General features: G+C 38.4%; 1 protein-coding gene across 1 annotated transcript; it reads left to right on the forward strand.

Annotated features, from left to right (window-relative positions):
- The first annotated feature begins 24,140 nt into the window (after positions 1-24,140).
- LOC131028942 (chlorophyll synthase, chloroplastic) lies at positions 24,141-113,831 on the forward strand. Its single transcript, XM_057959320.2, has 15 exons — positions 24,141-24,338; positions 24,423-24,473; positions 25,517-25,611; positions 38,297-38,384; positions 38,929-39,014; positions 39,185-39,271; positions 40,482-40,547; positions 40,679-40,762; positions 40,901-40,962; positions 41,295-41,370; positions 41,478-41,540; positions 41,685-41,766; positions 95,425-95,501; positions 112,902-112,949; positions 113,063-113,831. Exons 1-15 carry the CDS (start codon positions 24,224-24,226, stop codon positions 113,123-113,125), a joined length of 1,143 nt encoding a protein of 380 aa, XP_057815303.1. The 5' UTR covers positions 24,141-24,223; the 3' UTR covers positions 113,126-113,831.
- The last annotated feature ends 30,348 nt before the right edge of the window (positions 113,832-144,179 follow it).

Genomic DNA, 144,179 nt, shown 5'->3' on the forward strand with positions numbered 1-144,179 from the left:
ATAAGGAAGATCACAACATGGAGCAAGATAGAAAAAATAATCAACATAAAAAGGACTACAAATTGGGCAAAAATTAGAAAAGAAGAGCTTTCTCAAACACAAGAAAATCCTCTATTCAAAAAAGGAGAGTAGTTCATCTGAAGAGAGTTTCTTTGCTAGCAATAGAGAAGATATTCTCTTCATGACAGTAAAAAGATAGTGTGGCTTCACTTTGGATGTATTCTTATCCTTATGCAATAGTATGATGGAGAATAAGAACATTCATGATTGAGATGATGGTAACCTTGATTCTTGTTACAAGTATTTTGATGGAGCACATGGAGAACTTTTGATTCCTTGATGGTAAATATGGTTATAAGGATTGTTCCCTTGTTACCCCTTATGCAATGTATACAACAAAGTGGGAGAATGTTAGGAATTAGGTGTTGTACACACTCCATAATGTTTAAATTTATTATATGTGTGTGGAGCACCTAGGGGGTCCTCAAAGTACATGCATTACTAGGAGTTAACAATCTTGGGGCCACTTTATGTATTGAATGTAACCTAGAAAATATTTATTTAATATTGTTTAGAAAGTTATTTAAATGGAGCGCCCTTGATATTAAATGGAGGGTCAATTATTTTGTTATCTCATGCTTTTTAAGTCACATGGTTTTATGTAATACTACTTGGTGGTTTAGTGTGAGCTTGTTTCTATAAAAGCAGACACAACGATAGTTGTCTAAAGTTGGCTAGTTGGGGCTTTGAGTCTTCTTCTGAAGAGTGCATATATGAAGCATGGCATTGGATGTGTGGTTACATGCTTGGACACATCCAGGGGATGCATTACAGACTTGATGTTTCAGAGGTGTTCATGAAGGCTCTTAAGATGTATTGTAATTCAAATTATTGTTGAATAATACATTGAGCATGGATGCTGGCATTTTCCCTCTTGAGGGTTTTCCCAAGGTATACCTTGTGTCATATTCTGATGGTATGTTGTATATTCTTTTGCACATGGATTCCAAGTACTTATTTGCATAGATTTCACTATTGGGCTATGTGGAAATTGTCATTATGTGGCTGCAAGTTTTCTTTCATAATTTAATTGATAAAATCAATAATGCTCTAGCAAATAGTCCCTTTGGGATCTTATAAATACATTAGAGCTAGATGGAAAAGGATCATTATACCATCTAATGTTGATCCTATAGAAATAGACAACTTGAGCCCCTTTATACAAATTATTCTAAGATTTAATTTCCCCATCATGTGTAAACTAGCACATATGTTATTCAACATAATCAATTGTTGGCAATATTACATTATAATAGACAATGAAAGATTGTTGACATTTCAATAAGGATATTGAGAAGGTTGTTGATGATTATGGACATAACTGATTAAAGATGTTTTACTATCTTGATATTATTATTTTGTCATTGATGTCAAGAAATTGATTTTCTAATTCAGTATGATGTTGCCATATCTTGAGAAGTATGATATAAAGATTATAAAGAAGTCTGTAAAGACATAGGAAAGAATATGATGAATAAGGGGATAAGTTATTCAATGGGCAACTCTACCGAGTCAGACAATGATGAGATCTTGATGTTTTAGATTGTTTTAACATCATACATATGTTGTAAAATGTAAAGGTTAATACTATACTATGTTATCAGGCAAAGAACCTAGTCGGTAAACCCTAAGGAACCTAGTCGATAAACCCTAAGGTTATCGCTATCGGTTAATGACCGAGTGAAGTTTAGTATTCACTGAGTTGCAACCGCGCTATAACAGAATGCATTAAATGTTTACATGTGATATTTAATGAAAGAAGCTGATGAGCTGGAGCGGATCAATGATTGGTAAGCTGTGGAAGAAGTTTGTTAACGAATCTAAGGCAATGGAAAGTCGACATGAAGATCTACAGCTCAGATTGAATCGCATTACCCTAACACAAGTTCCAAGGTGAATGTGCAAGTTCCAAGGCGAGGTAAAACATTTTCAGATCGAAAGATACATTGAACCTGGACAAGATTGAAGATCTGATGGCTATGATTGATCATGGAAAATGTGATCAAGGAGAATAAGTGGTTAGAAGATTGTTTATAAATAGGAAACTGTTGATAAACAATGTATGCGGGTAAGTGTATGCACAGGGATGCTACATAGTGATTACCGAGCACAGAAGCTTGAAGACCTGTTAGAATAACAGAGTATTGATGCCCAACAAATAAACAAGATTAGTTCTATGTCTAGATTGTATTGAACAAATAGGAATCTGCTTTAGCATTTTAGATTTGAAGTTGCAGATAGATTTTATTATTGTTATTTTGTGAAAGTGACAGGAAATCTCTTAACCGAGTGGACTTAACAGTCTTATATGTAAATCCTCTAGCAAGGTGACATTCTGATTGAGTGTTTCAAATCCTTTGACAAGGTCACTTCTAACAAAGTGAAGATCCTAACAGATCTGAGGGAAATCCCTTAACCGGGTCACATCTAGCAATGTGTTTGTAATCTTTAACAAGATTTGCTTTTAACCGAGCATACTCTAGAAGAGTATATTTCTTAGTGGGTCTGAAATCCCACAATGGTTTTTCCCTATTTGGGTTTCCACGTTAAATCTGGTGTTATGAAGTTTATATTGTTCATATGCTTTTGAGTTTGCATGTTTGACAGTTTTTGGTTATATGATTGATATATATGTTACCGAGGTTGAATCTGATGTTTATATGGATGATTAAGTTTGTATGATTCACCCCCCCCACTCTCATCTTGTTGGGTATTGGATCTGTACTTATATTAAGTATCAGAACTATCAATTGGTATCAGAGCTTTGGACTCCGAAAGGAAAGTTTAAAGGCACTTGAGTTAAAGATCCAAAGATGTATAAGAGGGATGCACCGAAGCTGAACAAGTCAAGTTTCTCTACATGGCAAAAAATGATGAAGCTACATCTATCAGGAGTTGGAGAATATGCTATATACTATCTGGAGAATGATTTTGTTGCACCGAGCACCTATCCATTGACTATGGAAGAGATAAAGGTGAAGCAAGAACATATTCAAGCAATGATTGAAATAACATCTGCATTGACCGATTCAGAGTTTAATGATCTAGAAGGCTGCAATGATGCAATGGCAATGTGGACTAAGCTCATATCTGTATATGGAGGAGATGAACATGTTCAAAGAGCAAAAGTAGATAGTCTAAGAGGACAACTTGAATCTATGAGGATGAATGAAGGTGAGAAAATAACCTAGTACAGTACAAGACTAATGGAGATTGTAAATCAAATCAAAGGAGCAGGAGGAACTATTGAAGAAAAGGATGTAACAAGTAAGTTGTTAAGAACCCTTCTACCTGCCTATGCAATCCGAGTCTCTGCAATCAATGAATTGAGGTTTGTACCTAATATGCCAGTTTCCTTGGATGCTACTATTGGTAAGCTACATGCATTTGAGTTAAGTAATTTTGATAACAGTGGGTCATCGGTAAATAAAGTTGAATCTCCATTTAATTCTTTTCATCTGAATGAATCTAATGATTACAATGAAAGAAAGTATAAGTACTCTGAAGGAGATCACAGTGGAGCAAGTGAAAGATTTCGGAAGAACATGGAGGAGGTACACAAACTGTATGAAGAAATCATAAAGCAAGAAGAGTTTGAAGCACTATTGGCCAAAAGGTTACCGAGAGGCAAAGGTAAGTATAAAGGAAAACTACCTTTGAAATGTTTCAATTGTGATAAGATTGGACATATGGCTTCTAACTATCCTGACAAAGATTTTACTGAAAAGAGAGATTACCGAGATGACAGACAGAAAGATAACCATTACAGAGGACATCGATAATTCAGAAGAAGAGATAGAAAGACATGCTTAATAGCTGATGAGGAATCTAACGATGACAAGTCAGATGAGACTGATACAGAGGAAGTTGTTTATGTGGCTATCAAGGATGGATTAGATGAAGAAAGGTATGAAGAAAAAGCCCTTATATCTCACATAAACCCTAATGATTCTTGGATTATAGATAGTGGATTCTCACATCATATGACAGGAGATAAACACAGGTTTGTTATGTTAGAAGATTATGATGGAGGCTATGTTAGATTTGGTAATGATGAACCATGTCCGGTAAGAGGTAAAGGATCCATAACACTTCTTGATAATGCAAGATGAAATGATGTTTGTTGGGTTGAAGGTTTGAAATACAATTTGTTGAGTGTAGCACAGGTAAACAACACAGGTTACCGAATAGAATTTCAGAAAGGAATTGTCAAAGTTCATGACAAGAATGGAAAGTTAGCTGCTACCGAGACACAAACAAAAGGTAATACATTTCACCTTGACTCAACTCACAATAAGTGTTTGCATGCAAAGATTGATGATACCTGGTTATGGCATAAAAGGTTTTGTCATGTTAATTTTGATAATCTGATCAAACTAAGTAAGAAGCACCGAGTAAGAGGTCTACCGAGTCTTGAAAAACCTGAGAATGCTATGTGTCGAGGATGCCAGATGGGTAAGATGACAAGATCAAGCTTTACAAGTAAGTCCTACACTTCTAAGGGAATTTTAGATCTTGTGCACACTGATCTTTGTGGTCCTATGAAAGTTCAAAGTTATTATGGTGATAAGTATTTCATATTATTTGTGGATGATTATTCAAGGATGATGTTAGTAATGTTTTTAAAAGAAAAATCAGAAGCTTTTCAAATGTTTAAATGGTACAAGGCTAGAGTTGAAAATGAAACAGGAAGACAACTGAAATGTCTTAGATCAGATAGAGGAGGAGAGTTCACATCTGATGAGTTCAACCTATTTTGCAATGATCATGGTATTAAAAGACAAGTCTCTGCACCAAGAACTCCACAACAGAATGGAATAGCTAAAAGAAGAAACAGATCTATTATGGATTGTGCTAGAACATTGATGATTGAGAAGAAGGTTCCACAAACATTTTGGAGAGAAGCAATAAGCACAGCTGTTTACACCTTGAACCGAGTTCAATTGAAGAAAGGTACTCTGAAGACACCTTATGAAATCTGGTATGGCAAGAAACCTAATGTAAGTTATTTTAAGATCTTTGGAAGTAAATGCTATGTTCATAAAGATGATAGAAATGGCAAGTTTGATCATAGAAAAGTGAAGAAGGAACATTTCTAGGATATTCTTCTAGAAGCAAAGCATTTAAATGTCTGATCAAATCATCTAACAAAATAGTAGAAAGTGCAAATGTGAAAATTGATTAATTTGCAGAAAGAACTGATGAAGGAAATTCCAAAGAACCAAAAGACTATGATGAATTTGTCTATGTGCAACCGAGAAGTCCTATCGAGATAATTGTTGAAGAAAATGAAGAAGATATCCAGTTACCAAGTGATGAAGAAGATCATACAAAGCCTACTGAGCCTGTATTAGCCACGTATGTCAAAAGACACTATGCACCAAGTCATATTATAGGATATAAGGATGATCTAGTGATGACAAGGAACAAACTGAGACAGAACACATGTTTGATATCTGAATTTGAACCGAGAATAGTGAAAGAGGCATTTAACAGTGAATATTGGATAAATGCTATGACATAAGAGATTGATCAAATCAAGAAGAATGACACATGGACACTGGTCCCAAGACCGAAGGACAAAAATGTAATTGGTACAAAGTGGATCTTCATAAACAAGCTAAATGAAAAAGGGGAGGTCATTCGGAACAAAGCAAGACTAGTTTGCAAAGGTTATGCCCAAGAAGAAGGAATTGATTATGGTGAGACTTTTGCACCTATTGCTAGACTTGAAGGAGTAAGAACATTGTTGGCATATGCTACTTTCAAGAACTTCAAGATATATCAAATGGATGTCAAATCTGCATTTCTGAATGGAATATTAGAAGAAAAAGTTTTCATTGAACAACCTGAAGAATTTGTTGAAGACAATGATAAAGATCAGGTATGTAAATTGAACAAAGCTTTATATGGTCTGAAACAAGCACCTAGAGCATGGTATGAGAGATTACACTCTTATTTGATTAAGATTGGTTTTATAAGGACGAGTGAGAACAACAACATGTACATGAAGAATGATGAAAATGGAATACTAATCTTAGCCATATTTGTTGATGATATTATATTTTGTGGAAATGCCTCTTTATGCAAGAACTTTGGAAATGAAATGAGCAAAGAATTTGAAATGTCATTAATCGGTGAGATAAAGTATTTTATAGGTTTATAGATACTGCAAATGAAAAATGAGATTTTCATTACTCAATCCAAATACATAAAGGAAATCTTGAAGAAATTTGGAATGGAGGATTTAAAACCAGTAAGTACACCTATGGCTACCAATTGTAAACTATCAAAGAATGATGAATCTGCATCTGTTGATGAGACACTCTACCGATCTATGATTGGAAAGTTGCAATATGTTGTTCACAGCAAGCCAGATATAACACATGCAATAGTATTGATGCAAGATTCTTTGCAAATCCTAAGGAAACACACATGACAGCAATCAAAAGAATTTTCAAATACTTAAAAGGCACTGAAGATTATGGCTTAGTATATCAGAAAAGAAATGATTTTGATTTAAAAGTTTATACTGATGCTGATTGGGTAGGCAACATTGATGACAAGAAAAGCACAATGGAAGAGCTTTCTTTTTAGGAGAAAGACTAGTGAGTTGGCTTAGCAAGAAACAAGGATGTGTTTCTCAGTCAACAGCTGAAGCTAAATATGTTGTTGCAGCACTAAATTGTACCAACGTTGCATGGATCAAACAACTGTTGGAAGGCATAAATGAGAAAGTTACTGAGCCAGTAACTATATTCTGTGACAATACTAGTGCCATTAATATTTCAAAGAATCTTGTTATGCACTCTAAGACAAAGCACATATCTATCAAATATCATTATCTTAGAGAAGAAGCTCAAGAGAAGAAAGTGGTCTTGGAATATGTTAACACAAAGGAGCAAATAGCATATATCTTCACCAAGCCACTACCAAAGGACACTTTTGAATATCTCAGAAGTAAGTTAGGGGTCCTACCCCTATCTTCTACTCACTGACCGAGTTCGGTGAAAGCATCAATTCGATGACTCTATTGAATATATTTTGGGGAGTTGATGCTGGAGTGATACACTTTAGAATGTTTTTTTGAAAGTGTACTGGAAGTAATACTAGAATAATATAGAGAATGTTACAGGGAACAGGAATTGAAGACAAATGCTCTGACCGAGACTCAGTTGATACACAACAGCAGGAAATAACTTCTTACAAAAACAAATTATGTTTTAGTTCTTTTCTTTTTGGCATTGTTGTCAAAGGGGGAGAAGACCTACCAAGAGGGAGAAGACCTACCAAGGGGGAGAAGACCTACACAGGGGGAGAAGACTGAGAGAATATATGGGAGAATTGAGAAAAGACTACAGTATTTCAGCATTTCATAATCACAACAATCTGAATCTTATAAAGGTCAAATCAATTGGTTTTGCCATCAATGCCAAAGGGGGAGATTATTGGCAATATTACATTATAACAGACAATGAAAGATTGTTGACATTTCAATAAGGATATTGAGAAGGTTGTTGATGATTATGGACATAACTGATTAAAGATGTTTTACTATCTTGATATTATTATTTTGTCATTGATGTCAAGAAATTGATTTTCTAATGCAGTATGATGTTGCCATATCTTGAGAAGTATGATATAAAGATTATAAAGAAGTCGGTAAAGACACAGGAAAGAATATGATGAATAAGGGGATAAGTTATTCAATGGGCAACTCTACCGAGTCAGACAATGATGAGATCTTGATGTTTTAGATTGTTTTAACATCATACATATGTTGTAAAATGTAAAGGTTAATACTATACTATGTTATCAGACAAATAACCTAGTCGGTAAACCCTAAGGAACCTAGTCGATAAACCCTAAGGTTATCGTTGTCGGTTAATGAAGGCAGAATGTTTATCGAGTGAAGTTTAGTATTCACCGAGTTGCAACCAAGCTATAATAGAATGCATTAAATGTTTACATGTGATATTTAATGAAAGAAGCTGATGAGCTGGAGCGGATCAATGATTGGTAAGTCGTGGAAGAAGTTTGTTAACGAATCTAAGGCAATGGAAAGTCGGCAGGAAGATCTACAGCTCAGATTGAACCGTATTACCCTAACACAATTTCCAAGGTGAATGTGCAAGTTCTAAGGTGGGGTAAAACATTTTTAGATCGAAAGATACATTGAACCTGGACAAGATTGAAGATCTGATGGCTATGATTGATCATGGAAAATGTGATCAAGGAGATTAAGCAGTTAGAAGATTGTTTATAAATAGGAAACTGTTGATAAACAATGCATGCGGGCAAGTGTATGCACAGGGATGCTACATAGTGATTACTGAGCACAGAAGCTTGAAGACCTATTAGAATAACAGAGTATTGATGCCCAGCAGATAGACAAGATTAGTTCTATGTCTAGATTGTATTGAACAAATAGGAATCTGCTTTAGCATTTTAGATGTGAAGTTGCAGATAGATTTTATTACTGTTATTTTGTGAAAGTGACAGGAAATCTCTTAATCGAGTCGACTTAACAGTCTTATATGTAAATCCTCTAGCAAGGTGACATTCTGATTGAGTGTTTGAAATCCTTTGACAAGGTCACTTCTAACAAAGTGAAGATCCTAACAGATTTGAGGGAAATCCCTTAACCGGGTCACATCTAGCAATGTGTTTGTAATCTTTAACAGGATTTGCTTTTAACCGAGCATACTCTAGAAGAGTATATTTCTTAGTGGGTTCGAAATCCCACAGTGGTTTTTCCCTATTTGGGTTTCCACGTTAAATCTGGTGTTATGAGGTTTATATTGTTCATATGCTTTTGAGTTTACATGTTTGACAGTTTTTGGTTATATGACTGATATATATGTTACCAAGGTTGAATCTAATGTTTATATGGATGATTAAGTTTGTATGATTCACCCCCACCCCACCCCCCCCCCCCCTCTCATCTTGTTGGGTATTGGATCTGTACTTATATTAAGTATTAGAACTATCATCAACTAGCATTCATAAGGGTGAAATGTGGGGGTATCCACATTAAATATTTTTATTAGATAATGAATTTGGTTTGAAAATTTGTAGCAAATAATCTTAAGAGCAAGTTAATATCAATTCAAAAAAATTGTAAAATCTAGAGGTTATAATTATAAAGTTTGATAATGCGGGGTGAGAAACACTTGATGTCATCATAGAGATGGAGCTTACTGTGAAGAGGATTGCTGAGCAAAACTTCCAGATCCTTAAGGCCATTGTTGACCATGTTAACATCCCGATTAACAAATTTGAACAGATTAAAGACAAGGAGGATGATAAGGATTAGATGGAGAAGAAGGGTCATGAAAAAAGAACAAGGGCCAATACTCGGAAACAGGTTGATATCAAGGAGAAAGAGCTGGAAGAAATGAAAAATTTTGCGATCAATATGAAGCAGATGGTGGTTCATGCTGAAGAACTTATGAGAAACATTTAGGTGTCCTTGTATTGTCTTTGTGCTTTCCTTTGGTTGTCTAGTGTTGCTTCCTTTGTCTTGTGTTCCCTTTTTGTTTTGACTGGGAACTGTTCTATGTGTGGGTGATCAGGCACTGTTGTTTTATGCATCTTTTATGCTTTATCTTTCTCCTGCTTTGTAACAAGGTTCCGGGTTCCTTTCAAAAACCTATTTTTAATTAATCAAAACACTTGATGTCATCATTTTTCTCCATACACTTTGATCTCTTATTATTGATATTTATCACATGTTATACATGGATATTTAAATTACATGATTATTTTTTATGTGGAAAGATGCAAGCTAACCAGCAGTCAGAGCTGAAATTTGCAGACAAAATACCAATAATGTCTACAAAACAAATTGACAATAATATCTGCAAAACAAATACTACAAAACTTGCATTCTCCAATGTCCCCTACATGAGGAGAAATAACAATTATATAGGCATATAATATTCCATGTTTGGGTGAGTTGGAATATCTTCCAAATCTCATGTGAATACAAAACAAAAACCAGTTAACAAATAAAATAACAAAATACTAACTTATGCTAACCTCCTAACCACTAGGAACTAACATATTACTTTTTACTCTTGACTTTTATTTTTGACATTTACATAGGATAAAACTAATAAAAATAATACTATGCTAATAACTTATATATATCATATGCATACCCTATGAATCCTCATCATTACTCCCAACAATATTAGCATTGGACTCCAATGCTCACAAAAGAGAAGGACACTCCTGAGATAGTTGATGATGAGAGATCCAACGAGCTTGATGCGGAAGATGACCTTGCTTGGCAACAAGGTAGGAAGTGGTGGTACCATGTCGTGTCTGACGAATATTTATATCAAAAACTCTATCAGAATCAAGCGGAAGCTGAAAATCAGGAATAACATTTGTAGGATGGTTGATAGGAGGCTCAGTTTCTAGTGTTGACTCATCATTTGAAGATCAACATTAACAACATCATGGATGCCCAATTGATCTGGAAGATCAAGTTGGAAAACATTCTTGGACACCTTCTGAAGAATAGTGTAAGGCCCATACGGAGTGGCTTGACCTTGCTACGTGCTTTCTCCTATAAATGACATCTATCCAAGTATAGCCAAACTTTATCCCCAACTTGAAAATTATGAGAGACACAATGACGATCCATAAGTTTTTTTGTTTTTCTTGAGTCTTTTGAAGAATTTGAACTACTTTGGACTGAAGATTCTACAAATGTTGAATGAAGGTTTGTGCCTTATCTTGCTCTTTCTGAATATGCATTGTGGCTGGAGATGGAAAGGATAAGGGCAACTCATATGGATCAAAAGGCTAAAAACCAAGACATACCTCAAAAGGTGAGTGACCTGTACATGAGTGAGCTTCTCGGTTGTATGCATTTTCTATGTGGGTTAGATTCAAATCCCACTTGGCATGAGAGCTATGGTGATAAATCCGCAAACTTTGTATATGAGTTTGATGCAAAACTTCAGTCTGACTGAGGATGAAAAGAAGTGGAGAAGTTAAGAGAAACTCCCAAAATCTTCCATAAAGATCTCCAGAAATGACCCACAAAACGTGAGTCACGATCAGAAACAATGCTAGTTGGTAAACCAAAAGATCGCCAAACAGAGTCAAATAAGAGTTGGGCTAAGTCATGTGCAGAACTTGTCATGCGACATGGAATGAACTTAGCCATCTTGCTAAATCGATCAACAACCACAAAAACACAATTATGATGACAAATAGTCAATGGAAAGCCACTAACCAAACCCATGGAAATGATCACCCAAGGACGAGAAGGAATAGGCAAAGGAATACTCAAGCCCATTTTTCTGTTGGTTGGTTTGGAGCAACAACAAACTGCACATCTCTTGAGGAAATGTAGAACATCTCGCTACATATGAGGCCAATAGAAGAATCGTTGCAAATGATGAAGTGTTTTTTGTTTACCAAAATTACCACCATAAAGACTAGAATGTGCCTCCTTGAGAAGTGAAGATCAATGATCTCGAGGAACACAAAGTTTATCCAACTTGTAGAGTAACCCTTCCTTGATATAAAAATATTGAAAAACAGTTAAATTGGAAGTTGAAGGATTCTGAAGACTTGTGTAGGTGACACCAAAATCAGGATCTTGAGCATATCGAGAAGACCATGTTTGAAATCTCAAATGAGAAGTGGTCACTATAGTTAAAGCATGTGTTGTAGGAGAGTGACTCAAACAATCTACAACATTGTTGGTGCTCACCTTCTTATACTTGATGACTAAGTGAAATTGTTGTAAATATGAAGCCCACTTCATATGCCATGCCTCTTCAATTTTATTCTGAGATTGAAGAAATTGTAGAGGCAAGTGATCAGTGTGAACAAGTGTATCTTTTCCCAAAAGATAATGCCTTCAATACTTGATGGCTTGGACTAGTGCATATAATTCCTTATCATATGTGGAGTAGTTTCATTTAACAGTATAAAAAAATTCTGAATGATAGGCCACAAAATGACCATTTTGCTTCAAAACAACTCCAAGTGCATACTGTGAAGCATCTGGTTCAATCTCAAAAGGATGTGAGAGATCTGGTAGAATAAGAACAAGTGCTGAACATAATTTCTCTTTCAATGTGTTGAAAGCTTGAGACTAAATTTTTGTCCACTTGAATGCAACACCGGTCTTTGTCGATTGGTGCAAATGTGTGACAATGTCTGAGTAATGTAGAATAAACTTGTTGTAGAAGTTGGCAAGACCAAGAAAAATCCTCAATTTAGTGATATTTGAAGCAGTAGGCTACTTGAGAAGAATTTCCACGAACACCATGTGCATCAATGATATACCCAAGATAGGAGATGGATGTCTGACCAAAAGAACACTTGGAAAAGTTGGCATACAAACTATTCTGCTGAGGAGTGCGAAGAAAATGTTCCAAATACTGAAGATGCACTTTCCACGTTTTCAAAAATATGAGAATACCATCTAAATAGATGATAACAAATTTGTCCAAACAATCATGAAACACCTCTTGTATCAATCACATGAAAGTGGCAAGAGCATTTGTGAGACTAAATGGCATCACAAGCCACTCAAAAAGTCCCATCTTGGTTTTGAAAGTTGTCTTCCATGTGTCCTCTGCCTGAAATCTAACTTGGTGATACCCACTTTTCAAATCAATCTTAGAGAAAAATTTTGCACCTTGAAGTTGACCTAATAGGTCTTCAATGTGTGGAAGTGGACATCAATTTTTGATGGTGATCTTATTTAATGCCCGAAATTGAATACAAAGACGCCAAGTTCTGTCTTTCTTGAGCACCAATAAAATTGGTGAAGCACAAGGGGATGCACTTGGTTTAATGAAGCCTTTAGACAATAAATCCCGAATCTATCTTTTTATCTCATCACTTTGAATAATTGACTGTCGATACATTGGGGCATTAGGAAGAGATGCAGCAGGGACAAGATCAATAGAGTGATTGATCTCTCGTTCAGGGGGAAGTATTTTAGGCTCTTGAAATACATGTGAATATTCTTGCAATAATTTTTCTAATGTAGCATGTGGATTAGACATAATAATTTTTGCTTCAGAATTTTCAGATTGTGACCTTATAAAAATTAATGCAAGCTCTTGTGCCTGATTTATAGCTTTTCTCGCCTATTTGCAACTAAGTAGTAGATTTTAAGTGCTCTTAGTGCATATTATTAGGTATGTTTGATTATCTTGTTGCAGTGTATAGGTTTTATTAAAGGCATCTTAGCGAGCTTTCCTATCATACTGATAGGGTTTACCAAGCAACAAACCACAACAATCCATGATGGTCACATCACAGGTGACCTTATCAATAAACTTGGGACCAAATGCAAAAGAGACAATGCAAGTGTGTGTGATTTGTGAGGATGAATTATTATCCTTCCATCCAAGTGAATATGGATGAGGATGTGGATCCATTGGCAAATGAAGTTAGTCAACAATGGACTTTGCAACCAAATTTTTTTTGCAAGCCATTGTCGATGATACAATCCACATAAAAATTATGTGTTAAATGTGCACGAGTGATAAACAAATTGTCATGTCCCCCTGAAGTAGAATGATGGTTCATTAAGGTGACCTTGTTGACTCTACCTTTCAACTCATCATAATTCCCATCATCACCAAAAGTCACAATGGGAATATTTTTCCTTTCTTCATCATGAGACTATACAATTAAATTCTTCTTCTTCAACTTAAAGTATTCAAACTTTTCATGTCCCTTCTTTTTACAATAAGTACAAAACTTAAATTTTTTAGTATCAAAAGGAGGAGACTGAAAAGAAGAAGAAGGAGAAGAACTTTTATCTTTGAAAAAAAATTGTTGTGACCGAGACCTTGAAGCATTTGGAGGACCTGCAGAAAATGAAGGTCGAGATGCACGAGACTAGGTAGCTTGCTTTTTCTCTGCCAATTGTGCTTGGTTGAATGTAGCATCCAAAGATTCTAGGGTAGTATATTTTAACTCCCTAAACAAATGTTCTTGTAAGCCACTCTTGAACTTTAAGATTAGAGCAACAACTGGATCTTGCACCCGAAGTAATATTCTTAGTCGATTGAACTAGTAGATATAATCTTGCACTGACATCTGTCGTCCTTGTCATAGGCGAAGCCATTTGATGTGCAATTCCTGCTCATAGTTTGAAGGATAAAATGTATCCTTTAAGGCCGTGACAAGTTGAATCCATGTGGTGATATGGTCCTGAGCATATTGCTGCCCCATGACCAAAACCTTAGCGACACCAGAGAGCTTCAATTTGGCAAAGTGAACCTTATCAACATTGATAGTCTCATTATAGGTGAACCATGTCTCCATGTCAAGGATCCAAGTTTGGAGCACATCAAGATCTCAGGATCCATCATAGATATTGACTTCACATTTGGCCGAAGGTTGGTGGCTTTTAGGACCAGGAAGCTACTGAATTGCAATACCATTGACTTTATTAGTCAATGTGGTTATCATATTAGCAAGTTCAACAACTCGCTCAGCCAAATTAGTGGCCATATTATTACGAGTTAAAGCCAGTGATATGTTTTACACCTCCCAACAAAAGAATGAACCAATAATGAGGTTCAACGCTCTATTAGACTTGGGTTTGACAAAAACAATTCAAGAAATCCTTTAGAGCTTTAAGTGGAACATCTTTAGAGAGATGCTTGGGACTCCTCCAAATATAATTTGACAAACTTTGAAATTAAAATTACAAGTAGATCACAATCTAGAAATTAATAATCTCCCAACAAACTTGACATAATTTTTTTTAATAACTTGGGAGCACAATGCACAACTTTAATTAAATAAAGAATATATTCTTTATTTTCCAAAGAAAAACCATGAAAAAAGAGAAAAACCACGTTTTAGCACTCAAAACCATGTTTTGATACTCAAAACCACCAACAAAACCACCCTGGCATGTGAATTTAGTAGCTACAATAAGAATCTTAAAACTGCGATAACTTTCTCGTTTCTTAACAAAATTCAGAACTGTAAAATATTCTGGAAATCTAAGAACAAGATCTTATCCACTTAAAAAATAATTGTTCAAAATATTTTTTGTGTAAAAAGATGTGAATGAAAGAACAACACGGTTTTCCAAGTAAAAAAACACAAAAAACTGAAAGTAAAGTGCTTACTTTTTCAAACAAACTCCTCCATTCGCTTTTGGATGGATAATTCTTCTCAAATGAGTGAAAAAGATTAAAAAATCTTCTCCTTTTGTTGAGAGATTCAAAACTGATTTTTTTTTTTGGTAAAATGGATTTGGAATGACCAATTAACAAATAAAATAACAAAATACTAACTTATGCTAACCTCCTAACCACTAGGAACTAACATATTACTTTTTACTCTTGACTTTTTTATTTTTGACATTTACATAGGATAAAACTAATAAAAATAATACTATGCTAATAACTTATATATATCCTATGCATACCATATTAATCCTCATCAATTTTGGAGTATACATGAATACATACTATAGGGAAGTGTCATTTTCACTTTGTTGAACTACAAAATTTATCTATAAGAATGAGAGATATGCAATATATCTAGATGATAATATTGCACAATCATCATCACTAAAAGAAAACCATCTCCATTTGTGCCTAACATTAATCTTGAATTTTTTTTTTTTTTTTGATAGGTAATCTTGAAGATTATTAAGATTCACTTTTTTTTCACTCTTTCATATGGTAGTGGTTTTTAAGTAAGTTAGAGATATCATAAAATTCCTCCTTTGAACACTTATCCCAATCTACACCATTGATCACCTTTCTTGTTATATATGATAATTATATGCTTTCTTTCTAATATTGGTGGGGCTTCTATTAATACATTTATTTAGTGATGATGACGATTCTTGTCTTTTTCATAGCATTGTAGTAAGTATGATAAAGAATTTACTATTTCACATAAGCTTTGCTATAAAGGAAAAGGTTTGTGGTTGAATGAATAAGGTATAATTTATATAACCTCTTACATGAAGCATTTTAGTTATATTGATCATATAGATAACAATGTAAAAGATAAAAATGAACCCATTGACTTGACTCAAGAGGCCATGTCGAAGGAGGTGGACAATCACCAAGGAGAGGGTGTGTGCAACAGTGCTAATTGCGGAAACCATGATAGAGGACTTGGAGGGCTTGAAGAAAAAGGCGATGGCGCTAGAACAAAAGATAATTAGCATCTCCAAATTCATCTTGAGGGTGATGCACAATTCGATCAATGCCCTGTGCCTGATGTAGAAATTAGTCTTGGGTAAAGATGTTGATAATGAAGGGAACTACAAGGAACTCTTCAAGTTCCTCATTAATGATTGGATCAATGTACTCAAATAGCCATTGGTTGGTTGGCTTTAAAGCTATTTAGACCTTTGGTTTAGTTTGTTAAGACTTTATATATCATTATTATTATCTTGTTAAGACTTTTATGTTGTTTTTTGATATGTTGTAAGTATGTTGCTTTTTAGTGTGTTGTAAGTTGTTAATGCTTCCCATGTGTTGTTAGTGCAAAGGTTCAACACCCTTGTTTAGCTACTTCTAATATAAAAAACATCGTGAAAGATAAACAAAATATTACACTCTAGTCAATATGTACACTTCTTTGTGGTGCTTTATTGTTAGGACATTTAGAGTAATTGGTTTATCTTCATGTCTTGTGAAATTCATTAATATTGTTCTTCAAATGACGAGTCTCTTTTTGAGTGCTTATAAGATTTTTCCTAATTTTCATCGTTCCTTGATGTTCATTCTTGTTTTTTTAAAACCTCTTCTCACATAGGTGATTTTCCTAAGTTACTTGATTGCTTGCCTTTTAAGTTAATTATTGAGGATTACAATACTCTTATCATTTGTGACACTTTTAAGGTGGCGATGTATAAAATAAAAACACATAAAGTGCTAAATTTGGTGAATTTCATCCAAGTCTAAGTGGGTTAACATTTCTATACCTATTTATGATTATTGTGATTTATTTTCATGAAAATTCAAGATATGAGGGGCATCTCTAATGATATATTATACATAATATTATGAACTTTGTTTGGATGCTAAGTCATTTAGGCACAAAATTTGAAAAATGCATCTCAAGTTGGCTTTGATGATTAAAGATGATTTTTTTGAATTATACCAATTTGTTATTGTGTATGGATTTCTAATATAGTACCAATTGCTATAATTGATAAGATTATGTAAAGTGTGGACTGATTGATAACCACTCTCATCATCTTAACCAAAATGTATCCTTTTTGCTTTGGCCTTTTTATTTATGCTATGTATGTTGTGTTCCTACTTCATCATGTCTTCTATGATACTTTGTTTCATTTTACCTTGACATTTTGCTTATGCCTTGTTTGTTGCAAGTTTTCTTTTCTTATTATCATTTTACCTTCTTTCTTATGTTCATAAATACACGTGTCTTCATTTTTGTGTTTTTAACACTCTGGGCATTCCCTTGTGTCATTTATCTTATTCTAAATCGGTGATCTTACATGCCTATCTTGTGCTTCATATACTTTTTCATGTTTACATCTTATGTTTATCATGCTTAACATGCTTATAATGATTATATATTACAATCTTATGGTTACACATGTTTATGTTTAGAATGTTAACATCTTATGAGCATATATTTATATTTATCATGTTTACATATTATAAACAAATGTTTATGATGATTATCCTTTGTCAATTCTTATCATGACAACATCTTACATTTTTATGCTTATATGTTTTCTATTAACACATTTGACATTATCATTTGATTATTTTCCCTAGCATTGGGGCAACATAGAGGACATTTATTGCCTCCTTATACATGATTTTTTGTATTATATATTACATTTACATATACTTAAATGATTATTTATCAACACTTTTTCCTTGCCCTAATTGGGGCAAATTTGGGAATCTTGCTTCCTCTTTCATACATGAGCTTTCATGGTCATATTTTAATATGTTGGTACATGTTTCTCACACAATATCTTTGTATTCTTACATGCTTAAGGGTTTTACAAGATCGTATCTTTTTCTCCTTTCCTCCAAATATTTGTGTCCCTTATATACAACCAATTGGAGGGGGCATACATTATTTTATTTCTAAACAAGGCCCTTATTTCCATAATAGGTGGATTCAATTTACCTTTTAATTTTTCTTCATTAGAAGTTTTACCAGTTGTGCTTATACATTTTTCAGATGGTTGACATGCGATACTCATTGAAATTTTGATGAGGAGCACTCCCCTCACACACCCAAACACATGCTTTGATACCACTGATGAAGGGATAAACCACCCAACAACCAAGAATAAAATGGAAATTGTAAGAAAAAAATATTTACTATCTACTACAATCAATGGAATACAGTGTTCATAAAGATTTACAAACCATAGCCACATGGGATATCTCATTACAAAAAATATCTACAAGCTAGAGCTACAAGCTATACTTCACAAACTTCGAAATGAAGGAAAATTGTTCTCAACTTCTAATGATCAACTCAATTTTGAACAATCATCTCAACTCTAAACGGTTCAACTTTGAATGATGAAACAACTAGCCCAAGCCCTCAATTTATAACATTTTTGTGCTTATTGGAAATACCACACCCCCTTTTGGTAGGCAACACATGGACACCAATAAAAACAACACAGAGCCAATGGAAGACCAAACATGGAAAATCTCTTCAACTTCCAAAGTTGGGTGCCTAATAGAGAGATCCTTTCATTTGCTTCACAACTCTTCAACTTCACCAAAGTGGATGCCTAAGAAAGAGACTCTTTACTCTTTGTAACCACCCCTATGGCATGTGTTAACAAGTATTTTTCACTTCCCAAAGTGGATGCTAAGGTGGGAAATTCCTCCTTTTTTCTTTTTAATCATCATTGACACGTGTCCACTATTGAAAAATACATTAACCATATGGCGTAGACCACAAATAATAAATTATTTTATCTCCCATGTTCTCTTGAACACTTTCCAAGGTATGTGGAGACACATAATAGCCTACATTTATCCCTAATAGAATTATTCACCAAACTTAACCAAATTAAATTAATATTTTTGGGTGATGCAAGCTTGCTCTTACACTCTTGGATGCTCCAACATCAAATTTTTTCTTCTATGCTTTTAGGTTTTGAGATGAAGCTCTCATTATGAGGAGAGTATATAAAATTGGCATCCATATACATATGTTATTTTTATGAGTGACTAAATATTTACTTTCATGTTGAGTGCATGCTTTATTTTGACACATATCTTCATATTAGTTCACACACAAGTCAAAGTGGAGGTAGAAAGTAATAGAAAATGACAATACCCTACACTTCTCCCATTTGCTTTTGGCCCATTTTGATTGTGTTGTTCCCAATGTAATGACTATTGTACAAGAAACATATTTTAATGCAAAAATAGGTAAATAACTTGATCCTTACTCGATTCCATCTACACATATCCCTAAGACATCCCTAAGGACTAGTCTTGATTCTAAGTTTGTCCATTCCTTTTCTTGGGTTAGATGTATAGTCATTTAGTTTTACTGGTGTAGAAATGACCCCCAAACTTTCCAAATTCAAATTTAACATTTGGGCTCTGTTCAATTACCTTTAATTAGTTGTTATGAGCCAACTTAAGTGTGAAACTTATTAAATTTTGTGCAAGGTTGTTGCATTTAAGGACAAAACCTAATTGACCTTTACACATTGAGTGATCTAGGACTTAAAAAAGAGAGCTCTATTATTCGTTGCATCACAAGGACATGATATAATTATTGTATCAACACTCTAGGAATGTTGTATGACTACTTGTTGTCTTTAACATTTGTTCTATATTGTTAACTTGGTAATAATGGTTTGACCACAAGAGAATTCTTTTGCATGGCAAGCTCATTACTAATGCCTATATGCACAATCCATTTTCAAGCATGTCATAGATATTGAGGTAAGTTGATTCTAGGTGATTGAAGAATGAAGTTTAGACTTGTGAATGATGTTCATATCCACTTGTAGGGTTCAATTTTGCATTTGTAAAGATCAATTTTCTAGTTGCAAAAGCATACCAAGCAAGACACAATACACTTCTCATTCCCAAAGTGTTTGTCTAACAAGTCTGAATTATCTATACGAAGACAAAAAATCATCTAATAACATCTAACACAACAAGACTAACCTAAAACCTTGAGCTAGTTACATTTATTTTATAAAATTAAATTTCGTGCATCTATTCACTATTGCTCTCAATTACAATTCTTAATCTTAAACTAATTTGTCATTCAATATGAATTAATTAATTTTTCTTAAAATATTTATGTGAAGTGTGTTATTTTTTCTTACTATTCTATTATTTCTTATGTATTAAATCATCAATCCCCAACTAACCCTGATTTAGCCAACCAAGTTGCGAGAGCTAGGGATGCTCTTAGGAAACATCAACAAGTTAAGATCAAGGGAGCCATGATTAGAGCTTGTAGCCATTGGCTTCAATTTGGGGATAAAGGCTCAAAGTTCTTCTTTAATCTGCTTAAAAAAAAAAACCGGGAAAAAATTGGCAGGCTTCTTGTTGATAACAAGGAGATTGTTGATATTGACAACATCAAAGATGCCTTTACCTTATTCTATAAAAACCTTTTCACTTCAAAAGAATATGAGGTTGTCAAGGCCATGAGACTTAAATGTAGATCCATTATTCCCTATAGAATCTCTGAGGAAGAGTCTTTCCTCCTAAAGCAGAAGATCACTGTCGAGGAAGTTCAAAGAGCCATCAACTCTCTTAATAATTATAAAACTCCTGGACCTGATGGTCTCCCTGTCGAGTTCTATAAAGCTAACCTGGATTGGATTAGCATGGATCTACATGATATCTACACAGAGGCTAATGAACATGGCACCCTTGGTGATTCCATCAACAAGGGCACCATCAAGCTTATGCCCAAGGATGGTGATAAAGCCCTTATTAAAAATTGGAGACTCGTTACCCTTCTTAATGTGTCCTATAAGATCTTGGCTAAAATTCTGGCCATTTGCCTTGAGAAAATTCTTCCCAAGTTCATCTGCCCCACCCAAACCAGTTTCATTAAAGGTAGATATATCCTTGAAAACCTCATCACTAGTTGGGAGGCTATGGAGTGGTCTAAGGTGTCTGGATAGGACACTACTATGTTTCTTCTTGACTTTGAGAAAACCTATGATAGGCTTGAATGGGACTTTATTATCATGATGCTTGAAGCTTTTGGCTTCCCTTGGGAGTTCTGTAATTATGTTAAGGTACTCCTCCAAGATGCCTCTGCCCATATTGAAGTTAATGGTACCCTCTCCTCCTCCATAATGTTGTCTTGTTCTATCAGACAGGGGTGCCCCCTGGCCCCTGCTCCTTTTGTCATTGCCTCTGATGCTCTCTTCTACCTCCTAAGGGATAATTCCCTCTCCCCTAATGTGAAAGGGGTTAGGCTTCCTGATGATAACGACCTGTTGAGTATTCAATTTGCCGATGATACGACTTTGTTCCTTGAGCTCACTAATAAGAACTTGGAGAATCTCAGTAAAAAAATCAAGATATTTGGTGAGATCTCTGGGGCCTGGATCTCCCAGTCCAAGTCAACTTTCCTAGGGTGGAAAGAACACCCTCCTGACTGGCTTAGATAGTATGGCTACCAATGGGGTGACCCTAACAAAATTGTCAGGTATCTTGGTATATCATTCTCCATTTCTCCCTCCCTTAAGGATATGTGGTTATGGGTTAGGGAGAAAATTGATAAGAAACTTATTAAGTGGAACAACAGGTTCCTTTCCTTGGCTGGTAGGGTCCAAGTTTGCCGGAAAATCCTTTCCTCCTACAATATCTACTATTCCTCTGCTTGGATGTTTAGTAACTATCCAATTCTTGAAATTCAGAAGGATGTTAGACAATTCCTGTGGTTTGATGGCAAAGGGAATAATAAAATGCATGATGTTAACTAGAAGTGGTGTCATATTGAGAAAAAACTTGGAGGCCTTGGGCTGAAAGATCTCAGGACCCAAGGTATTGCTCTCGCAGCCAAATTGATCTTCTATGCTTTTGAGGGCCAAGAACCTTGGAAGGTCTTGGTTAGAAACATTATTGAGAGGGCTATGCCGAAAGGTGCTAAGTCTTGGAAAGGATTACCCTGTCTCCGTCCAAGGCACTTGTGTGTTTAAATCTGTTTGGAAAGCTTGGGAGTATGTTAGGAAATATATGGTCAACACTAATGTCAACAATAATGGCCTTGTTCATGGCGAAAGATCTATTTGGTGGAATCTCTTCCACGCTGCCAAACCTTTGGCCCTTACTCAAGGTTGCTCGGCCAAAGCTTGGGCCAAAAAAGGAATAACCTATTTAATTGGCATTCTGGAACATGGCACTCTTATCAGTTGGGAAGAACTTAGTACCAAGTATAACCTCCCCCCTGCTGATCTAGGTCTTCCTAAGGACTGTGATGCTGACTCTCATAAATTTCTATCATTTAAATGGGCTGATGGTTCTCTTTTGTCTAAAATCAAGGCCCGCAATATCTACATTGTTTTGGCTTATGATGATTCCATTACCAATCATGTTAATCTGTTATGGTATACTGACTTATCTATCATGCATTGGCAGAAATTTTTTAACAGGCTCTAGAAAAGTCTGATTGCGCCCAAAATTAAATGCTTTAAATGGCTCATGATGCTTGACAGGCTTCCTCTCAGGAAGGATCTATATAATGCTGATTTGTGTTCTATATGTAATTTACCTGAAACTGGTAGGCATATTCTTTTTGACTGCTCTATTGCTAAGGAGATCAGGTTAATGTTTGGTTTCTCTATCTTTGGTCTTGTGAACATTATGGAAATCATTTCTGGTTATATTCAGGGGCTTAAGCAGGATGCTAATATCTTTTGGTTTATTCTTTCTGCTAACATTCTTTGGTATATATGGAAGATAAGGAATGAAGATAGGTTTGAAGGCCAAGCCAGGGCCCTTACTAAGTCTTTTCGACGACTCACCTTTTTTAACATTGTTGTGCAGGTTTCCATTAATACGAACTTGGAAAGGAATAAGCTCCTGAGGTTTCTCATAGATGTGCATGCTACTATGTTCATCTATGAGTTGAAAGATGGCTATGAGTGGAGACGGAACGCAGAGAACCTGTCTTCCTTCGAAGAGACCCCCAAGATACTGACCATTGAGATCAAGGATAACAGGGAGCCTTCTTTTGACCAGGTGGAGATGCTTGCTCAGTTTCAGAACCGTAAGAACATTGTGTGGATGGAAGGTCCGTGTGGGTGGACGACATGGGTTGGAGCCCATGATGATATCTTGCAATGATGTGTTCTCTTTTGGCTCCTTTTTGCTTTTACGATTATTGTCAGGCGTTGCTATGGACATACTGTATTGCGCAACTGTACATGATCAATTACACTTGCTTTTTTTTTGATGCTATCCTAAATTGGTGACAAATTTTTTGTTCTGAGGCCTGACCTCCTTGTACTCTCTGTTTACTCTCGATTTCTAATTATAAAAAAAGATATAAAAATGCTCAAAATACCACATACATACACTCTAACATTCTATATTTATAATTATTTTATATTTAAAAGTAAATTGTATACACTTCCTAAATATCTTTTAGCTAATTAAAAATAATCATACAATTAACTTCAAGAATAAAACACAAGTAATCTTTCTAATTAAATATACTTAAAAATAATGCTATTTAAAGTTAAAAAATGAGGAAATTATTTTTTAATCTTGTGTCTTATAAAATGAAGTTTAGCTAGAGATAATCTCTCTTTTAAATAAATAAAAAAGTTATTTAATTTTTATAATACATTTTATATAATATTTTTTTTTGACATTCAAAAACCATAGACTACCATTATAATTACAAAATAACACAATTTTTTTCCGTGTTAGGGATTTGATCAAAATGTATTTAGATATAATTTACTTCGAAAAGTCTGCGCAAATCGTGTTTAAATATTAATTATTAAACATTGCTTCCTAGTAACTAGCCGTGAGAATTTCTTTCACACCAAATATGACATTTCTTTTTTTAACCTTTTAAACTCCTTACAAGTATATCCGCGACTTAAAATAAATGGAAATCATAAAAAAATATATTATCTTCTGTTCAAACTGAGAGCAGAGTGTCTTCCTCAACTTGAACTGCCATGGCTGCCCTCATCCATGGCGGCATTTCTTCTATTGGTTTGAAGAATTTCAATTACAAGGGCAGGACATCCCCGCTTTTCAAAGATACCCACACATCTTTTTTGTCTGTTCAGAGTGAGTATATGCTCAAACTTTAATTTGTTGAGAGTTCTTAACCTTAATTTTATTCAATGCTCATGAATTGATTGATGGTAGCAGGGCGAAAATTTAATTTGAAAGTCAGAGCAGCAGAAACAGACACCAACGAAGGTTAGAGTTCGTATCAGAGATTAAGAGCATATATAATTGAGGGTCATAATTTTGTATCTCTAGGCTGTTTTTATGGCTTCCTTTCTGTTAAAACACATACGTGATAAAGGGCATATGAATTGTTGTGTCACAATTGGTTAGGGCTTGTAGATTAGTGGTTCCTAATGTGTATTTTATTTGCCACTCTACAGTTGAAGTTGTCTTGTCTGATATTTTTATTTATATTTTTTCATTTTGAGCTTCTGAGTATCAGGGCCAAAAATACCACGATTAAGCTATGGAGGCATATTTTTCATTTAAGCGTATAAAAATTGGTACATAGAAGCTATATTCCAGTTGTAGGTATGAAGAAATTTGTATTAGTCTCACTAGAAATTTTCAATTGACAACAAATGGAAGGAAAATGCCACAAAAAATGTGAAAATGTTTAAAATATAGGTATATTCCTTTATATTGCATAATCATCTCTTGGTTTACTTTTCCACTTTTAAAATTTCAGCTATTATCAATACGACCAAAACAATTTGTTCTTTAGCACTTGGAATAGATCTGGGGATGGGCTTGAGTTTTGACTGTGAGGTGTCTCTATATGGAAATCTTTTTGATAGCTCTAGCACAGAATTCTTTTGCCATTTGTCTTGAAATTAGGCAAATCCTTAACTTTTCAGCCACAGATCTCAACTTCCTAATCTGGTTACTTTAAAACTGACCGAGAACAGTAACATGTGCGCAACCTGTAATGTTAGCATAAAAAATTAACTTGAAGTATTTCATTGCAAGAAGAGAAACTTAATCAAATAGTCGTACACAACAAAACACTCTAGAAGACCACCTTGAAGCATCACCTTATTAATGGGTGCTGTTAATTTATAGGTAGAAATAATTTCTCCCTGTCAGTCTTTGACATTCAATTCAATATCTTCCCAGGCTACGTATGCTTTTTCCATTACGTGTTTCTTTATAAATGTTTTATTGGGTATTGTGGCCTACAATTTCTTAAATACTGTTCTAATAATCTAAGCTTTTCTTTACTGCTTTAACAGTCACATCTAGAAGCCCAGATAAGGCACCTGCCACAAATGCAGGATCATCTAACATCAATCAGCTTCTTGGAATGAAAGGAGCAGCACAAGAAGCGGTATGTGCATGCTATCTTCTGCAATTTCATTTGTTTTATTCAAATGAAAATACGTTCTTTTTTATATTCAATGTCATGTTTATTTCAATGTATTATATTTTCAATACTACTAGTACTGGCAAAACAATACTGCCAGTTTATCATTTAAATTTTCTAGTATTGACTTCAACAGAACTACAATATTGTATGGGGAATTTCAAGATTTGTGTAATTTACTAATTTCAATATTACCGAACTGGCACTTGTAGCATCATGAGCTTTCACTATGAAATTTATTATACTTGCAATACGTGCAGCACTGCAAATTGGCATGCAGATTTCAAAGCATTTATTTTTGCAAACATATGTTGAGTGAATCATAAGTTTTGGTTTGAGAAACAATTGATCCATGTTATAGTTTGGAAACTTGGAAGCCTGCCTCACACTTGGGACCTGTTGCATGTTTTTTACATTTTTGGCATCATCACTCTTCTGGTCACATTAGACTAGCTTACAGAGTTGAGTCTGTACCAGCTTGTATCCTTTGATAGATATCAGTGTTGACCAGCCATTTCCAACTTTTACACTAGGAGAACCTCATCCCAGCAGTTACTTTCAAGGCAGGTAGTACCTGTCATAAAATGAGCACTTTTTGTTGGCAACAGATATGCTATTTGAAGGACCAAGTAGCTGTCAGATAAGACACAACCATTGGTCTAATTATTTACAACAAACATGTTACTGACACTACCTCAGCTGACGATTACAATAATTGAAGTAAATTGATAAACAACATAACATAATGATTTATTGTTTTTGTTTAAGGGAAAAACAGGTTTTGAGGGGACCTGAAACCCCTTACAACAGGTTTTGAAGGGACCGATACAATGTGGTTGACGACATCATTTACTACAAGGACAAAATTTATCTGGTACTCGAGTCTAAGATGAAGGAAAAGATTCTGAAGGAAATGCACGACTCTCCCTTGGCCGGACACCTGGGATACTTGAAAACCTACAGACAGATCCGAGAAAGGTTTTCCTGGAAGGGACTTAAGAACGACGTCCTGCAGTATGTGCGGGAATGCGCCACCTGCCAGCAGAACAAATCTGAGCACACCTTACCGGCCGGACTGCTGCAACCACTGCCAATCCCGGACTAGAAATGGGATAGCATCTTGATGGATTTCATTACTGGGCTCCCCAAAGTGCAAGGAAAGGATTCCATTTTCGTCGTAGTTAACCGCTTGACCAAGTATGCCCATTTTTTTGCAATCCCCACAGGATACCAAGCAGTTCAAGTGGCTGAGTTGTTCTTCCGTGAGGTATTCCACTTACATGGTCTACCGCGAAACATAGTCAGTGACAGGGATAGCCATTTTTTGAGTACCTTCTGGATGGAGTTATTTCAGTTGGTAGGAACTGAGTTGTCGCCTAGCACGAGCTACCATCTGCAGACAGACGGACAGACCGAGATTGTGAACAAATGGCTGGAGGGTTATCTCAGGAACTACGTCTCAGCTCAATAGAAGGCTTGGGTTCGCTGGCTACATTTGGGTGAACATTGTTCAACACCACCTATCACATGTTGATAGGCATGCCACCCTTCAAAGCACTGTACAGTTATGAACCTTCTTCATTTGTTGATCTGGCATTGGGAGACAGTCATGCATCGAGGGCCAAAGATTGGCTTCAGGAGAGTTTAGACATCCTGACATCTCTCAAAGATAACCTGCAGAAGGCTCAAAACCAGCAAAAGATGTATGCTGACCGACACCGGGTTGAGCGAACTTTTGAGGTGGGCGATTTGGCATACCTCCGACTTCAACCGTACAGACAATCCTCCTTGAAGACAAGTGGTAAGGAGAAGTTGAAGCTGCATTTCTATGGACCCTACAGGGTGGTTCGGAGGGTGGGTGAAGTTGCCTACGAGTTGGAGCTTCTTGAGGGGAGTCGGATTCACAATGTTTTTCACGTATCATGTCTCAAGGAGGCCGTCGGGCAGCGCATCACAGTGTCCAAGGATTTGCTACCCATCGACGAGGAAGGAAAACTAATTCTTGAGCCGACAGGGATCATCGAGGTCAGAGAAAAGAGGCTGAGATCATGCACAATTAAGGAGTTCCTTGTGCACTGGAAGAATCTACCCATCGAGGATGCCACCTGGGAAGGTGAGCAAATTCTGGAGCATCCAAGCCTGCAATTGCTTGAGGGCAAGCAATTTTTGGCCCGGGAGTACTGTGATGTCCCTGGTATAATTAAATAATAAATTTAATTACTTTATTGTAAGGCCTCAAATTTAATAACAAATCTTTCGGGCCCTTTATTTAATTAGATTAGGCAAGTCTTAGTTTGGTCGTGTTAACCCTTCGGGAAGTTTTCTGGAGCCCATATATATGTCCGAGTTATTTTTTGTCATAGGTATGCGAATTTTGGTATTTTTTTCTATTGTGCGAATTCTTGTTGGAGTTCTGTTATCTGCCATTTCGGAGGTGAAAGACCCTCGCTATTTGGTATTTGCAGTTTCGGTTAGATTCACCCCTCACCCTATTCTGTTTTGTGTACTCGTTCTGGATCTGGCAAATCTTGAATCTCAACATTGTTTACTTTCTCCAGTTGCATATCTGTAAATCTGATATACATGCATAAGGGATTCCTAACATTCAAAATTCATTACTTATGGAAGATCAACCCCTTCACCGCACACTCGCTAAAGCCCACCGTACGGTTATACCACCGTACATCTCACCTTCACAGTACATTCCCACTGTACGTCACACCTCCATCGTATGTCCTCACCGTACCTTCCCACAATACATCTCATCCCACTGTACATCTCACCTCACCCTACATCTCACCACACCGAACATCATCACCATACATCTCACCCCACAGTACATCATCACAGTACATCCCCACCGTACACCCTCACCTACACCGTACGGTTCCACACCCTCATCGTACGCAGCACCCTTACCTCCATCGTACACCCTCACCCTCACCGTACGGTCACACCTCGTACATTCACAATCTTGCCGTACATAGACAAAGGACATTACTTTACAACAACTAATTCGCTCATGTACCTCTCAAAGGGTCCAGAGCAAATTTTCATTATAGGTCTGTTGACGTGGCTAAAATCGCATTGCTACGACTTCATCCGGCCAACGCAGAATAGAATACTAAGAATCCTATCCTCTCTTGAAATAAGGAAATCCCTAATGCTGTACTAATTTGATCAATGGGGATTACCTCAATGTTTCGGTTGTCGAGTCTTGACTGCAAGATAGCTTAGCGGTTTGATGTGTTTTGCTGGAAACACAAAGGGGACTTAAGGTTTAGACGGAATTGGTTTCAAAAGAGTTCTCTAAAGTTCAACAGTCCTATATCATCTGATCTTGCTTGGATTGATACTATCTCAACTTGACTGTATGGCTTCTTTTGATAAAAAAGGGGAAAAAGGAAGGGAAAAAAGAGATAGAGAATATCTAATTAATTTATCTAAGATAACATATTCAGGAAGATAGATAGAAACCTCAAAAAATCAGATTTAACATTATCAGCTAATAAAGCACAATGTTGTAAAATCTAGTGCAATCTTCAAAGGGAGCTGAATTTTCATGCTACTAAACATAAATGCAGAATTTGACATCCATTCATTTGATGTTTAACAACTGAACTAAGCACACAAATGGGTTCAGACTAACCATGCAGGGGGAATGACAATTAGCCAATCCTTAATGGTATGAACACCAAGGTTTCTATCAAATATTATCTTAAAAATACTATCTGAAAACGAAATGCGTAACAAGAATATTAAATGGTGGAGAAGGAGACCATGCACTCACAAAGAAATGAGACGGCTTTAATTTCCATTAATTTTGCATGAATTTCGCCAGAGTTTCAACAACAATCTTAGACTTCTTACAAAAATAATGGAAAACCAACCCCTTTAAATAGAGCTTCAAATTTAGATGAATGGCCAAGATCAAAACAAAACAAGCGGCCCAAATTCATCAATACAACATAGTACCCATGCCCATAAATAGGAGGCAAAATATCAACAACCACCAAAGGAGAAATAATAACTACCCAAAAAAGACAATTAATAACTACCAAAAAGCAGCTCAAAAAGTGCACATGCACGGAGCTCAAAATTTACAACCGACTTGGCAGTTAGAAATGAACTTTATGGCCAAAAAGTGCCTTTTAAGATTCTAAAAGAATTCTGCACTTTATGAAAGCACTTTTTCTTTTTCTATTGTAGACCCTTTCTCTAGAAATTCATCCTCGGCGTGCAAATATTCCTTCCAGAGGTCCCGACCTGCCGCACGTTTTGCCCGAACATAGTCTTGAAATTTGATGGATAGCTAGAACAACACCATGAACTGAGGCATAGGAGGATGGCGTATTTTATATTGCATGCCCTCCAAATGACGATCTACATGCTTTAACCCATCCTTCTAGTCGGACTGATGAGCTTCAAAACACAAAATGTCTGAATGCAATCCACTGGCAAAATCCAGGTCCTCCGTGGAGTATGCGACCTTATCTATTCTCAATCTATCCTCCCAGTCCAGCTGCACTAGGTTGTCGAACAAACTATTTTTCCAGCCCAGAACCATTGATCGGAGGATCCTCCCACCAAGGTCCCTCATGTCTTTCAAGATTTCCTCGCATTCCGCCTGCTCTTTATTAATGGTATCTTTTGTTTCACTCTTCATATTGGCGGTCTAGTACCATTCTTCAAAGATGCCGATGTCATAGGGATCCAGGATAGCGGACAATGTGGGAATCTGCGCGTGGGTCTAGAAAAGAGCCCTCATGAGGGGAAGAGTTGTAGCAACGACCTCATGAACCCCGAGACATTCCCTCTTCACCTCGAACAATTTGACCAAAATGGTCTCTCGGTGGTGGGCCATTTCCTTTACATCTTCAATGATCAGCTCTCCCTTTTCCTTAATGTCTCGAATCCATTCCTTGACAGCCTTGGCGGTATCCCGTACTCCCTCAAACTCTGTTGTAGTCCTTTTTGCCAATGCTGATGGGGGAACATGGGATTTGGGGGCATGATGCAATGGTTTCAGCAGGTGATCAATGTACCCCTCGGCCTGCTCAGCATGAACTCGGTACATGTTTCTCTCAGCAGATATCTCGTCGAGTTGCCTGAGCATATTTTGCACGGAGTCCTGGAACTCCTCCCTTTTTTGTTCTTTGGTGGCTCGCCCTATCGAGACGGTTGTAATGCTATAATCGACCAACGCAATTTGATCTGCTGGCTTATCGACAGGCAGGGTAGCGATATGGATGTTGCGGTTCCTCTGCTCATCCTTGGTGATCCGAGAGTAGGTCTTAGGCTTTTTCTTCCCTTTGGACTTTGTTTCCCCTATGCGAGAGAAAATATCTTCCAAGTCGATAGGTGGCTTGGTGGCTGCCTTCCGTTGTGCACGAGCAACTAAGCAGTCTTGAGGTATGATCTGCCCAGATGTTATGGCCAAATTTCCACTCTGCTCCTTAGAGGTTTCAGCTGGTTTACTGCATATCTGCAATTGATCTGTCATAAAAGGAGCAGATGCAGTATCCAGCCCTTTACTTATAGCTGAGTTCTCCCCTACCTCATTGAACAATTGTCGGGTATCCCCATGTGATGGTTGCTCCTCAGTTCTGTCGAGCTTGTGGGTCTCATCCCCCTTTCGTTCTCCTTCGACAGTGGTGTCATCTTTGCCGGTGCTATGCAGTTGTAATTCATGTCGACTCCCCTGGGTGAGTTCATGTATATCAGCCTCTCGATTGGACGGAATTCCTCCTTCCTCAACTTGATTTCCAGGTTCACTAGAATCAATGATCCTCACCTCTGCATTTAGTTCATTTTGTGTCGGAGGATTATTAGCCTCGAATGCATCAACATCGCTCTGGGAGGGCGGAGCAAGTATATAGTCAAGTTCAACTACATCATCCTCGGAACTGAGGTCCTTGGATGATGAAGTGACTTCTGGCCTTCTAATAGGGACCTTTTCCCTTCTAGTCCTTTTTGACGTCCGAGTCCCTCTATTAGCTCTGGCTTTCTTCCTCTTTCGGGTTTCTCAACCTCTTCCTTTGGTGCATTTGAGGTTCCCTCATCTTCCGAGGACTGAGAATCGAGACTACCCATCATATGGTATGTGAATTGAATTCCCTCATGGGTTAGTCTCTCAATCTGCTGGTGTAACCAATGATCGGTGTACCTTCCCGGAGCTGCCATAACTACCTCAAAATCAGTAATCGGATCCTGAGACCAATCAATGCCCGACAAGAGGTACTTTACTGCCTCAAACTCCTGAACCTGCAAGCAATTGCCAGAGTCTGTCACTTGATCCGGGACTCGACGGTATTCATAAAGTCGCATTTGCTACACACTTAACCTTGAATATTCACGCCGTCGGACCTCATAGTCATCAGAACAATTCTTTCAATAGTCCTCAATTGGTTCCTTTGCTCTATAGTGCCTGCCATAGGCTCTTTTTGCCAAATTGTCATGATCAAAACATTTCCTTGGGAAATGTTCCTGTAGGCTATAAGATGCTAACTCGACAAGTGACTCATCGGCTTCCACTGAATTTTTGAAATGTACATCGAGGTTACCCAAAATCATAGGGAAGGTGAATCCAGATTGTTTCTTATCTTTGAGTAGGCTATCCGCTGGATGTGCTTGCCTTGCAACTTCCATAAGAATTACTTTGTCTGTTGGATAGCATGGAAGTCGGAACGGAGCTCCCTCAAAGCCGACTATCCGGATATAGGAGAACATAGGGAATTGAATAAACCAGGCGCAGTACTTTTGTACCAAAATGGTAGCCTACTCTGAGAGCCTTATGTGCAATCCCCCCTGCATCAACCTGACTAGGCGCATTGTGAAGGCATCATTGACATGCTCATATTGACCAATTGCATAAGCCGGGTTGTTCTTTTCCCTCTGAGCTATGTCATAGTAATGTAGCTGAGGATAGCAGTCGTACACCTTTATCTGATTGGGCCCATTCGCGATTTCACCCTTCTTGATTAACCTTGTCAGTAGCTGGTGTCGGGCGAACATATAAACTAGGTAAGAGGTCATGGTGAAGTGCTTCTTCTCTTCAAGTTCGACCAACTGGGTATGAATATTATCACTGATGATCTGAGTCCAGTCGAACTTGGATTTCCCGGCAAAGAGCTGCTCTGTAAAGTAGAACATCCACTCTTCAAAAAAGTTAGATTGAGGGAGTCCCATAACCCGGTTGAGCAAGGTGACCATATCACCATGCTCATTGTGAAAGTCACTTCTGGGGGTCTTTTTCCCGATTCTAATACTCGGAGGCCTTCTCTCCTTATACCATTCTTCGTTTATCAATGCCTTGCATTTAGCAAGGTACATGTCATATGCAACTTGTGCTTCATCTATGGTTGTCGCAATGGGGTTATCCGGGAACGGGATGTCGAATGCTTCGCCAATGGCCTCAGGTGTGAAGTCAGCTAAGACCATATTTTCCAGAACCACTAATCTGGTCTCTGGCTGATAATGTCGGGCAGCCTCAACTACTAGCTCATAATTCTTCACTGATGGAGGAAATCCTGCTGCCTGGGCGATACCACTTTCCATCATCCGCCTAGGCCTGCCGTAGGCATTTGGAGAATATACTCGGTCTTTGAAGTCCTGAATGTCTATGTGGCCCAAGTCAGTATCGCCTATGTTTTCCCATATGCTCTGGACTTTTGACTCCCTCAGTCCTCCTCTCTGGTACTGGTATTTCATCTTCGTGCCTTTGCGGGGAATGTCTGATTTAGAAACCCGAGATGTTTCGGCTACACCAGGTGTCTTTGAGGATTCTACCGCAGATTTAGGCATTTATCCTGCACAACCGGACGTGAATTACGAGATGAGATGAAGGAAACAAACAGGTTAGTCAATAAAAAGAGGATGACGTTAGCACATAAGGATCAAAGGAAAATTGAATTTAGAAGAAAGTACGATGCTTCAGCAAAAGAGCCTGATTAATTTGGAAATGAAATGTTATTAAGCTCTTCGTTTAGAATTTGCTACTCGGCTGCGGTTCAGGGCTAGGGTGTTCAATGATTGCTAAATTTGCACTTAAAGTCTTTAAGTTCAGTTTTCAAAAATAAGGTTCAAAATTTCCTCTGTCTGAAATTTGCATTCTTGGGTTAATTTTCTTGACAGACTCTGCTTTAAATGCTTTGTTTGATGCCTTTCAAAAGGAAAAAATGCGGTCTAGAAAATTTCACCATTTGATTAATTTTATATTATCTGCTTAAACACATTTATTTTAAATGATTTCAAAGGAGACAAAGTGAGCTTACCTGGCAAACAAGGTGTCAATCCTGCGATCTTCCCAAACTTCGTGTTAGAAGGGCTTTGTGCAAACTCGGCCTGTAGGGTCGTTCTAAAAACTTTGAAAATGCCCTTTCCTTTAACTCACGTGATTTTCAAATTGCCCAATTTTTGGGCTGGAGGAAACATATGGAAACCCTAAGACACCGCCTAGGCTCTACTTCGCGACTTCGGTGCTTGGAGGGTTTTGCAAATTTCAAATCATGAAAACTCCTAAATTCTCCTCTCGCGATTTCTTGGTCACTGGCGATTTTTGGGGAAAGGAGGGGTTTTCTTGCAAACGCTAAAGCTTAATCGCTTCAATATTCTGGCGAAAACCGGTTTGGGGGTGATTTCAAAAGGTTTTAAATTTAAACGCTTCACTTGACCTTGCGAACTTCAGCCTTTAACCTTCTTTTGCAAACTTTCCTCCATCTTCGCGTTTTACCTTTGCGCGATTTCCTTTGAAACTTTGCTCTTCTGACATTTCGCCTTTAACCCCCGAAAATCGGCAAATATGGAGCTTTTGCGAACTTTTAGATTTTCGGACATTTTACCTGTTCGCCGAAATTCGGGCTATATGGACATTTAAAAAAATAAAAATAAATTTTGCTTTAAGTTTCGCGTTTTACCTGTGCGCCGAAATTCAGGCCAATTTGCTCTTTTGCGAACTCTTTCACTTTTAACGTTTTGCCTCTGTGTGGAATTTCGGCTCAAAACGAGCTTTTGCAAACCTTTTCACTTCCTAACGTTTTCCCTTTCTAATGTTTTCCCTTTATCGCCAAACTCCGGGCTATATGGGTATTTTGCAAACTTTTTCACTTTTAACGTTTTCCCTTTGGTGCGCCGAACTTTGGGCTAAAACGTTTTTTTGCGAACTCTTTCACTTTTAACGTTTTCCCTCTGCGCCGAATTTTGGCTCGAAACAAGCTTTTGCAAACCTTTTCACTTTATTGCCGAACTTCGGGCTATATGGGTATTTTGCAACCTTTTTCACTTTTAACATTTTCCCTTTGGTGCGTCGAACTTCGGGCTAAAATGCTTTTTTGCAAACATTTGACATTTGACACTTGATCTTTGTCTTCTGAAAATTGGCAAATATGGGGCTTTTGCAAACTTTTAAAGACAGTTGACATTTTATCCCTATTCGCCGAATTTTGACCCTCAAGGCGATTTTGCGAACTCTAATTTTCCCGTTTTACCTTTATCGCCAAACTTTGACCTTTATTGCTCTTTTTGCGAACCTTAACATTTTGACGTTGCCCTCAGATTTGGCGAAAATCGGGTCAAAAGGATATCTCGCAAGGTTTTGAAACTTAGGCGTTTACTTCATCTAGCAAATTCCCAGGCTTACGCTATGACCAGATCTCCTTTGGACTGATTTTGGGCTTTCAAAAATGATGCGAGACTCTCCGCGCAGAACTCCCAGGCGATGCGACTCAAAAATCCAAACACGCCCTTTCTTCAACGATTGCAAAGGTTACAACTTCACCACTTCTCGGATCCCAACAAGAGGGACGGCGGACAAAAATCAAAATTCGAAACTCAATAGGACGAAGGCTAAAAAACAAAAAGAGGGGGACCCTGTCGGCGACAGGGAGTGTGTGCAACGCACAACATACTTCTATTGGTGTTGGTTGGTTGGTGTAGAATTGTGAAATTCTATGTTTTTGGCAAATTTGATGGGAGAGACCCTCATCCTTTTATTAGACGAGTGTCCTGGGCATTAGTACTCATAGAAAAAATAGGAGAAAATGTTGACCCACCACTCAAATACCAGATCTATAGTTAACTCATCATTACCTTGTGTCCCATTATCATCTTTTCTTTCCTCACTTAATGAAAGGAGGGCCTTTATAGAGTTTATGCTCTCACTTGATGGTCATTTATGGATGGCTCAATTGTCTCTAGGGTTGTGTTGAGGGCCTTTTGGGCATTTATGCTCAATAGTGAATTACTTGTCTAACCCAATAATCTGGAGAGGACTCCTTGTCTCAAACAATCGTAAAGGAATCCTATAAATTGATGGTAGTCAACCCAGCCTAATTAGTTAATTGGGACATGTGAAACTTCAATTGATTTTCACAATCCATCATTGGGGACATTAATCTAAGTAAATCTTGGCATTGTTCACTAGAGACATGAGCAACCCATACAATCAATAAGTGGGACTTGAGAAATCCTAATTGAAGCCTGCCCTCAATTATTGTGGATAAAAACAACCTTAAGTGAACCCCAAACTTTGTCATTTAGGATGTGAGCAATCCCTTTCAAACCTATAGCTGGGAATAGAGGTATCAGTAAACCTCAACAGAACTTCTAGATTTCACACTTAAATGTACACTGCAATCTATGATCACATTTGTTTATTTATAACAGTAGTTATCATCAAATCATTCATATAAACTCATGTTTCATCATTAAAAAATCAAGTACAACAACCAAATTGCTAGACCAGCCAACATACCTTGAGTTCTCTTGGCCAAACAAGAAACATGATCGGTCAAACTCAAAGTAACCTCATCAAAGCGAAGTGCAGCAGTAAAAGGAGTTAAAAGAGAAAAGTACATTAGCCAAACTGGTCGATGATACAAATTGCCTTGGTCAACACAGTATATTTGAGTAAAAAAATAGTTCCTTAATTCACACAGCTGAAATTGACTTATTGGAGGGTCAGATAGGTTATAAATGTTCTATTTAGTGTTTTGGTCAGCATTGATGTCATACAATCTACCTCCCAAGTCTCCTTTTCTATTCTCCAAGTTACTTCAGATGAAAGAATGTTCACTCAATAGTGCATTTATGCATCATTTATTGATAGTTATGGCCATAGGTGCTGTGCTAATTTGGCAGCATGTGTCATATTTACAATTCACCACGATTATGTTACCACTAAATGCACAGTTGGCAATAATAGAGAAAATAACAAAGTTTATAGTCAGAATTTCAGGAATTTCACTTGAATTATGACAATGATATTAGAATGATATCATAAATGGCACATGATGATGTATTATGCTTTCTTATATCAACTTTGTGTCTTGTCACTTCATCTTTCTCAGGCTATCCTCTAACTGTTGAAAACTATGTACATTTCATTGCATCTCTCTGTAGTGAAGGCCTAAGGGGTATAATTGAAAAAAGTGGGCGAGGTGCAGAAGATTTAATAAATGGCACATGATGATGTATTATGCTTTCTTATATCAAATTTGTGTCTCGTCACTTCATCGTTCTCAGGCTATCCTCTAATTGTTGAAAACTATGTACATTTCATTACATCTCTCTGTAGTGAAGGCCTAAGGGCCATAATTGACACAAGTGGGTGAGGTGCAGAAGATTTAGATACTGCCAAGTGTTTAAGTGTGACTTGATAAAAATGTTGCCTTTGGAAATCTGTATTCTCATGAGTGAGGATGAAGGGTGAAGACTATAAAACAAACTTTCATCCAAGGTTTATTAGATTAGTGCAAACAAGTGGAAAAATAAAACAAGTTACAAACAAGAGATAGAAGTTTTCTTTAAACGAGAAATCATAAAAAAAGCTAATGAAAGGGAAAATCCTGTACTTGAATGGGAAGGTCTGGCCAGCAGTAAGTAGGTGTCCTTAGCATTCTTTTTCTTGATTGACAATTTGTACTTCTAGAATGAAATATGGGGAAATAGTATTGAATGATAGCCCATACAGTCCAAGTGAGGTCATTCAACTACCTTAAAAGATTAAAGGCTTGTTCAATTGAGGAAGCTCACCCTAAGTGACTTGACATTTCCCTGTGGGTGATGGGAGTTCTTTGAGATGTGGCCAACTAAACAATGCATTGGATGTGTTTCTTCAGCTTGGCATATCTTGATGAAGAAAGTTCATCCATGGACATCATTTATCTATTAAAGAATTTTTCTCATATAATTTGAGGAAATTAGATCCAAGGAGTTAACACAGAAGATCGGAAATGCTCTTCATACACTACACATGCAAAATATGGCAGTGCCAGCTAGTCTCTGAAAGTGAAGATGTGCATCTGGATTTTAACCTAGTCTCTGAAAGTGAAGATGTGCATCTGAATTTTAACACCAAGTATTACCTAGTAACACAAAAAACTATTTTGACTCGGCTTCAATCTTGATTCATTAGTTGCCTATGGAAGGTGTTTTCATTTGACAAGTATGGTGTTTATGTTATGTTCACCTGTATGAGAATATGCATATTGTTTTTTAGAAATTCGCAGAGAAGGGTATGGAGAAAATTATAGAACATGGTTGCAATGGTCTTTGGTTAGATGCTGTCGTTCAGGGATGCAAACATCAAATTGATGAATTGCTTTCTATCTTTGGTGTATTTAACTATTCAATTTTACATTTTGATTTGCAGGATAAATGGAAGATTCGCTTACAACTTACAAAGCCAGTTACTTGGGCACCACTGATCTGGGGAGTAGTCTGTGGTGCTGCTGCATCTGGTGCTTTTCTGATTTTTCCAATAAAACTTATAATCTTATGCCCGTCTTTACATTTTTTCTTTGCTACAACTCTATTTTATCTGTATTTGTTTGTGAATATCTGAAGAAGTATCTATCTATAAGATCTTTGCTGAGCTTCACTAGAAATGTAATGGGTTCCATTATATTTGATTAAATAAATTGTCTACTATTTAAAATTTTTAGGTGAGCTAATTATGCTTATTATATAAAACAATGTGCAACATAATAAATTTAAATGTATTTCTTTACCAATAGTACTTTAATATCATATTTGTGGTTTTGTGAAGAAGAATGTCTATTCACAGTAGTTAGAGAGCTCATTTATTTGTTATTTTTCCTGCTTGCACGGCCTGAATTTGGATCAATTTTATTTTCATGATTTACTTTATGTCACTGTGCATTCCTGTACCTAGTACTTGAAGAAATTATAATTTAATAAGTAGCACCTCATTCTGGTTAAGCAGGTGTTAAAACTTTAGAGTTGTATTTCACTTTTCAAATTTGCTAATACATTTCTTTACAGGTAACTTCCAGTGGAATGTTGAAGATGTAGCGAAATCATTATGTTGCATGATCCTTTCAGGGCCCTTCCTTACTGGTTATACACAGGTGCCTATTCTGTGGCAGGATCAAATGTATTTGTCTCTTCTGGCATTACTTTGCCAGTATACTGCTTGATGAATAATTCAGCTTTTAGTAGCAGAGATTTATGATATTTTCTGTGTTCTACATTTTACATCCCTGGAACTCTCATTTGTCATGCATGAATGTGATCACAGACATTAAATGATTGGTATGACAGAGAAATCGATGCAATCAATGAACCTTACCGGCCAATCCCATCAGGAGCAATTTCTGAGAATGAAGTGAGTAGACTGATTCTTGATTCTAATCTATCCATTTATTGAATATCAAAAAGTTTTTGTGATACATGCAGACTTGCTGTTCTCCATAAAGGTTTGCTTGTGTGTATTTATGACCCACTGTATAAGTTCCAAGCATTCCCTCTAATTCTTTGTTGGAATTACTGTTATCCAAGTGCTGAGGAGGGTAACTATGAAAGATACATATAGAGAAACATATAGTATCCTGAATTTAATCAAGAGGCTAACTTTGCAAGATACATAAATAGAAGAGATATTGACCTGTCAAGGTGGTTGAAAAACATAACAAGTTCACGACAACCAGATGGTGCTATGTCAGAGGACATAAAAATCAATCTTTTTATATCCTTTGGTGGAAGGCAAACCACAGAATCTCTACAGTGAGAATTAAAAAATTGTAGGGGAACAAATAAAGGGTGCTGATCATAAAATTCCTTTTATGCAAATTTTTGCACAAGAGATGTTCAAATTTGCCAGTTTGATGCAAAAAGATCAGCTGACATGGGCTCCAAAGTAGTTATGGATATTTGGTGATTTGTTTCAAAAAGATCAGCTCATAAGGGCTCCAAAGTTGTTGTGGTTATGGATCTGTCCAGTCACCCAATTTGTATGCCATCATATATGCATTAATTATGCTTCTATAGACTGCTTAATGGCATTTTGTCTCTTGAATTGTCACAATAAAATTCCTTTCCAACCGAACTAGACTGTCATGCAAAATTTTGCACTAAGCTAGCTATAGTATGAGTGACAGTTTTTTTACGTTATCATTCTTTTTATTCTGGACCAATCAATACTACAACTCCCTCTTTTTCACAAAGATTATTTTATTTATTGTAAATGGCGGCCAAAGAGTATTTAGGTAGCCATTTTTCTGATTAAGTTCAGGAACATTGAACTCTGCCACTTGTCGTTGATCAGGTTCATATTGTCTGAGGGACTTGACCTCACATATTATTTGGTCTAAGCATGTTATTTTCATATTCATCTTATGATTGCAATAGCAGATTTATATGTGTGATTGAATACTTTATATTTTTGTTCCTCCTTTAAAGTTTGAACTGTAGATCTAGATATTTCTAGTGGGACGAGTTTAGAGTTTTCATTTGTACACTTTCAACATAAATCTAAATTACTAATGAAAAGAAGAATTGTCTTTGTGAATTTACATCTGGTGTTATCTGCAATATAGGTTATAACCCAGATTTGGGTACTTCTTCTGGGAGGCCTGGGCTTGGCAGCTGTTCTAGATGTATGGGTAAGTACTTAGAATTTGTGCACATTTTGTGAAGTGGATTTTGTAAATATTGGAACTATATTTTTGGCATCCTTAATGCTCAGGATGGTTTCTTAACTCCTTTTATTGTCTGTTACTTGGTTTGTGTACAGGCAGGGCATGATGTTCCAACTGTTTTTTATATTGCAGTTGGTGGTTCTTTGCTCTCATATATATACTCTGCTCCACCTCTAAAGGTCAATCACTTTTTCTTTGGTATTTGGTATTCAAATAAGATCCTTCAAGGAATATAGAGCAGTTGCAATGACCTTGAGGGTCGTATGATGAAATTGAACCATATCTCTGAATAAGTTGAAAACTTTTCTTGTAAACAGCTCAAACAGAATGGTTGGATAGGAAATTTTGCCCTAGGTTCAAGCTACATATGTTTGCCTTGGTAAGTAGAATATGATGGTGAATGCTTTGGAATACTGTTTGGTTCTGTAGTTTCATGTTGATGTTTTGCAATATGTTTCCCTCGTCACCAGTTCAGAGAATTTGTTTTTGAGTAGTATTCTCTTAAAAAGTGAGGAGGAACTACTACATATGTGTAGACAATAGGGCTGACATGCTTATGTACATAGTCAATGTCAAGAATGACAAATATTTAGTATGTGAAATGCAATATGTTTTCTTCCTTTCTGTATCAGAGCTAGCAGCTTTTGCTTCATTGTTTGGAAATGGAAAGAAGCCACATTTCAAGAAAATTTCATTTGTTTCAATGGACAGGTGGGCTGGTCAAGCATTGTTTGGGACTCTTAAACCTGACATAATGGTTTTAACTGTCTTGTACAGTATAGCAGGGGTATGTCATGTTTTAGTCCATTCACCAGTGTTAGCTTTTATTAGTAGTAAGTTCATTGAAGATACAAACTGAATCATTATATCTTTCTTTCCTTTGATTCATTTCAGCTGGGTATAGCTGTTGTAAATGATTTCAAGAGTATTGAAGGAGATCGAACCATGGGATTGCAGGTCCTTCTCATGTTCAAAATGTTGAATTTTTGTTAATTATGATGGACTGAAAACTTTAGATTTATGTGCAGGTTTCCTCCTTCTTCCTTGTGGCAGTTACTTCATTTTAGATTTATGTGCGGTGTTATTTTTATCTTGTGGCAGTCACTTCCAGTTGCATTTGGAGTTGAAACTGCAAAGTGGATTTGTGTTGGGGCAATTGACATCACCCAATTGACAGTTGCAGGTATGTGAAGTATTCTTTCAAGATGGGAAAAATCATTGATATCTTTAAGAAGAATATATTTCTAGCACCTATTGTCATAGCGATCACATTTTTTATTGGTATGTATGCTTGTGTCCAATGCAATGTATTCATGTGAATTTTGTTCTCTGCTAAACTTTGCTCAAAACATGAATAGCTTTATCCTTTTTGAATTTCTGTGCTGTGATATAGATAAATTTTAAACACATGATATGCATGTCTCCATGTTTCTTTCTGTTTATGAGCTCTGCTGTCCCTTTGATCAACTCTACAAATTCATTCATTGTTTCCTCTTTTTCTTCTTGCTTCTTTAAGATGGAGTATTTCAATTCAGTGTTGCATATTTCATTCATCACTGTTACACAGTGCATTTAGGTGACAGGGTGCATGGTTACTACAATTGAACAAATATGTATTAACTGACACAGTAAGTTACTGAAGAGTTTTATTTGCATGATGTAATCTTTCAAGGGATGGCTTGTGACTGTCAAGCAAAAGGTAAACTTAGAGGTATCTCTTTATGAATAAATACTCATGGAATGAGGTTTAGAGGTATCTCTCTATGAATGAATACTCATGGGATGAGTTACATGTGTCAACTGTATAGTGTTGTTTTATTAGAATTAACAAATCAGAGTGATACTGCAGTATTACAATTGGACGAGTTACACATGCCTATCACAAGGTCACAGCTGCAAATGTCTAAGATGAGATCAATATTTAGCATCATCATGGGATGACCTATAGAGATTAATTACATGGTCAACTTAGACTTAGAGGGATCAATAATTCATATTTAAATGTAGAAATATCCAAAAGCATATTTAACAAAAGAAATATGAGATACATAATAATAAACTATCATTGGTTTCTGGTCAAGATGCAATATCCCTGTTGTAACATTTTCACACATCGCCCCATTGCTTGTTAGTTTAGGTGTTTTAATTTAGTCTTCTTAGCTTGTCAATAGTTTCTTAGTCTTTAGCCTTTTCTCGTGAGAAGGGGTATGTTTTGTCAATCCAGGATTCGAAATGGAGGTGTAGTTGCAAAATCTTGTCAAAATTGCTAAATTACTAAAAGTTGTCAATGTTGTCAAATGTTGCAAAATCTTGTCTAAGTTTTTAATGTTGTCAATTTGTTGATAAGAACAAGAAGTGGTAACGGAATTGCAAGTGTTGTCGGGTAATTAAGCATTAAGGTAAATTGTGTTAGTGTCAGTAGTTAACCCGTCGGTTGTCGACAGTTGGTACTGGGTAACTGACCAGACTCCTTTATATTGTATCTGTTTCCAGTCTTTGGACAGGCTATTGTAGTCGAACATATTGCTATCATTGTATGTACTGGCTTACCATGAATCAATAGAACACTTGTGAGTTCCATATATTCTGTGTACTTCTGTCATTTATGCAATGTCTTAACTTGACACCTTATGGGGAAAACATTTGGCGCTGTTGCCTAAGTAAAAACCTGGGAGCAACGGGAAAAGGACGTACTACATGGCACATGGATAATGGGACAACCATTACTAGAAGGAACGAGTGACCCTGACAGAGAACCCGACTAATTGTTCGAGGGGGAAAAGACACTCACGAAGGATTTCTCCTGCATCCTATAGGTGGCAATTGAAACACACGTACGGAGGGAAGCCACCACCGAAGATGTCCCAAAAGATGCTGTGTGGAGTTCACTCGGAGTAAGCCCCGCCGTGAATCGGTTGATGAGCCAACTGCCTAACCTTTTGGCACAAGGATTTTTGGCTCTCCAGAACCGAAGGGAAGACATCTACCGAGAGAACCGACGACAGCAAATTCTACAAGAATTTAGGGAGTGCCAAGAAGAGGAGCGCAATACATGAACTCTGACGGTCAGCGAGAATAAATAAGAACACCCCCATTGTAATGAGTATGTCAGTGTTGTGACCATTTCACACATCGCCCCATTAAAATGGGGACCCCCTCTTTTTCGTTTTTGCTTTGCCTGTTCTTCTCTCTGCTTTTAGGGTTTTGAGTGAGTGAGTGGTCTGTCTGGGCTAGGGCTAAACCTTGAGGGTTTCTTCCGAATGTTTTCAGGCTAAGTCCAGTCAAATTTTGAAAGTTATTAAGCATCCTCCCGAAGATTGAGATTTTTGAAATAAGGTGAGTCTGTCAGGGAGGTCTGATAAGTCCCAGGTTAGGTCTAGATTCGGGAATTTTTTGGGGTAAAATCCAAATTTTGTCTAAGTGTTAGCATTTTGAGGGTGAAATTGTGTATTCTTGCCTAGGTAAATTTTGATCAAATTTTGGAGGTAAGATGATGACTGAAACAGAGAAAGTGCTCCTGTCCTTCACTGGAGGCCCAGGGCAAATTTCATTCTAAGTGCAATTTCTTGTTTTTGACAGGCGTGCTAATTGGTTCCTGGCCTTGAGGATGACCTAACTCTGCATTGTGAAATGATTGGAGACTTGAATTTTGAATATTAAAGCCAGAAAGGACAAAAGCGCTCCTGTCCCTCACCAAGGGACCAAGGCGAAAATGTTATTTAATGCATATTTGTCATTGACTTTTCTATTTTGTTTTGTGCAGGGTCTCTCGGAATGATAATTGGACGTGACTTGCTATTTTTGAAGATTTTGAAGGCATGAAAATGGTGAATTTTGAAGGTTAAAGGGAAAAGTGCGCCTGTCCCTCACTCAGGGACCAGAGCAAAATTTTGAATTCCCTCATCTTGCAGTGAAAATAGGCCAAGTATTGGATATGAATGGAAAACAAGTGATTTTCTCCACCCGCCTGAAGAGGTTTTAGCTTGGAAAAGTGAAGGATTTTGTTTGAATCATCAAAAGTGCTCCTGTCCCTCTCCAAGGGACCAAGGCAAAGTGCTCCCGTCCTTCACTGAAGGACCAGGGCGAAAAGGACTTATTTGAGTCATTCCTGGCCATGTTTGGTCAAATTGAAACATCAAAGGCATGGTGGACGGCAAAATGAACATGATAAAGCATCCTGACTTGATTGAAAACAAAGAAATGATGAAGTTTTCGCCTAGAAGGTCAAAAGTGCTCCTGTCCCTCACTAAAGGACCAGAGCGATTATCTTTATATGCACAATTTTAGACCTTTCTTGGACATTAACTTTTATTCATAGCATGAAGTAAGATGAAATCTTCCCTAGCAAAGGAATTTCGAGATGAAAAGTGAGACAATTTGGCTTAGAAAGCAAAAAGTGCTCCTGTCCCTCACTGAAGGACCGGAGCTTGATTTTCAAATTTGCATTGTTCTTGTAGGATCAAGACAATTTTATGATTTGAAGAGGTTAAGGGAAGCATGTTTTGTCCATTGAATATAATTTAAGTGGTTCACAAAGGAGTAAATATAGAAGCAGTTAATAGAAGACAGAGAGTAGTTAGAAGGTATTAGCTAGTTGATAGAATAGCAATTAGAGTAGAATAGAGAGAGAAGGCAAAGATTGTTGCCAAGATGTTGTTTTAAAAGACTTGTAACTTCATTGAAGAAAGGGTGAAATTTATGGGTCGATTCGACAATTTGCATGGTCTTTATACTTCTCATATTTGACTTCTCATATTTGATTTCATGTTATTAGATGTGTGGAAGAAATGTGCTTGATTGATGGTGAAATTCGTATATCCATACTACTAGCAGTTTGTTGATTGCAGACTTGCCTTGTGTAGTCAACTGGAATCGTTCAGCTTAAGCTCAACTTCAATTGTCGCTTCTTCATTGATATGCATCAACCTGATGGTGTCTATGCCTGCAGTGATGATTTGAACATCATAAAGCTTTCCTTCGAAGATCGCACTAACCTTGTGGAGATGGTCCTGGGATGTCAAAACAAGACTTAGTTAGAATTTCATCAAAGATCATTCATTGCTCCTACATTCTTAGTATTTGGATTAGATCCTCTCCTCGCCCTCGTCTTTTTCCCTTTTTTTAAAGCTAGTAAAATTCTGTGTTCCAGCAATATTCAAGGCAAATCAGAAGTTCAGTCATCAAGCGTAAGTCCCCTTGTGATTCCAGCAAATCACATCATACCATAGAGAGCTTATCCACACGTAGAGATCCTACAACGAAGAACTTTGGAGTCATCCTGATTGATCCTTTTCCGCGATATCTTCAGCAATCAGAGGCTTTACTCAAGAGAGGATAAGGTACCCTTGGGTATTTTATTCTGTGTTTGATAGTGTACAAAATACACGTCAACAGTCAGTGACATACATTATGTACGAGGGATGAAGTAATAAAAGTTTTTTTGTTTGGTTGTGTACATGGTATGTGCTTGTTGTGTACGGAAGTGATTTATGCCCAATATACTAAATAAAGACAAAAATAAAAAGATACAAAGTGACAAATGGGAAGTGGCACAAAGAGCGTTGAATCTCAGACAACAGATAGAATGAAGGCGTAGGCTAAGGCAGCGTGCCGACAGACGACTGACCGAGGGGTTGCTCGAAGGGACCCTAGGAGGTGTCACAAAGGTTGCGGAGGCAGAGATAGACGGAGAGAATTACACTCTCTACACTATTGTAGGGTTGTCTGAAGGGAACCTAGAAGAAGTCACGGAGGGTGCCGAAGGAGAACTCTACAGTTCGCCAAAATACCACCATAGGATAAGAAATCGCGAAGAGTTGGTGGAACAAACAAGGCGAAATCTAAACCTGATCGACGCTACCAGAGACCTACTAAAGAACTTGTCCATTTGGAGGACAACCAGAGGGAGACGACCAACCGGAGGGAGACGACCGAAGGTGACGGTACGACCAAAGGTGCCGAGGGAACACAAGGGTATCGTACGGGAGGCAATTTGTTCGGTTTGGGGTCACCAACCTTCTCCGGAGGACCCACGAGTGGAGGGTTTGGTGCAAGAGGTGGAGGCGGAGGATCACCAAGTACAAGCACACAAGGCATCAGAGGAGCAAGACCAAGCGGTGGGATGGCAAGTAAACAGAAATTGCCAAAGTTCACAGGGGACTGCAAGGAAGACCCTGTACGGCACTGCCGTACATGTGAAACTATTTGGTCTGCCAACGGAGTGACGGACCAGGATGAGTGGGTACAGCAGTTCCTAGCCACATTACGTGGAGTTGCCATAGATTGGTACTCCGATGTTGACAAGCAAAAAGTGGCCACATGGGCCAATCTACAGAAGGAATTCAAGGAGGAGTTTCGGTTGCTCCGTGATGACAATGAAATCGTAGCCGAGATATACAGTACCAAACAAGGTTCCAAGGAGACAGTACGGGCATACAGCCAGAGGCTGAAAGAACTACTGGGTAAAATGGAAAGCCAACCCGCAGATGGGTTGAAGAAACGATGGTTTGTTGAAGGGTTGAAATCCTCCCTACGGAAGAAGATGAAAATTGTATCCCCAACGTCATATGACGACACCTATAATAGGGCGATGGACCTCGAGAGCGAACACAAAACGTCAAAGAAGAAGAAAAGTAATAAATACTCATCCGACGATGATGAAGACTTTGACGGGGAAAGCAGCAGCGGTGGCGAATCGAGCAAAAAGGTGCACGCGCTCCAAAAGGACATGGAACGAATGCTGAAAAAATTCAAAGCCATGAAGGGGAGTACAAGTAAGACTGAAGAAAACGACGTGTGGTGTATGGACTGTAGGAGTGACGGACACACCAAGGGGTCCTGCCCCAAGAAGGCTTTTTGCGACATTTGTCAGATTGCCGGACATTTGGCAAAGGAATGTCCCTACAATATGAAAACCAAGAGCCAACAAGTTCTCTTCACGCAAGAGCAACCGGCCACCGAAACTTCGCAAACCGCCAACAATAATGCACCATCTGGCGGATACCGGAACAACCGGCGAAGGGAGAAGACCAATAATAACAATAATAATAGGCCCGGATCCAATATAATGCGAAGGGACGACCAATGATCCAGTGTCGAGCCTGCAATCAATGGGGCCACTTTGCCAGAGAATGCACCTTAGAAGAAACTCCACAAAAACTATGCAAATGGTGTGGGCCTGGAGACTACGATGATGGAACTTGCCCAAAGTCGGGAGTGAACCTGCTCAACATTGACAGGACAGAGGAACGGGTATTGGCAATCACACGGTCACAAGCAAAAAAGGCCACATACCCGGACCCCCGCACAGAGAAGCAGCGGGCGCTGGAGGCGAAGGCTGAAGTGGCGAAGGAAATGTTGGCACAAGGGAACACTCAGGAAGCGGCAAGTACTTCCCGCTCTGAGGCTGAGGAAAATATCCTGAATCAAATGCTGCAGATTGAAGTACCTGTGAAGATGAAGGACCTCCTGGAAATGATACTGCAATTACGTACGACACTTCTACGTACGGTGCAAGTAACCCCACAAAGTCGGGTGACCCGGAATACGGATGTTCCTGGCGGAACACCAACAGACCCATTGGTGCTGACACTATACAGTGGTCGGCACCTGGTGGTGTGTTGATGTGTATTTTGTACACGACCAAACACAGAATAAAATACCCAGAGGTAACTTATCCTCTCTTGAGTAAAGTCTCCGAATGCTGAAGATATCGCAAAAAGGATCAATCGGGAGGACTTCAAGGTTTTGCTTTGTAGGATCTCTACTCGTGGATAAGCACCAGTGGTCGTTGTGTTTGCTGTTTCTTCAAGGGGCCTTACGTACTTTCAAAGAAAGCTTGTCCGTGTTACTATCTTTTCAATTGAGGAAATAGGATTTTCCTAATACTAACAGATTTTAAAAAAAGATCAAAAGATAAGGGTTTCAAGGAAGAGAATACTTAAACTAATCCTAAGAATGACTTAATGAAGACTGGTCTTGATAAGATTCTACCAATTTCAGTATTGCCAAAGGATTACAACTCCACTGGAATTGGTGCGATCTTCTAAGGGTATTCAACGATTTTCAAATCACCAAGGAGATAGATACTATCAGGGAGATACGTACCAATAGGAATTAAGTTGCCACATCATCCTATAACAACTTTTCATCTAGAACTTTGTTCCCTTTCCTATGCTCTTTTCTAGCATATTCAATGAATCTGGACACAATTCCCTCAATCTCAGCAATGGGAATCTCAGGAAGATTCTTCATTCATTCTTCCAAGTGAAGGACTTGATCAAAAGCAGTGAGAAGAGTCGTCTCCCACCCAGGCTCAAGTTCTTTGGTCTTCTCAATCAGGAACATAGTAGCATACATTTGATCTCGTTGCCTTTCTGTGACGATGTTCTCTTCCTTGCAAAAGATGACCTTGATTCTGTCCACCAACTCTTGGATGTCCACATCTGTCTCGATCTCAATCCGCCTGTCAAGGATGGTACACAACACCTCAAACACCTTGTGTTGAATTGGATGGATGATGCCTTCAACTCGGCTGCATCTGGTGTTGACGTCTTCAAAAAGGACTTCCTTCATCTAGAGCAGAGCTGACCATTGCAGGAGGCTATGGGTTCCTCCATCCATTATCTTTTCTTGCGTTAGAATCCGTCTTGGTGTTTCTCTTATCACTTGTAAGACTGGGATGATAATATTTCTAGTGTGAGTGAATGCAGCCACAGTTATCATTAGATTATGGATAATCTCAAGGACTTGGATAGCTCGATGAACTGTCTCTATCATTCTTGTTGCAAATTCAACGGCTACCTTGTGAGATTCATCAATCCAAGAACTCATGAGTTGAACTAGGCTCTTCACCCTTTCTGCCTCACTTATTGATTCAAGAGGAAGTGCATGTAAAGGAGATATTGCTGGATCCTATCGTCTCAAAGGCTGGTTAAGATGGCTAAAATAATTCCTCCAAGCACTGACCTCCTTTTCAAGCTTCTTATTCTTTTCCACTTCCTCTTTGAGTTTATCTTTGAGTGTTTTCAGTGAATCAGTTGCTTCTTCCATAGCCTGCTCGGTGGTAAGTGGACCAAGATCAAATGTTTCTAGATCATATTCTTCTGCTAGAATCTCATCCTCATATTTGTCCACCACTGGTGTAGCTATCTGCACTTTTCTAGATCCTGTCTCATCTCTAATTACCTTTGACATCTTTGTGGCCTTCTTCTTCTCTATTACTTCATGAGAATTTCCTATAAGGCTTTCCAAGTCAAATACATCTTCTTCCTCTTCAACCACAACTACCCTTGGCAGCCTCTCTTTCAGCCAATCCGGAATGGCAGATCTTGTTTCCCTCACTTGTATTTCTTTGGGTAGAGGTCTATCTTCCTGGAAAGGAGATGTTGCTTCATCATCATTCTTTTCTTCATGTTGCTCATTAGCACCAACTTGGGGAGATTGACTTGATGAATGCTGAGGTGTCTGTCCTTTTCCTTGTTTATCATTCTGTACCATGGATTCCATATACTTATCAATTTCATATACTATCTGCCTCTGATCTTCTCCTTGACTTGCTTCCTTTTCATGCCTAGAAGATGTGCTTGGTGGGCAATCAGGATTTATTTTCTACTTCTTCTTGGAAGGTTCTCTCTTCTCAGGTCCTTCTTTCCTCTTTGAGCCTTTGGAATGAGAAGTATTCTCACTCACACTTGCCTCTCCTTCTTCTGGTCTTGCTTCCAAGGTGAATGTCATAGATACATTCTGCTCCTTCAACTTTTGATGCTGTACATCCACCCATCTGCGAGTGCAAGATAAAACGGGAGCCATCAAAGCTCTCAGGTCTAAAACCTTGGGCTCATTCCAATCTATCTTCACTTCTTTATCTTCCTTCTCATAGGATGACTGGAGGTATCTACCATTATCCTGGGCTTGATCGGCTACTCTATAAATTTTGCATTTCCTGATGAGATCCAAGGGTAACCTGGAATGCATCTTTCTTTTGACCTCGACATCATCTTGGACATTCCCCCAAAAGTTCTCCACCTGAAACTCATGCTTGTACTTCTTCCCGACTATTTCTTCTATATGACCATGAGGATCAAAATTCTCTCTCGAGGCAAAGGATGTGAATGAGTATAGAGATAATTCCTTCTCTGCATCTTCTGTGGCTTGAGTATTAGGACACACTTCAACTGAGTTCCCTAGTATGATGGGCACGGGAATTCCATTTCCATGCTTGTGTCTGGATGCCTTCGCATAAGCTGCCAACTGTCTAGTCACCTCAAGTGATACTATCCTGTGTGTAGGATATCTTGACAACATGTAGGGAGATGAAGGACACCCATGAATTCTGATGTATGTGAATTTTGGAAACTGAATGAACCATGCACCATGCTTCTTCACGAGCTCTTGTGCCTCCAGAGACAGTCAATTGTGAATCCCACCTTGCAATATCCTGGTAATATTCATTGTGAAGGTGTCATTGACTAGCTTGTAGTCACTTTTGGGCGGATGATGTAGTTGAACATAAGAATCACAAACTCTTATTTCTCCGGGTCCTCTTCCAACAACTCCTCTGTGAGGTAGTCTTGCATACTCAAAACCTCTGATCAAGGCATATACAACATATGAACTCATGTGAAATGACTTGGTAGGCCTTAGTCTCTTCAACTGCACATCCAGGCTGTTGCTAATGATTCTAGCCCAATTGAGCATTCCCTTTCCTTGGACAATTAGTTGTATGAAGAAGAACATCCATTTGTCAAAGAAGAAAGCTTGAGAGGCACCCGTGACCCGATTGAGCAAGGTTATCAAATCCTTGAACTCTTCTTGGAAGTCGATTCTGTGTGGTGTATTGGGAATCTTGTTCAGGTGAGGTCTGCTCTTGAGTAGCCAATTCTTGTTGATGAAGTTCAAGCAGGAATCAAGATCATCCTCATAGATCGACCTAGCTCCTTCTAGACTTTTGTAGACCATGTCTCTATGTTCCGGGAGATGAAAAATTTCACTTATAGCTTCCTCCGAAAGATAGGCTAAGATAGTTCCATCCTCGGCCACGATTGTCCTTGAGTGTGAATCATAGTGCCGGGCACACTCAATCATCAACTCATGACACTTGACTGCAGGAGGGAAACCTGCAGCTTTGATGATGCCACTCTCAATTATCTTCTTTGCAATAGGTGACGGCTTGCCGATGTAGGGTGCTTCCTAAAACTTCTTCACATTGAAGTTTCCTAGGTTAGTGTCTCCGATATTGCTCCACTTGGACACGATCCTGGTCTCCAATTCGTCGTTTCTCTGATCTTCCTTGATGAGAGCCTGTCGAGTAGTGGATCCTCCGGCCTTGGGGGTCGTCATTTGACACCTACACAAAAGCTTAAAGTTAGGATTTGAGCATAATATCTTCATTATAGGAGATTTGAGACCTTTCAAGGAAATAACTAAATATTAATTTGAAAATAATGATAAATCTAAGAATTATGGTTTTTCAAATTAAATTAAGATCAGATTGTACAAGAGATTTTTCAAAAGATTACTATGGAAAATCAAACTAAATCTTGAATAAAAACTTCAAAAATCTGATTCTTCATACCTCTTTCTTGAATTTTAGCTATCAACCTTGAAAAATGAAAGTAGGAAGATGATGAATTTGCTGGGCAAGGATGTTTGATCTGAATTTCTGGTCTTCCTTTGGATGAATTATGCTCCAATCAGCCTTCAAAAGAATTTTGCCTTCTACTAGCCTTCAAATACTTGGCAAATTCTGGAAATTAACCTCCAACTAGCAAGAAATTCGCCTCCAACTTAGCTAGAATTCGCTCCTCTAGATCTGCTCTTCAAGTTCGCATGAGAACAACGAATGAATGATTTGAATTTATCAAAATACACCTCCCTTATATAGGGCGCTCAACTTGATTCTCCTTGAGGCCGACTTGACAAAAAGGAAATAAAATGAAATAAAACCCCCTTTTAAAGGATGGCCGACTTGGCAAATAAAGGGAAAATAATAAGTATTGAGTGCTCAATCATAATTTTTTATTTTTAAAATTAATTCCAAAGCTTCAAGGGTGGATTTTTCATTTATTTCAAGGCTTAGAAATTAATTAATTAAATTATGAATGCCTTAATTCATGCGAACTTGTTTCAGCCTCCCAAATGTCTTGTAATAGGCTAATTTTAGTGAAAAATTATGGGCTAGCTTAGGAATGTCAAAGCTTGATTAAGGCTTGATGAATTTTTTTATTCTCCTTAGGCATTAAAAATATCCAAAGTGATGTAGGTCTAAATCCTTTCAAGGCTTATTTGGACCCCTTTTCTAGGCTTGTTCACTTCATGAATCAAAATCTTTACAACCTAGATTTGCAATCTCCCATGTCCTTGTCTTCACAATTTTGCAACTTACCTTTGACTCAATCTAACAAAGATGAAAAATAGGTGTTTTTGAGGATTTCGCCTTGGACCCTTTGGAAGGGTCAGGAGCGATTTCCCTGACTAGGCCATGAATACCATATTTTCTTCACTTCTAAATCCTCCGGAAGGCGAGCTTACGCTTGTTTTGGCCTAACAAAGTCTTGGATTTCAATTTTTGTAGCTCCACATGAGTAAATTGGGTGAAAATAGGTATTTCGCTCTGGACCCTTTGGAAGGGTCAGGAGCGATTTTCTCTTTTTAGGTCAAAATTCACATTTTTTGAAGGTCTAAATCTCTCCAAGGCATTCTAAATAGCTTCTTTCATTGTAATCCAAGCCTAGTTTTACTCAAACCTTGAAGGAAAGGGTGACTTTAGTGTTTTTCGCTTTGGACCCTTCAGAAGGGTCAGGAGCGATTTTCTTTGCTTGTAGCTCATTTTTCATCATTTGAACTTCAATCCACCTCACAAGGCTAGGAAATAGTTTTCTTCTTTCACCCAATCCAAGTTTGATTTGGTTTTGCAAGGCAAAATAGGAGATTTTAGGATTTTCGCCTTGGACCCTTTGGAAGGGTCAGGAGCGAATTTCCTCCTTTGGCCTAAAATCATCACCCTTGGAAACAAACATCAACTCAAAGGTAGTCTCAAGGGCATTTCTTACCTTAATCTAGTCTTGTCTTGGCATAAATTTGAAAGGAATAAGTGGGTTTTAGGATTTTCGCTCTGGACCCTTTGGAAGGGTCAGGAGCGAAAATCTTGTTTTAGGGCTATTTTGCCATCTTTCCAACTTCAAATCTCCTCCAAGGCATAGAACATCTTGTCTCACTCCTCTCCAGGGTATAAAAACCAAAATCTTGTCTTGAATTGCAAGGAAAAAGGGTGAATTTTAGAAATTTCGCTCTGGACCCTTTGGAAGGGTTAGGAGCGAAATTTTCATTAGGCTTTCAAATTTGCATTCTTGGCAACCAAAATCTACTCTAAGGCAATCCAAATGCCTTCTCACACCCTTGTCCAAGCTTGGTTTTGCTCAAATTTTGGAAAAAAAGATGTTTTTAAGGATTTTCGCTCTAGACCCTTTGGAAGGGTCAGGAGCGAAAATCACCTATAGGCTCAATTCCTTCATCTTTCATGGTCTATAGCAACTTAAAGTCACTCTTAAGGGCAACTTCCTCTTGATTTTGCCTAATCCCACACTTGACCTAGCAAAAACTTGATAGCAAAAAGAAGTTTTGAGAAAATTCACTTTGGACCCTTTGGAAGGGTCAGGAGCGAAATTTTCAATTTTGACCCAAAATCATCATTTTCTAAACTTGAAACTTCTTTGCAAGGTAGGATTTCGTCCTTCATTACCCTAAGAATAAGGTTTCATGTCCAAGAAAGGTCAAAAGGTAGGTTTATAAGGAATTTCGCCCTGGACCCTTTGGAAGGGTCAGGAGCGAAATTTCCTTTCCTGGCTAGAATCCTTCATTTTCTCAACTTCTAAACATCCCCAAAGGCTAGATCATGTTCATACTTCATCTCATCATGCCTTGGACATCAAGTTTTGGCCAAATAAGGCAAGAAATGTCTCTTAGAGAGATTTTTGCTTTGGACCCTTTGGAAGGGTCAGGAGCGAAAATCCCTTCTTGGGCTAAATCCTTCATTTCTCCCTTTCAAAACGACCTCAAGAGGCAAAAGCAAGTTATTTTTCTTCCATCCATGCCATAACAAATCAAAAAATTGACTTCCTTTATTGCAAAAGTAAGAGCTTTTAGGAATTTCGCTCTGGACCCTTTGGAAGGGTCAGGAGCGAAATTTCCCTTTTTGGTCCAAAATCCTTCATTTTCAACACTTTCAAACCTTTCAAAGGCAATAAGAATGTCCAAGCTTCCTTCCAAGATACCCTGCAAATAAAAAATTAGCCAAACTTAAGATGAAATGAGCTTTAGGAAGATTTTCGCTCTGGACCCTTTGGAAGGGTTAGGAGTGAAAATCTCATTCCTGGTTAAATTGCTCATTTTTCAAGCTTCAAACCACTTCACAAGGCAAAATTAGATCATTCTGCACATTAGGAGCAAAGTTTCTAATCCATTCAAGTCAAGAAACAAGGTTTATGATGAATTTCGCTCTGGACCCTCCAAAGGGTCCAGAGCGAAATTCTCCTTTAGGTCAAAATCTTGTCCTTCAAAAATCCACCAACTCCATCTCAAGGCAAGATCAAATCAATTCACCCTCAAACATGCCCTAGAAGGCAACACTTAGCCAAAACTGAGAAGAAAAGGTGGTCTAGAAGGATTTTCGCTCTGGACCCTTTGGAAGGGTCAGGAGCGAAAATCAAGATTTTAGCTTGATTCTTGACCTTTTGAACTCTAATCCTCCTTGAGAGGTGAACACAAACCTTTTTTCACGCATCCCCATCAAGATCCTGCCTTTTGCCAAGTAAAGATGACAACTTTCAGGAATTTCGCTCTGGACCCTTTGGAAGGGTCAGGAGCGAAATTTATATTCCCGGCTAGTTCTTTACCTTGCTTCACTTCATTCTCCATCAAATTTGATCAAATCAACTCCCCTACTTCACAATCAAGACAAATCTCCATCCAATTTGGTCTAGGTAAGGTCGAACTAGGTTTTTAGGGCCAAGGAAGGCAGGAAAGGGAGATTTCGCTCTGGACCCTTTGGAAGGGTCAGGAGCGAATTTCTCCTCCTAGACTGGCTTTCATCATTTCAAAGCTTAAAAACTCTCCTTCAAGGCAAAAATGTACCAACTTTCTCAATTATGCCTCAGAAGTCAACAATCTCGGTCATATTCTTCCAAAACTCCTTCAATCATCATCAAGTGCATTTGCTCATCAATTTCTGAAATCACCTCTTCGATCTCCTTCTGATCACTGACTCTGCTCAATTGACTCATACATGGAAGAAAACATGACTCTAACAAGAAAACCATCAAATTAGACCTATCCTGACCTTAGACCTATTCACCCTACCCTTCAGTCTCACCATCCTGATTCTCCTGAAAGGAAATACTCCATTAAGGCAAACTTAAGGTCCCAGGCAGACAACTAACGACCTCCAAAAACTAGGCCAGACTCAACTTGGAAGAAACCCTAAAATGATCTTTCAGAGATTAGCCCTAATCTAGCCAGCCTAGACAACCACTCACTCACTCAAAACCCAACAAGAAGAGAGAAAAAACTAAGGGAAAGCAAAACCCTAAGAAAAAGAAGGGGGTCTCCAGCCTGATGGGGCGATGTGTGAAATGGTCACAACACGGTGGTAGAAATGGGAATACTTGGCACCATTTTGATTGACACCATTGTCGACGGCGGGTCGGGAGTGAATGTGCTTCCGAAAGAAACCTGGAAGAAGCTTGGCAAGCCAACACTATGGCCGTCAACCTTCAACTTACTGGGAGCGGATCAACATGGTATCAAACCTCTTGGAACGCTCATGGCGCAACAAGTGACCATCGGGGGACAACCATTTGTCCTCGACTTCGTGGTGATTCCGCTCGCCAAGAAAGGATACGACGCCATTCTTGGCAGAGGGTGGTTGGTAGCGGCCAGAGCAAATCACAACTGGAAGTGTAACACTCTGTCCATGGAGAAAGCCGGGCGAAAGTTTATTATCGACCTGAAAACACAACTCGTGAGTGAAGAACTTGCGTTAGAATCGGAATCGGACGGAAAGGGTGGAGTTGACGAAGGAAAGTACGGAAGGGAATTGGATGAGGAAGGCATCCTAGGAATCCAAGGATGTTCGGAAGATGAGACCAATTCCCTTAATGGGCTCTTCCACTGGCAAATGGAAGACTATGAGCTGCTGTATGGGTGCAACATGTTGGAGGTTGACAAGGAGCCGGACAAAAATGAATTTCCGCCAGTGTATGGGGAATACACGGAAGGGGATGCTCCTGTCAACGAGACACCAGCACATAGGTTTGACATGACGAAACCAATCCGGTACGAAGAGTCCGTAAAACCTACAAACCTTGGCACGGAAGCAGAGCCAAGGAACATCCTGGTTGGCGACAACTGGAATCCAGTCTTGAAAGCTGCCGTGTTTAAAATATTCATGGAATACAAGGATGTATTCGCCTAGACGTACAAGGACCTCAAAGGGGTGCCGCCAGAACTGTGCGTACACCAAATTTCACTCGTACCTGGGGCCATACCTGTACGGAAGAGGCCGTACAGAATGAATAAAAACTAAGCTGCGAGAGTGAATGATGAAATCGAGCGTATGCTCAAAGCCGTGATTATTTTCAAAGTACAAACTAGCGAGTGGGTATTGCCCATAGTGACATCCCTTAAAAAGGAGGCAAACCAGATCTGAATCTGCGTGGATTTCAGATGCCTTAACGCGGTCACCATTTACGGATAGCATCTTGGAGGAAGTGGCTGGTCATGAAATTTATTCATTTATGGATGGATTTTTTGGGTATAACCAGATATCCATTGCCGAAGAGGACAAATTAAAAACGACCTTCATAGGGGAAGATGGCGCGTACGCGTATAACCGAATGCCGTTCAGGTTATGCAACACGCCAACGACATTCCAACGGATAATCCTTCACATATTTGACAAGATGTCAGTAGGGAACTTCAGGGCGTTCCTTGACGACTGGTCCATCTACAGTAACCAGGATGCACATCTGGCCGCACTTGGCGAATGCATGGAGAGATGCAGGCGAGCCCGCCTAGCACTCAATCCCAAAAAATGCAGATTCATGGTGCCTCAAGGGAAGCTGTTAGGAACTTAGGACACATAGTGTGTAAGGCTGGACTCAAGACTGACCCAGACAAGATTCAGGTGATAGTGGAAATGGAGGCACCGATAGATGTCACGGGAGTCAAATCCTTCCTAGGACACATAGGGTATTACAGGCGGTTTATCAAAAATTTTGCTCAAGTATCCTACCCTCTGGACAAGCTGACGAGGAGAGGTGAACGATACGCATGGGGGACGGCTCAGGAAGAGGCCTTCCAAGAAATGAAGTCACGGTTGGTGGGTGCACCAATCCTGACATATCCCGACTGGGACAAAGAGTTGCACGTACACGTTGACGCATCCGATTTTGCCATAGGGGCCACACTGGCGTAGGTTGATGATCACAGGCTAGATCACCCGGTCTACTTTGCAAGCAGACTCCTGTCGAAGGTAGAGAAAAATTATAGCACCACAAAGAGGGAAGCCCTCGGGATGGTGTACTTCGTCCAGAAATTTCGACATTACTTACTGGCCACCCCGTTCACATTTTATGTGGACCACCAGGCGTTGATGTACCTGGTAAACAAGCCAATTATCCAAGGACGAATCAATCAATGGCTGCTATTACTTCAGGAGTTTACATTCAACATTATTGTAAGACCCGGGAAGAGCCCTGTGATAGCTGACTAGCTATCGAGAATCCAGTTAGGAGAACCGACCAAAGGAGTGAATGAAGATTTTCCAGACGCTCACTTATTTCGCATCGCCGTTCTCCCCGCCTGGTACACAAGCGTGGGGGAATACTTGTCGACATCACGGTTTCCAAGGGAGATGCCACCAGGAGAAAGAAGGAAACTGGTACTGAGGAGCAGAACATTCCAACTCATTAATGGCCTCTTGTACAAAATGGGACCCGACCAGGTCCTACGAGGATGCGTCCTGGAAGAGGAAATTCAGGGTGTCCTAAGGGAAGCACATGAAGGGTCCGCAGGTGGACACATGGGGCCCGACACCACGGCCAGGAAAGTTTTGTTGGTAGGACTGTGGTGGCCGACACTACATAATGACGCCAGAGAGTGGGTGACGAGTTGTGATACATGCCAACGGGTCAGATGGCCATTGAAGAGGGATTTTATGCCCCTCAACCCATCGAATGCCCAAGAACTGTTTGAGAGATGGGGATTGGATTTCATTGGACCATTAAAACCAAGTAGAGCCCGACGGTGCAGATACATTGTAGTGGCGACAAAATACTTGACCAAGTGGGTCGAGGCACGGGCTTTGCCGGACAGCTTGGCGATCAATACAACAAAATTTATCTATGAACAAATCATTACGTGGTATGGGATTCCAATCCAACTGACGAGTGACAGAGGAGGACATTTTGTAAATCATATAATCCGGTTGCTAGCAATGGAGTTCAAAATCTTCCACTCCTTATCAAGCCCCTACTATCCGCGGGCGAACGGGCAGGCCGAGGTGACCAATAAAATAATCGTGTCGGTGATTTATGAGTCTTGCGGAGTGGAGAAGGATGATTGGGAGGAGCACCTAGTGTCGGTACTTTGGGCATACCGAACGACTTATAAGGTAACTATAGGACAAACTCCCTTCCAGCTAATGTATGGACAAGAAGCCGTGGTGCCAGTTGAATTCATGGTGCCGAGTCTCCGAATCACCATCGATAATTGACTTGGCGACATGGAAAACCTGAGAGAGAGACTGTACGCTTTGAACAAATTGGACGAGCGACGGATGATGGCTCAGTGGGCGACAGAGACGGCACTACAAAGGCGGAAGAGTTGGCATGACAAGCATTTGCGAAGAATGCGATTTACCCCAAGGCAACTTGTATTAAAGTTTAATGGGCGCAACAAGATCAAGCCCGAAAAATTCAAGGTAAAGTGGCTGGGCCCTTTCAAAGTTCGCGAGGTCAGCGCAAACGGGGCGATCAAGCTGTGGACACTGGACGGGCAAGAGGTGCATGACACAGTGAATGGCTCTAAATTGAAGGTGTACCATGAGCGAGAAGGACCCAGCCAGCGGCACAAGTAAGAAACAATAAATTAAAAAAAACCAAAAAAAACCAAAAAAAACCGCCCAACTTGTAGTGTACCTACCAAATCAAACAGAGGTTTGATGTCAACACCTCAGCAGGGTCAAGGGGCAGCGCCCTTGCAGGGTCGAGGGGTAGCGCCCCTCGGAGGGTCCTGGGGCAGCGCCAATTTACAACCTTCAGAACCACACAAAACTTCATGGCGCACACCGTTTTCATTATTTTTTGCAGGAACTTGTCTTTATTATTTTTGTGAAAATGAAGGGAAATTTGTAAGTGGCGAGCAAGAAAAAATAAAATAAAAGGAAAGTTTATAAGTTGGAAAATTTTAAAAGAATGTTTTTTAAGTGCCGAAGAATTAAGGGGGACTCGTTCATAGTAAGTTCGTACGAAACTGAAAGACAGAGATCCGTACGGATTCCACAAGTAAAGGAAATACCGTACGGTCAATAAATAACACTCCACGGATCTCAGAAGAAAAATCCGTATGGAAATTAGAGTACGGGAAGGAGTGCCAACAAAGGAAAGAATCCGTACGTTTTATAGGCAGAGGCCCATACTATCAAGGAAAAGCGAATTCCGTACGGAATCTGGTACGACGGGGAGACAAGTCTTCCATACGGAAATCAAAAATAGTGAAGGGAAAAGTCCGCACGAAATTAAAGTGGCAAGGAGAGGAACAAAACCGTACGGAATTTTTTGGTGACAGTGCCAAAGATTTCTGTACGGAAAGTGGAGAACCGAAATTCTGTACGGAATTCAGATGCAAAGTCCGTACGACCTTTGCCAGTAACCGGATTTGGCGTGACAAATTTCGTACGAACCAAGGGGCTGCTAGAGTCGAGAAAAAGTCCGTACGGATTCAGGGGTGCCAGAGGAAAACAAATTTTCCGAGAAGTAAAATACTAGCCGTACGGACCACGGAAGTAGACTAAAAGTCGAAGCATACAAGGCACACACGGCCAAGTCGTACGAACACAAGGGGATTGCAGCAAGTACCATTGAGACAAGGGGAATAAGAGATCGCAATAAGAAGAAAGAACATGTGGAGAGGAAAGATATAAGTTTGGTAGAAAAAAATAAAAATAAAAAAATCATTTGATGGTGTCTAGCGCCAGGCAGTTGAAAAAACTGGATTGGAGGAGGAGACTACAGGATTTAAAGAAGACAACCAGGAAACCGTCTACAGACTGTCCTATGGATAAAGGGAAGGTTGTTGTACCGGATACAGGCAAGAAAGAAAGGCAGCCGAAAGTCATAGCGGACACAATCACTTTCGAGGGGTTGAATGGCAATGTGTGCAAGCAATGGTGGTTGGAGGCGCAGTCCCCGGATGACATTTTGGTGAAAACACAGTTAGGAAGGGCATGGGTGCATTGGGCCATTCAAATGCCGATATTCGCCATTCGGGATTTTGAGCCTTGCCTGCGCATGATGATAAAATCGTACAATGATGAGTTGCACACCTCCTCGTTCAAGTACCAACACACAGACGTCACCGTGTCTTTTGCTCCGGATGACTTTGCCAGGGTTTTTGGCATTCCTGACGAAGGGAAGAAGGTGGACAAGCATGCGATGAAGATGTTTGCCGAGAGGAAAAATCAGCTGCTACAACAAATATGTTGGGATAACTTGACCAGAGCAGAGTGGGACAGGATTACGACACCCAAGGGGCGAGGACCGAAAAAATCTTACATAGTTCCTGGTGCATGGCAGTGCTTGCTCGACTTGATGAAGAGCCGTCTCACAGGAGCCAGTAGGGCCTTCGACACAGCCATGCCGATGATTGCATTGATGAACGAGCTCCGGAATGGGACGGTGTACAACTGGGCTACTGTGTTGTGAGACTGCATTCATGAGTTCCTCACACTAAAGCACAAGGCATTCTATATGCCCCACCATGCCATTGGGTTATTCCTGGACGCAATCTGTATACAGGTGTTGGAAGAAAGGCGAGGGTGGCAGCCGCGGGACAACATTGACCCTACCGCGCCCTCCATTTTTTACTGGACTCATTTGGATACACACACAGGGGATGCACCATCTAGCAGGAAGCGGAAGTCCTAGATTCAGTTAGTCTCTACTAGCGAGTCGAATTCGGCCACCGAGAGTAGTTCAGGGGCGGAGTCGAAGGAGACATCTTCTCGATGTTCGGGTGGTGATACCGGATTTCGCCTCTCACACACGGAGGTACCGTATCCAGAGTTGGGTACAGAAGAAGGCGAGGGTGGTATGGTTGCCCTCGGCCAGATATTGAAGGGGACGTGGGGACTGCCAGGAGGAAGAGTGGTCCGATCTATAGGTGTTCAGACAGGGAGGCTAGTATATGCACCCTCTGTGTTGACTATAGATGAGACCGTGACACCATTACCAGCAGCAGGAGTGACAGTGGGAGCCATATCAGCAATCCCTGTGCCGGGGTTTGGCCAGCTGCATCCTCGTCCCTCCCTCGGGCAGATTTCACAAGTCCCTAGCAGCAGTGTAGTTCAGTCGAGGGACACAACCCTTATTCGGACAGAGCTAGTGGTACAACCGATGGAGGGTGGAGGTGGAGAGATCAGGTTAGATAGGGGTGACGTTGAGGGAGATGATATAGACTCATGGTTGGAGCAATACTCAGCGCCATTGAGAGCCCTAGTAGGGCCCCCGCCTGCCACACCTCACCGTCAGGAGGTGGTTGATTTAGAGGGCAGTGACTCTCCTCATGAGATGTGTGCACAGGGGGAACTTACGGACCTACTCCAGCACATGGGTGGTGCGGAGGATACGGTGCCACAGGTAGACATTGTGATGCCTGGTTCGACAGAGAACCAACCCACTGCCTTGACTCAGTTTTTGGTAGCAGTAGAGAGCGAGGCACGCAGGCTTTTGGCCTTGACGGAGGAAGGGACCCTAAGGCAGCCAGCGTTGGAGGGTCTCCTGGCATTTGCTGCTGAAGGAGTTGCTGAGGCGTTTCAGCGGTGCTTTGTTGACAGAGGATGGCCTCGCGTGGATCTTCTTGTGATGTTGGAGGAGTGGTAGCACCCTGGACAGACTGGAGAGAGTCAGGTGCAGAGCCTACTCAGGAGGATCGAGCAGGCCATACGGGATAGTCATTTGGCGCATTGTCGTGCTCAGTAGGAGGCAGATATCACTAGGGAGACACTGGAGTTGGAGTTGGCTCAGAAGAGAGCCCAGATAGGGAGTATGGAGGAGGAGTTGGCTCGTGTCCGCGCCAAGTTAGCAGCAGCCTCAGCTGCACAGGTGGCAGATAGGGCTTTGTTGGAGGCCAGTCTGAGTAGTACGAGGGCAGAGCTAGATAAGAAGCATACCGAGCTGATGGAGGCCGTATTCAGAGTGCAACGGTCTCGGGAGTGCTAGCTGGTGGCTGAGAGGGATCTATGCCACCGCATAGAGCAGGTGTTGCAACTCCAAGAGCAATTGGCCTCTTCCTCATCCATGGGACCATCAGGGACGCCATCTCTACCCCAATCCCAGTAATTTGTTGTTTTGGGGTTTCAGTTTTGCTTGTACATCATTCTCATTTTGGTTGTCTGTCGTCCAGAGACGACGTTTCTTTTTGGGGGGGATGATGTTGTTGGGTAATTAGGCATTAAGGTAAATTGTGTTAGTGTCGGCAGTTACCCCGTCGGTTGTCGGTAGTTGGTACCGGGTAATTGACCAGACTCCTTTATATTGTATCTGTTTCCAGTCTTTGGACAGGCTATTGTAGTCGAACATATTGCTATCATTGTATGTACTAGCTTACCATGAATCAATAGAACACTTGTGAGTTCCATATATTCTGTGTACTTTTGTCATTTATGCAATGTCTTAACCTGACACCCTACGGGGAAAACATCAAGCATAATGCCTAAAGTCATGAACTGCAAGTTTAAATTTGTGCAAGACCTAGGTAGAGGAAAATATGAAAATTTGTCTCTGTCTGAAGTCAACCCCATCATAGCATGCACAAATATGTGCAAGGTCAAGGTGGGTAAGTTGTGCAGTAAGACCTTCAAGATGCGCCCAAGTTGAAAATTGTTGAAGTGGTGAACCAAGGGGTAAATCCATGTACAAATTTGTGCATGTATAGGTGCAATTTCTGCCCATGTTTGTGTAAACAAGGGGCAAAATCTGCTGAGCTTGTGCATACTACTTCAAACCCGTCTTGCTCACATGTGCACGCCACCATGTCAAATGCACCTACCTTTATTTGTGCAAGGACACCCTCTATATGCACTCAAGGACAAATTTATACATGCACACATTCAAATTTTGACCCCTTAGTACATGCACAAGCTCCAATTTTGACCCCTTAGTACATGCACAAGCTCTAGTTTTGCCTTCCCTAATTCATGACCCTAGTGGACTTAAGCCCTTAGAGGTTTCAATGCATGATAATGCTTAAAATCCGACCTTGCAAGTGTATTACATGCACACTGTCTAATCCCACCCTTGAGCTTTGCATATGATGGGTGCAATTGCAAGACAACCCTGCGATCCCTCCCACTCTTCTTCAAGTCATGCATTTGCCTAAGTTTATCAAGGAGGACGCAATTGCAAGATGACCTTGCAATACTGCTCAATGGTTTGAAAGTCTTGCAATTCTACCTACAATATTTGCCATTGCTAATATGAGATCAAGCATAGTCAAGGATTCTGTTGACGTGTCTAAAGTCGCATTGCTACGACTCTATCTGGCCAGCGCAGAATAGAAGGTTTCTCGCCGAGTATCCTGTCCTCTCTTGCGTAAGGAAATCCCTAATGCTGTTTTTAATTGATCAACGAGGATGACCTCATGGTTCCAATTGTCAGTTCATGACTGCGGGATAATTCAACGGTCGATGTGTTTTGTTGGGAGCACAAGGGGACTTACGTTTCGCAACAAGCTCGTCATCATCTGATTCTCGAACTGGGAAATAAAAAGCGAAGGAGAAGGGTTTAGGAAACCTAAAATTAACAAGACTGGTATGCGAGTAGACGGATTAAACATAACCAATCCCTGCTTGGCGAGAATAACTCACAACCTCGCAAGAATGGTGCAATCTTCAAGGGGAGTTGGAAGATTTTCAGACTGTAGGTGCATGGCTAAGCACCCAATTCTGGCGCAGCTCAAACGGACACCTGCAATTGAACTAAACATGATTTAAAGGCTCAGGCTAACCATACACAAGGATATACAATCAATATATCCTCAATGGTATGAGCCTGGATCCATCAAATACCTGCATACCAAAAAGATCCATCTAAATTGCTGAAGAAAACCAAGATAACAAACACCATTCTTCAATGTTTATATATTGATTTTGATTGCCCTTACAACAATTTTTTGCAGCATTTCTATGCTACACCTAAAATCTAACTTTCTACAAAACTCTAACCTATTCTAACTGAAATCTAACAGTCTAAAAATCTAACCAGAATCTAACCCTTTACAAAAGAAAGGCCTCTGCCTTTTATAGATTTTACAATTCTGAATCGGAGGCCAAGATTGATTGCATCCAAGGGCCCTGGTTTGCCTTCTAGAAGCTGGCAACTTTACCCATGCCTACTCAATTCTCAATTATCCCCCCAGCCACATTTCCAACTACCTACAACAGTTTGGCTCTAATTTAGTCAATTTGGTAGTTAGACATAACTGTCTTGTGTTCCTTTAAAATATCTTGAATGGGACCCACAGGCAGTTCTTTTACAATAAAACAGTTTCAGTTTTCAAAAACTGAATTTCTGGAATTAAATCCAGTAGTTTATTCTTTTGAGAATGCATATTTTGTAGCATTTTGTGTTCTTTGTCTTCAATCTCGTTTTCCGGTGGTCTGGTGATGGCGAGCTTCCCCGTGCTTTGTCTTGCGTTCTATGGTGTGTTCAACATTCTCGCTTCCTGGCATTGCTTGCGTCTCCAATTTGCGCTTCAAGTTGACGCTCTAGCTCCTCTTGATGTCGTCCTGCAAACAATGAATTCCATTTCGGATTAATCATTTTGAAAAAAATAAATAAATTAATTTAACAGACACCAAATTAACTTCTAAATGTTAAGACCTGGGTTTTAGGCAGAACGACAAATCAACCTCCCTTTGATGGAAATGTGCAACCTTGAGTTCAAAACTCACAAATTTCGCCCCTCTATCTTTTCACTTACTTTCGCGACTAAGGGAGAAATTTGGCCTTGAGAGGCAATTTGCAAGCTTTCATTTTAAAATTCTATCCCCCTCCTGCTTCGCGAAACTTGGTCTTTGCTCTTAGTCTGGGCGAACTTCTTCCAAAACATGCTAAAATGTCGACCCCTTCAGAATTTCGAGATTCAGAGATGAATCGCGCGATTTGCTCTTTACTTACCTATTCACAAAAAATGAATTTCGGGCTATTTGGTGTTTTTGCACGATTTTACTTGCTTCTCTTTTTCGGCCTAAGAGGCTTATCGCGCGATTTGGATTTTTGAATGATTTTTGACCAAATGAAGTATAATGCGGCAACTTACCTTTTTTTATTTTCGGTTTGATGAGGGAGCCTACGAATTTGAAGATTTATCATTTCCGGCTAAATGAAGGAGAATTTTGCATGACTTTACCCCCTTTTCGGCCCTTTAAGTCATTTTGAGAATTTTAACCTTTTGCCTCATTTTTGGCCGATGACCCCCTTTGTGCAACTTAGACTCTCTGTTTGAATGCCCCTTTATAAATTTCGGGTCTTTAGACCAAAATGTGAGATTTCGGGCCCCTTTGGTCGCTATTTGCCCAAGTTTTCCAATTTTGGGCCTATACACGGTTTTGGACTGCCTCACTTTCGGCCTTTATGTGCGATTTGTGCGATTTAGGGCTCTAGGGGTTTTTCACCTTGTTAGAGGATATTGGGCGTGACTTTGCATTGCGTTAGAAACTCCGGCCTAGAAGAGGCTGTTGCAAACTTGGACGTGTTGACGTGTTTTTTATGGCCATGTCGAACACAGAATAAAGTTGCCTAATGGTCACTTTACTCTATCTTGATCAAAGTACGATTGCATGCTAAGATTGTAGAAAGTTCAAACAATCGACTCCAAGGTTCCTTTATGCTACGGACGTGACTCAGTTGGCTGATGTGATTGCTGGTAATCCAAGGGGCCTTACGTTTGCATCGTTCTTTCACTTCTTTGCTGTGGCTGGAACTCCATCATCGGATATGGCAATTCTGCGATGCATTTGCTTCGAACGGACTAAAATGAACTGAAAGTAAAAGGGGGAAAGGGTTAGAAGGATCTAAATCGACTCTTAAGGGCAGTGATATCAACAGCTAATGCTTCGATGGATAAATTCCAAATAAACCAAGCTCTGCTTCGCCAAGATCAACTACAACTCCGCAAGAACCGGTGCAATCTTCTGGGGATGCAAGAGGATTTTCAAATCGAGAAAGGACATTTGAATACCCAAAAACGGCGCAATCCAAAGGACCATCTACAATCGAACTTAGCACAAATTTAGGGGGTTTAGGCTAACTTTACACTGCAACTTACAATGAGCAAGATGCAAAAAGTATGAACCATGGAAATTCATCAAACACCATTACATTCTCCATTGAAAACAAAGCACTATACTACTTCTACTCTAAGTGAGGAAGGTGAAACCATGCAAGCTTTGAAAAAATAACTTAAGTGGACACCATCAGAGAACAATGTTTCACTATTATTATCTCAAAACTTATCGCAACAATTTCATACAAGGCTCCCTCCTGTCACAAATGAGGGGGGTCACCCCTTTATATAGGCCTCAAGCCATGATTACATGCAAACCTGTTGTGCATTGCACACGCTCCCTGTTGCCGACAGGGTCCCCTTTCCTTTTTGGGCCTTTCCGTCTTCGCCTTGTTGAGTTCCGTGCAAAGTGTCTCACGTCCTTTTGAGCGGGCCGTGATTAGCCCGTAAGATGATGATGTTGAACGGAGGAGCCTGTGAATCCATGAGGTCAGTTGAGCCTTCGGGCATGAAAATTCCAAGAGATTGTCTAAGCCTGTAAAATCGTCTTAGATAGTGGGATGATAGAGACTGGCGAAATCTGCCAAGTAAAGGATAAAGCATTTGAAAGTCGCATGAGGACCCAAAAGACGCCGATTTTCGCATAAGGATATAAGAGAGATAAGAGGGTGCAGAGGTGTAAATTTTCAAAAAACCTCCTCCGTATCCTGAAATTTGCACTAAATGAGAGAGATTGCATGATGTTTTAAGACGTTTGCAGGATTTGTATTAATGGCGATTTTTGCCAACTGAAAGGTAAAAAGGGGGCGAAAGCCTTAAAGTGCCCCAAGTGCCAAAATTGACAAAACCCACCCAAGTGCTGAAACTCACACTTTTTAGTGAAAACGCAGTAAAATTTGAAAATTTTCAAAGTGACCAAAAGGTCCGAAATTTTCAAAATTGCCAAAAGGTCTGAAATTGGCAAAATGACTGAAAAGTCCGAAGTTTGCAAAGTGAGTGAAAAGATCGAAGTTCGCAAAGTGAGTGAAAAGATCGAAGTTTTCAAAAGCACTCAAAAGTCCGCAATTTGCAAAACGCCTAAAAGGTCCGAAGTTGGCAAACACACCCAAATCGCCGAAGTTCGCACTTTAAGTGAGTTTTAAAAGCCTCCATATCCCCGAAAATCGCGATTTGGAGGAAAAGCACGAGGAAATTAAAGTTTGAAAATTGGCAAAAGGGGTCAAAGTGCCGCACTTTGCAAAACACACTCAAAGGTCCGAAATTCGCCATACAAGGGTGAAGTGCGTGGAAGATAAATGTTAAAAAAAAAAAAAACCTCTTCAAATTGCCGAGGGCGCATTGTGAAGAGAGGTGCGTGAAAAATGAAGCTCGCAAAACCCTCCAAAACTCTGAAATTCTCATAATAAGGGATAAACGTCAAAAATCCGAAGTTTGCAAATTGCCTTAAGAACCTGAAGTTAGGGTAAGGTGCGTAAAAAGTAAAATTTGCGAACTCCTCCCAATCGCCGAAAATCGTGATTTCTTTAGAAGTTCGAAAACCCGAAGTTTGCATTGTAGGAGAAAATCGCGTTTTTCTTGAAACTCCCGAAATCAGCAAATTTCCGAAAATCGTGACCTAGAAGGATAAGTGAAGAAGGTTTAGAGTTCGCAAAGGCTCCCCAAATCGCTCGGTAAATAGTTTGAAAACCCCCTCCGTTTGCTAAAGATCGTGAAGTTTTATGAACCTTGTGAAATGAAAATGCCATAAACACCGTTCTCAGCGCCATAGTAATCACACAGAGGTTGGAAGTTTAAAGAAAGAGCTCTAAAACGCCCAGATTCAACGCCATTGAAGAAAAATCAAAAGTCAGAATTACCAAGGTAAAATTGCTAAGTCTGGGTGCTTGAATCTGCATTTTTCTTCCAAACCATAGGCGCGAAAATTTGAATAGGGAGTTAACTGTTAAAATTCAAATCGCAAACTCCCCATCCGAAATTTGGATTTCATTCTTGCAAGGCCAGTTGTGCGAATTCACGCCATTCATTTTCGCCAGGTAAGTGTGCTTCATGTCTCTAAATTGTTTGAAATATTTGCAAAATTGGATAGACGTGTGTGCAAAATTAATTTAAATTGATTAAATCCGAAATCGCATCTTTTTCCGTTTATAAGGCGTCATGCAAAGCAATTGAAATCAGAATTTACTCCTAAGATTCAGCTAGAAAATGCATTTTCAGACTTAGGAAAATTTCTCAAGCATCGTCCATTTTGAAATTCAATCCTAAAACGCCTAAGTATAAATCCGCAATCGAAAAGCTACATAAATATTCATGTTTAAATCAATTAAGTTTCTAGCTAAAATTGTCATGCCATCCTTTGAATTCGGTTTTCAAATTGATCCTTGTATATTGTCATATCCTTTATCTAACTCGCTTTACTTCCTTTATATCGCCTCGTAATCCGTGTCCGACTGTGCAGGATAAATGCCTAAATCGGTGGTAGAATCATCAAAGACGCCTGCTACAGCCGAGACATCGCGAGCATCTAAATCAGATATCCCTCACAGAGTCGAAAGGATGAAGTATCGGTATCAAAGAGGGGGACTGAGGGAGTCAAAAGTTCAGAGTGTCTGGGACAATGTCGGTGGTACTGACCTGGGCCATATTGATATGCAAGATTTCAGAAACCGAGTCTTCTCCCCTAATGCCTATGGCAAGCCTAGGCAGATGATGGAAAGTGGCATCACCCAAGCGGCAGGATTTCTCTTGGCAGTGCAAAACTATGAGTTAGTAGTAGAGGCTGCCCGACATTACCAGCCAAGTTCCAGATTGGTGCTCCTTGAGGACATGGTCCTCGCTAACTTCACTCCTGAATCCATTGGCGATGCATTTGATATTCCCTTCCCAAACAACCCCACAACCACGACTATAGATGAAGCGCAGGGAGCATATGATATGAATCCCGCCAGATGCAGAACACTGATGAATGAAGAGTGGTACAAGGAGAGAAGACCTCCAAGCGTTAGGATTGGGAAAAAGACCCCTAGAAGCGACTTTCACATCGAGCATGGGGACATGGTCACATTGCTCAGTAGGATTATGGGACTTCACCAATCCAATTACTTTGAAGAATGGATGTTTTACTTCACAGAGCAGGTCTTCGGTGGGAAATCCAAGTTTGATTGGGCCTAGATCATAAGCGACAACATCCACACTCAGCTGATCGAACTTGAGACAAAGAAGTACTTCACTATGACCTCCTATTTGGTCTACATGTTCGCTAGGAACCAGCCACTGCCAGGTTTGATAATGAAAGATGAAATTGGGAATGGACCTGATCAGGTAAAAGTATACGATTGTTACCCACAGCTACACTATCAGGATATAGCTCAAAGAGAAAAGAATAGCTCGGCCTATGCAGTTGGTCAATATGAGCGCGTCAATGACACCTTCACAATGCGCTTGGTCAGGCTGATGCAGGGAGGATTACACATAAGGCTCTCAGAGCAAGCTACTATCCTAGTGCAGAGGTATGGGGCCTGGTTCATCCAGTTCCCAAGGTTCTCCTATATCTGGATAGCTGGCTTTGAGGGTGCCCCTCTCCGACTTCCACAGTACCCAACTGACAAGATAGTTCTTATGGAGGTCGCAAGGCAGTCACGTCTGGCAGGCAACTTACTCAGGGACAGGAAGCAGGCTGGATTCACATTCCCCATGATTATAGGCAACCAGGATGTCCATCTAAAGAGCCCATCCCAGGCGGAGGAATCCTTTGCAAAGCTAGCCTCCTATGGCCTACAGGAGCATTTTCCAAGGAAATGCTTCGATCACGACAATCTGGCAAAGAGGGCATATGGCAGGCGATACAGAGCAAAAGAATCAGTTGAAGATTATTGGAAGAACTGCTCTGATGACTATGAGGTTTGAAGGCGCGAATATTCAAGGCTGAGTGTGCAGCAAATGCGACTTTTTGAATACCCTTGGGTCCCAGATCAACTCACAAATTCAGGAAATTGCCTGCAAGTCCGGGAATTTGAGGCAGTAAGGCATCTTTTACCAGGCGTTGATTGGTTGCAAGATCCGATCACTGATTTTGAGGTGGTTATGGCAGCCCCAGGAAGATATACTGACCAATGGTTGCACCAGCAGATTGAGCGACTAATACATGAGGGAGTCCAGTTCACTTACCACTTGATGGGTAACCTTGATTCTTAGTCCTCCGAAGATGAAGAAACTTCTAGTGCACCTAAGGAAGAGATTGAAAAGCTTGAGAAAAGGAAGAAGGCTAAGGCCAGTAGAGGAACTCGGACATCCAAAAGGACAAGAAGGGAAAAGATCCCTATTAGGAGACCAGAGATCACTTCATCATCAAAGGACCCTAGTTCGTCCGATGATGTAGTAGAACTAGATTATATACCTGCTTCGCCTTCCCAGAGTGATATTGACGCATTCGAAGCTGACGATCCACCTGCACCCGACATGTTGGAACCCGAGCTAAGAGTCATTGAATTAGCCAAACGAGATAACCAAATAGAGGAAGGAGAGATTCCATGCACTCAGGGGATCGAAGTACATGAACCCACCCAACAGAGCCGCCATGAATTGCTGCTCCATAATACTACCAAGGATGACTCCACTGTTGAAGGAGAGCAAAAGACAGATGATACCTGCGGGCCTGAAAAGACTGAAGAACAACCATCACATGAAGGCACCAGACAATTGTTCAGTGGGAGAAAACTCGGCTGCGAGCAAAGAACTTGACACCTCCTCTACTCCTCCTGTGACGGAACAGTTGCAAATTTGTGATGAGACGGCTGAAAACATTAAAGAGCAGAGTGCACATTTGACCATAGCATCAGCCCAGACTGTACCTCAAGAATGGTTAATTGTCCGAGCTCAGCGCAAAGCCGCCACCAAGCCACCCATCGATTTGGAGGACATCTTCTCACGCATAGACCAAGCTAAAGCCAAGGGGAAGAAAAAGCCCAAGGCATATTCCAGAATAACCAAGGATGAGCAAAGGAACCGTACTCTTCACATTGCCACCCCGCCTGTAGACAAGCCAACAGATTAGATTACACTGGCAGATTATAGCATCACGACTGCCTCGATCGGACGAGCCACTAAGGAACAGGAAAATGAGGAATTCAAGGATTCAGTACAGAACATACTCAAGCAACTTGAAGAAATAGCAGTTGAAAAGAACATGTATCAAGCTCGTGCTGAGCAGGCCGAGGGGTACATTGATCAACTCTTGAGACCATTACACAATGCTTCCGAATCCCACATTCCCCTGACAGCATTGGCACAAAGAACTACGACAAAATTCGAAGGAGTACGGGATATTGCAAGGGCCGTCAGGGAATGGATACAAGGCATCAAAGGGAGAGAGAACGAATCCTTGAAGAAGTAAAAGAAATGGCCCACCATCGAGAGACCACCCTGGTCAGGCTATTAGAGGTAAAAAGGTAATCCCTCAGAATGCATGAAGTGGCTGCCACAACTCTTCCCCTCGTAAGAGCTCTCTTTTGGACCCAAGCACAAATCCCTACACTCTCTGACATCCTGTGCCCCCATGATATTGGCATTTTCAAAGAGTGGTACGGGACTATCACCATGAAGAATGACACAAGAGAAATCATTGATAAAGAACATGATGCATGCGAGGCAATTCTGAAAGGCATGCAAGAACTTGGCAAGACAATCCTCCGATCAATGGTCTCGGGATGGCGAAATGACCTGTCTGATGATGTGATACAGTCGGACTGGGAGGAAAGACTGGGGGCGGATAGGATCTCCTATTCCGCTAGGGACTTGAGTTTTGCTGGTCAATTCCATTCAGACATGTTGTGCTTCGAGCGTAATCGTTCTAGCTGGAAAGATGGTTTGGAGCACGTAGACCAATACCTTGAAGGCATGCAGTATAAAATTTGTCGTCCTCCTATGCCTCCATTCAGTTTGCTATTCCAATTGTGCATCAGGTTCCAGGAATATGTTCGTGAGGAACGTGCAGCAGGTCGGGATCTTTGGCAAGAATATTTGCATGGCGAGGATGAATTCCTAGAAAAAGTATGTGAAGCTGGAAAAGAGAAAGTGCTTTCCTAAAGTGCTTTTTTCTTTTGAATTTTGAAAAGTGCACTTTTTGGCCAAAGGGTCATATTTGACTTCCAAGTCAACTAAATGTAAACTTTATGTGTCTGCCTTTTTGATTTATTTTAGACAAGTTTTAATTACCTTTTTGAGTAGTTATTGCTCCCTTTGGGGTAGTTGCTGATATTTACCCTCCATTTATGGGTATGGGTACTCTTTTGTAAAGGATGAATCTGGGCCACTTGTTTAGATTAGATCTTGGCCATTCATCCATTTTTGAAGCCTATTTAAAGGGACTAGTTTTCCCTCATTTTGTAAGAAGTTCATGGATTGTTGTTGAAGCTCTGGCGAAATTTACAGGATTTAATGCAAAGTTAAGACTGTTTCAAGTTTCCTTGTGAGTGCATGGTCTCCTTCTTCATTAATATAGAATTTTCAGTTATGTTTCTTTCATTTCTCTAGAGCATTTTCTAGAGAAACATCTGATAAGAATCCTCGCTGTTCATACCATTAGGGGATGACTGATTGTCTTTCCTTCTGTATGGTTAATTTGAACCTTTCATATGCTTAGTTCGGTTATTGAATGCTCACTGAATGAATGTTAAAGTTCTGATGCTGTATTTGATAGCATGAAAACTCAATTTTCCCTTGAAGATCGCATTAGATTGATGCAAGTATTGTGCTTAAATGGCTGGTAATGCTTAGTCTAGTTATTTGGAGGTGTCTGTCTGTTTTCTGAATATGCTATCCTAGTTAAATAATTTAGATTTTCCGTACCTCTCTTTCCCTATCCCTCTTTTTTCCTTTTTTACCAAGAAGAATCCTCAGTCCTGCTGAAACAGTATCATGCAACTGAAACCAATCGATAAAAGAGACTGTTAAAGTTTTAGGGAACTCATCCAACAATTGCCTATTTTATCGTAAGTCCCCTTGTGTTTCCAGCAAGAACACATCAAACCACTGAGTAATCCCGCAGTCAAGACCTGACAATCGAAACCTTGAGGTCGTCCCCTTTGATCAAACGAAAAACAACATTAGGGATTTCCTTATCTCAAGAGAGGATAGGATACTTAGCAAGTACATTCTATTCTGCGTTGGCTGGATGGAGTTTGCAGCAATGCGACTTTAGACACGTCAACAAAACCCTAATTAGGGTTTTCCCTAAAAGATTCTCCACTCAAGATGTAACAAGGTGGGAATCTCCAATTAATAACCCATCATGCCCATATACAATTAATTCAAAAGTACCCAAATAGCATCCATTGCACATTAAATACACCACCTCCTTCAAATTTTCCCAACATGCGTTGAATATTCATCCATGCAAAAATCACCCCATTATGTCATAAATGATCCATCATTTGCACATGCGGCGGTTGCATGCAAAAGGAATCTGCCATAATTCAATATACAATGACCAAGTCGCCATTTGGTCAAATAGTCCGATAATGAATGTGCCACTCTACTGCCATGTGTTCAATAGATCCTCGCCATGCAAGTGGACCCCGCTGTCGTATATCTGCTCCTCCACATCTGGAATTGTTGGAGAGGGAAAATTCGATTCAGGAAGAATTTTCTTGAAGTCTCTTCAACTTTCCTTGCTCAGAGAAGGTTTTCAACAATTCTCCACCATCTCCTATTTTTTAGGAATTTCCACAATTTTAGGGTTTTGGTCTAGGAGAGAGAGAATTCTCTCACGTATCCATATCTTCAAAATTTTATAAATTTGGAGGTCATTTGAGCCTTGAAAATGGATTTTTTTTCAAATTTTTCCCTGGGGAGGAAATTTCTTGTTTAGTTCATCCCTGATTTCTTCCTTGCCTTAAGAAATTTTATCGTCAATTCATCCTTGGGTGTGGAGGAATTCTCTTTTGGAAAGAAATTTGTTCCTTACCCTGAGGAAGGAAATTCTTCATACCTTAGCCAATTTTCATGATTTCCAAGAACTATGTCCTGAAGGAAGAAATTTCAAACACTTAGTCAACTTTTCACCTTTCCTGGAATTTCTTCTTCTTGGGTGCAATTCTTCCCCGGTGAAGGAATTCATCTCTTTGTGCACTTCCCATGAGAAGATCATTTTAGTGCACTCCTGTGTTCCTGGGCGGCATTTTACACTTGGTGGGAAATTCTTCAATTCCATGCATTCCTTGTATCCCTCTATCTGGCGCTCCTTCTCTCACTTGGGCGCTAAAATGCCTTGGTCAAGGACTCTTGCAATTTGCCTGTTTCTCCATGCACTCTTCATTCTAGTGCCCTCCACAAGGTTGGGGCGGAAATTCCTCCTGAGGAAGGAATTCATTGTTTGTGAATTGTCCATCTCTTTTCAACATCCCTATTTTTTAGGGATCCTCCTAGAATTTAGGAGTCAGGTTCATTTGATGGAGAATTTCATCTCGATTCCGAATCTGTAAAATTTTCCACACTCCGTCGAGATTCGGTGTCTAAAAATAGCAAATTCAAAATTTTGCCCGAAGGGAATTTTGCTTTTTATTCCTCCTTGACTCCTTGGATTCCATGCCTTGCAAAATTTCAACTTTTATCTTGGGCGGAATTTTCACTATGCCAAGGGTTAATGGAATTTTCCACCTGTCCTTGCCTCCCTCATTTTGGCGCCCAACTGCATACTTGGACGCAATTTTCCTTTGGCCAAGGATTCATGGATTTTGTCATTTGTCCTTGCCTTCCTCAGTTTGGCGCCCAACTGCATCCTTGGGTGCAATTTTGCTTATGCCATGGATTCATGGAATTTTCCATCTGTCCTTGCCTGACCCATTTTGGCGCCCAACTACATACTTGGGCGCAATTTTCACTATGCCATGGATTCATTGATTTTTCCATCTGTCCTTGCTTGACCCATTTTGGCGCCCAACTGCATACTTGGGCGCAATTTTCCTCTGGCCAAGGATTCATGGATTTTGTCATTTGTCCTTGCCCAACCCATTTTGGCGCCCAACTGCATACTTGGGCGGAATTTTCACTCTGCCAAGGATTCATGGAATTTTCCATCTGTCCTTGCCTTCTCATTTTGGCCCCCAACTGCATACTTGGGTGGAATTTTCACTCTGCCATGGATTCATGGAATTTTCCATCTATCCTTGCCTGACCCATTTTGGCGCCCAACTGCATACTTGGATGAAATTTTCACTATGCCATGGATTCATGGAATTTTTCCTGCTTTGCAGTTTTGGAATGACTTCCTGAACCTTGGTGAATTTTTTGAGCTTTCCATTTTAGGCATAGGCTTCCAGCACTTGACCAATTTCTGGCTTTCTCTGTCTGTTGTCTGACTTACCGAAATTAGAAATGTCTGCGAACGTCTGATCCTTGTCGCCTTATCTGACTGACCCTGCCAGTATTGACTTTCCAAAAATAGAAACCTTCAAAATGTCAGCGTTAGACCCCTAGACAGGGTGCAGGAATGACTTACTATAAATAGAAACTTACTAAAAATAGAAATCACTAAAAATAGTAAGTTTGATTTTTGGCAAAATGACGACATTCCGGGACCCGAAAAAATCCCTAAAAAGTAGGGACTTTCTAAAAATAGAAAGTTGCTCTGTTTGGGCTCAAATTTTACTGGGAGGTTCCTTGAAGGGTCCTGATTCCAGTTGTATGTTTAGTTTCTTCTAAATCCTAACAGAAACCCTAAAATCTAGGACAAAAGGCATAAACCCAAAAACAAGACAAAACAGGCCCTAGACTTAGCCGAATTTGCTCAAACAAAGGCAGACTTGACCAATATGGCCCTCAAACACTTGCAAAGAAGAGAGACTGACGAGACTTGTTGTCCTCAATTTTTGATTTCAAAAATTGAGCTATCACAGACATTTTTGTTTAAAAATGAAAATTTTTACTCTATGGCACGCTTCCTAAGGCAGAAATTCGCCCCATCCTTGTACTGGATCGATCATTGATCCATCCTCAAGCTACGTTTTGAATTTCGTCACATTTCGAGTCCGTTTGCTATGTTTTTGCTTCAATGTAGGGGAATTTTTCGATGATTACCAGTAACTGGTAATTTGTTTTTCAAAACCCCCTTGAAGCTTTTAGGCTTGTAGGGGAATTTTTCTCCAATTGCAAGTTTTTATAAAACTTGTAATGAGGGTTTTAAAACCCCCATTACCAGTAGCTTGACTTTAAGTTAAAATAAAACTTGTAAATGGGATTTTAAAACCCCTTTACATGTCTTTATAACTTAAAGTTATTTTTATAATGTTAAAATAAAACTTGTAAATGGGATCTTAAAACCCCTTTACATGTCTTTATAACTTAAAGTTATTTTTATAATGTTAAAATAAAACTTGTAAATGGGATTTTAAAACCCCTTTACATGTCTTAAGTGAAATCACTTGGAAAGGGAATTCTATTTCTCTATTACAAGTAATTTTACTTGTAATTTCTTTTCTAAAACCCGAAATTTGCCTTAGAGGCAAAAATATGAACATTTTGTAAACTTGTTGTTTTATTCCTAAAACCCGAAAATTCTTCCATGCCATTGCAAGCTGATTTGGGTTCGAATTTTTTGGAGGAAATTTAGGGATTCCTTCCAAGTGTGGATTTTCTGCAATTTTGAAGGTTTCAAACCCATTTTCCACGCATTTGTTCAAACCGTTTTTCGCCATGTCTTCTTCAAAGCGTTTTTTCTGAATCACGCATTTATGCGTTTTGCTATGGTTTAGGGGTTTGAATCCATCTATTCCTAAGGTGTTTTTGGCTCTACCATAAATGCGTTGGATTCTAAGCTCCATTCAAACCATTTTATGCGCATTTATGGTTTCGGATTTGCAAAAAAGGCCCTAAAAACCAGTCACGTGTTTTGCTGAGTTATGCATTCTTCGCCTTTGAGGTATGCTTACAATCGTAAGTCGTTTTTGCTTTGTCTTGTGATTAATGATGAATGAAATCAGTTTCGAACCATTTCATTAGCATTTTTACATGGCATTTTTATAGCAAATCGGTTTTTCTATTGTCACAATGCGTGGCTAAGTTTTTTTTTTCATTGTTTAAATTCTATTTAAAGGGCTTCATCTTCTATGTTTGATTGATTCTTCAAGTTTGGATCTCTTCTCAGCTTTGCAAGGTAATTTTTACTTTTGTCTTTCTTTCTTATTTCTTTCCTTGCATTTTCTTGTTTAGTTTTAGTTTTGTTCATGTTCATAATGGGTTTATGAGAGGATCCCCATTTTACAAAGAAATTTGTAAAGAAAAGTTGTTCTTCCCTTTTGGAATTTCTCCTTCTTTACTTGCATTCGGGTTTTAAAAACCCGATTGCAAGTAAGAGGAAAATTAGCATTCTTCCCTTTTTGGACAAAGACTTAACCTTCTTTGGTAAAAAAAAAATCATGTTTCAAAATAAGAGAGATGTGTTCTTCCCAATTTGCAATCTTCCCAATTTGCAAAGAAATTTGCAAGTGTAAAAAGTTCTACCTCTAAATGTGTTCTTCCCTTTTTGGACAAAGACTTAACCTTCTTTAGTCCAAAAATCAAGTTTCAATGATTAAAAAATCAAGTTTTTCCCAATTTCGGGTTTTGGAATCCGGAATGCAAGTTGAAAGTTCTTACCATTTTTGCATGGCAAAGTTCCAAGTAATCTTCTTGAAATTCATTTTTACCTATCCATTTCCAATTCCCTCATCCGTACTTATCATCTTTGCCATCTCCTACATGCCTAAATACCATTTTTCATCCATTCCTTCGATTTTCAGTTTGTAAATAAGTTTGCATTTGGATTTAGAAAACCAATTGCAAATGTGTTCTTCCCAACTTCCAAACTGAAAATTCATTCTCCTTTCATTTATTCATGCTTCGTGTTTTGCAAGAATAGTTGCATTCGGAATTTGGAAACCCGATTGCACGTTTTTACTTCCCTCTTGTGTACTTGCAAAACATGTTTCAAAACCCGAAATAAGTCAAAAGCTTATCTTTCCACCTCTTATATTTCCTCTCACAAAGCCAAAGTACGAAAGATGAACTTTCCCATTTGGAGGAGTGAAAATGTCTAAAGGTACTGACTTTGATGTTGCCTTGATACTCTTTGATTTACATTCCAGCATTCCCAATTGTTTACAGATGATAGATGTACCATCATCTCCCACTCCAAAAAAGATGAAATATAGGTATGACAAATACCAAAATGAAGTTCTGCAGTCATAGGTTTCCTCCTCCCTTGATCATATCAAGGATACTAAGATAGGGCATGTTGACATGTCCGAATTCATACAAAGGATTGAAGATCCGAAGGAGGGGGACATGCAACGATTGTTGGATAGCCATATCCATCATGCCGCATCCTTTCCAGTTGCTGCCCTAGAACTGGAATTTGTTTTAGCATGCGCCCATCATTTTGATAAAGAGACATGAGTTATTAAAAATGATGATGGAGATCATTCGCTTGGATGCAGAAGCCATAGAGAGGGTTTTCAAAATACCTTCTGAAACCATCTATATAGAGATCTCCAAGCAAAGTGCAGCTGAATACTTCGCCAAAAGGGAGAAAGACTGTAAGCGTCATATCAACAAATGGATTCATGAACCTCGCACTGCGCTTACCAGATGGGCTAAGTTATATCGATTTGATTTCAAGAATGAGATTGGTGATACTATTACCCTTCTGAGTCGTATGATGGGATTGGAACATTCCAATGTTTTTGAACCTTGGATGTACCAATTTATTATGTTAATAAGGTAGTCTCAGCACATCTGTTGGGGTGAGATCATCAGTGATGCTTTGTGTGAACAACTTGCAGTCGTCTCTACTACTTTCACGTTCTACATGAATTCATATCTCGTGTATATTGCTGCGTCACTTAGACATTTCCCAGGTCTTTCCACCAAGGGTGATTGCATGCTTGTACCGGTTTGGGAATACTATGATCAGTTGCCTCTAAGATCAAGTAGGTCTCATTTTAGAAGGGTTCATGACGCTTTCTTTGGTTATTACCTGTGTCAATTTGACAAGAACCTGAAGAACAAAAGAGTCTCAGATGAAGCATGGGAAAGGGTGAAAGAATATGGTTGTTTTTTTTTCCAGTTTCCAACTTTTACCTACATGAGAGTTGGATGCTATGGCGGGCAGCCTTATATGCTCCCACAATACCCAACTGATAAGATTATTCTCATGGAATTGGGAAGACAGATCATGGCTGTGCATACACATCAGTCGGTCAGGCACAAGGTTGGCATGGGTATTTCTTCCAACAACCCATTGAAGATTGGTGAATATTCTCTAATGACTTCAATCAAGGGCAAGGCTATGGAGACTGAGTTGCAGGAAATCAGACTCAAAAGATTCAAACCTAGAGCTGATTTCGATTACTAAGGCATGAAGGAAAAGATCAAGAAGACCTTCATCCATGTGCATCGGATAGAAGATATCTGGGTTGATCTCCGTACGGAAAAGGAGATTCGCAAGATGGATTACTGTCGACTCACTGCAGAACAGATTGTGGATCTAAACCTCATGATCGTGCCACAAGGGATGATTGATGATGGAAACATTCTTGATCCTGAGTTTGTCAATCAGAATGTTGATGAGGATCCACTTCCTTCTATCCATTGGTCCCATAAGGAAGGCACTTCTATCTTGGATAGATTTCAGCCAGTTCTTGCCAATACCAATAGCTGGCTTAAGAACAATGGTGTCAAGCTCATTAAGATTAAGGTTGGGAAAGAAGATGATTCAACAGGTCCTCTTGGGTGGAAGTCAGAAATTCAACTGGACAATAAAGAAGGTGCATCCTCTTCTAGTACGAGGATCAAATTGCGAGTCAGCCGTGCAATGGTGCTTCCTCCTCAAGAAATAACAGTTCAAGGCAAGGAGAAGCCACAGTTGGAAATTCATGTGATTGATCCTGATGCTTCAGAGGAAGAAACTCAATTTGATAATGCTCCTCAATCGCCTTCTACAGAGTCCCCACATAATTCTCTTTCTTCACTTCCTATTGAGGTACCCATGTTTCCTCCTGTGATAGATGTGAACTCTCAATCTGCCCCTTCAGTTTCAGAATCTCCACAGGACGTTCTTCCACTTTCAGCAGCAGAACCATCGCAAGATCGTTCTCAGGAAAATTTGTTGAATATCTTTTCAGACGATCCTTCATATGTACCTTTGTTTGATATCGATACTTCTATGATGTGTTTTGATGAGTTCATGACATCTTCATCACATCTTGTTGTCACTCAGCAGGCCATGGTGGCTATTCAGACAGACACTTCTCCCAAGGTCACCACAGTTGTTCAAACAGAAACTGCTTCTCCCTCTTTCCCAGAGTCAAAGTTAATGGCTTTACCTCCATGGCTCGGTTCCTTTACTGCGAAGAGGAAGAAGCAGGAGATCTCACCTAATGCCTTTGACTATCAACAGTTGAAACAATCAAAACCTAAGGTTGTTAAGAGAGCAAAGACAGTTTCGAGGGTGACCGTTGATGAAAATCGGATAAGAGTGGCAGAAATCGCTGAACCAATATCAGATAAACCAGTTGAAGAAATGCAAGCAGCTGATTATCGGATCACAAAAGTACAACTGGGTAAGCAGACTCATGAGGTTGTCAAACATGATGCTCAACAAACAGTGGCTACATTGGTACAACGGTATGATGAGGTTTTGACCAAGAAATATCAATTGGAAGTAGAGAATCAAAGACTCATGGCAGCCATCCAAAGTATTACTCAACCTTCAAATGGAGAAGGCCAAGTGCCTATTTCTTCCAAGGCCAATGAACCAATCCAAGGTATCGAGAGAGCCGCCCAAAAGGTTCAAGCCTTAGACACCTGGGTTGATCAATTGCATGACTTATGTTCACAAGTCATAAGACAGGTATTTGAAACAATGGTTAAATTGGAAATCATTGAAGATAAGTTGAACCTAATCTTGGGTGCTTTCAAACTAAATTTGGAGAAGGTTGAGAGAAATTTAGTTTCCTGGCGAAAGATGCCTCAACAACAATTGAGCATTCTTCAGGTGTATGACGTAATTCCTTCCAGAGTCATGTACATTGAATATGAGGAATTCTGGAGAACAAATCCCTTGTTCTCAAATCACTCATTGAAGAAATTGATGAGACCTTAAAGTGGCGTGAAGCAGTCTTTCAAGATGTTACCTCCCACTGTAAAAAGGCATCCTGCGACATTCTAAATCAGAATGATGAGTTGCTGCCCGAGGAAGAAGTTCTTGCAGATCTGCAACTCAAGATTCATGATGAATGGAGAAGTGAGCAATTTTTAGTCACTTCCATTCAAATATTGATTAAGTATCAAACTGAGTTGCAGGAAATCCGCTTAGCATTGGAAAAGGGCAACTCCACGCTATGCCGATGCCATGATGTCGTCATAAAGACTAGGGTGGTGGCTATGAACACTCATGAACCAGATCTTGATGAATTGCAAAAAGTTATTCGGAAGTTCGAATTGTTCATGTCTTCAAGATGTGCAACTCAAGTGTTTTTAACACTTGGTTGTAAAATTTCAAAATTGTAATTTCAAAATTGTAGTTTCCCTTTCGACAAGTTTACTTGTAAAAAACATTTTTTGTAATTGCAAGTTGTCATCACTTGCATTTTTGTAATTACTAGTAGGCAGGATACAAGTCAATTTGGAATAAGACTTGTAACCTTGAATAAGTCATAATTAGTTGTTGAATAGGTCTTGGTGGTTGAGGGAATTTCTCAAGTTAGTTAGGATCCTCCCACCTTTTTCTCAAGGCTCCTCTCCTATAAATAAAAGAGAGGGTCCATTGTAATTTTTATCTTTTGGGAAAGCAAGCAAAAACTTTGCCAAATTTACAGCTTATGTATGTGAACTGAAGGTTTTGAAGAATAATAAAGAAGGATTACTCAAGTTTGGAGTCTTTGAGCTACATGTTTGAGTTTGAATCTTTTTATTTCTTCCATGCGAAGTGTTTCTAAAGGAGCTTAGTCCAATCTGATTTGAAGTCTTTGAGCTGCAAGTAGAGAAGATTAATTAAGATAGGAAAATCTCTAGAAGGAGCAGCAAGTCTTTGAGCTTGCGTCTATTCTTGAGGAAAAATTATTGTTTGATAAGAAATAGCAGCAAGTCTTTGAGCTTGCATTAGTTTTGTCTTTGTGTTGAAAGAATAGATTATTCCAGTCTTTGAGCTGTTGTCTTTTATTCGTTGTAAAAATTAGTATAGCAAAGGGTAGATAGGACTTCATATAATCAAGTCTTTGAGCTTGATATTGCTGTCCCGTCTCGAAGAAAGTGACGGAAGTCTTTGCGCTTTCAGGAAACCTCATTTCCTTTCTCTCATTTCATTTGAAAGTGGTTACTGTTGTTTATATCCAATCGCTATCCTTTTCTATGAAGAGAAAAGGATATTGTCTTTCTTGAAAGAAGAAGAAAGATTGCTATCCCATCCTATTTTATTTTCAAAGTTGTAGTTAGATAGGGGGAGCCTTCCCTTAATTAGGAGAGTTTTTACTCATGTGCTGTGGTTGAAACCACAATTTTGTATATTTCCCCAAGTGTACAAAATTTTCAACCAACAAGACTGGTGTGAAAAGACCCCAAAAACAAAGCCAAAAGACCGGAAGGGCCTAAAACGAAGGGGGTCCCGATTTGCAATGGGGCGATGTGTGAAAAGGTCACAACAGGATGCCTTTCCCATTTGTAGCAAAATCCAATAAAGGGCCGAGTTTGGTCTTAACCCCACCTCTTCGGGACGAAAATTGTGATTCTACCTTTGAGGACTTTTCGACCTATTAGATGATGTTGTCGGGTACTTAAGCATTAAGGTAAATTGTTTTAGCATCGAGAGTTAACCCATCGGTTGTCGGCAGTTGGCACTAGGTAACTGACCAGACTCCTTTATATTGTATCTGTTTCGAGTCTTTGGACATGCTATTGTAGTCGAACATTGTTGTGACATATTCACACCTCGGCCCATTGCAAATGGGGACCCCTACTTTTTGCTTTCTGGGGTTTGTTTTTCTAGGGTTTTTAGAGGTTTGTCTGTTAGCCTTTGCTTTTTGAGTGTCGCCAGGGGGATCACTAGGATGGCAGGCTTTGCTTGAGTTGAGGTGAGTCTTTGGGGCCCCAGAATTAGGGTTTCTTTGAGAGTCTTCCTTAGGGCCTGGTTTTGCTCTTGTTGCTAATTGTGTCTTGCTTGGTGAGTGAGTATCATTCTTGATGCTCTGAGCTAGGTCAAGTTGGTGAGTGATGAAGTCTGGAATGTCATCCTGATCTTCAAATGCCCTGAAATTTGGCTAAGTCCGGAATGTCCTGATCCTGAAATTTGGCTAAGTCTGGAAAACTAAAGAATCCTCCAAAAACTAGATTTTGCAATATAACTCTTGGAGGTCCGAAACCACTCTCAAACATCCTGACAGTATATATGGAATATAACTTAAAGTATATATATTCCATAAAATGATCCTGACGGAGAGACCAAAATGTCAAATTTTGCTCCTGACCCTTCCAAAGGGTCCAAAGCGAATTTCGCTCCCGACCCTCCCAAAGGGTCCAGAGCGAAATTCTTGAAAACCTCATTTTCTCCCTTGTTTAGACCAACGTTCTAGTTTTGAGGTGATGGGATGTGAAAATGTGAAGGATTTTGGCCAAGATTAGGAATTTCGCTCCTGACCCTTCCAAAGGGTCCAGAGCGAAATTCTTGAAAACTCTCATTTTTCCCTTGGCTAAAGTTAGGATCTTGATGGAGATGCGTGAAGAAGGATCTATGTTTGCCTCTCAAAGACAATTGGAGTTGAAAAGGTCAAGAATCAAGCCCAAAACATGATTTTCGCTCCTGACCCTTCCAAAGGGTCCAGAGCGAAAATCTTGGTAGCTTTCATTTCCTTCCCAATTTTGGCTAAGTGTTGGTTTCTTGGGCATGTTGGGGGATGAATTGGTATGTTCTTGCCTTGACATGGAGTTGATTGATTTTGAAGAACAAGATTTTGGCCTAAAGGAGAATTTCACTCCTGACCCTTCCAAAGGGTCCAGAGCGAAATTCATCATAAACTTCATTCAGTACCTTGTTTGACCTTGAAACCTTGCTCCTTAGATGGAAAACGATCTATATTTGCCTCCAGGAGAAAATTGAAGTTTGAAAAATGAACAATCAAGCCCAAATGGTGATTTTCGCTCCTGACCCTTCCAAAGGGTCCAGAGTGAAAATCTTCCTAGACCTCATTTCTGTCCTTATTTGGCCAAATTTTGATGTCCAAGGTATGTTGAAAGAGAGAATGGGCATATTGAAACCCTGAAGGACGTTTGAAAGAGTTTAGGAATGAGTGTTTTAGCCAAGGAAGGAAATTTCGCTCCTGACCCTTCCAAAGGGTCCAAAGCGAAATTCCTTACAAGCCTATATTTTTTACCTTGCTTGAGCTTAAAACCTTGTTCCTAGGGCGAAGAGAGATGAGATTTTACCTTGCAATGAAGATTGGGTTTGCCAGAATGATGATTTTGGTCTAAAAAGTGAATTTCGCACCTGACCCTTCCAAAGGGTCCAGAGCGAAATTCCTAAAAACCCTTATTTTCTTAGCAAAATCAAGTCAAACTTGGGTTTCTATAACTTGGATGTGAGAGGAGAGGTGTTTTCTAGCCTTTTGAGGTGAATTCAACTTGAAATGATGGAGGAATAAGCCTAAATTAAGAAATTCGCTCTTGACCCTTCCAAAGGGTCTAGAGTGAATTTTCTCTAAATCACCTTTTTTCCCAATTTTGTGCCAAGCCAAGTGCTGACTAGGGCGAGTTTTGATGGGAGAGGTCCTCAGGAATGACTTTGACTTAGCAATGATTATCAAATTTGAAGGAATTGAGCCAAAAAGTGATTTTCGCTCCTGACCCTTCCAAAGGGTCCAGAGCGAAAATCTTAAAACCACCTATTTTCCTTGCAAGTCTAGTCAAACGTTAGGTTTTCATGGCTTGGATGGGTGCGAGGAGACATGGTCTTGCCTTTTGAAGTTAATTGGTGTTGAAAAATGATGGAAATTAGCCCAAACCAAGGATTTCGCTCTTGACCCTTCCAAAGGGTCCAGAGCAAAAATCTTAGGATCACCTACTTTCTTTGCAAGACAAATTAAAATTTTGATTTTTATGGCCTAGAGAAGAGTGAGGCGAGGTGTCCTAAGTCTTGGAGGTGATTTGAAGTTGAAAGGATGGGGAAATAACCCTAAAACAAGATTTTCGCTCTTGACCCTTCCAAAGGGTCCAGAGCGAAAATCCTAAAACCCATCATTTTCTCCAAAATTTGTGCCAAGCTAAGCCTAGACCTAGGTAAGATAAGCCTTAAGATTGCCCTTGAATGGATTTTGGTCACCAAAAATGTAGATTTTGAGCTAAAACAAGGATTTCGCTCCTGACCCTTCCAAAGGGTCCAGAGCGAAATCCTAGATAGGTCGTGTCCCTGGCCATGATTTTGAGCGAATTTTCCCTTTTAGGCTTTCCGGGGATCAAGCAAATGTTGTCAAGTTGAAAGATAGATCCAATTGAGGGAGTCAAGGGGAGACAGAGTGAGAAGAATGGAATTGAGTGAGGGAAGACGAGCTAGGAATGAATTTCGCTCCTGACCCTTCCAAAGGGTCCAAAGCGAAATTCTTCAAATCAACTATTTTTCCCTTGTGTGAGGCCAAGACTTTGATTCTTAGGGCGTGGTTGAGGATGGAAGGATGTTATTTAGCCTTGCAAGATAGATTGGAGTGAAGAAGATGAAGGATCAAGCTTAAAACTTGAATTTTGCTCCTGACCCTTCCAAAGGGTCCAGAGCGAAAAACACTAAAACCATCCTTTTCTTTAAATTTTGTGCTAAGTCAGGCCTGGACTAGGGTGAGAAAAACTATTTGGAATGCCTTGGAAAGATGTTTGACCTTCAAAAGTGTGAATTTTGAGCTAAAATGAGAATTTCGCTCCTGACCCTTCCAAAGGGTCCATAGCGAAATTCTGGATAGGTCCTGTCCCTCGGGAGAACCTTGAGCAAACTTCATTTTGATGTCTTCTTGTTGATGGTTTAAGGTATAAAATGCTATGTTAGAATAAATATATTCTGTGTCCTTAATCATCTTATGGTTTGTCTTGCAAATGAAAGAAGACTAGGCCAAGACAAGGACGACCTTCTCCAGTCCAACATCATCAGGGACGACATCTTCTAGTCTAGCATTCCAAGGAAAGGTACATCATCCATCCTGCACATCAAAGACAAAGGAGGTTAGAGCGAGGGTCCGTTGGAGAAGCAGACAGTTTAAGAAGAGTTAACTAAAGTTAGCTTCTCAGCATCACCAAATTGAACATCAATCAAGTGTTGGACAAGGTGGCATCCCAGTCATCACTCCTCCATGTCGGATTGGTCCACCCCAGCGTGTCCAGATTCAATGTGCCTGGCTCATCAAAATGGCACAAACTTTGATATACCTACTCTGGTTATCCATTGGTCGATTATTCTAGAGAAGACATGTGTCCAAATAATGCAATTATTTCATTGGTCAGAATTGAGTTTGTTGTAAAAAACCCTAATTAGGGTTTTCATTGTAAAATCTCGGCCATTGATCTCAATTTGATCTTAGCCATTGAATTGTATTAAGGGTGCTATATAAGCGCTGGCTCCTCATTTGTAAAGGCTAATAATAGGGAGTCAGTAGTTAGAAGGTGAATAGTTAGAAATAGTGAATAGTCAGTTGATAGAATAGCAATTAGAGTAGAATAGAAAGAGATGGCAAAGATTGTTGCCAAGATGTTGTTGTAAAAGACTTGTAAACTTCATTGAAGAAATGGTGAAATCTATGGGTCGATTCAACAATTTGCATGGTCTCTATACTTCTCAGATTTGATTTCATGTTATTAGATGAGTGGAAGAAATGTGTTTGATTGATGGTGAAATTTGTATATCCATACTACTAGCAGTTTGTTGATTGCAGACTTGCCTTGTGTAGTCAACTGGAATCATTCAGCTTGAGCTTAACTTCAATTGTTGCTTCTTCATTGACATGTATCAGCCTGATGGTGTCTATGCCTGAAGTGATGATTTGAACATCATGAAGCTTTCCTCCGAAGATCGCACTAACCTTGTGGAGATGGTCCTGGGATGTCAAAACAAGACTTAGTTAGAATTTCATCAAAGGTCATTCATTGCTCTTACATTCTTAGTGTCAGAATTAGATCCTTTCCTCGCCCTCATCCTTTTTTCTTTTTTTTCAAAATCTAGGCTAGTGAAATTCTTTGTTCCAGTAATATTCAAAGCAAATCAGACGTTTGTGTCGTCAAGTGTAAGTCCCCTTGTGATTCCAGCAAAATCACATCATACCACAGAGAGCTTATCCACACGTAGAGATCCTACATAACAGAACCTTGGAGTTACTCCGACTGATCCTTCAGCGAGATCTTCAGCAGTCGGGAACTTTGTTCAAGAGAGGATAAGATACTTCGGTATTTTATTCTGTGTTCGCATGTGCATGAAAAACACATCAACAAACATATTGCTATCATTGTATGTACTGGCTTATTATGAATCAATAGAACACTTGTGAGTTCCATATATTCTGTGTACTTCTGTCATTTATGCAATGTCTTAACCTGACACCCTACGGGGAAAACAGATGATATTGCCAGCTTTAAACATTTTCGGCTCTTTAGTGCTCTTTTTGAGAATTTACCCCTCCTCTTCACTTTTTCGGGCAAATAGGGAGAATTCGAAACCTTTTCCCAGTTTCGGCTCTTTAGGGCCCTTTTTGAGAATTTACCCCTCCTTTTCACTTTTTCGGGCAAATAGGGCGAGTTCGAAACCTTCTCCCAGTTTCGGATCTTTAGCTTGTTTTGCAAGTTTGAATGATTTTCGGTCGGACATTTGGCCGAAAATGCAGGTTTAGCAGACTTCGAGCCTTGGGAAAAGATGTGGCGATTTCTTTGCGATTTTATTCCTTGCCGAAAGATTAAAACCGCCGAACTTTACTTATTTTCTTACTTTGCCAAGTGTACTTGGCCAGTTGAGGCGTTTTGTGCGATTTTATTCACTACATGCACTCATCTTTCAACTTGTAACTTCGCCCAATTCACTTAAAAGGAGCGATTTTCATTTTAAGTTAGAAGAACACTCTCAAATTTCGGGTCTTTTGAGCCTTTTGAAAGATGCCAGGGTGTTGGCCTTAGTGAGAGATTTCTTTAATGTTTTAAACGTCCTATCCCCTGCCTCAAATTTTGGGTAATTTGATCGATGTGAGGGCTTGCTTGTTTTCTCTTCAAGTTTGGATGTCGTACTTTGAGAACTTCAGGATTCTCACGTGAAATGCGTGATTTTAATCTTTGAAACTTGGGGTTTGACTCATTCTGAAAGGATCCTGAGCGATCTTTGGTTTGCTTTGATTATAGCACAACCATTTCTCCCTCTCTTAATCAGGCAGACTTCAAAAACGACGGGGGGTCCCCTAGAATAGGGGTGTGTATGCAAAACTCACAACAAATGGCGACTCGGCTGGGAAATGTTCTCGAACATTTCAAGGATGGCAATCTGGATTGAACCCTAAAATCTCTAGTATATACCCCTCAAAACAACCCAAATGACAAAAGACAGATTCAAAGAAAAAATGAGGTCACAAACGGAATCAAGTCACCTACCTTGCGAATCAAGTGTGTGCAGTGAAGTTCATTCCGGCATAGAGAAAGTTGAAATATCATTGTTCGGTCAAGGCAAGCTACGTAGGGCGACTCTAACTCCAAAAGCAGCCTGGATATTGCCTCGCTGTCAGCGAACGTCTATAGCCTCGACGAGGTTATCCCCTGTAAGCTCACAGAGATTGCTCTATTACGGTAGATTTTCTTTTTTTGAATACCGACAGAGGTGTTTGCCTTCCAAATAGCCAAGCATTTCGATATTTCTTTTCTTTTCAATTTCTTTTCCTTCACTTTTTCTTTTCTTTTCACTTTTTCACATTGGCTGGTAAGCAATGAAGCCTACGTGGGATTGAGCGTTATAGTGGTCGCTGAAGCAAAGCTTCAAATTTTCACTTGCAATGACTTCCCTTTGATAAAACAACATACTTAAGCGACATTAAGCGTTTAAAAGTGCAGTGATCACAATGTTGGTGACAAAATGTAGTAAGCAACTAAATTTTTAAAATGACTAAGCCGTAAACCAGATCGACTGACTACGGGGGCAACCGTTAATTAGGTGCTCCACCAAAGTCGGCATCCAAGAAATGAGCCGGAAAAACTTCCTGACTTCGCACACCAATGCTGGGAAAAGCAAACAAACCCCTTGCAAAAACTAACAGGGAGACAACCCCTTTCGAAAGGAAACCCACACTATGGAAAGCAAACTAAACTAAAACAGAAAAACAGGAAATCTAAGCTAAGAACACTATTCTAAAACAGAAAAGAAAAGCCTAAACTAATTATATACAGGAAGAGACCGATTGTACAAAATGTGGGCTATATGCATGCATCCCCGATCCATGATGATTTCTCAGTATGTGCAACAGTAACAGGGCAACGAGAATAGTTCTTAGTATGGCTAGTTTGTCTTTATATTTTGAAAAGAAAATTTTCAGTTGGCCACTCTCAGGTTTAACCAGGACGTCGGGTAGTATCAACAATTGGGGAAGCTCGTTCAGCTCGTGGTTAACCCATTTATAGGTTTTCGTAGAATATTCAAAATTAACAATAGAAGGGAAAGAGACAACCTAGTGTGTTTTTGAGTCGTGCGGGGTGTTGTGCGGCAAAAAAGCTTCAACAACTATATCAATAGGTCGCCACTAGTGGTGCAGCATTCTGCCTGCGTTCGGCTTGTGCAAATCAGCATCAGATTCTTCCTCGGGTGGCGCAGGCTGAAAATCAGTTTGGAACTCAAACTCAGGAAAGTGGAATGCATTATCCATTAGTGCATCTTCAGGTTGCATGAACCATGCGGCTTTATGCACCTTTGTGAGCATATCTTCAAATAGCAGGGACTCCTCGAGTGATTGATCCTCAAAAACATTCTCGACGGGCTCTTGGATTATATCCTGCATTAGTGAGGTTGCTACAAATGTCTCTCTAACTTGGGGCTGATCTTCGGAGCTCACTTGATCATTATCTTGAACACTGTCTTCCTCAGTTGCAGGGATAATAAAATCATTCACTGCCACAGTCTTACTGATTGGTTCACCCTGCTCAACACTTTGCAACTCCATCTTTTCATCATCGGGGAGTGCAGCGCTGCATTGATTTTGCGTTTGTCTATACTCATTTGCAGCAAGGTAGGCAATCCACACCTTGTTGGTGATGCTCTCCTCTGGTTCTTCCAGTAGTCCAAACTGGGCTCTAACTTGACTAATTGCCTCCATGCATAATGAGTAGGTGAATTCTGAGTGTGGGGTGCGGTGAACTCTGCACCACCAAGGTGACAACACGCTCACCAGGCATGATTCCTCTTTGAGACCAAACTGGTTCTCAATCGAGTCCTTAAATCGTGTAAACTCATCAATGCTTGACAGAGGACTAGGGATATCCGACTGTATGAACTCCTCCGGTTTGGGGATATCCCACAAGAATATCTACCCCTGCAACGCTAGCTCGACCCTTGACAGAAATGTCAAGCAACTCAACTCTTTGTGCTCTGCTGTGCCATGAATTCTGTAGTGCCCTGTAGATGTGAATTCAGATAGCTACCTGGGATATAGCTGCAAACTCAGCCTTTGCTGGATTTGGGAAATGTCGAACTGAGGAAAGTCCTCATGAAATGGCTGACCATACATACTGACACAGAAATTTTTGGTATCTTTTCAGATTTTCTGATTTTTTGGTTTTTTTAGTTTAACAGGGATTTTGCATATCCCAAATATAGCATTTAAAAGGTCTAATAGACTCAACTTTCTGCAAGGAACATGATAGGGCCCTCCTTCTAGCACCAATTCTGTAGATGTGTCTAAAGTCGCATTGCTACGACTCTATTTGGCCAATGCAGAATAGAATGTTCTCGCCGAGTATGCTATCCTCTCTTGCATAAGGAAATCCCTAATGCTGTTTTTAATTGATCAACGGGGATGACCTCAAGGTTTCAATTGTTAGTTCATGACTGTGGGATAATTCAATGGTCGATGTGTTTTGCTGGGAGCACAAGGGGACTTACGTTTCACAACAAGCTGGTCAGCATCTGATTCTCGAATTGGGAAATAAAAAGCAAAGGAGAAGGGTTTAGGAAACCTAAAATTAACAAGATTGGTATGCAGGTAGACGGATTCAACATAACCAATCCCCGCTTGGCCAGAATAACTCACAACCTCGCAGGAACGGTGATATCTTCAAGGGGACTTGGAAGATTTTCAGATTGCAGGTGCATGGCTAAGTACCCAATTCTGTCACAGCTTAGACGGATACCTGGAATTGAACTGAACATGATTCAAAGGCTCAAGCTAACCATACACAAGGATACACAATCAGCATATCCTCAATGGTATCAGCCTAAATCCATCAAATACATGCATACCAAAAAGATCTATCTAAATTGCTGAAGAAAACCATGCAAACAGAAGAAAACCAAGATAACAAACACCATTCTTCAATGTTTATATATTGGATTTGACTGCCCTTACAACAATTTTTTGCAGCATTGAAATGGGCATAAGACATGTCGTTCCATTTCATACGATATAAGAGGACATTTCCATCATTCAACGAGGGGAGGGAAAAGGATTAGGAAGTCATCGACAACAAACACCCTTGTTCTCAGTGGTATGCACGAGGATGGCTTAATACGTATGCTTAACATATGAAGTCTAATAATCTTTGAATGCAGAATTTAATAGTAATGTTAATATAGACTGCTTAATTTCTTATATAGTGGCAGACCAGATCTGACGCGTCAGATCTGTCTGCCCTTACACCCCACTAAATATAATTATTGGTTTTTAGGCATTGATCAAGGGAAGGAAACAAGAAGCATCTAGTAACATTAGGTCAGTGATGAGATCAGAATTGCAGTAACCTTCTTATTCTTTGTGGTACGCATAATTGTTTTTATATATATATATATGATGTTGTATGCAGAATTTAATTATAATATTAACATAGACTGTAGTTGGTATAATAGCAATACTTAAATTCATAATGGTGGCAGACCAGATCTGTTTTGCGTCAGATCTTTCTGCCCTTTACTACCCATTAAATATATTAATAACTAATACCAATAAGGTATATTACAGGTCATTAAGCAAACATATCAATAATTGATTATATTATTTAATTAATTAATTAATTTATTTATGTGTATATAATCAAGTTAGTATATATATATATATATATATCAATAGGGTTGTAAACACATGCATTTATATATATACATAGTGTCTTAATCAAACAAATGATAATATTAGATTGTGATTGGTAAGAGTTCATAAAACAATAAATGGAAGGAGAATATGTTTATCTTTGTTACTACCGCTAGTGTTTAAGAAGTTGGGAAAGGAGATGTTTCCATGTAGGGGACATTACAATTGGTTTGACACTTGCATTAAGAGCTATGGATGTATGATAGATGAACAATTTATTTGTTAATAGATAATTGATTGAGTAGTGGAATATCACTGCTTGGATTCATGTTAAGGTGGAGGTGTCACCTAATATATTTAGCTTGAGTCATAAGTATATTGAAATAGATTATTTATGGTTAAAACATGTCTAAACCTAGTAAGGGACATTACACCCCATTTGCAATGGGGCGATGTGTGAAAATGTCACAACACTCATCACCAGGTTTGAGGGCAGAATCAATGGCCTGTAGGTCATCTAGCCTCATCTGTGGAGAAGGACGCATGATTTGTTTGATTCTAGCTGCTTTGGCCTGGATTGAATCAAGAGCCAGTTGTTGGGTGTTCTTCATTGGCTGAGTGGGGTTAGGGCTAGAAACACAATTTTTAGAATGACAATAAATAATATATACTCAGAATGTTAAAACATGCAGATCTGATTTATAAATCGATTGAATGGCCGGAAAATACCTAAAATGTACACGGTATGGCTACCTTTTACAATAGTAAATACCTGTACGGATGGCAAACAGCTAAATTGGTGGCTGGAAATGATAGAAATAGTGCCGCGCAGCAGCAATAACTTTATCACAATGATGAGGCAGCTGACTGGTGTAGGGCTATGGCAGGCTTGATTAGGTTGATAGGAGCCGGAAAAGGCTGCAAAAACTATTAATGATGGTGGCTCCTCCCAACATGTGGCACTCAAAATCTAGACTTGAAATGATGTTGCTTGAACAGCAATAAATAAACTTTGTAAATCAGCAATAATAGCAATTTGTTAGCAAATACTAATTTCCCAACTTTGAAGCTTGAATGAAAATCACCAAAGTTAGCTCCAATGCAATTGTCGGGTGGAATCACCCCAAATCCATTGACAGAAATCCAAGACGGATTTTATCCTCCAAGATCTCCAAAATGGCAAAGGTTTTCATTTGGTTGTGAAAATTGAAGCTCAAATTCCTAAAAAGTTGATTTGCAAAATGATCATAAGATGATCTCCTTGAAGTCAAGAACCCCTTTTAAATAGCTTTGTGACTTGGGCCTACGATTTCAAATTTCCAAAGTATTTAAAATACTTTTTATTAGTAAGTGTTTAAAAAACAATTTTTAATTAATTATAATAGCATTATTAAGTTGTCCCATTGTAAAAATAGAAATATTGGGCCATCTTTTTTGCAATTTGCTTGGCACATGCTATGTCAATTAAAAAAGTAATTTTTGTTTTGTTTATTTGCAATAGGGTGTTGAGCTAAAGCTGTAATGCTTCTCGATTGGAGGTTTCGGAATTTTTTTTAGATGTTCATGTTGCCCTGTCTATTGGCCCCACTTACAAATTTCTTATGCCACAGGTTTTTATATTGCCATTTAAGGTTGAAATTTACATCCTTTAGCATATGTTGTATTTTATTTGAGCCCCTTAGTAAAATTTGTGGCGTATCGAATATCATCTTAGTGGTATAAGTTGTGGTTATTAGTTCAATTTTTTGAGAGTGAAAGCATTTATCATAAATCTGCACAGATTAACTAATTCTAAAGTGTCTCTTCATTTTTTGAAACAGGATATTCTTGTCATTTAATCTTTCACATAAAAACATCATAATCCATTATGATTTTTGTAGTTCATAAATATAACATTATGACACAGACAATTGCCATAATTTATGCTTGATGGTGCTTTCTCAATGGCTTAACCATTATTAAAATTCTCTTATATGTTGTTTAGCACTGATAACAACTTTCTCTACTAAGCATTCTTCTTGTTGCAGGTTATCTTTTTGCAACAGGAAAGTTGTATTATGCTCTGGCCCTTCTTGGTCTGATCACTCCACAAGTTATTCTACAAGTAAGAAACTACATCAATTACAAACCAAACATAAATTGATCCTGTTTTTAGTACTTTCTATTAATTCAAATTAAATTTGTAGTTAATCTATGTTTGGCTGTGTATGTGCTCAAAGTGGATTATGGTGTGATGGGTGTTTACAATCCAATACTCCTTTTTTGTTTACAATTTTTCTTTGGCCTTTAGAGATATGCTTGTGCTGTTCCTAGTTTCAGTTTGATGACATATTTTTTTTCACATTTTGATGTTTAGATATGTCTCTGTGCATTTATTTCTACATTTTTTCTTCATTTTTTGTAATATTCCCACAAATTTGTTTTGATTTTTAAAGCAAGATCACAGTCATACCAATCACCCGTTAGGGTTAGAATAATGTAATCCAAACAACTGAAAGGAACCCTACACCTTTTGATCACCGAGAGCCCAAACTCAGAGGGTGAGAGCATACGATAGTAGGGGATCGTTAGTCACAAACTAGTGAAAGTAATGATTACAATAATGGGTGGCAAGTCAGCCTCTTCCGCTTATCCAACGGGTAAACAAGATACTTGGCAGTAAACCAGCCAAGGCAACAAGAGCACACTCAACACGAATCACTCTACCGCAATGTTTTGGCGGGAGGACTGAACACATCAATAAAGCTCAACTCGACCGCTTATGCAGTGGGAGGATCATTACAAACATAATATCACTCAACCACTTATTCAGTGGGAGGACAGAGCAACAAAACTGAATTACATAACAAGTAGGCGGCTAGACCAGCCTCTTCCACTTATGCAGTGGGCAAGCAACACTCTAGGATTGGTTAGTAGTACTACTACTTAACCTTACAATATAGAAATAGAGAGATAGAATAGAGAAGTAATGCTGTCCAATGCTGATAAATATCTCCAAACAATTACCAACTCCCAAAAGATCCCTCAACATGTAATTATGAAATTCTAGGATCAATAACACGCAGACCAGCAGCTTCAAAAAACTATGAAATGCTCATATCTCTCTCCAAACTTACCCAAATCACCCCAAATCACACCCAAATCAACTAATCTGCTCACACTTCAAAATGCACACCCGAAAGCCAACTTCTGGAAATCTGTAATTTATGACAGCAAGCAGCTGGAAATGCACAACCAGCAACACCAAAACACACTAAATGTATAAAACTCACTCACAACTCATACAAAACATACCCCAAAAACTCCCAAATTGCTAATATATTATAAGTGACCAAGTACAAACAGACAAATGACCTCTATATATGCCAACCACCACAACTTGCTTCCAAATGCCCACACAAAGAATGATGCCTAGGCTGGGAAGTTTGATTTGCATAATAAAATTGAAAACTCAAAGTTTAGAGCTGAAAACTTACAAATGTCATTGCCTAGGACATCGAAAACCAAAGAACCAATGCCCAGAAGCAACGGGAGATCACACAGAGACTTGTGAATGAAAGTATGCTTCAGCCATGTCGTCCCCAACAGCTTGGAAACACACCAAAACTCGAACTATAGTAAAGCCAACAATCCCACACTTCAACAAACTCACTAATATCACTGAAAGATCATGGAAAACAACTAGGTACTATCTTGCAAGTACGAAACTGCACTTAGCTAGAAAGGCTCACTTCGAAGCTCAGATTTCAATCGCCAAACCGACAGCATAACTGTGTAATTTCTTCAAGATGCCAAATGAGACGAAATTGCAAATAACGCTGTAATGTCCCCAATTTAGGAAGTAAAAGATATACAATTTAATGACAAGAATGAACAATGGAAGACAAAGGAAGGATATCAATGTGATCCACAAATCAGCGATTAAGGATAGTAATCAGTAATATCCCCACCATGTAAAGGTAGCTTACTATTGATGAAGCGATCCTTATAAGCACGTAACCAGCTGCTATAGAAGAACATTTGAAGAGGGATCGTCATATCGTGAATAAGTATCATAAGTGTTGATCACTATGGATGAATTGTGGGCAAGACTTCTAACTAAGACATAGATCGATCGGTAATGAGAATGGTATAGAGCGATTAAGTGAAGACTTCCGTATGACTAGCAATTCATTAAAAATAGCCATATTAAAGCATTAAAAGACCGAGAGTAAGCATGAGAGACAATGCGACCATACAAGCAATTAATCAATAATAGCAAATCCCACCATCGAATTATAATAACTATTTTTCCATATACTCTTTGAGGATATGGCGGCAGTACTACACAAATGATAAACTATTTATGGATGATGAAGACAATATTCTCCAATCTGCGGTTAGGAAGAAATAATGTTCTTGGCTAAGAGAGCGATTACAAGTAAAGGCAATAGCTAACTGAATTGTAATGAAATAATGTGATAACTTAATAATCCATTTACCATAAACATATTGAAGAGATGTGATCTATTATAGAGAATCAGGGATGGGAAAGACATGTCTTAAGATATCCAAGGGGTACAACTGTTTAGCTCACAAGATATATTTATCTAGTCTTTACACTATAATAATATTCATGCTCATTAGTTAGATTTCATATTCCATATCAATTGGGAAGGAAAGTCATATCCTGAGATCAAGGCTTACCAGATAATTGTCCCTACCCCATAAGTAGCCAGACAAAGGGACATTACAACTTAGCTAGGAAGGTTCACTTCGAAGCTCAGATTTCAATCGCCAAAACGACAGTATAACGGTGTAATTTCTTCAAGATGCCAAATGAGAGGCCAAGCACCTGTATTTATAGATTTTTCCCTCTGAAATTCAAATGTAATTGCTCCTCAAATTCACCCAAATCTCATTGCATTTCATTTTACTATCACATGGCATCCAAATTACATTTCATTTCATTACCAAAGTGGGCGCCCAAGTTGTATTTAATCAATAATTAGACAAGTTCAAACTTGCCTAAGTCCTCAAACAATAATTTAAGGCATTCTTCAAATTTCAACGCCTAACTTAGGAAAATGACAATATAGATGGCAGATAAATATTTTTCCCTAAGTTGCCCACAATACAAATAATCAGTAATAAAAATAATTAAATATTAAACCTTAGGATAAGGAAATAATATTCAATTAAATAACTTATAACTCCAATACTGATCAAATACCAAAATCAAGGATGAAGCTGTGCTGAGTTAGGACCCTATCCGAGACTGCTAAAAATTGAAATGCTCAACATAGCCGCTTATTAAAAATAGTAAGTCAAGAAATATTGCTCCGAAAAACATGATCTTCAAACCCAAAGAAAGAGCTTGGAAAGCTTAGAAGAACTTCATCATCCAGACATCCAAACCCTAACTTACTAAAAATAGTAAGTTCTTACTTCACCAAAGAATCAAATGCGTGTTATGCCACCCTGGAGTTCATGGAAAATCTAGAAGGTAACCATAAGCAAAAATAAAGAATTTCCTCTTGACAAACCCTAAAAAGCTCATGTAGAACTCTACAAAAGTTGGAAACCGTAATTCTCCTTTCCAAATAGCCTACGGGTCTTCGGAATAGGCCAATGGACCACTGAATGCACATCACTGAGAAGGGGACATTACAGTCCACCCTCCCAAAAATTGCTTGGCCTCAAGCAATCGCAAACCGGGGTGTTGTAATATCTCCTCATTCTCCCACGTAGCATCCTCCATCAGTATGTCTTTCCACTTAACCAAATACTCTTTGATGGTCCTCCTCGAAAATCGTTCCCTGACATCAAGGATTGCTTCAGGAACGAGTACCAACTCTCCCTCTTCATCCAAAGGAGGCAAATCAGAAGAGACTATCACGTTGTGCCCAAACGCCTTTTTGAGGCATGACACATGGAAGACATTATGTACTCGGCTACTCGCTGGTAGCTCCAACTCATAAGCCACAACTCTCACTCTCCTGATGACTCTGAATGGTTCGTAAAAACGTGGCTTAAGTTTTTCCGCTCCACTCTTCTTAAGAGTAGATTGTTTGAAGGGATGGAGTCTCAAGTAGACCATATCACCAACCTCAAATGAACGCTCAACTCGCCGCCGATCAACGTACAACTTCTACTGATTTTGTGCAATCTGGAGGTTGTCCTTCAATGCCTTCAAAATATCCTGACACTGTTGAACCATATCCCTAGCTTGAGGTGCTCTGCTGTCACCAAACACCAAATCAGCGAAGCTAGGGGCCCCATAATTGTAGAGTGCCATGAAAGGAGACATCTGGATGGACATGTGATAAGTGGAATTATAGCAGTATTCACCAAGGTGTAGCCATCTTACCTATGCTTTCTACTGTTCTGAAACATAGTTTCTCAAGTAACCTTCCGGCCACTTATTTACTATCTCCGTTTGTCCATCTGTCTGAGGATGGTAACTCGTGCTTGGGGTGAGCACAGTATCACACAATCTGAAAATCTCCTGCCAGAAAGAGCTTAGGAACTTCTTGTCCCTATCACTCACAATATTTTTAGGCAGCCCATGTAGCCTAAACACCTCACAGAAGAATAAATCAGCAACTTGAGCTATTGTAAATGAGTTGGTGATAGCAAAAAAAAGGGCAAATTTTGTTAATCCTTCCCACTAGCTCTCGACAACCCAGTGATGAAATCCATAGAGATACTTTCCCATTTTTGACTAGGAATCGGCAATGGTTGCAACAATTTGACGACTGTAGTGTGCTCATCCTTGTTCTTCTAACAAACATGGTATTCCCTGATATACTTTAGAACATCTTTTTTCAACCCTTTCCAAGAGAATCTCTCTCGGATCTGCCTATAGGTTTTGAAAAAACCTTGATGGCCAGCAAGAGGAATGCCATGAAAAGTTTGTAATACCTTCTCCTTCAACTTAGATTCAGGTAGAAGAAGGATCCTACCCTTGTACATAATCAATCCATCAACCAATCTGTACTTTTCGTCATGAAAACTGCCCTCAATGATGCTGGTTGCAAACTGATTTTTGGCATAATCAGCAAGCAACAAGTCCCTCCAATTAGCTGTAAGCTCACTCATAGAGCTCAAATGGGGTCTTCGTGAAAGAGCATCTGCCACAACATTATTTTTGCCTTTGACATACTCGAATTGGAAGCCTGAAGCTTACTCACCCATTTCTGCTGCCTCTCAGTCAAGTCCTTTTGATGCATAAATTGCTTGAGGTTGTTGTAATATCCCAGTTATTTTTTTTTTGGTTTTAGGCCAATAATAATCATCCACAAACAGATAACCTGTTAAGGTTAGAAAGCATAAACTGGAAACTTGCTGAAAAATGCAACCCTTCCACTTTCTGATCACCAAGTGCCCAATGTGGGAAGGTGAGAGCATATGGTGAATAGGGGATCGTTAGATCTCAAATCTGCTGAAAGATGAAGTGGAATACAATACTGAGCGGCAAGCCAGCCCCTTTCGCTTATCTAACGGGAATGCAAGAAACTTGGCGGTGAACCAGCCAAGAGAAACACACCAAGACACAAATCAGTCGACCGCGATATTTCTGCGGGAGGACTGAAATTACAAACAAATTTAACTCAACCGCTTATGCAGTGGGAGGACCATTACAATCAATCATCACTCGACCGCTTGTACAGCGGGAGGACTAAATTACAATTCAATTGAAATAGGCAGCAAGCTAGCCTCTTCCACTTTTCAACGGGATGAGAGTTACAAGCCAGAATTGGTTAGTAGTACTACTACTTAACCTTACAATAATCAAGATAGTGAGAGAAGAAGAGTAATGCTGAACATCCAAATGATAAGCATGATATTTCTACTAACATAAAAATCTACAGGTTGGAAATGCAAAATCGACAGCCTATGGATTCACTAAAACGCTTATAACTCTCTCATTACTCACCCAATTCACCCAAAATCAGTTCTACACTAATGCTACACGAGCCGCAATGAAAACAAACCCAAAGGAAGCTATCAAAACACCCATATTTATTTTGCACGCTTCCCAATGCACTCACTAAACCCAGCGCCTAACCTGGGAAGTTCGATTTTCATTATAAAATTCCACACTCAACATAATATGCTAAAAACTTACAAGATGCATCGCCAGTGGTAGGAAAGAGGGATGAGCCGGTACCCAGAATGATGGAATCGCCTGGCCAAAAGGTATGAGAAAAATACACTTTCAGTAGTTCTGCGACCAGCAACCAGAAAACATTCCAATCTCACACAAAACACTCCACAATTTGCAACTCACTCACCAACAACACTGGAAATAGATGGACACAGCTAGGTACTATCTTGCAAGTACGAAACTGAGACTTCGAAGCTCAGATTTTCAATCGCAAATTCGACAGCATAACAATGCAAATTCATATGATAACAAAAAAGGGAGCCCAAGGCTCTTATTTATAACCTCCAACACCACCAAATCCAAATGCAAATGTTCACAAATGCGCCCGAATCCACTTTTTCCATTTGCATTTCATTTACCAAGTGAACCCAAGGATGGTGTCCAAGCCATAAGCCAAAATTCACGCCAAGAAGCATAAAATTATGATTTTGACGTAGCAAAATTTTTTTTGTGAATGAAATAATATCTCCCAATATAAAATGGCGCCCCTTTCTAGACATAATAAATCGCCTAGCACTTAGGAGACATTATGCGCAATTTCCAGAGTCATTAATCAGTAGCAATATTAATCAAATTAATTAAATATTAAACCTTAGGATAAGGAAATAATATTTAATTATATCACTTTGACTCCAATATTGATTATTGCCAAAACCAGGATGAAGCTGAGCCGGGAAGACCATTGAACTGCTGCAGGATTAGGACCCTGTCCATTGCCAAAAATAGAAATACGCCATACTGCCACTTACTAAAAATAGTAAGTCATGAACTACTGCTCCGAAAAGTATGATCTTCGCACCCAGTGACAGAGCATGGAGAGCTCAGTAGGACAGTATCACCAAAACGACCAACCCCTAACTTACTAAAAATAGTAAGTTCTCGCCTCATCAATGTTTGACCCTCATTCTTCATTCCACCTAGCCTACGGGTCTCAGGAATAGGCTAATGGACCACTGGAAAGACATCAATGAGAAGGGGACATTACAGTTGTTGTGGTCGGTTTTTACCACAAACTTACTTCCTACCAAGTACTGCCTGAACTTTGCCAAGGTGTGCATGATTGCAAGCATCTCCTTATCATAGATAGAATAAGCTTTCTCTACTCCTCTCAACTTCCTTTGCTCAAATGCAATGGGATGCTTATCCTGCATCAATACAACTCCCACCCCTTCTCTTGATGCATCACATTGAAGCTCAAAGGGCTTTGCAAAGTCAGGTAGAGCCAAAACAGGACATGTGCTCATGAGTTCCTTGAACTTGTCAAAGACTTCTTGGGCCCTATCGGACCAAGCAAAAGCTCCCTTTTTCGCGAGATCTGTAAGCTGAGTAGCCATTTGGGAATATCCTTTTACAAATCTCCGATAGAAACCACACAAACCCAAGAACCCCTTCAAATGTGTTATATTCTCTGGTAGGGCCAATCAATGATTGCCTTGATTTTTGCAAGATCAACCTTCACCCCTTCGGGACTAATGATATGACCAAGGTACAACAACTCTTTCATACCAAATTCACACTTTGATTCTTTAGCAAACAAAGATTCAGGTTCCAAGATACTGAGTACCTCATCCAAATGCTGTAAGTGTTCGGCCCATGACTTGTTGAAGATGAGAATGTCATCAAAAAATATAAGCACGAACTTCCTTAGGTGCTTCTGAAATATCTTGTTCATACAAGATTGGAATGTAGCAGGGGCATTAGTCAAACCTGAAAGCAAATACAAGAGCAAGGAAAGAAAAACAAAATTCAAGTAAGTTTATTGATGAAATAAATGTTACCAAAAGAAATGCAAAAACCTTGGAGCAATCACCCAATTGTGAAGGAGGCACAAAAACTTTTGAAAGGGGAAAAACAAAGAAAAACCCCTTGTGTTATTATGAATGAGGCAATGCCTAAAATGAGAGAGAGAGAGAGGGAGCAAGAAGCTCTTTACAATATTGTCATTAAGATGAAATGAGAGAGAAGACATCTCTTAAATAGAGATGAGGAGAGGAGTTACAAAGTAACTCCCAAATCTATGAATGCCACCATTCATAAAATGTGTGTGCCATGTGTCCACATCTTCTTAAGGAGGAAATCTAAAATTCTTTAATAAAGGAAAATAAAAGAAATGACTTGTCCTCACACATGTACAAGAGGACAAATTACATGTAGGGATTCCAAAGGAATATCCCAAACTAAATACAAATAAACCTAAGCCAAGTAAAGATTAAATATTCTAACACCCCCCCTTAAGCTTTACTTGGGGAGTTTACATTGAACCCTTCAATGGGTTGCAAACCAAGATTTTTACAATGAAATTGGAACTTCTCTTTACAAAGTGGCTTGGTCAAAATATCTGCAACTTGGTTTTCCCCCTTGCAATAGAGGAGTGAAACTTGCTTGTCTTCAATTTGTTCTCTAATAAAGTGGTGCTGGAGAGCAAAGTGTTTTATCCTTGCATGGAAAACTGGATTTTTAGCCAAAGCAATGGCGCTTTGGTTGTCACAATACAATAGAGTTGGTTCGTGTTGAGGTAGACCCAAATCTTCAAGTAGGCTTCTAAGCCACAAGGCTTCTTTGGAAGCATTAGTGCATCCTTTGTACTCAGCTTCAGTGGATCCAAGAGAGGTAGATTGTTGCTTTTTACTATTCCAAGAAATTGCTCTTGAACCAACAAAAAAACAATAACCACAAGTAGATTTCCCATCATTGGGATCTCCACCTAGATCGGAATTAGTAAAACCTTTTAAAGTAAAATCAGAATTTGCATTTTTAAAACAAACCTACATTAATAGTTCCTTTAATATATCTTAAAATTCTTTTAGCAACTTTAAAGTGTGTTTGTTGAGGTTTAGACATGAATCTTGAAACCAAACCAACACCATAAGCAATATCTTGCCTAGTAAGAGTTAAATAATTCAAACTTCCAACTAATTGTCTATACAAAGTAGGATCAACAAGTGGAGTTTGCATATCAAGCATTAACTTAGTGCCTAATTCAATAGGAATTGAAACATGGTTAACATCATTCATTTTAAACTTGTCTAAAAGATCTTGAACATATTTACTTTGAGATAGAAAAATACCATTATTTGTTTGCCAAATTTTCATTCCCAAAAAGTAATGTAAAAGTCCTAAATCAGTCATTTGAAATTTTTGATTGAGTTGAAACTTAATTTCAGAAATCAAATTATTGGAACTTGAAGTTAGAATTAAATCATCTACATATAAAATAATAATCACAATGTCATCTTCACTATGTTTAATAGACAAACTTGGATCGTTTTTACTTCTAATGAAACCTTGAGAAAGAAAGAATGCATTAATCTTAGAATACCATTCCCTGGGAGATTGCTTCAAACCATAAATTGATTTCTTTAACTTGCAAACTAAATGTTCATTACCTTCCTTAACAAAACCAGGAGGTTGAGACATATAAATTTCCTCATGTAAATCACCATTAAGAAAAGTACTTTTAACATCCATTTGGTGAATAGGCCAATTCATTCTAGAAGCTAAAGCAAGCACAAGTTTAATTGTAGGCATTTTAGCAATAGGAGCAAATGTTTCATTATAATCCAATCCTTCTACTTGTGAAAAACCTCTAGCAACAAGTCTACCTTTAAATTTACTAACTTGATTATTAGCATTCAATTTAGTTTTATAAAGCCACTTGCAAGAAACAAGATTTTTACCATGAGGCAAGGGAACTAAATCCCAACAATGGTTAGAAATTAAAGTATCAAATTCTTCCTTCATTGCTTTTTGCCAATGTGGTTGATTTTTAGCTTGATCAAATGTTTTAGGATCATTAGAATTCATAATGGTAGACATTAAAGCATAATTACAATAATTAACTCTTCTAGCTTGAAGTCTATCCATTCTAGCTAAGTATTCATCACTATCTTGAATTAAAGATTTAACCCATATCAAGCAACTCCTGGATTGCTTTCTCGATCTCATCCTTTTGCTTCTTGGGGTAGCGGTAAGGAGTAGTCAACATCGGTTTTGCTCCTTCCAACTCAATGATATGCTCAACCCCTCTTTCAGGAGGTCTTCCAGGAGGAGGATTTTCAAACACCTTACTCCCCTTGGTAATCAAAGCTTAAATGTCTTTGGGATAGCTCCATTTCTCTTCTGGTGATTTGGAAGGTATGACCATGATCTCAGGAGGTCTACCAAGAGGTGGTTTCCCAAGGACCTTACTTTTGTCTGTGATCAATGTTTGAATGTTTGCAGAGTAGCTGCCCTTGTCTTCCAAAGGATTTGACGACATTATCAAACACTCTGCTGCCCATTGCACTTGGCTATGGTGGATCAACCTTTCCATCCTCTTCAATGAAACAACTCTAAGTCCACCATTTGACATTCCTCTCAATACCACCTTCCCATCAGCCATGAATTTCAGCTCCATGGTTTGCAGATTTAGTGTGATCTCACCAAGAGATCTCAGCCATTGAATCCCGAGAACTGCATCATTAGTCCCACCAATGCTAACTACAAAGAAGTCATCTCTAATTTCATGATTTCCCAACTTCAGAGGCATGTTGGAAATCATTCGGTTGCAGGATATAGTGGAGCCATCGGTTACCATGACTTTGAAGCCTTCCACTTTCTCTGCCACTAGCTCTCTCTTTGCAACAATTCTCTCATCAATGAAATTATGAGTCGCTCCAGTGTCAATGAGAGCAATGACACAGTGTTCTCCTATCAATCCCCGAACTCTAAAAGACTCATTCTTGTGAATGGTCGAGAGTTGAGCAACCACTCTTCTATCTTCTAGTTCACTTTCAGGCCCTTCAGGAGCCTCTTCATACTCGTTGTCCTCAATTTCAGTTTGCTGTTTTGAAATTTCAGAATCTGATCCATCAACAGAATAGCACTCCATTTGATGTGAATCACCCTTCCCAGGACACTTATGTCCTGGGGCCCATGGTTCTCTGCAAGAATAGCAAAGATTCTTCCTCCGGAGCTCTTGACAGAGCTCGTCATCCATCCGAGAAGGGAACTTCTTAGTCTGATTTGAAAATTTCTTCTTATCTTTCCGGAAAGGAAAAGGCTTGGACTGAAATTTAGTCCTGGGGCCCATGGTTCTCTGCAAGAGTAGCAAAGATTCTTCCTCCGGAGCTCTTGACGGAGCTCATCATCCATCCGAGAAGGGAACTTCTTAGTCTGATTTGAAAATTTCTTCTTATCTTTCCGGAAAGGAAAAGGCTTGGACTGAAATTTACTCCTTGGGGCAGCCAACTCCATACTTCTAGATTTTTTGATTGCTTCCACCAAAGTAGGCTGATCGAAATCTTTAACCCACCCCTTCAAAGGCTCTTCAAGACATTTAAAAGAACAACTAGCCTCTTCTCTGAGATGCTGTTGACCATAACTGAGAGGCTTTGGAATTCAGTTATGTAGTTGTCCAAGGAGCCTTGCTGTTTGAGTTGAGCAAGCTCTCTAAACTTCACCTCCGGTTCCTTAGAATCAAACCTATCAATCAGCTTGTTGGTGAACTCGGCATAGGTGTTTATCAAACTATGACCAAGGGTGACCAACCCTTGGTACCACCATTCGTGCACAACTCCATCCAAGTGCAGGGTGGCGAACTTGATGGCTTATTCTTCAGGCATAGGCCTCAAGGACAAATAGTTGTCCAACTTCTGCACCCACGCTCTAGCTGTACTTTTACTATTTCCATCAAAATGCACTAGAGTGACCTTCCCAAGAGCTTGTTGATAATCTCTTGGAGTGGAGTAACGATTATCATATCTTCCTTCCCTCTTCTTCTTCTGGTTCATGTATTGGTCAAGAGACATGGCATTTCGAATCTCTTGGGGAAATGTCGCATACTCCATGAAATTGGCCCGAATCTCCTCAGCTATAGGGACTTCAACTTCAGGAGGCGGTGTTTCCCTTGGAAGGAAAACTGGTTGCAATGGCCTTGTCACCGATCCAACATGCATTCCACTACTATTGTTGCCTTTTCCATTACCACTGGAGTTGTTGGACGTGCTGGCATTATTTCCACTCATAGTCTGATTCGGATCTTGGCTTGGCCCTCCTCCAGGACTCTGTCTAAAAGTGGTTATCATCTGGGACATCATGTCCATCATAGTGTCAAACTTCTTTTCCATTTTTTCCATAGCCATTGCTGCCTCATTCCGAGAAAACAACCTTTCTCCCATTGAATTTGCTGAATCAATCTCTTTCTCTCTATTTCTCAAGACCTCTGAAAAGGTCTCTTCCTCTGACATTGACGATATCTGATACTGCCTTCTCTATTCCCGGTTGTAATATCTGAGATCTCTGTCACTCATGGAACCCTTCTGTCACACAGGCTGGCAGGAAAACCAGCTTTGATACCACTGTAATATTCCCACAAATGTTTTTTGATTTTTAAAGCAAGATCACAGTCACACCAATCACCCATTAGGGTTAGAATAATGTAATCCAAACAACTGAAAGGAACCCTACACCTTTTGATCACCGAGAGCCCAAACTGGGAGGGTGAGAGCATACGGTTGCAGGGGATCGTTAGCCACAAACTGCTGGAAGTAATGATTACAATAATGGGCGGCAAGCCAGCCCCTTCCGCTTATCCAGCAAGTAAACAAGATACTTGGCGGTAAACCAGCGAAGGCAACAAGAGCACACTCAACACGAATCACTCTACTGCAATGTTTTAGCAGGAAGACTGAACACATCAATAAAGCTCAACTCGACCACTTATCCGGGGGGGGATCATTACAAACAAAATATCACTCAACCAATTACTCAGTGGGAGGACAGAGCAACAAAACTGAATTACATAACAAGTAGGCAGCTAGGCCAGCCTCTTCCACTTATGCAGTGGGTAAGCAACACTCTAGAGTTGTTTAGTAGTACTACTACTTAACCTTACAATATAGAAATAGAGAGATAGAATAGAGAAGTAATGTTGTCCAATGCTGATAAATATCTCCAAACAATTACTAACTCCCAAAAGATTCCTTAACATGCAATTATGAAATTCTAGGATTAATAACACGTAGATCAGCGGCTTCAAGAAACTATGAAATGCTCATATCTCTCTCCAAACTTACCCAAATCACCCCAAATCACACCCAAATCAACTAATTTGCTCACACTTCGAAATGCACACCCAAATCAACTAATCTGCTCACACTTCGAAATGCACACCCAAAAGCCAACTTCTGGAAATTTGTAATTTTTGACAAGCTGGAAATGCGCAATCAGCAACACCAAGACACACTAATTGCATAAAACTCACTCACAACTCACTCAGAACATCCCCAAAAAACTCCGAAACTACTAATATATCATAAGTGACCAAGTACAAATAGACAAATGACCTCTATATATCCCAACCACCACAACTTGCTTCCAAATGCCCACACAAAGAATGACGCCTAGGCTGGGAAGTTCGATTTGCATAATAAAATTGAAAACTCAAAGTTTAGAGCTGAAAACTTACAAATGTCATCACCTAGGACATATAAAACCAAAGAGCCAATGCCCAGAAGCAACGGGAGATCACACAGAGACTTATGAACGAAAGTATGCTTCAGCCATGTCGTCCCCAGCAGCCTAGAAACACACCAAAACTCGAACTACAGCAAAGCCAACAATCCCACACTTCAACAAACTCACTAATATCACTGAAAGATCATGGAAAACAGCTAGGTACTGTCTTGCAAGTACGAAACTGCACTTAGCTAGCAAGTCTCACTTCGAAGCTTAGATTTCAATCGCCAAAGCGGCAACATAACGGTGTAATTTCTTCAAGATGCCAAGCACTTGTATTTATAGATTTTTCCCTCTGAAATTCAAATGTAATTGCTCCCCAAATTCACCCAAATCTCATTGCATTTCATTTCACTATCACATGGCGTCCAAATTACATTTCATTTCATTACCAAAGTGGGCGCCCAAGTTGTATTTAATCAATAATTAGACAAGTTCGAACTTGCCTAAGTCCTCAAACAATAACTTAAGGCATTCTTCAAAGATGATCCAAAGGCCGAAAAGGGTAAAACGATTTCAAAATCACAAACTTTCCATAGCCGATATAAGAAAGAGACCCATTCTCACAAAATCAGCTAAGAGGCCGAAGTCTTCCTTTAAGCCCAAATTCACAAAATCGGCCTATTAACCCGAAAAAGACCAAAAGATCAAATTCTCGCAATATAGTGATTCAGGCTGAAGACAAGAAAGACGTAAAGAACAAAATCTCTCAAAACGTCTAAAGCTCATGAAATCTCCTAATGACCTAAAAACCACTCAGTATAGGGGGGTAAAAGGTCAGCAAAAATGGCTTATTTCTTTGCTTGTAACATCCGAAATATCCCAATATCCCGTAAAACCCCAAGTCGCGCGATTTAGCTTGGTAGGCCGGAATATAAGGTGAAATCAGAACCTTGCAAAATCGGCTTGCAAGATGAAAATTACAAAGTGCAAACTCGTAAAGTATTGTTTAAGGCCGAAGGACTCTAAACTACAAAACCGAACATTCTGAGCCGAGCCCAAAATCGACTATGAACAAGTAGTCAAAATCTCCCAAAAAGGTAGAAAGACCTTAATTTGGCAATTAAGAAAGTGAAAGCGTTTAAAACTACAAATTCCAAATCAAGTGATAGGGCAAAATCTCACATTTTTAAAAATCAATTGGCCAAAGTTTTCAACGTGTGACAAAGGAGAACGTTTAAAACTAAGAGCAAGATCGCCCCTTTCACGTCAAATTGGCCGAATTTAAACAGAGGGACATTTAAAAGATACATTTCACAAAGAGCTTCTCAAGCCCGAACCTCACCAAGACGAAGCTAGATGTTAAATAAAATTTAATATTTGTCAAATTAATTTAATTAATTTTTCAAATTGATTGATTAAAGGTGAAATTGATTGTTCGTAGGAAAACGACATTGGGAGGAGCTAAAGTGATGACTTAACACAAGATCAAAGCCAGGCGCTGGAAGTTGGAGAGGAAGATGCAGTTGCGCGAGATTGGAACCAAGCATTGGGAAGCGTGTTGTTGAACGACAAGTTGAAGTCCACCACCGAGGCCAAAGACCGAAGAACATTCAAAATGCTACAAATGTGCATCTTTAGAAGAATACACTGCTGAATTTAATTCCAAAAGTTCAGTTCCTAAAAACTGAAATTGTTTACTGTAAAGCTCCCTGTGGGCCTCGTTGAAGATATTTTAAAACAAAGGGACATAGGTCAGTTATGTTCAACTACCGGATAGACCCAAATTGAAGCCAAATAGTGGTAGGTAGTTGAGATGGTGGTTGAAGGGATAACTAAGAATTGAGTGGGCATGGGTTAAAGCTGCTAGCTTTTGGAAGGCAGATTAGAGCCCCTGGATGCAGTCAATCCTGGCCTCTGATTCAGTATTTAAATCTATAAAAGGCAGAGGCCTTTCTTTTGTAAAGGGTTAGACTCTAGTTAGATTGTTAGATAGTTAGATTTTTAGATAGTTTGAATAGGTTAGATTTTTGTAGAAGGTTAAATTTTAGGAGTAGCATAGAAATGCTACAAAAATTGTTGTAATAGGCAGCTAGAATTAATATAATGGACATTGATTTGGTGTTTATCATCTTGGTTTTAATCTGTTTGCATGGTTTCTTTCAGCAATTTAGATAGATTTTTTGGTGTGCAGGTATCTGATGTATTCAGGCTCATACCATTGAGGATATGCTGGTTGTGTATCCTTGTGTATGGTTAGCTTGAGCCTTTTATTACATTTAGTTCAATTACAGGTGTCCGTGTGAGCTGCGCTAGAATTGGGTGCTTAGCCATGCATTTGCAGTCTGAAAATCTTCTAAGTCCCTTTGAAGATTGCACCGTTCTTGCGAGGTTGTGAGTTATTCTGGCCAAGTAGGCATTGGTTATGTTGAATTCGTCTACCCACATACCGGTCTTGTTAATCTTAGGTCTGTTAACCCTTCTCTTTTTGCTTTTATTTCGCAATCTTGAAATGTAGACTAGCTTGTTGCAAAACGTAAGTCCCCTTGTGCTCCCAGCAAAAAACACATCGACCGTTGAGTTATCCCGTAGTCAAGAACTGACAATTGGAACCTTGAGGTTGTCCCCTTTGATCAATTAAAAGTAGCATTAGGGCTTCCCTATACAAGAGAGGAAAGGATACTCGGCGAGAACATTCTATTCTGCGTTGGCCGGAGAGAGTCGTAGCAATGCGACTTTAGCCACCTCAACAGGTACTCCCCTCGGGTATTTCCCTCAGGTACTTTGCCCTTGGGTACTTCCCTCAGGTACTCCCCTTGGGTATACTTCCCTCGGGTACTGTGTTGTAAGAGAGCGCCAACACATCATAGTGGTACGTGATGTGTGGTGGAAATTTGGGTATAGTACGGTTGGGTACATTACATAAATGCATTGCAAATCTCACAGAAAACATGTCAGACTTCACTAAACAGCAGTACACGACAAAGAATTCTTCTGTCCATGAAATTCACATCATCCAGCAACACCAAATTATTCATCACAGGTCACTTTCATTCCGCTATGGCCAAGAAGGAAAGGTTAAACGGCTGGCATACAAATGGTTTTTTAGCCATTCAATTGTTGTGACTGTATTGTTATTAATTTCTTTCAGCTCTCATTGTATTGGAGAGAAACATCAAGAGATAGACTAATAATGTGTATGTACCACAATCTTAATGCCATCATAATCCTTCTCACGACATGAGAATAGCACAGCCTGGTCAGGACAACTTTGTACTCTTAAGGAATTTATATCTTATTTAAGGTGTATAGGAGAACATCCATTATTTGATTGTGTTTCTCACATTTGTTTTTACATCCTATTGCATGGTCAACGTAACCTGCTGATTAATTTAAATTTTAGGCTGATCTCTCTCCTTAACTAGCTAGTTGGTTGTATCCTATGCATTGCCTAGGAAGAACACAGATTATCAATATATATATATCATCTGGAAAAATCCTTGGTAAATTCTCAAAATGTTTCACTTCTTAATTTCTAATTTAATGACATGCCATTTTTGTATTATATGAGACTTGTATAGGGTACAGAATAAATGTTAAACTAATTATATGAAGCAAGATCTGATAAGACACTGATATGATTTATCTTTTCTGAAATTATTTTGATCAAATTGCAGAAGTATTTGAGGCAATTATATATTATTAACTAGTAAATATTGTCTATTAATGCAAACCCCATTTTAAAAAGGTTTAGATGTTTTCAGTAGCATGTTCTTGTTTGCCAAATGCATGGTAGATGGTGAATTTAACATGGTAAACCTTCCAATTTTATTTGAACAAAGCTGTAATTCTTCTTTTCCATATTTGATTATTCCTTAAAGGTCTTCTCAGTTTTCTAACTTCTGTTGCACTTGGCAGTTTCAATATCTACTTAAGGACCCTATTAAATATGATGTGAAATATCAGGTAGTATCCTCTCAATAACAACTATTTTGGGAATTTTGTAGAATCATGATGTCAAATGATGAGATGTTTTACGAGTACTTTTTATAAATAAATGCTGCTCTCTTTCTTTTCAGGCTAGTGCGCAACCGTTTCTTGTTTTGGGTCTGCTTGTCACAGCTCTGGCGACTAGTCATTGATGGCAACAACTTGTGTTTGAGATAAATCAACATCCACTTTTCTTGTATCAAGATATATTTCGACTGCTTATTACTCAAGTGTTGGATCAAATACATCAACAGACATGCTGTAATGCATCCACACACTTTGTAAATGAAACAAGAATGTTGTGAGCTTCGCATCAGTAAGCAACACTGCACAGCACTAGGCATGATCAGTTATTAAGCATTTTGAAGGCTACATCGGTTGTACCAGTGGGGTTGAACCCCTTTAATGTATTTTGGTAACAAGAAAGCTTGCAACAAATCACCAACCATGTGGTCCATTCATGTCTAGAGAATTTACCTTTCCAGTTTAGTCATCCAATGTGTATGAGCCAGAGACTTCATTTTTTGGTGCCCAATGAAAAAGGGATAATGCTCTTTCAACTAGTTTGAAGAAATAAACCAGAGGAAAATGTCTTGACTGAGACTTAGAACTAGCATTTTTCACCTTGTAGTACCCTATCTTGTAGGGTTCTTTTGAATAAATATCCCTTAAACTGTTATTTATGTTTGAAAATGATGGACGTTTTTCATAACAACTCAATATTCTAGGAGATCAGAGAATCAACAATATATTCTTGCTGATAACTACTGATGAATGATTGAGGAGATCAGAGAATCAACAATATATTCTTGCTGATAACTACTGATGAATGATTGAAATCTATTATTGTTAACACAACTTATTGTTTATTTTGTTTAGGTTGCTTCAATGTTACTAGCCAACTTATTTTCTAATAGAATCTATTATAAAGGTTTTTTTTTAATGTGAAGAAATATAAATATAATATAAAAAAAAATTATTAATTTTTTTTCAAGAAATGAAATGTAGGAAAATTTAAACTAAAAATATCAAGTGTATTAGTCCAACTTATTTTGCAAATAGATCCCATTCAAAGAAAAAAACCTTCACTACATAATAAAAAATACCACAAATTTGATTAATAAGGAAATATTTCCTAAATAATAAGGTAAGATTAATAAGGAAATATTTCCTAAATAATAAGGTAATAAAAATCTTGCAATTAATAAGTTCTAAAATAATTCATATTGCAGTATATAAGAAAAATAATAATTCATATTGCAGTATATAAGAAAAATAATATTAAGATTTGTAAATTATGGAATAAGTTAGAGTAGTGTAAGGGAACAAAGATTTGTGGAATTCTCAAGACAATTAAAGATTGTAGAATAATAACTTTATTTTTTGTAATACTGAATTTGTTATTCAAATATACAATTTAACATCTTTTGACTTAATTGTATAATATCTGACTATAAATTCTTTTGTTTTATTACCTCCAATATAAAACAATGTAATTAACCCATGCAATTAAACATTTACACATGCAGTCCCTATATTGGTGAAGACAATAAGTAACTCAATTGAATGATTGACTAACCATACGAAGGAGGAATACTAACAAAGAAGAGGGACATGTTGAATAATGTGCATTCTATCAACCACTGCAAAATTGTATGGGACTCAAATAATCTATCTACTAACCAAATCTAACAAAGATTCAACACTACAATCCAAACCTCTTAAAAGCTCAACTATGCCTAAGATCCACCTTCTCATTATTGGCTTCAATCCAACTTTCATGTTTGTAGTCGTTTAACTTTTGTATGGACTTAGATCTCCATTTCATCCTTGACTTTGACAACCTTTATGGAAGGATGATTCAACTTTGACATTAATGTAATGACTATTAAGCTTCCCCATAGATTTGGGAGCTGAAAGGTACTTGTTACACCACATGTTTGTAATTGAATTTATGAGAAACTTAGACGCTTTAACTTTCCCATACTAATTTTGCAGATTTTGTTGCTCATGTATTTTTCTAAAATTTACTTAATATACTTTTGACGTCATGAGAGTCTAGCACAATTCACTAGAGTATTTTACATTTCCTATTTTAATTAGACAATTCTCTCAACAAATCAACCTTTCATGTATAGACTATATCCTACAAGACATTACTAAGCTTTCATGACAATTTGTGACACTTTGGAGACATGCATTGCTCTATGTGGTTTCTGATGAATAAATGATGAATAGTTAGTACCAAACTGGTACTGAGAGGGGGGGGGGGGGGTGAATCAGTACAGGCAAAAATCACTTTTCCTGGACCGATTTGACTGCAAACAGTGCACTTTGTAAAGTTATTTCAATTTTCATTAAAGAACAAGTTATGAACTATGAATGCTATATATGGATTATAAGGAATTATGTCAATGTCTAATAATTCTGATTTTTATCTATAGGTTTGAAGGAGAGAGATCATTTAATATTTTCTATGTCTTCTCCAAATGAATTCAATTGGCATATATATATCATTTAGGCAACCGGTCAATTGGTGTATTGACCGGTCATGCCTTTTAGGCATGACCGATCAATGCACCCATTGATCGGTGCCTTTACAATTATACCATTAACACAATGTTGATTATCGGTTCAAAAACCCCCGATAGCATATTTTAATATCATAATATAATGACTGATCAATTTAATGAATCGGTTCATATAACCACCGATGATTCAAAGTGCACGATGTATATAATCCAACCGGTGCATTTGTTAACCAATGTTAATGCCAAATGAAGCGGTGTATTCATTAAACCTGATAACAAATATTCCCGATATAATTAAGCCCGATAACAGATGTGAATCGGTGCCAATGTTTATGCACCCGATAGCAAGTATGTATCGACGAATTTAACCTGATAACTTATAGCATTTAATATGCTATCGGGTTAATACCTCGATAGCATATTAATGCCAATTAACAATTGACATTAATATGCTATCGGGTTGTTAGCTCGATAGCATAATGATAAGCAATGTTTGTACAATCCGATAATCATATGCAATATAAATCAGACATGAAGCATGTAGATAAATAACAGAACAAGGAAGGTTAGGAAGATCTTATCTTCCATAAGCTACCATGCATTAACACTCCCTCTTAGCTTTGGAAGATAGATAAGGCAACCTGCATCACATTTCCTTTTCATAACTAAGATAATGTCAGTCAACAAAAAATCATTTATACATGAGAAGTACCATCAAGACATATGATACAAAATAGAAGAACATCACCTGAGCATGTGACATAAAGTATTATTTTAACATGTGATAAAAGTAAGAGAATCATCACCTGATCATGTGAGAAATCACCAAAACATGTGATCTGTAAGATTCATCAAGATATCACCTAACACGTGATATCAGTATTGCCTAACACACAATACTTAAGGACAAGTCTATGAGAAAGCTTAGTTTCTCATCATATCCAAGTTGTGATAAGTGCAATAACATTTATAAATGTTTATCACAACATAGTCATGGCACATCCATGACTTACTAGAGATCCAACATGATCAATGGTTGAGGTATCACCTACACGTGATATCAGTATTGCCTAACACGCAATACAAGGATAACCATATGAGAAGTGCTTAAGTTCTCATCATATCCAAGTTGTGATAATGCAATAACATTTGTACAAATGTTGTATCACAACATAGTCATGGCACATCCATGACTTACCAGTGATCCAACATGATTACTGGTTTGACTATCATAAGATCATCACCTTATGATGTCTACATACAAGTGTTCAGTATCTGAGAGATCATCACCTCTTAGATATGAACACAGGTGGTAAGAAGCCAAGAGATAGTCCAAACATGGCAAAGAAGTTTACACCTTAAACATCTTAAATATATGTAAGTATAGATTACAAAGCAGATTACCTTTCTATCATACCTAAACCCTTTCTGAAGTGATCAACCTTCACTCTGGAAAGTGGTTTGGTCAGAATATCTGCAGTCTGATCTCCTGTACACACATATTCTAACTTTATTACATTCCTGTCAACCATATCTCGTACATAGTGATATTGAATCTCAATATGTTTGGACCTGTCATGAAATACTGGATTTACAGAGAGTTTTATACAACTTTTATTATCACATTGAATGATTGTAGGTTTCATAGGTTCTCCAAATAATCCCACGAGCAATTTCCTTAGCCATACTGCTTCTCGGGCAGCCATTGAAGCTGCAATATATTCAGCCTCTGTGGAACTCTGAGCTACTGAAGATTGTTTTTTGCTGATCCAGGATATCATGGCTGACCCTAAACTGAAGCAACACCCTGAAGTGCTCTTTCTGTCAGTCACACTGCCAGCCCAATCTGAATATGTAAATCCATGTAGATCTCTGTCAACCTTTTCATATTTAAGACCAAGCTTTAGGGTACCTTGTAGATATCTCATTATATGCTTTACTGCAACCAGGTGTATCTCTTTAGGTTCACACATGAACTGACTTAAGGCATTAACAGCATAGCAGATATCTGGCCTTGTATTTACTAGATACATCAGAGACCCAATCATTTGCCTGTATTGAGTGGGGTCAGTAGGTCTTGATTTTGCTGCTGCTTCTTTAAGTTTATGGAAGTTGGTTTCCATAGGAGAGGTCATGGGTCTGCAGTTTAGCATTCCAAATCTTGTCAATATGTCCAAGGTGTACTTCCCTTGGTTTAGTACAATATTATCAGAATTCTGCCATACTTCCAATCCTAGGAAGTAATGAAGAAGCCCCAAGTCTTTCATATCAAATTCCGTGGATAGATTTTTCTTGCATTGATCTATTAGGTGATCATCTCCTGTGATTAATAAGTCATCAACATATAAAATTAATATTAACATATCACCTTTATTTCTTTTGAGGTAGAGATTAGGATCTGCATCATTCTTAGAGAAACCCAGCTTTGAGAGATAGGTGTCAATTCTTTCATACCAGGCTCTGGGAGCCTGTTTGAGCCCATAAAGAGCTTTCTTGAGTCTACACACATGAGACTTTGCATCATGAATTTCAAACCCTTCAGGTTGCTCTAAGTAGACTTCTTCCACGATCTCGCCATTTAGGAATGTTGTTTTAACATCCATTTGATGTACCTTCCACCCCTTTGTTGCTGCAATGGCTATGATAGCTCTTATTGATGTGTACCTGGCAACAGGTGCAAATGTTTCTTCGTAATCTATTCCTTCCTTCTGTGAGAACCCTCTAGCTACAAATCTGGCCTTGTGTTTTTCAATACTGCCATCTGCAGCATGCTTGATTTTAAACAACCATTTAGAAGACACAACAAACTTCTTGGTTGGCCTAGGAACAATCTCCCAAACATCATTCTTCATAATGGACTGATATTCTTTAGTCATGGCATCTATCTATACTTGATGTTTGAGTGCATCTAAAACATTGTTAGGTTCAGCTTTAGAGAGATCATTCATAAGTGCAACATAGTTGATGAATTTATTAGGCCTCTTGCTTTCCCTGAAGGTTCCTGAAGGAGCAGCGAACTTCTGAGCTTCTGCTATAGTTTTGGTGGCCCATAGTGGTCTTTTCTTGTGATTATCTATAGGTGGGTCTTGTGTTTCACTTATAGTTTCCTCAAGATACTCCCTTTGAAGCTCAGGAGTAGGATTATGAATTTCAGGTTCTATTGTATTTTGGGACCTTTTGAAGGCTAAATCTTCTTCGAAGATTACATCCCTACTGAGTTCAATATTTCTCTGCCCTTGTACATAGATTCTGTAGGCTTTAGAAGTTTCATTGTATCCTACAAGTATTCCCCTTTTTCTAGAGGGTTCTAGTTTTAGTCTTTTCTCTTTAGGTACATAAATATAGACCGGACACCCAAATATCCTAAGATGGCTGATATCTGGTTTTGTCTTGGTAAAGACTTCCTCAGGAGTTTTATCTTCAAGGTGTGAATGAGGACATCTATTTTGTATGTACACAGCAGTGTTAGTTGCTTCTGCCCAAAGGTTCAAGTTTAGATTTTGATCTAGTATCATGGCTTTGGCAGCTTCTACTATGGTCCTATTTTTCCTTTCAACTACTCCATTTTGTTGTGGATTATAAGGTATTGTCAACTCCTTCTTAATCCCAGAATTTTTACAAAAGTCTTTAAATAGTCCTAATGTGTATTCCCCCCCATTGTCACTTCTTAAGGTTTTAATTTTGTTTTCAGAGAGATTTTCTGTTAATGTTTTAAACTCTTTAAACCTACTTAGGATCTCTTCTGATTCTTTACATTTCAGAAAGTAGATCCACGTCTTCCTAGAGTAGTCATCAACAAAAATTACATAGTACAAAAATCCCCTTAGCGAGGGTACGGACATAGGTCCACATACATCAAAATGAATTAACTCCAAAACTTTGCTAGTTTTCCTAGTACTGTTCTGAAATGCATTTTTGGTATTTTTACCTAAGGCACACCCTTTACATGCCTCTGAATGATATTGCTTCAACTTAGGTAGACCTGTGACAAGGTTTCCCATGGTTGACAAAGCTCTATAATTCAGATGGCCTAATCTCCTGTGCCATACTTCATTTGCATTAGTTGCTTCATGGATCAATGCTAGATTGGGCTCTGTACATAGCTCATACAAATAGCCTTGTCTTCGACCAATGACCTTAGCGTCTTTGATGGAGGATCTCTTTGGCCAAGCCAACACCTTGTTTTCTATGAAGGTCACTCTGTATCCTTGATCTTCTAGTGCTGATATGGAGATTAGATTTCTTTTGATGCCTGGAACATATAGTACTTCTTCAAGTCGTAGTGACATGCCTGTCTTCAGTTTGATGGTGTAGGTTCCAATTCCTTTGACTGGATGTGAAGAATCGTCTCCGATGGTTACTTCCTCATCATCTTTCTCTATAATGGAGTCTAGTATTTCTCTAAAGCTGATGATGTGTCTGGATGAACCATTGTCGATCACCCATGAGTTAGATTTGTTTGAAGCATGGCTTGTAAGTGCTGAGTAGAGGACATAGTTCTCGGAGTCATTTTCTCTTCTAGATTTCCTCACTTTTGCAAATGTGGCTTGCTTCCCTTTCTCTAGACAGTTTGCAACATAGTGTCCAAATTTGTCACACCTATAACATTGAACATGTGATAGGTCTTTCTTAGAAGTGTTCTTGCCTTGTTTAGCTTTTCTTTTCCTGAATTGCTTCTTTTTGTACTTCTTATTGATGTTTGTATTTAGGAGTTGCAAGTCTTCATCTATATTCTTTTGTTTTATTCCCACCTTGTTCAATCTGGATTCTTCTTGTAGACAGTCATCTCTTAGTCTTTCAAACTTAGGATATTTGGACCTAGCACTGATGCCTTGGACGAATGTGTTCCATCCACTAGGCAATCCATTTAGAGCAATGAGTGTTAACTCTTTGCTTTGGATGTCGTATCCAAGGGAAGCTAGGTCATCTCTTAGGCTTGATATCCTCATGAAGTAGGAGTTAATTGTCTCCCCTTTGTTCATACTGATATGGTTTATCTCTCGTTTTAATGCCAGAGTACGACTTGCATTTGATATCTCAAATGTCCTTTCAAGTGCCTTGAACATTTTATAAGCCATCTCCTACTTTCTAATGATGGGCATTATATTATTTCTTACCCCATCCACTATTATTTTAACAGCCTTATCATTTCCCTCGATCCATGTGGATTTCTCGGTTTCATCTTCTAGTTGTGCACTTTGAGTTTGGACATATGAATCAACTTTGTTTTCTCTTAAAATCATTTTGATTCTAAACTTCCAAGTTGAAAAATCTTCGCTACCTCCGAGTCTATCTTCAAATCTGATAGCGTTGGCCATTATGGAAATGTGATGTAGTTTGTAACTTAGTCCTTGAATTTTATCAAAATTGAATAGCCTTAGGTTCGATTACCTTGGCTCTGATACCATGTGAAGTTATTTCAATTTTAATTAAAGAACAAGTTATGAACTATGAATGCTATATATGGATATGAGGAATTATGTCAATGTATAATAATTCTAATTTTTATCTACAGGTCTGAAGGAGAGAGATCATTTAATATTTTCTATGTCTTCTCCAAATGAATTCAATTGGCATATATATCATTTAGGCAACTGGTCAATTGGTGTATTGACCGGTCATGCCTTTTAGGCATGACCGATCAATGCACCCATTGATCGGTGCCTTTACACTTATACCATTAACACAATGTTGATTATCGGTTCAAAAACCCCCGATAGCATATTGTAATATCATAATATAATGACTAATCAATTTAATGAATCGGTTCATATAAACACCGATGATTCAAAGTGTACGATGTATATAATCCAATCGGTGCATTTGTTAACCAATGTTAATGCCAAATGAAGCGGTGTATTCATTAAACCTGATAACAAATATGCCCGATATAATTAAGCCCGATAACAGATGTGAATCGGTGCAAATGTTTATGCACCCGATAGCAAGTATGTATCGGCGAATTTAACCTGATAACTTATAGCATTTAATATGCTATCGGGTTAATACCCCGATAGCATATTAATGCCAATTAACAATTGACATTAATATGCTATCGGGTTGTTAGCTCGATAACATAATGATAAGTAATGTTTGTACAATCCGATAATCATATGCAATATAAATCAGACATGAAGCATGTAGATAAATAACAGAAAAAGGAAGGTTAGGAAGATCTTATCTTGCATAAGCTACCATGCATTAATACACTTGACTAGCAATCACTAACACCGGTCTAAACCAAATTACTATTGGTTAAACACAGTGAGACGGTGAAGGACCTAAACCGGTAACACTTAGCTTTCCACACAATCTAACTTCTTATTTCCACTTCACCCATCGGCATACACTAGTACTCTACAATCAGAAATATAATAACCTGCTAGTTCAACATGATTTACCACTTGATAGAAAATAACAAAGCATCACATGAAAAGGCATCACACATGACACATATTTTTCATGTGGAAACCCATTGGGAAAAACCACGGTGGGGATGAATACCCACAAGTTGTTCTTTGAACCCTTTTGAAGTTCTCTCTATTAGGAGCCTGGTCTGGTTAAAGACTGTTACAATAGGTTCTGTAGGAACCGATCCTGCTAGGGATCACCCGGTTAAGGGATGGCTAAATACCTGATTAAGGGTTAAACGTTGTTAAAAGTTACATTGTTAGAGGATTTTAAGAACTCAATGATTTTGAGTCACCCTGTTAAAGGATTTACAACAAGCTGGTTAAAGCTACCTTGTTAAGGGATTTTCCAATTGTTGAAGTGGTTAGAGATCAACAGGTATTACAGTGATATGGTAACAACACTCAATGCCAATGCAGATCCGCTTCATTTCCTTCCTTCTGCAATCACACTCTGTAGGTATCTATTCTCTTATCTGGTCTGACAAGAATCACGTATCTCTGCACTTAGATACACACACAACATTTGCCAACAACCTCAACATGAAAAACAACATCGACCTTATAGGAAATAGATAGGTCGGTAGCATAAACCTTAAACCCTAAACATTTAGGTTAAGCAATTCAGTCGGTTCAATCCTGACCATTGAACACTTTGCATTGAATACAATAGTCTTGAACAGATCTCAAGACGTTCTCCATCATTCGTTTTTCACCGCTTCTTGGAGGTTGATAACCCATCACGCATTCTCCACCGTTTACAGAGACTTCACACATTCTCGAGGTAGATATGATCAATCTCCTTCATGCAATATCCTTCACGCGCACAAGGCTGATGTGGCAACACAATTTTTTCTTCATTACAATGCTAACTCATCACACAACGTCATCGGTTGAATCACACAGGCTTGGAACACTTCAACTGAAAAGCCTGAAGCTAAGACTACCAACCGGTAGTCATACCATATGAAATCTTGATACAAAACATTCCATATACCGGTTCACATTCCAACATACCGTTTCACTTTTTCACATATACCGGTTCACTACATCATACCGGTTCTTTTGCAAGTTGCTTACTTCAATATACCGGTTCACTCTTCAACATATTGACATCAATGACAATCACACAATATCATCATGTCATCAAACTCTACACATATGCCAACAATCTCCCCCTTTGACATTGATGGCAATATACAAAGATATCTCTCCGCTTCACATCTTCTCCCCCAATACTGCAGATATCTTCTCCGCTTCACATCTTCTCCCCTTTTGACAACAATGCCAAAGTGGAGGCATATACATCTATGTTCTACTATGCTGCTCTCTCTGAGGAGTAGCATCTTTCAACACACCAATCCTAAAAAAAGAAGGATTTATCAATGTAAGACTTGGCTGATGTGGAGCACACACCTTTAGTTGAACTCTTGAAGGGGCAGTACCCCTAATTCACCTCTCAAATAGGTAAAAGTAGCCTTCGGTAGAGGCTTGGTGAACATGTCTGCTAACTGCTCCTTACTGGAAACATGTTCCAATGCAACCTCCTTGTTCTGAACTTTTTCCCTCAAAAAATGATACTTGAGCTCAAAGTGCTTGGTTCTAGCATGTAAAACCGGATTCTTGGAGATGTTAATTGCACTTGTATTGTCACAAAACATACTTACCGGTTCATATACAGGAACTTTGAAGCCATTTAATACATGCTTCTTCCAAATAGTCTAGGTGCAATTCATAAAAGCTGCAACATACTCCGCTTCTGCTGTAGACTGAGAGATACAACTCTGCTTTTTACTCATCCATGTGACCAGTCTACCATCGAGAAAGAATGCACCACCGGTTGTGCTCTTCTGGTCGTCCACATTACCAGCCCAATCAGCATCTATAAACACTCTCAGGTTGAAATCATTACTGTATGGATACCACAATCCATAATCAATAGTTCCCTTCAGATATCTAAGAATCCGCTTGACTGCAACCAAGTGGGATTCTCTTGGGCTTTTTTGGAACCGTGCAGTAATGCCCACTGCATCTGCAATGTCCGATTTGCTATGTACTACATAATGCAACTTACCAATCATTGATCAGTATTCCTAACATCGAGTTATCCTCTTTTGATAATTTACAACCGGTCACCATTGGTGTACTAACCGGTTTATTATCTTCCATGCCAAAGGTCTTCAATACCTCTTTGACATACTTGGACTGAGTGATAAAGATTCCATCTTTCATTTGTTGAATCTGTAGTCCAATGAAGAACTTAATCTCCCCTATGAGTGACATCTCAAATTCCTTATTCATTTCATCTGCAAAGTCATGACTCATCTTGTCATCTTCACCAAAGATTATGTCATCAACAAATACGTCACAGATCAGAATCTGATCTCCTTCTAATTTCAAGTAGCTTTTGTTATCTTCACTTGTTCTTTCAGATCCAATCTTCACAAGATGGGAGTGCACGCGTTCATACCATGCTCTAGGTGCCTGCTTTAGTCCATACAAGACTTTATGTAGCCTACACACCATGTCATTGTCTTCTGATAGGGCAAACCCATCCGGTTGCTCTATATACACCTCCTCTTCAAGTACTCCATTTAGGAATGCAGATTTTACATCCATTTGATATACTTTGAATCCCTTAAAAGCTGCATATGCAAGAAGCATATGAACTCCTTCCAATCTGGCTACAAGAGCAAAGGTTTCTCCATAGTATTCTCCTTCTTCTTGGGCATATCCTTTACACACCAGTCTAGATTTATTTCTTACCACTGTGCCATCTTCATTCAGCTTATTTTTGAAAACCCATTTTGTGCCAATGACATTTTTATGCTCCGGTCTGGGTACCAAAGACCATGTACCATTCTTTTCTATCTGGTCAAGTTCCTCTTCCATTGCCTTGATCCAGTCTTCATCTTTATGTGCCTCTTTAAATGATTTAGGCCCAAATTCAGAGATCATACAAGAATTTTCTTTGACCTTTCTTCTTGTAAGAATTCCTGCATCCTTATCTCCTATGATCTGCCTTGGATCATGATTCAACTTAACATACCTAGGGATGATCTTAACGGATTCCTCTTGCTTTTCTTCTTCATCCTCATCTTCATTAGCATCAACATCTACTGGTGTAGGAACACATTTACTGGTACTGGGTTGTTTTGCAACCGGTTCCCAGAAGGTTACTACCGGTTCATCTCCTACTTGCTCACTGCCAGTTTCCTCAGGTTTCTCAGAGGTTTCATGTACTCTAACATTGATGCTTTCAACAATTCTCTGAGTCCTACTATTAAAACACTTGAGAGATTTACTCTTGGTGGAATACCCTAGGAATATTCCCTCATCACATTTAGCATCAAACTTGCTCTGATGTTCACTCCTCTTGAAATAACATTTGCTACCAAACACTCTAAAGTAGCTTGTCACTGGTGTCTTACCAGTCCAATACTCATAAGGTGTTTTATCCTTACCCTTTTTGATGAGTACCCGGTTCATTGTGTAGACTGTAGTGCTCACCACTTCTCTCCAAAAGATGTGAGCAACCTTCCCTTGGATCAACATAGTACTAGCTACTTCAACCACAGTCTGGTTGTTCTTCTCTGCTAGGCCATTCTGTTGTGGAGTCCGGGGGGCAGATAGTTGCCTTTTGATGCCATTCTCTTCATAGTATTTATTGAATTCACCGGAAGTGAATTCTCCTCCTTGATCAGTTCTAAGGCATTTGATTCTCTTACCACTTTCTCTTTCTACCAGTGCTCTGAAGGCTTTGAACTTTCCAAAGGCTTCAGACTTGTCCTTCAAGAATGTGACCCACATCATTCTTGAGCAATCATCAATAAGAATCATAAAATACCTATCTCCCTGCACACTCCTAGTTTTCATAGGACCACACAAATCAGTATGCACAAGATCAAGTAAATTGTCCGCAGTGAAAGATTTACCTTTGAAGGTTGAGGAAGACATTTTCCCCAGTTGACACTCTCTGCATAAAGGATTTTCCGGTTTGCTCAGCACAGACAATCCTCTAACTACCCTGATCTTACTGGCCTTCACTATGTTATCAAAATTTACATGGCAGAGTCTCCTATGCCATATCCAACTATCATCAAACTTAGCCATAAGACATGTACTGATATTTGCATTCAGCTAAAATAGGTTACCTTTGGTCTGCATACTGGTGGCCATCAGTTCACCATTCTTTCCTTTGATTTTGCACACTCCCTTTTTGAATTCTAGAGTGAGCCCATTGTCATTCAGCTGAGCAACACTCAAAAGGTTGTGTCTGAGACCTCCTACCCAATACACATTATCAGCACTGCATTTTCCATTCAGAGAGATAGACCCTCTGCCTTTTACCATACATGGTGCATCATTGCCAAAACGGACCACACTACCATCATACTCTTCCAGAGATAGAAACTTACTCTGGTCACCAGTCATATGGTGAGAACACTCATTGTCAATGATCCACTCATTGAAATTATCAAAGCGGGAGACAAGAGCCTTCTTGTCTGACACATATTCCTTGACTGCTACAAACACAATATCTTCACTTTCTTCATCTTCTGATTCCTCATCAGTGACACCTTCATCAACTGCTACAAAGAAGTTTCTCCGGTTTCCTCCTTTGAACTTCTTGAACTTTTCCGGTTTGTCCTTATTATCACCATTAGAACAATTTACAACAATGTGTCCTATCCGGTTACAAGAAAAGCATTTCAAAGGGAGCTTACCTCTGTATTTACCAGTTCCCTTAGGAAGTCTCTTGGCAAGAAGAGCTTCAAATTCCATCAGGATCTCCTCATCATCCATTTCTCTACTTTGTCTTGGTTCACAATTGGTACTTGCTTCTTTTCCCTTTCTGGATGGTGCAACCGATGCTCTAAAGGCTGATTCAATCTTCTAAATACTACCATCATAATTATTTAGCTGATAAGTTGTCAACTTTGCAATGATGGAGTCCAGGGATACCTTTGTCCTGTCTACAGACCTCAACTTTTGAATAACAACAACCTTTATTGCATAGACTGGTAATAAGGATCTCAAAACTTTGCTAACAATAGTGGAATCTTCTATTTTACCACATGCACTCTTGATATCTCCTACAACCATTTTGATTCTTATTCCATATTGTTGAATGGTCTCTCCTTCAACCATCTGCATGTCTTCAAACTTTCCCCTAAGACTTTCTTCCTTAGCTTGTTTTACATGCTCATCACCGCCATAGATATTCTCAAGCACATCCCATACTTCTTTGGGATTCTCTTTATCCTGAACATCAATAAACTCAATGTCAGATAAACTGATGATTAGGGCTTCCATGACTTGCCCATTTTCTTGAATCCCTCTCTTTTGATCATCGGTGAGAGTAGCGATAGGGATTACATAAGTATTCTCAGCATAGCTCCAGTGTTGAGCACCCATGCTTCTGATGTATATCTTCATTCCATCCTTCCATATTTTAAAGTTATCTCTGTTGAACTTTGGACCTTCCCTCTTCATCATTAGACTAGGATCTTTCCCTCAAGTGGTTAAGCTTACAACACAGAGGACCTGGAGGATGCTCTAATACCAATTGATGAATAAATGATGAACAATTAGTACCAAACCGGTACTGAGTGGGTGGGTGAATCAATACAGGAAAAAATCAATTTTCCTGAACCGGTTTGACTGCAAACAGTGCACTTGACTGAAAATCACTAACATCGGTCTAAACCAGATTACTATCAGTTAAACATAGTGAGACGGCGAAGGACCTAAACCGGTAACACTTAGCTTTCCACACAATCTAACATCTTATTTCCACTTCACCCATACACATACACTAGTTTTCTACAATCAGAAATATAATAACCTGCTAGTTCAACATGATTTACCACTTGACAGAAAATAACAAAGCATCACATGAAAAGGCATCACACATGACACATATTTTTCATGTGGAAACCCAACTGGGAAAAACCACTGTGGGGATGAATACCCACAATTTGTTCTTTGAACCCTTTTGAAGTCCGCTTTGTTAGGAGCCTGGTCCGGTTAAAGACTGTTACAATAGGTTTTGTTAGGAACCGATCCTGCTAGGGATCACCCGGTTAAGGGATGGCTAAATACCCAGTTAAGGGTTAAACCCTATTAAAGGTTACCTTGTTAGAGAATTTTAAGAACTCAATGATTTTGAGTCACCCTGTTAAAGGATTTACAACAAGCTGGTTAAAGCTACCCTGTTAAGGGATTTTCCAACTATTGAAGTGGTTAGAGATCAACAAGTATTACGGTGATATGCTAACAACACTCAATGCCAATGCAGATCCGCTTTAGTTCCTTCCTTCTGCAATCACACTTTGTAGGTATCTATTCTATTATCTGGTCTGGCAAGAATCACATATCTCTGCACTTAGATACACACACAACATTTGCCAACAACCTCAACATGAAAAACAACATCGACCTTATAGGAAACAGATAGGCCGGTAGCATAAACCCCAAACCCTAAACATTTAGGTTAAGCAATTCAGTTGGTTCAATCTTGACCGTTGAACACTTTGCATTGAATACAACAGTCTTGAACAGATCTCAAGACGTTCTCCATCGTTCGTTTTTCACTGCTTCTTGGAGGCTGATAACCCATCACGCGTTCTCCATTGTTTACAGAGACTTCACACATTCCTGAGGTAGGTAGGAGCAATCTCCTTCATGCAAGATCCTTCACGCGCACAAGGCTGATGTGGCAACACAATATGTTCCTCATTACAATGCTAACTCATCACACGACATCATCGGTTGAATCACACAGGCTTGGAACACTTCAATCGGAAACCCTGAAGCTAAGACTACCAACCGGTAGTCATACCATATGAAACCTTGATACAAAAAATTCCATATACTGGTTCAAATTCCAACATACCAGTTCACTTGGACAGACATACCGCTTCAATTTTTCACATATACCGGTTCACTACATCATACCGGTTCTGTTACAAGTTGCTTACTTCAATATACCGGTTCACTCTTCAACATATTGACATCAATGACAATCATACAATATCATCATGTCATCAAACTCTGCACATATGCCAACAATTCATGGTAATTTATCCTATGTTAACAAAGACAAGATTGTGTGTCATGCAACACCAATGCCATAGCCAATGGACTTCATGGTAAAGTCGTAGAGTCGTTAGGTTCCCAAGCCTACAAAAATAAAACCAAACAATGTATGTCTCAAATCAACTCACAATGAAAGAAGTTCTTTTGGGTGTTGTAGTGTTGCTTTACACCTTGGGTGTTCATGCATTAGCCACTTTAGGCAAGAATTATGTGATCTTGGTGCTCAATAGTGGATTATGAATGATTGATTGAACCGCACAATTTGGCTTATTTCACCACAAGTGACACATAAATAATTTTTTTGCCCCTTACCTTTCTCACGAATGAGATATACCTTGCACTTTCTTTGCCAAGTTTTCTTATTGATGTAGGTATCCATAATTTGCACAATCTCAAGTTGTTGCATTTTAGAAATCTATTTTCTCCAATTTATCTCATCATGTACTTGTACCATATCCTCTTGCTTGTTGGGGGAAGCATAGGTAGAAAGTGATGGATTGTTTTCATTGATGTCAAAAAGCATTTTGTAATATAGTTGATGAAGGCTGGCTTGTGACAAATCTATGGCACTACGATCAAGGTATCATTAGGAAATGTCAAAGAGCATTTTAACTATTGTGTTTGACCTCCCTCCTTGTGGTGCCCAATTTTGGGCAGCTTAAATTTGAAAATTGATTTTCTAAAGGGGTCAACCACTTCTAACTCATGCATCCATTTTCTTGGGAAGAAAATAAAATATATATTTTTTTTCTTGGGCTAATCTCTTTGGTTTGGGTACCCACTTTCAACATGCAAATAAATAATAAAATAAAATAATTTTATGTAATCTTGGTTGACCAACATGAAGAGAGGTAACCGTTGATGAAGGGGGTGCTTTTTCCAAGTATAAAAGAGAGGCCATTTGGAGTTTATTTTATCAACCATTCATTGAATATTATTCTCATTCATAGCAAATCTAGATCAGACCTTATAAGCAAATCTAAGGTGAATGTATGAGCAAACTTTGAAGGTGAATTATTTGTAGACATAAGAGAAGAATTCAAGGGAAAATTATTGCAGATCTCAAAGCTGAATTTAAGGGTGAATTATTGAAAACCTAAGAGAAAAAATCTAGAGTGAATTATTGTAGATCAAACATAATTTAAGGGTGAATTGTTGCAGAACTATGAGCAAAATTTAAGGGCAATTTATTTTAGAGCTATGAACAATTTTTTTTCAAGATCATAAGTAGATTTCAAATAGATTTGTGGAGAAGAATTAGATATGATTCATGAAGAAGATCAAGAACTTATCACTTTATGCTTTTGGAGGTTGGTGCCTCATTTTGAAGGAGATTGGTGTCTCTTGCTAAGTTGGTGCTCAATTGTGGGGAATGGTTTCTCCAATGGGTTGGTGCCTACAAATCATCTAAAGGAGATTGGTGTTTCTTATGGTTTGGTGCCTACAAAAATTATAAGAAGTTTCAAATACAAAAGCAATATTTTGTCATGGTTTTCTCTCGCAAGGGTTTCCATGTAAATTGTGTGTTCTCCTTGTGTTTTTACTTGCTTGATCTTGCATTTGTGGTTGATTAAGTTTTGAAATATTGCTTTTGTGATTAATTAAGATTTGAAAAGTAAAAGTTTGAACATTATTATATTGATTCACCCCTCCTTTTAGTATAATCTCGTGCTCTTCATAAAAATAATTTAATTTCAAGATCAAAGAGATATGTAATCTTCTTAAATCTCAATTTCATTTGTTTCTTGCAAACTTACATAATACTTTGCATGGACCAATCTTTTTGGTATTTTATTTTTAGTAGGCCACCTTAGGGATTCACTCTTTCCTCAAGTGTACTGTGACCAACTTCCCCTCTAAGTATTCCCATTCCTATGCATATGTATCTTGTGCTTTATATATATGATACTTCTCTTCTCCAATATTTTTGTAGATAAACCTCATTTATGTGCCATGTGGAGTCAAAAATCTATGCTAATGCATGTTCCCCCTTCAATTCTCAATATATTTATGTTATCATAGGTTCATCTAATCCTCACACTACTTAGAACATCTTTCTTGTTGATTTATTCATTGAATTGCTATAAATAAGTGTTGCTTATGCCAATATGGATTCCAATTGAGCGAGGTTGTCTCTCACCATATATACCTTAGTAAGTTGCCAAGACTTTGGTTGACAACCTTAGTTTGACTATCATTGTGTAGATCTATGCAAAGAAATAGTTGATCCTTGTACCCAACTTCCAAAATATTTATCAATGTGACAAAGGAACTTCACATCTTTATCAAAAGTAATACAAAACATGCAAATGTTATTGTTTCATTAAAGAACAAATTTGTCACTCTTGATACATCATTTGTTTTCTTGCAGGCAATTAAATGTGTTAGAATTTGTCAATAATTACAAATGTCATGAACAATTCCTTCCAGGATCTATCTAACACTAACAATGGACTGTGCAATCAATTTGCTAGACATTTTACATCTCTCAACAAATCTATGCATACATTTGCACTAGTCAGTCTAATGTTATCTTTCCTATAACAATGCTTATGCCAAACCATATAATCAATGCAATTGCATCTTGTTATATTTTGTTAGTAGTTACAAGGTTGACTTATTTTGTTAGTTTGTTTTTTGAGTTTTGGCAGTATATTAATAAATAGTTATAAGTTGTTATAGATGAGCAAGGTCTAATAAACAATTGTTCAACTCTCTAAATAGGTTTTTTGTAGTTAAGGAATAGATTTGAATTGCAAATGATCCTCTCTTATCTAAATTCAATGCAAGCAAACACTATCATAAATAAAATATCTATTGTATTATTCTTGTACAATCAAATATATTCTGAACTTTATTTTAATCTCTCTATTATTGCATTGGTGTAATAGGATCATAATAATTTACATTTGGCGTCATTGCATTTATGAATTTGAGGAAAAGAGAATCAAAGTTGGTTGTAACTATTGATGATAATAATAAAATAATGCAACAAATATAAAGAAAGGTGTGACTAAAAGATGAGGAGCATAATGGAAACCAATGCTATATGCCAAGAAATTAATGTTATTAGGCTTAAATAAAGGTGGGATAAGACCATGCCTTGGTCCTAAAAATTAGGACTCTAGAATGGGGGCAAGACAAGGAAGATATTGAGGATTTGTGAGTAGAATTAACATTGCAACCAAGCCTCAAAAATAGGAATGCCAAAGTGAGGCCTAGGTGAGGACAAAATTGTAGGTGAGTACAATTTAGGACACTACATTTAGTCCCCACTTTATTGGGAGTATGAGACTAAGCATACTCGCGATAAAGTACAAAGTTGCATTGAAAAACTTTCACCAAGATATCAAAGAGACAAGACACACTAAGCCCCACACTAATCCCCCAAGGACTTTAGGATTTTATTACTCCAATAGCGAGATAAAAGGGACAACATAAGAAAGGAGAAGAAGAGAGAACATGACTACACTAGCGTAGTAAGATTCCCTTAATAGGAGTCATGAAAAATAAAAGTACCAAATTATAAAGAAAAAGGCTTAGTTTTCGAAGTAGTTTGAGTATAAAAAACATGTCATGGTGTGTGCGTGAAGTGTAACATTGAGTGGAGTGTATGCCCCCAATGTTAAAGTGATTGCATATGCCTATTGGGATCAATTGCTTTAAGGTAGCATGCATCCAAAAGACAAACACACTACTACAATGAGATGCCCCCAAGAAAAGACAAATAAAAGGATAATGGTCACAAAACATATATGAAAAAGCATATAAGGGACCCACCAAGTATGGGATCATTATGCTCTCATGATAAATAATGTATATCAAGAATATTTGTATTGAATTGACCTCATCCCCCAAAGGTAGTGGAACTAAAAACATAATGGTAAAAGAGGATATGTGTCTTTTTGAGTCAACATGGAAGAGAGCAAAAAGAGATCTCAACACTTTGCATCGTCCCTAAGTAGACAACACAAGGCACAACATATAGAAGAATTGAGATACAAATAGAATAATGCCACAACAAATTTGAGATATTTATTACCTTGCACCAATGGAGTAACAAGGGTCATCCTAAGAGAACATGTGAAAAGAGCTCGAACCATCATTTTTCTTAAGCATTTTTAATCCCAAAATGCTTCCTCCCTAGGGTTAGGCAAAGGCTAGACAAATGGGATCAAGTCAACATTTGGTGTCTTCAGTTAGCACGACATCTTCATCAATGTTCTCTCACACAATGGTTCCTTTTAGCTTTAGTCGAGACTTGTGAAGGTTTAGGATCAATGGACATAGGTTTCTTTTCTTCTCTTAAGGGGGGAGGGGGGATGGGAGAAATCCCACTAGGTTGAGACATAGAAGATACCAAGCACTTTTATTTGTAAGATGTAGGAGGTGAGACTAACACATATATAGGAGGAATAGGAGTAGGAAGAATACCATGTCCATTATGGGGAGGAGGAATATTTATAGATATATGATCTCTAGGCTTACTCAAGGACATGATCATCTCATTTTTGCACTTCTGATAAGATAAGAAAAGGATGTCACTTCAAGGCTTAAGAGGTTCATGTACTTGTTGAGGCCAAAAGTAATCAAGGGTGAAATTACCACACTTTGTTGTGGGTTGGTAAAGGCTATGATTAATTTTTATGATGGTGCCATTATGAAAGAATCTCAAATATTTATGGATTTTAGAAGGTATAGATTTTATAGAAGAGAGCCAAGGATGCCCCAACTTCACATGAAATTGAGCCAATATACGAATAATAGAAAAAGTGATATCTAAGCACTTAGTACCAACCTCAACAAGTAGACTAATAGAACCAATATTAGGGAAAGAGAAACCATCATACCCCTTGACCAAAACATTAGTTTTGTTATATGTAACTTGATGCAATTTTATAATATAAAGATATTCTTCAGGAATCACATTTACACACACTGGATCAATGAGCACCCCTCGTGAGAGTTTATCTTTGATCTTCGTAGTGATATAGAATGGGCCATCAGGGGCAATAATATTCTCACTAGGACCAAAGGTAATGCATAGGTCCTTAGGAGGTGTAGGTTTATCAACAAGATTCACAACATTGTTAGAATCTATACCAAGGTCATCGAGAGAAAAGGCAAGAGACTCAAACTCAACAACATTGTTGGAGTGACAATGAAAAGGATTGGTGAATATTTGGAGGTTTTGATTAGGAGGAGCTATAGACTTGTTTACTTTGTCATTCACACTAGCTGATGAGTCATCTTTTTGGCTATATTATATGAACTTTATGTTATGTTAGATTTGTCATTTTGTGACTCAGACATTACGATTGAGATAGATATAAGCCTTTTTGTGTTTAACCTATGAACTTTGCTATCTATTAAACAACCTTATAAATAATATTAAATCCATTTTAATGATAAGGGAATGCTTGATTAAATGTTGATTAAAAGTAGTATTGTTCAAATATATGTTGTGTGTGTTAACTTATGTGTATACAACTGGAGAAAAGACCAAGTCAACAAAGGACATCTATTGCTGATTCAAAGAATTGCAGTCCTAGTCAAATAAGAACTATTGAACCAATCAAGCCAACAACTGTTAACAATCACAAAAATCCTAGTTGCAGTTGATGCAATTGTTGCTTTAGAACATGTGTCGGTTTGTCAAGGAAATCTAGAGGAAACCTTGGCCTATATTTGTGCATGAGAATGAGTCCTAGAATGCTTCATTCTTCTATGCTTTTATTTATAATAAAAGTAGTCCTCCTAGTTTGTTGGGAGTGGATCGGCTGCATAGTTAGTTAGTTGTAAAATCTCTTATAAATCCATTGGTTAGAGATGGAGAACGTAATGCAATTTTATCTTACTTGAACATTGAGTGTACTTTGTTTCATAGTTGAAAATAATAAAGAGATTTCAGTTATGTCATATTCATTGTCAAAAAGTATCAATGTGTTTATGATGCCTTTGTAATCTTTAGATCTGGTTAAGATTTTGGAGGCTCATCCAAGGGGGCCCACTTGGGGAGCATCCATGTTCATTTAATTTCATTTTATTCTATGCGAGATCATTAGCAAGCTTATGTTTGTTGTTAGAATCTTTCAATTGACTGTCGTGCAGCCACATAAACTCTATTTTGTGATTGTTCCTGCAATTGAAGGAAAGCAAAGTTTTATGATTACTGGCTGGTTAGTTCATTTTCTGCAAAAAGTTATAAGTTTCATATTAAGTAGATTAAGTTGATATCAGTAGAACCAACTTTAGAATTCAACGCTTTCCGTCAATTTCTTATTTAGTTGCTTCAAGCTTAAGTTAAGTATTCCTTATGAGTTTCTTAGTGCACATATAGTGCAGATCTATTTCAAGTATACATTCTTGGGTTGACAAGTGAATGAGTTTCTAATTAATGAATTAGTAGTTAAATGGTGCAGAGAATTGAACCCTTCGGTCAAGAAAATGTGTCTTAATTACTAAGGCATTATTAGGAACCAACACCAACTATAGATATAGTAATATTATCAATGAAGTCTTGAATTTTACTCCTTAATGTATAACATTTCTCGATATCATGGCCAAGTTGATGGTGATATTGACAAAAGGCTTTGGGATCATGATAGGGTGGCAATGGTTTAGAAGTATCAATTTACTTCATGGGAGGAAGTTTCAACACATTAGCATTTATCAACCTCGACATTATACTATGCAAAGACTTAGAAAGGGGAGTTAATTAATTTTTAAAGTATTTGGATAAAGGGACCACACCTAATGTTGTGGTTGCCACTTGAGTGTTGTTGTTGTCATTTATCTTGATGTAACCTTTGTTGGGTTTAAACTTCACAAATGATTATTGAGCACCCCCATTCTTATCAGTCGAAGCCATTGAAGAGGATGATTCAAGTTGACACACTTGAACTTGATCATTATGAAGCATTGTACACAATTGTGTAAAGGAAGTAAACTTAGAAAATAGAAGCTTATCTCTAATATCTTTTTGTAAAATAGCAATACAAAATATTTGCACATCATGATTAGGCACTTGATAAACAATTTGAGAATGCAAATGTTTATATCTACCAATGAAATTAGTCACTTTTTCTTTAACTCCTTGCTTACAATGAATCAAATTGGGATAAGTAATTTTAGGACCAAAATTATTTTGAAACTGTTGAATGAAAGCATTAGCCAATTGTTGAAAATAAGTAATGGAATAAGGAGAAAAAGAACAATACCATTGCAAAGCTTTATCCCTAAAGGTTCTAGTAAATAACTTAGCCATAAGTATTTGGTCATGAGAAAAATCACTACACAAAGTTTGAAATGTCTTCACATGAGTTAAGAGGTCACATTTTCCATTATACAACTCCAATTAAGGGACTTCCATATGTTTAGAGGTAACCGCACAGACAATTTCATAAGATAATGGGGTCGCTACATCAAATGTGGGAACATTGAACTTGGATTGAGTAGTGGAAACCAATTATTGTTGTAGGGATATAACAATTTAGGCTAGATTATTGATGGTTGTTTCGATGGATGGATTAAAATTGGACATGTTGGATTGTGATGGAGGAGTAGCATTGTTATATGCCAGTGGAGGTTGAGAATAAGGAGATGGAACATTATGGTATGTTAGTATGGGAGATGAATGGGATACAAATGGAAGACTCGTGACAAGAGGTGGGCAAGAATATTGATTAACAAGATTGCCCCTATAACTAATATGTGTAGGATTAATCTTTTGTGTGGAATTAGTCATGATAAAGATGTAAATGTAGGCACACTAGGCAACGATGTAGGCATAGTAATGGAATGATTGACTTGACTAGTGGGTTGAGAGTAACCAAGGACTTCGACACAAATTTTGATTGGCATGATATTAGTGTAAACAATTTGAGAAAGTTCACACAATAAATCAACACCAATTTTATCACTTTGCACCATTCTTTTTGAGCCTTCAAGCAAGGGGATCACCTCACTTTCCAAGTATTTTTGACTCATCAATTGTTGAACATTTTCAAATTCATTGTCAATTTTCTCCAATTGGCCAATATTAATCCTACTTCATCCATATCATAAGAATTATGAGGAGAATGGGGATAAATGATGTCATTTGTTGGATTAGAGGAAGCACCAACATTCTCATGGAATAAGTGATCTAATTCAGGCTTCATACCCTTAGTGTTTAAACCTTTGGAATCCTTAATTCTACAACTTCTTCTCCCAAGAATATTGTATGTAGGACTAATGGTGACAAAACTCATGCACAAAGGAGGGAAATTTGAATACAACAATTGAAAACTATGATTAAGAAATATAATTTGGTGTAACAATGATTGATTACCCAGTTAAATAAGAAATTTGATTTGAGATTTGGAACAAAACATAACATGTCATAATAAATAGGATTGAAAATATACTTGAAAAATTATGCAACCCACAAGATACTTTTAGAATAATAAATTAGGTTTTTTGTGAATTTAGCCTATAAAATTATTAAATTTGATTGAAAATAAAAACTATGTGCAAATTTGAATTTATAATGCATACAAAATTAGATTTGAGACAATAAATTAGAATTAGGCATGCAAGATGTCGGGTTCACCAAAATGTAATGGTTGGAAAATTAGGAATTAGGGTTTCACTAAGTAAATTCACTAAATAACCCAATTAAACCAAATTACATTGAAAGAGGGTTGAACCCAATAGATCTAGGCTCAATCCTGATGGGGAAAGGTCTAAGATTCTGATTGGATTCAACTAATTTTTATTGCTTATCCTCTTTCTTAGTTGAATTTGTAATGTGATTGTGAATTTAGGGCAAAACAATGAATTATTGAAGTAAATTAATAGAAATAATAAGCTACAGATATCCCACAGAGCCACAAACTTGGATTTGGGCAAAATGATATTTCTAAAACCTGTTCCCAGAAGTTCAGCCTGATTTTTTGGGACCACGCAGTACAGATTCGCCCTCGTTCTCCAAATTTTTCATCATTGAAAGTTGAACATGTTCGTCATTGTTTAATCTGTCAAAATTCTCTAGTATAGCTCCACACCTATTTCTTGCACATAGAAAGAAAGGGAAATATGTTGGGAATAGGGGTTTGCCTTAGGTCAAACCTTTGTTTTGGAATGAACCTTGAAATATAATTGACAAATGTAATGAAAGACTGTAATAAAGTACTTTCCTTTTGAGGGAAAGACCGAATCTAAAATGTAATGCTTGAAACCACAATGTTTACCTTGATGAAGTTTTTTTTTTCTTCATACAAAGATTTAGAGTTTCATGTAGGACTCCTTCATAAAAGATTGATCATGGATGCCACCTTCAATAATTGAACTTGATGTCTTTTTTTCTCTAATGCTTGATGAATGTCTGTTTGCTTGCTCACTTGAATTGAATTTTGCCAAAGTGTAACTGAGATCATAGAGGTCATTAGATTAGATTTCAAATGAGAGGGGTAGACCTCCTTTTATACTTGTCTGCTTTTAAATTCAATTAAATTTCCTGAGTAGGTCGACATGAGATCCAAATCCTTGCTCATTTGTGATGACTATTGTGAGGCCCCAATTTAGGGCTTGGTTAAGAGGCCAAGGGTGTGGTATGCCCTAATCCTGATTTAGGACCAAGGCATACCATGTCTTGAACCTGAAAATCAAGACTCCAAAATGGGGGGAATACAGGGAGATAGTGATGATGTAGAGTAGATAGGTGGTGTGAGCAGAATCAACATTGCAATTAGGTCTTGGAAATCGGAATACTAAAGTAAGGCATAAGTTAGGAAAAAATTATAGGCAAGTACAATTTAGGACAATACACCAGTATGCCTTTCCATCCACCCTTGAAAGTTTGAAAGTCCTCTTTTGTTGATGTCATGTTGACATCATCCACTCCAAGTAATTCTCATCCATGATGATGTCACCCTTTGCTAATGTCATTGTTCTTTTAGAATCTTGGAATGCCTCATTCCCCTATCCCATGATATATATTTCTAAAGTATCTTTATGGCTTGATTTCTAACAAAATGGTTCATGTTGGGACATCAAAGGATTTCATGTTTCTCTCCTAGGTTCAATGGTCTAGTAAGTAATGGCCTAATACTTCAAAAAGTTTGCTTTATTTTTTTTAGGGTTCAAGATTTTTAATGTTTGATCATCCAAAGGTCTAATCAAGTATGAAATTTATTTTTTAATGGTTGTAAAGGTTCATTGGTGACTGAGACATGTGTATTTTTTAGTGTGTTTAGGCGCCAAAGTTAAATGCCCAGTGTATGCCTCCTAGTCACCATCGTTAATGCTAAAGGTCACTCAACTACTAGAGATTAATATAAATGTTCTCCATCAATCTAGAACACTCATTTTGAGCAAGATTCATCCCTAGCCACAAATTTTGAGGGCTATAATGCTACGGTTAGGTTTCATCTTGGTGTTGTTATAGGGATTATTTTTTTATCATTTTGGGAAGGTTGGTTCATGCATTGTCTCTAGATCTTAGATAATTATAGGGCAGCCATAAATGCCAAGTCTAGTTCATTGAGGGGTTTTAGATCTATGGAAACGAAGAAGGGTAATATCACATGTGGATTTTGTCATATAATGTCTCCATGACATTAGGTGTGTTTTCAAGAAGGTTTGTTAGTCATTTTCTTTAGTATCAACATTTTGGGTCAACACTTTATGATTATCATCAAGATAGTAGAGAGCTAGTGGAGTAAAATGAATGAAATGTAAACATGGGCAAGATAAAAAGAGAGGGAGGAAGAGGAAGTTGCACACAATTCGAGATATATGGAACAAAGGAGTATGTGGTTGAAAGGAATATGTGGATAAGTGTATGCAGAAATTTAGTGAAAAAATAAGAATATGAGAATAAATCTAAATCAAGAGAAAATAAAAAAGAGAAGGATAAATATATTGGAAAATATAAAATTAGAATGGCAATAAAGAAGTGAGAGAAAAAAATTATTTAATATATCAATTAAAATAAGCTATATATTAAAAAACCGAGGGAACATGAATGAGAAAGAATATATAAGAGCAAGCAAAAATAAGAGTGAGAACTGAATTAAAAAAAGATAAGGAAAAGGGGAAAAAAGAAAATGAGAATGAAGAAAATGTGGAAAAAAACTATAAAGGGGAAGAAAAAGCAAAAAGATACAAATTTAAATATATAAATGTTATATATGTATGCATATAAATACATTTATGTGTATGTATATATATGTCATATTTATATATTTAGATCTATCTCATATTTGAAATTGAGAGATATTAATCTAAAAGACATAAAAAGGGTTAAAAAAAGGAAGACAATAAGAGATAGATGACATGAATATATATAAATTTAATGACAATTGCATAGAATTAAATATATATTTTGAATCTATATATATTTGAAAGTATATATTTTTCATGTTTAAATTTAATTGTATATACTTCTGTCATTTGATGGTCATATTTAAATATAATAATTAAATTTAAATAGGCCATCTATTAGGAAAATGGTGTCTCAACCTTTTAATAATAATGAAAATTGTGTTGGTGTGTTTGGAGTGTTGAATATTGTACTGGTGTGTTTAGATGGCTAGATATTGTATTGGTGTGTTTAAGTGTGTTTAGAGAGTTGGATAAGGAATGCTCAAGTTTTTCCTACTAGTGCATTTTGTGTGTTGTTGAAGTACTTCTAGAATGCTCGATAGTTGATAAAGCTACATTTTATGTATAACTTGTTATTTAGATCCTGACCATTTATCATTAGGCTATAGATCTAATAGTGGATATTTTGTGTTCTTTGTTTGCCCTAGAAGACAACCCTATATTATAAGGTCATTGTTTTACAACTAGGTAGTGTGATGTATTATCAAAGTCTGATAGATGTTGAGTTACCTCTAAATCTCCATTGGTGATACTCCTGTGAGAATCTTTATTTGCAAGTATATTGTAATCTGTTGTTGATTTTTGAATAATATATTGGGAGCCTTTTGGAGTGTGTAGTTTTTCTCTTGAAAGGGTTTTCCCACATAAGTCATTGTGTTGTGGTATGCATGTTAGTTACGTTTATTTCTATTAAGTTTCTATAACTATTGTAATGACCTATAAAAGCTTTTTCATTACCCTCCTCTCAAGGTTAGTGTAGGAATTTGTTCTTCTACTTAACTTTTTTACAAGTGGTATCAGAGCCTGATCACATTTGGTTTCAATTGTGGGTTGTTGGGTTTTTTGAAGTAATCCAGATTTGAGTGGGAGCTTGTGTAGAAGATACTTTTTGATTTTGTCGTAGGAATTCTCAGATGGCAAGTATGCTAGGGAGAATAGAGGTGGATAAATTTTCAAGTAATTTTGAGATGTGGAAACTGAAGATGGAGGATCTACTAATAGATCAAGATCTATGTGATGTTGTTGATGTTAATGTCTCAAGACCTTTAAAACCTACTACGACTACTTAATATTATGTTATGGATCATAAAGCCAAGGGTCTAATTAGATTGTACTATACTAATTAATGTCCATAATGAGACCTCTACAAAGAAGCTATGGAATAAGCTTGGTGATATGTATCAAGCCAAATCTTAATTAAATCATATTTTCTTGAAGAAGAAAATTTATTCCTTGAGAATGGAATAGGGTGGATGGATTACAAACCACATGGAAGAATTAGATTGTACTATACTAATCAATGTCCATAATGAGACCTCTACAAAGAAGCTATGGAATAAGCTTGGTGATATGTATCAAGCCAAATCTTAATTAAATCATATTTTCTTGAAGAAGAAAATTTATTCCTTGAGAATGGAATAGGGTGGATGGATTACAAACCACATGGAAGAATTCAATATGTTGGTGGCTCAATTAACACCCATTGGTGTCAAGATGGATGAGGAGGGGAAATGTAAAATCTTGCTTTGTTCTTTGTGTGTTCGTGGGATTGTTGTGTTATGGCTATTGGTAGTACTTTTGTTGTTCTAAAATTTAAAGATGTGGTGGGTGCCTTTCTTGGTGAAGAGATGCAGAGGAAGGTATCCATAAGTTGAAGGAATTCCTAGCTATTTATGGAAGACCTAAGAAAAAAGGCAAGAAGAATGAGTGGTGTAATAAATCCAAGTCTAAAGGGAGTTTCAAATCTCCTTACACCATCTAAGATAAATTTAAATGTAAAATAGGTTTTGGCATGTTCTTATGGTTAAGTTGTTGTGTTGTTGTTCCTGCCAATAAGATTCAAACCCCTTTGGAGTGCTATTGTTGAAAGTTTAAATGGGGATGAGGTCCCCCATGTTTGGCCTCACCTGTTCATAGCTTTGTGTTAAAAGCATTTACCCCTTTTTAAAAAATTAAATATAAAATAAACATGAAAAGTTAAATAAAAAGAAAAAAAATGATTTATATTTAAATTAAATGTATATACTGATCAATGAAATGTATATTTGTATGCCATTTATTTGTCATATATACATTTAAATATATGTATATACATTTAAATTAAAATATGTCATTATGACAAATTTAAATATGAAAAAAATAAAAAAAAATTCAAAGAAACCTAAAGAATCAAAGAAATAAAACTTTATAGACCCACGAGAACCTTTTCTTTTATATTTTTACGGTACTTTGAAAATTCTTCTATAGAGTTAGAAATAACAAAAAAAAAAGTAACATGGATGAAATCATTAAGGGCATCATATAACACGTAAAAATCTTCCTAAGAGAAAGAATCACTAAAAGTGTTAAAAAGTTTGGAGAAAGAGATATCACATGGTTAGGTTGCTTGTGATCACCAAACAACAAGAAAAGAGAAAAAAGTTAAAGTAGGAGGTGGATATAGTTAACTATTGCATTTCTCTTTTAGGACTATCTAGAATAAGGTCTGTGATAGTATCTCAAAATTTATTTTTATCTTTGAAATTATTTTTTCTTGAAAGATAGTGTGCAACATCAAGTTCATCAAAATGTAAAAAGGTGAATCATAATACACATTGACATCTCTATGTCTCTCCTTGGGGATGTGGTTCTTATGGTTGGGGATAGGCCATGGATCCAATCGTTGGATTATGAGGGCCTCCACTTTCATTGTAGTAGATGCTTCTCAATGGGTCATTTAGCTTTGGATGAATATCTCTCATGCCGTAAAGTTGTTGCTACTCGGTGGAAAGATGCTATCATTGATCATTTGACTGTCAAGGCTTCTGATTTTGATGACTCCTCACATGCAGTTGATGACTCCTCCCGGAATGAGGTTGTGCCTCTTACTGTTGTTGAGGCCTTTTCTAGTGCCCTGGATGCTAGAGGTGTGGCCTCCTTTGGCCTTGAGGATTTTACTCATGTTACTCTTGTTCTACAAGCACAATCTGCTCTTGTTTTGCAATAATAGTTTGCTCCTTGCGAGTCTGTTCCTGATGTTGTTCTGTAGCAAATGTTTGATGTTGTTGTGGACATTTTATCTAAGGGGACTTCCTTGCTAGACCCTACCTACAATGTTGTTCCTAGTGGTAGTATTTCCTAGACCGTTGTTTGTTGCAGGCGAAAAGGTAAGTCTCCCAAGCCCACCCCAGCCCCCCCCAAAAAAAGAAGAAAAAGAAAAAGAAAAACTCTTTCGTGACGAGTTTTGTATGTTTCTCCCCACTCCTAAGTTGGAATCTTAACTTTTTGCTATTGTGTTGTTGCTAGTATGGTAGGCCTTTAATAGTGAATAGCTTGTTGTTATTGTCTTGTTTGACCTGAGAATGTTTAGTGCCAACACCCTTCTTTTGTTGCTTATTTTAATAAAAAAATCAAAGAGGTAGTGTGGAAAATTAATCTCACCAAAATATAAATGGTGAACCACAACAAGACATATGAGATGTAGAACATCAAGCTCACTAAAATGTAAAAGTGTTTTCTTTTTTATTCAACTAAAGTATTTAGTCCTTCTCCTACATTAAAAAATTATCTAGTTATCTATGAAATATATTTTATTACAATTTATTACAACAAAACTAAAAATTTGAAAGTTCTCTATGACATAGAAATTTTAAAATCTAACTAAGCTAAACATGAGAGAACTTACTAGAATATAGTTTTACAAAAATCTTGAATATAGGTTTATAAATTCTTATTTTAGAATAATAAAGAATTATAGAAAAACATTTTTTTTGGTAGAGTCAAGATGCTAGTGGAAATTATGATAGCACTTTGCAAAA

Source organism: Cryptomeria japonica, chromosome 7, assembly GCF_030272615.1.
Source record: "Cryptomeria japonica chromosome 7, Sugi_1.0, whole genome shotgun sequence".
Taxonomy (NCBI): Eukaryota; Viridiplantae; Streptophyta; class Pinopsida; order Cupressales; family Cupressaceae; genus Cryptomeria; species Cryptomeria japonica.

Coding starts and splice junctions, on each gene's coding strand:
- LOC131028942 (XM_057959320.2), top strand. CDS start 24,224: ATGGCTGCCCTCATCCATGGCGGCATTTCTTCTATTGGTTTGAAGAAT. Junction 39,272..40,481: donor GAGCAATTTCTGAGAATGAA/GTGAGTAGACTG, acceptor TCTGCAATATAG/GTTATAACCCAGATTTGGGT. Junction 40,763..40,900: donor ACTCTGCTCCACCTCTAAAG/GTCAATCACTTT, acceptor TCTTGTAAACAG/CTCAAACAGAATGGTTGGAT.